This window comes from Harpia harpyja, chromosome 16, assembly GCF_026419915.1.
Source record: "Harpia harpyja isolate bHarHar1 chromosome 16, bHarHar1 primary haplotype, whole genome shotgun sequence".
NCBI lineage: Eukaryota > Metazoa > Chordata > Aves > Accipitriformes > Accipitridae > Harpia > Harpia harpyja.
Window position 1 is genome coordinate 29,830,676 of NC_068955.1, and position 144,179 is coordinate 29,974,854.

Genomic DNA, 144,179 nt, shown 5'->3' on the forward strand with positions numbered 1-144,179 from the left:
AAAAATGGTCCCTCCCAAGCTGCACTTTTTAGATGCTTGTATTTAGTGGTGCTCAGCTGCCTATAGGAGTTGTTGAGCACTTGACTTTATCAGACCCTGTGGTGTTGAGAGAACAGAATGAGCTGTTCTCTTTTTTTCCTCCTGTACCTATTGAAAGATCCCATGTGAATAATTCATTCAGTCCCAAAGGAGTGCTGAACCCTTGTGCTTCACAGTGGTTATCCAGGAAGAGGAGGAAAGGATTGTCCTGTTGTGAATCTTCTTCAGGCTGCTTCAGCCAGTTTATAACATCTTCGCTGCTGTACCAAGACTTCATGATTGGGGCCCTAGATTAGAAATTGTGGGTTTTTTTCCCCAAAATGCAAACATTACTGTTAAATGCAATTATTAGGGGATATTTAATATTCAGTTACAAAGAAACTTGTTGAATTCCCTTAGTCTGAGAAAAAAATAGAGGACAGAATTAGGTATAAATTAGCAGTAATGGAAAAGATTGTTGGGTTTAAGCTTTTTGTATGCTGTTCTCAGCATACAGTAAGGAAAAAAATGCACGTCAGAGGCATTTATTGTTTAGTTAAAAGCTGTCCACAATGTGCTGGTTACAAAGTCCACTTTACTGAATAAGTACGGGCAATGGCTTGTAGGTATGAAAATAAGTATATTAATAACTCCATATTCTAGTTTTTCACATGGCCTTTATTCTGATGGTAACTTTTATGGATCACATTCACTTGGTAAATAAACTTCTTCCAAAGTAATAAGAATATGTTAACTTTACTCTTATATGACTAAATTGCTACTGTGTTCTAATACGGCAGCTTCAAGACTTGTGTATTGTAGACCAACGGCTCTTTCAGAAAGCATTTTATTCTGCTGGAAGAGATGCACAATAGGAGAAAACAATGCATCCACCAAAAGTTACTGCACTCCCTATCAAATAGGGAGTGTGGGGCCAAAGGCAGACCAGAAGGGAGATTTTGTGCGGCTCCTTTGTTCCATGAGGAGTCTTCTTCAACAATGGGAGTGTTTCAGTCAGCCTCTAAACAGCGACAACATTGAGAAATATGATTAGGATGGAAAGTTGGTTGTAATTTTTATTCCTCTCCCCCCCCCCCCCCCAATGCCCATTTTGCTAGCAACAAAAAAACCTAACTGGCATTCAGCCCAAGTATTTTAAATATTGGAATTAGCACATTGGGTTCACATTCCCGTAGTTCCCTGCAGTTTGTACCTTTCACTGGGCTATTGATAATCACTGGTTTTTGTTTGCTTCTTCCACTTTAGCAGCTTGGTGGTTTGAGTGGCTGTTTGTATAGTATTATTAACACCTATGCCACTAGCCTGTCATTGTGGACAACTACTTCATATTAATGTACGTTTATTATCACTCCTTTACAGCCTGCTTGTCAATTTTTAGGCGGGTAAATGTACTATGCTGAATTGCAGAGAAAGGTACTGATACTAGGAAACAACTCCTGAAGACTTAATAGCTTAAAATAGTTTATAGTGGCAGATGTAAGAGATAAAAGGAGAGTGTCATATTTACTGGTATATGAGATTCTAGTGAGGGCCATAAAATCTGACTGAGGGCATCAGAACAGAAAGTAAATTATTTTATCTTTCTTTCCTTTTTTTTTTTTCAAGCTTGATACACCTATCATTGCAATATCTTGAAGTATGCTTGTCTGCCTTCTGCTTTTATTGTCTTCAGATTTTTCCCGTCATAACATTCTTTCCATTAAAACTAGAAACACAAACAAGCTGCTGATTACTCTGAGTAGGAAGTAGAAACCTCCCCCTCCCCCCTACAAATATTGTGAGAACAGTTTAGAATACATTTGGATCCAACTTGTTCTTTCTTAAACACTGAAACATCTCTGGATAAGGTTTATGATAAATTAAGGGATTCAAAACTGTTCCAGGGTAGGGTGTTGAGTTCCAAATTGGAGAACTGGAAGTGTCTGAGGGTTGTTCTTTTTAGAGCTGGGGAAATTTGATGTGCTTAGAAAAACCTCAGGTAGTGAAGTTCAGGACAACTGTATTGCCTTTGACTAAAATTAAGGCCTGCATTAGGGCCTTATAATGATAGATTCAGTTCCTGAATGGGAGTTTCATTTGTGCTTATCCAAAATAGAAAGGGATTCTTAACAAGTACTCTGGTTTTGGCTCATTTCTGTTGGAAAGGGCCCCTTACAAGATTTGTTGTCTTTGTGTCCTCTCTGGTTGTGCTGGAAAACATTTGCAAGTCGTACTTCCTCACATTGGTACTTGGAAAATGCAAAGGCAAGAGTTTTATTCTGCAAATAGTATGTGTCCAGTCCCTCATTCCCCAGGTTGGGTAGATGCTATTTGTTGTGGTTCTTTAAAAATTTTTAGGCAGCCTGGCACCTGTACGTTTGAAAGGAGCAGAACAGATGCCTCTACTTTTTGTGGCTGTTCCATTCAGGTTATTTCCTCATTACACCAATACTGTGCTGGCTCAAACCTACCATTGTGTTAAACAGAACGTGTAATATTCCATTTAAAATATAACACATTTATTGCTTGGCTCAGATCAAAGGTGCGTAGCTTCAAAGGCTCTAATTAAATTGTGATGATGTAAAATGCTAGCTTTATCTATATAGGTTACAGACTGATGGTTGGGTGTTTTGTTTTTTTAAAAACCTATTGAGTTCAATATTGCAAAACTCTTGTAAGATGTTTCCCATCGGTAAAACCAGTAAAAAAGTAAAAATGTAAGTAACAGAAGTTAGGGTTGTGAAGTAAAGGGGGAAAGGCTGTGTGCAGCCAAACTCAGCCACAGTGTAGCTTCTCTGAAGCCAGTGGAGTGGCACCCGATTAAGGCAGGTAGAATTTCTACTTTGTAATAGAAATATTAGCAAAACGGATGAGTTAGTTGCAGCCAAATCCAGGACAAACTCCTTTGCTATAAATGACCCTACTCCATTGAAAGGAAAATGCTGAAGAATGAGGTCATTTGTGGCATTTTGACTCAGTCAAGCATGTGCAGCCAGAGAGAATGGTTTTGGGACAGTAGAGGTGTTTCCAGAAAGTAAGGTACCCAAGACTTCAGCTCTACAGTCTAATAATAATTGATAATAAGCTCAGCATTGGGTGTTTTTTATGGTCAGCAGTTTAGAAACAATGGTGAGGATAAAGTGAGGATGGAAATACTAATTTCTGTAAGTAAAATGTCATTTTTCTACTTGATTTCATACTCTGTTATTTTCTCAGTGTCAGTGAAACTCTCCTGAATATAAAGGGACAAGCACTCTCTCTCCTATTCTTTCTTCCTTATGAGTAGCCAGGACCATATGTTCCACTTGTCTATGATCAATGAATCACCATTTGTTTCAGATTCCCTTGTAAAATTACATATTCATTTAAGTCTTGTGTATAAAAACTTAAAAGTCCAATTTTGCAAGCTTGCATGAGCAACTAGTCAAGTGAACGGTCTTGTTTAATTCAGTGGAAATGCTCATATGAATTTTTTGTGAGATCAGGCACACCAGATGATAAGCTGTGTTTTATTACACTATACCCTATGCTTTGGCCAGTATAAAACAGTGATGTTTTGCAATTTTTATATATAATTTTTATTTTTTGGCAAAAAACTTTACTGATATTCAGAAATCTGGAAAGCAGATACTACATAAATAATTCACTATTTCAGTATAAAGACGGGGGGAAGCAGATTTATTATAATTTTCCTCACAACACATTTAAATTTGGTATGTAGGGTCTTAAAAAGAACATAAGTGAGAGCCAGCTGCCTACAGAGAACTCGCTTTTTTTTTTTGCGCAGTCTTTTCTTTCAGTGCAGCCAAGTCATCTCTTGTAGTAAACTGCTGAGTCAATATATTTAAAAACTCACCAACTGTTTCTTATTTCTATATAGCTAACTGATAAGGACGTGTTTAAGGGTTACACCCTTCCGTATTTACAGTGTTAAGGCAAACATGGTTATAGGAAGCAATTACATTTAAAATTTGCGGTGTGTATTACATGGTACCACAGTATTCTTTTGGCATATTTAATTTAATTTGTGTGTGCGTGCAAATGTAGTGCTAGAAGTTGGAGAGCTGCATTCACAATGATGGATACAACAGGCTGCTGCCAAGCAGCTTCCTCACAGAACCTTCTCTCAGCCTTTCAATTGACCTAATCCTCGATGCTCCTAGAAATAGTCAAGTCCTTCAGTCCCCTTTGCTATTTCAAATTCTGGCTACAGCAAGAAGTTGCTGTTTATTGAAATGAAGAGATAAATCATACCAGAAATGGCACTCCCAGCCATGGGAAATAGTTCATTTTCCCCCTTTAGGTATTAGTGTCCCCTTTATCTCTCTGTGGGAATTTAGGATCTCAGATGAGTGCAGAGGAACGTGGAGGGGTGCTGCGAGTTCCAGGTACAGCGTGAGCTCCGTGCAGTCATGGAGGAGTTCTGCTGAAATAACAAGAACAGGCATCCGTAAAGTTTATAAAAACTACTCTATAAATATATGTGATAGAATGGAAATGATGTTTCTTCCAACAGTTTTTAAAACACTCTTGCAGAATTTAACAGATTTCCAGATAGAACCATCAGCGCAAATGCATTTAGAGTAAGGTGATTTTTCTTTTTAGATCAAAACTATAAACCATAATTCAATGGCATATAAAAAGGTCTTTGAGAGCTCTATTTTGGATTCCTAAAATTTGCACGTCAAAGATGAAATAACAAATAACTTGTGGTTTGGGTGTTTAATTGTAAACAGTCAAGAACCTTCACCCCATCGTGTCTTCTCATTTCCTACTCTCATGGATGATGTTTGGCCAAAGCCAAAAGGCAGTTCTAAATAGCACTGTTTCCACGCTCCCTCTGTCTCCTCCTTTCACCTTTTGGAGAACTTAAGAAAAAGCAGCTGTTGTAAAGGGTGACAAAACTCAAGAACTATCTCTGGGACAGGGCAGGATTAAACAATGAGGAAACATGCGATTTCTGTTTAGGACAAACTGCTAAAGGGAGAACTGGGACCAGGATTATAGTTAGGAAGAAATGTTTTGGGTTTTTTTCCAATGGATAAAATAGAAGATTGGAATTCAGGTTTTCTGCCGTCTTATATCTTTTTATTTTTCTGTCTGGTTTCTTCTATCTTCTTACCTTTAAGAGAAATATTGCAGCAAATAAACTCATTTATAAAATATACTCAGGTCATTGGTACTGCAGTTTCTCTTCCTCTTGTTTTAAAACTAAATGGTGACCAATGCATATGAATTTTATGAGACATGATCTTGCAGTGTATCTTAGGAACAATCTGAGGAAACCCACCAACTGGAAGCTTCTCAATCCAGATGGGCAAAAAAGCCCATAATGTCTGGACTCAGGCTAGGCTTGGCCATGACACATGGGCTGAATTTTTCAGCCTCGTCAAGACTGAGGTCTTCGGTGGGTGTTGGTGCGGAACACGGTTTTAGATGACGGCATATGTCGTATCCAAAGCTGAGGCGTGAGTGATGTTCAGGCACCAGCAGTAAGGTGACAGCTCAGGTAAGGGTTTCCAAGATTCCCAGACTGCTCTCATAAATTCGCTCAAGGTCTGCTTGCAGTACTTACCTCTTTCCTATGGGTGACTCCCTTCTTTCCACTGGATTTCATGGGGAGCTGGTTATTCTGATAACATTTATGCCTTTGAAAATCTCCCCCAACAATATTTATCTGATGTATGATCCATTCCAAGGGCATTATGAAATTTAACTTGACTGTCTTTAGGGCTTTTGGAAACCCTGGATTATAGAAAAGCTAGTAATTATCAATTGTTTTATTGTTAGCTCATTTGCAATTTTTTTCCTGGGTAGAGAGCACTATGTTTTTTTGTTGCCTGTGGTTTCTGTTTGAAGTAACAACCTTAGGCTGATTTTTAGGGATGTTACAGTAAGAGTCCAGATGTTTCTCAGAATGAGAATGAAATTACATTTAGTGGCCCATGTCAAAAATACTCTGATCAACTTATTTTGGTTCATTAAGTGCGCTAATGCTTGAAGGTTGGATTGAATTTAGTACCTAAAATTTGGCAGGATTGCAGACTTTCTGTGAAAGATTTTCTCCCCCCCCCTGCCCCCCGCCATTCCTGTGAATGGAACATGTTTGTTAAGTCTTGGACAAAAATACCCAAGTCATAATTTGGATGTGCTTATCAGAGATTTGTGATACTGCCATTAGTTCATTCCTTGAAGCGTGCAAAATGTATTTGGACTCTTCATGTCTAGACCTGAATGGGATCTTCCTAGATCTAATTGCAATCCTAGACTGCTGTGTCCCATGTTAAACATAGACAAGTGTACAGGGAGATTTTATTTTCTTTGCTCTTTAAGAGTTGTTCCTGCACAATATAAGGAACCAACTGGTTGGACTGTAGATGGGACATAGTGACTGGGAATACAGGTGAAAACCAGAATCTGGATGCTAGTTAAATGGATTTGAGTTGCGGCTAAGGAAAAGGAACAATGTTTAGTGGTAGGGTGTTGAAGGCTAAAACAATTTGGGTAAGAACAATATGATGAGAAACCAATGGGATTGCTGATAAGAAAGGTCTGAGGAAGGATGTGGGCTTGAAGAGAGAAGTGAATTGCAATAAGGAGCCTCTTACCTGGGGACACTTGGATACAAAGGCTAAAGAGGAGCTAGAAGATGACACAAGGGGAAGCAAGAAAGGGTGTTGTGACTGCAAAGAGAATTGGAGTTTTGCCAGGGCGAGACTTCTGCATTCCTAAGTAAAAAGACTGGGACATGGATAAGTAGGAGAGGCAGAATGGGAACTGGGGTACGATACCATTACATGAGCTGATAAGTTTTGCATTGAGGAATGCTCAGCAGTTATTCCCTTGATCAAGGAGCATCAAGATTTCATTTTCATGTCTTCAGTTTGCACTGGGTGTAGTTCTGCAGAAGGATCGAGCCCAGCCTTCCAGAAGCAGCAGCAGCAGCAGGTGTAGGTAGGGACAGCCCTATTGCTGCTGGAACTGTGCTCATCTCTTTGGATACAAAGTTTCCCATTCAGCTGCAAATTGCACCTCACTCGCAGCAACTTGCTTTGGCAAGAGGAGGTGATGATTTGCGTAATGGCTCGAGCTTGAAATGGATGAAGGGGGATCTTTCCATCTGGTTAACAATTGTAGGGGATACTCCCAGTGTCTCTGGCTGCTGCTTGCAATGCAGAATGAAGCTCCAGTGAGCCTGGCTGTTTGTGTGCCACTTCTGGGCTGAATCATCAGCATTAAAAACCACATTCAATGCTTTACTCAGAGTGCGCGTGGTATTTCTATAAGGGAAGTTACAGTCACACTGGGTGGAGGAACCTCCCTGTCTAGCTATGGGGATAGTGAATACAAGGAAATGCTTGCGGTTCTGGACATGATGGCATCTTTTGGTATTTCTCTGCTATTTTTTGCACTGATGCATTTCATTTGGCAGTTGAGAATTTCATAGCAAACACTCTGTAAGATGCAAACACTCTGTTCCAAGGTTTTATGTTTTGGAACGTTAATGGATTTTTTTTTTTTTTTTTTTTCCCCCCTCACTGCTGAATGTTTCTTTTTCTTGTGGAGGTAAAGCTGTATGTGAACTGCATACTGAGGGGGGCTGCTGCCCAACTGAGGCAGGCACACAGATGCTTTTAGTGTTCCTGAGCATCATGAGTGAACTTTGGGAGCTGCTCACAAACCCTCCTGTCCAAGACTGGAGTGTGCTTTACTTTCCCTTCTCTCTAAACGTTGTGTAACATGCATGTGATCCCCAAAGTGTTTCTCAAGATTCAGATGAGGAAAATCATTATTTATTCTGGTCAGCAGCCATGTAGCACTGGAGAACGGACAGTGTTCTGCTTTACATTCTGCTACAACTGCCATCTCCTTTTTTTTCTCCATCCCAGCAGTTTCAGCCGAGGGTGAGAAATACTTGATGCCCACAGTCTCTGTTCATATTCTCTCTTTAATGAGACTTTTGGGATTTGTAAGGAATATTTTGTGGGACTCAGTAAGTGTAAGTTCCCGTGTATTGTGATGAGAAGTGCATATTACTCAAATTCTTGTGGGCTTCATTGTATTGGCCTAAACTTTGACCCTGTACCACTGTGACCTAGCTTCCTGGCAACTTCTGAATCGAGGCCCTTTCATCCCAGCTGTGTGATAGATCCCAAGGAGGAGCGTGGAGTAAATGTGGTTTCTTATTCATGAATTAAGCCTTAAATGAATTGAGCAACACTGGTGTATTGTAAAAGGCAAGGAAAGATTCAAAAGGTCTTTTTAGAGGACCAGTGCTGAAGGTGTTTGGATTGAGACAGAATAACTTGGAGGAGTTAGAGCTGGGCGGATCAGTTTATTATTTTTTCAGATTTTTAAGGCCTCCTTTCACTTATTAATAAATTCTAGTCCGCTATCTTTACCTATCTAATTTTGAAGAAAAATAAAAATGATCTGTGGCATAATTCTCCTTTCTTTATTCTTTGTTGATGAAAGGAGTGCTTACATGCGACTTAAATAATGAAGGCTTCCACTGTGCACTATTTATATTCCCTCTTGTCTATACTTATGCTTCCATGAAAATGAAACTTGACTGAATATACTTTTCATTTCCTCTTCAATATTTCGTTAATGCACAACCACAGTTTATTGAATTTTTCACAGAACAAAATGCAGACCTATAATGAAATTAGTCTCTTCTGAATGTGGAATATTAAGATATAATCCCTTTTGTTTTCTGTGTCACTGAGTCTGAGAAGAGACAGTAAATTTGACTTTTAAAATATTTCTGTGAAGTCTGAGAAGTCCTCAATTTATCTTTCAGAAATAATGAACAGCTGCCACTCTTTTTGCTGACTTCAGGTGAAATTTTGGAGTGTCTGTTGCTTAGGAAAACCAGGTCTCTCTCATGAGAAAAAGACATTTATCTAAGATAGATCTGTAGGCCATGAATAAGCTGGAGAAACCTTCAATAGTGAAGAGACAAGCGGAAATACAAGAGCAAATGAACATCCGTAGTCATTCATGTGCCTGTTGCTGGTTGTAAGTGCCACGCATCACTGTGTGGCTGGAACGCCTTCAAACACGGCTTGTCTCCAGCATTTTGGGTTGGTCTTGGTTATTGCTCTGCTGCTAAGAGCTATTAAAATGCTAGCCAGTATTTGAATTAAACCCAGCCTGTCTGTTCCAGGTAACTAATGTTCTTGTCACAGACTTACTGTCACATTTTCAATTGATTTTAAGCCGTATCTGATATGTGTGCTTGAATAAACAGGACCTCCTTCCTACCTCCCAGTGAACTTCTGTGCATTGGAATGGGTCATTTTTAATTAATCTGTGGTTTTAAATGTGTTGGTTTGAATTTATGTAAATAAGACACATACTTACATGTTCAAGAAGGCTGTGGATGTATTTCAGCTACTGTTTCAGCACTGGCAAATGGATACCTTTTAAAAATATATAACCCCCCCACTTGTAGCCAGTAATTTGGTGTGGTTGATCAATGGGTCTTGTATGTGTGGGTCTGTGGTACTTCCACGGGGAAGTGAATGAAGTGAACGCAGGGGTAAGACTAGATGGTCTCAAGAGGTCCCTTCCAACCTAAACGGTCCTGTGACAGCAGGAGTTGCTGAAGCATATGCATAGCACTACTGGGACACAAGCTGTTTCCGAAGTGGTACAGGAAACTCTGCCTCTTGCCTTTTTCAAAGCTAGGATGGGGAACAGGCATTTGGAGAGCAAACGGCACCCCAACGGCCAACCACCCTCTCCTGTGCATGGCCTGCAGAGAGCGTGGAGCTGCCATGGCTGTGCCTGGTTCCGCATGGGCTGGGGTGGCAGGGCTGGGGTGCTCCCCCACGTGTGTGGGGCCTGGTGCTCCTGAGGGGCCGGCTGCTGTGCCGGTGGGACAGGGCGGTTGTTTCTCTCCAACAGGACTGTCTGCGCAGGCTGAGCAGGGCCCCTGCTCCTGCACTGCTCTACCTGACTTCTTTCCCCTCTGAATGCATCGAAACCTACATAAGCAAATGTGAGGTCAGTGGGCTCATTCAGGGAGCTTTTGGCTTTAGGGTTTAACTGCTGAGGAGCAGTAATCAAAATGTCTTCTCTTTTTTCAACTATTTGCTGTTTTATAACAAATAGTTAAATAATGTGAGAGTTCTTCTCTTGGTTCAGTGTCCAACTGAGTTACTGATGCAATACTCTGGGGAACCCTGAGTTTAAAATACGCTACTGCTGTCATTATAGCCTTATATTCCATGTATTTTCACACTGTTCTCAATCCATGCCTTTCCAGCCATTAATGCTACACAAAGCTTTCCCTTGGGAAAGTGACCAGAAGCAGCCTGTAGTTGACATTAGGGACCTCTGGGGAGAAAAACAGAGAAATGGAAACTGACTGTAGCATGAACAATTTCTTGATGAAACAGATATATTGTGGAAAGTGAATTATTTTTTTTCCCAAGCAGACTTTCCCCTCTATTGCTACTGCTGTAGCAAATCTATTTGTTAGTGGTAGAAAGAAAAAAAAATTGGTTTAATTCACACAGACCTGACTCTCAGAGCTTCACAGGCGTTACTGTGGCATTTGCTTTTGCCAAGTAAAGACAATATACATCTAAAGATTTGACTCGGTGAAAACATATGATGGTAATAAACCAATCAAATTTGTTATTTTGACAACAATAACTCTTCTAAGTGGACTTTGAAGGGACTACTATTTTACCAGGAATTAATCCCACCTGCATCACCTTTACTTTTATTAAGCAAAGTATCTTTGCCTTTGCCTGCGTGTACACTGGTCACTTCACTTGGTGGTAATCATACATACATAGAGGCAAGGAATGTTTCCTGTGCAGTTTATTTCAATAAACTATTGTGTATCAGAATAGATGCCTGCATTCCATTGCAATTTAGTTTTCAGCAGTTTGTCCTAAGAAAAATAGAAGATGAAATAGCGGAAATATCTAACTTCCATGTATCAGGAAATCATATGTAAAAGTGTTGTTATTGCTGGCTTAACCCAATCTGCTGTTAGCCCTGAATCGTTGTTAGTGACCTGATGAGACCGGATTTCATCCCGTCTACCTGCTGGGTGGAAATGCATGTCACAGCAGCAAAAGCATCTGCTTCCTCTAGTTCAAAGCTTTGGCAGTGGTGTGTTTGATTCTTAAATTGGTCTTAGAAGTTGTTTGGCAAGTGTGTGCTTAGTCATCTGTATTTTTATTTTTGGTTCATGTCACTCAGCAGCAGCTCTTGGTTACATTCTTCCATTAAAAATGCACAGGTTTTCTTTTTATAGTTTTGAATATCTCCGAGTTTGAATGGTTAACACCCTGAACATCTGGGTGGCAATAAGAGCTGAAGAAGCTTTTAATTCATAAAGCTGGAATGATTGATAGATGCACCAATAACTCCCTTGCCTTCTCAAAGAAAAGAAAGTTTATGAATGGGTGAGTCGTATTGTTACAGGTGGTGATATCAAAAATAATACCTAATCGAGAACAAATATATAAAGGGACTTTCACCTATGTACAAATATTCCAGGTGCCTGTCAGCAAACTGAATGCTGCAACAGCCAGAAAGATGTGCAAATTGCAGGTTATTTGATTAAGTGATATCTGGTGCATAAAGTACTTTCTCAGTCTCTCCTAGCTTCAAAGCTGTGTGCAAACAAAATACCTCACCATCCTTCTGCTTATGTTGATGATACAGTCTCTACCTTTTTAATATTTGGGGTGTACATTCTAGCTAATAGGTAAGCCTCCCTCTAGTAGTGTGTCTGATTCTAGAAGCAGCTCTTTCCATTACGTCTAATTAAATTAGACTTTCTTGCGTACACATCTTGCAAGAATGTTATTGGTAAAAGGCAGTTTTTCTACATTGCAGGAGAATCTGATAAGGCTTTGAACCAGCACAGATGGGCCAAGTAATGTGGTTCCTACTCAAGAAAGAAAAATGCCACTGAGGCTTTACTTGAACTTAAATAATTTTACGTGAACTTGACTTTGGTCAAAATTTAGTAGGGAGAGAAGGATGCTTGTTGCTTTGCCCAGCCAAAATGTACCAATCCTTTTATAGAGTTTAAGAATGGGGATTAGACCTATTGCCAAATCTGTTCTAGACTTTTACAGCACAGGTTGGCAAATAGAATATTCATTGGTATCTATTATGTCTTTTATATATACCTGTCACCGGCAGTGAAGGCAGAGAGACTACTAGCTATTTAGACTGGCTACTGGGGAGTAAATTTTGTCTTCCTATCCAAGTGAAAGCGCATAACCTGGGCAATGTTGAGTGGAGCAGCCAAATTTCCCAGTTACTTCTGAGGCGAGGAAGGATTCTAGAATTGTGCCCCGTATAAATTCTGTTTTAAAGCTACACACGGTTATAGAAAAGTATATTAACATAAAAGTATATTTGGTAAACAAAAATTGCACAAAGGGGCTGTGGTTTTGGTAGCACATGGAAAACTCTTCAGGGTAAAGACCTTTTGTTTGTGCAGAGCAAACCAGAATGGGAACCTTACTACCATGAAATGTTGACTGCTATAGCAGCACTGGTAAATACAGCAGTAAACTCTTTATTTTGCTTCTTTTATAGCTTTGTAATAAACATTCTTAGTATTCACACTTAAATAGATATGCATGCTGTCCAATAGGAATTAAATACTTCAAAAGACCCTGCAAATGTAATTTATTTTGCCCATCATGTAACTGGTGAAATAAAGACAGAAAGATTAAGTTACAAAATCTATGTCGTTGCGAGCAAGCAATGCCTAGAATGAGTCTTTTTCTTCTGGTTTCTAGGCTTATGGCAGTTCTTTTGCCCCCAATGCCTAGCACACTAAGTAGGATTTATAGGTAACTTTGTTTTATAAAATAATATGTGATCATTTTGAAGACATGAAAACTCACTAAGCCAGTAATAGAAAAGACTTGACTGGTTACCTAGCCCAAACCTACCATGTGTTAGTCACCTAATGTACTCTTCTGTGGGCACAGATAAACTTAAGAATTCAATGGAAGAGCTGCTTCTGAAATTCGGTATTTTGTAGTTGGGAAGCACAGGACACCGATGTGGCTAGCTTGACACCTCTACACTGCAGAGATATTTGCAATAGTTTAGAAGGTCTAATACGTTTTGTGGCAAGACTATTTGCCCTCTCTTTACCTCTATCATCACCTCATTGCCCTGATCCACTCTCAAAAAAAAAAAAAAAAAAAAAAAAAAAGCAATTAAAGTGATGCGGTGAACCTACTGGATGTAGATAACTGACCTCTTTTTCATTCTGCTGTCATATCATGCACATGGTTAATCATGAGAAGTTTCATCTTGTTCTGAGATACAATAAGGGCCATTGAACTCTAAAAATGTAATGTCACAAAAAAAGAATGTGTTTGTACTAATTCCTATTAGCTGTGATGCCGGCGCTATAAAAGCTTCTGTACATGTTGCACTGTTTTATGTTTTAGTTACAAACTCAAGACACTGCTCATTAGAGACATGGAAATATCAAAACAGCATTTTGAAATAATTTTGGTGAAAATATTCATGGAATGTATTATCCATACATAAATGACACTAGTGGCATTATTCGTTCTGGCCTTATTTCTTAGCAAGAAATTATGTCTTGAACTCTGTAACTAGGCAGGACTGAAAGGCAAAAGGAGACAAATGGCTGAACTGCAAAAGAAAAGAGACTTTTTAAAAACAGACTTGCAGCAGCAGGCACTGTGAGAAATGGTAACACAGTTTACAGTGACCCTGAATGTAATACTTATGAATCGCTACTTGCATTTAAATCTTCTGAAGCATTTTATAATGGCAGCTACAACTGCTTGTGCTTGGGTCTTCTTAGCTCTTGTATCAACCTGGCTCCATTCTAACACAAGTGATTGCTGAAGGACCTATGGTGCTGTCAACAGCCATGCCAGTTCTTCAGTAGAATAGTACAAACTGAGGTTTCCTTACAGATTTTGGCTGTTGTTGTGCTATTGGAACCCCTGGTTCTGAATAGGATATAAAATGGAGATCCTGAGCGGTTTTTGATCATACTGCAAGGCTGGGGAAGAAATCCTGCTGCTCTTCTCTGGGACAGCAAGTAAATTAACCTCTAGGGTTTTGATAATTTGGAGCTGTCTGGGAAGATCCAGCAGGTCAGGCCTTTGGTATGCACCTCATGGAAGTAGGTACATGATAGCTGGACCTAGTCACTAAATCATTTTTCTAAGAACTCTTCAGTATGTAGAAAAAAAATAGCAGGGTTGTCTGGGGTGGGGGATGAAGAAAATGTAATCAGTACGATACTCACAAATACAAACTGTTAATTTGTGTCTTGGAATCTGAATTAGTGGAATGCTATGTGACTGCACAGCTATAGATGCTGTATGGATGCTTCCTTCTGATTTTTTTGGTACAGTTATGTCAATATAATACAATTTATAAAATTAGTCAGTATATGAACTTCATTCGCTTATCCACACAAGGCTTTGTTGTTTGTGCATTAGGCTGTGATTTTAGATGATTTTCCGTTACTGGAGTATCTTCCTTTTGTGAATCCTAGGATTTCCTTAAAGTTCTGCCTGTAATGACTCCAGCAACCTGCTTGCTTTCTGACATGTGGCTAGCCCTGCTTCAGTTTGTCACTTTTGATCTGACTAGCTGCTAATTGCAATTGTCAGGGAGCAGCTGACAGCTTAAACTGAGATCAGCTTGGAAGAAATGAATCACCTTTTTCTTGCTATTCAGGTAAGAGTCTCCTTTTCCACGAGTTGAAAAAAAGAGGGAAATAAACCAAATTATAGCTCTTGTAATTCTCTCAGCTTTACCTGAGCTCATTTTTAAGGAGTTACAGGTGCTGAACTAGCCGGTCAGCAGGAAACAAAGTACCAAAACGGGTGTTAAGTTGTCCCAGTGCTACATAACTTACAAGTTAATCAATGTTTAGGAGTTCAAAAGAGAGGAAGGTCAACGTGGATTCTGATAAAGTTTATCTCGCATCAGTAAGTTCAGAGGCTGGAGAGGGAAGATGAATTGGACGCTTTTAATTGTATAGTAATTCCCCCCCAAATCAGTTAAGAGGATGCAGATAATATGGACCTGTGGCTAAGAACATGCAGTGGGTTACTTTGAGAAGAGAAGAGGTATACAGGGCTGTAGTACAGACAGTATATTATTATAGTTCCTTGTTTTCATTTTCAGTACATCTACCTTCTTCATTCTTGTGGATAGGCTCTAAAAGGTAAAACATGCATGGCTGCACACACAATACTGTACAACTGTGAAAGCATATCTTCCCAGTTAAATATTCCAAACTCTTGTTTACTTCTGAAGTTAAGTGGCTTGTTTAATTCAGATGAACTAAGCACCATGCTAGAAACAAAAACTGCTAAAATTCAAGGCCCATTAAAGCCAGAGGAGTTTTCCCAGGCTTTTGCTAAAGGCCTTCCACACTTGCAAGGAGTCCACCTTACTTGATTTATAGTGTTGAGATTCTGTTGCCGATTCACTTTTGGTTCAGAGTGTGGTACTCAGCAGGGCAAAAAGATTATATCCTAGCAGAGAAGCAAAGTCTATTTCAGCATCAGAAGAGAACATGACTGAGAACAATTTTTTTAGATGCAGTAGGAAATGGGTAACTACATGCATTGCAGCATTTTGCAAAGAGATGCTTCTGGAGATGCTGCAAGCAACCCTTCTATTACTTGGAAAAGAGAACTTCAGAAAAATCTGATCTTTTGCAGTTTGGGCATTCAATACTGAAAGTTGTCTTGACAACAAATGTATTTCCCAAATGATTTTTTTTTTTTTTTTTTTTCCTCTAGCAGGAAATATAGTTGATACAAAAGTCAGAATGATGTCGGAAAATGTGGAATGTCTGCTAGTTAACCCAGAGTTCAGAGATTTACTTAGAAAGACAAACATATAATAGAGACCTGCTTGGGCTGGGGTTGGGGGGGATGAGTCTAGGAGACTGATTTTTGGGACATAAACTGTTTCTAATACATTTTTTTTTTTTTGGCCACATGTGGAAGCATATGGGGAAAATGCAGTTCATTAAGAATATTGATATTGGCACATAATGTTGGAGGTACTGGCAAGTCTCTCTTCATAATTATACTGTACATCTCCAGGTTTCTCCTCATATTTTTTTCAGAGCTGTATGTTTTCCAGCTAAATATGACATGATCGGCTAGTTGCTGAAATAAACTGAAGCAGATTTGGAAAGGCAAATGCATTAGTTAGGATTTTAAATGCACTTAGTCATTAGTAAATAACTGTCCCAAACAAAAACATAGACTTTATTTTAATAACTAGAGATGGATTTATTTCATTTAAGGCTGGAATCTCTATTGTTCAGCCTGCTGTTCTGGAGATGTAATGATGAAAAATAGGATTTTTTTTTTTTTTTTTAATGCTTAGTGGAAAATTTGTTGATTTTTCATTATAATGAGAAAATTTGTCTAACTCTAGTTGAACTCATTCTCTGTAGCTCCTTGGAAATTTGTCTAAATATGAAAAACAATTTTCACAACTATTAATTTCAGCTTGCTGTCAGCATCGTAGATAACATTTGCTTTGGGACTTGTTTTAGCTGTTGTAATGTGAAATTACTGGACTGCTTTTGTACAACTACCTTCGGAAGGTGCTGTCTCCAAAGCTGCGTGTCTCGTCCATTTGCGTAGCAGAGGGAGGTTGATCTGTTCAGAAGTGAGTGGATGTAGTTTAATGCTGATCTCCTGCCATACCACATTGTGAAACAGATGGATCTTTGGAACAATTTATCGGGCATACTTTCCTGCAGAATTCCTTAAATAATTATACTCCCTGACCAGAAGCAATCATTGCGTTTTAAGCCAGAAGGAGTTGTTAAGATCCTCCAGATTTCTCACCGGCCTCCCCTTGCAGAGAGCTCTCCCCATGTAGACTATCCCCGCTTCAGCCTGGGAGCGGGTGATGAAGCAGCGTGAGGCAAGTGCCAGGGCCTCTCCGCCTGCTCTCCCTGGGTAGCGGCTGGGCTGGGCTGAGCCAAGCCAGAGGCTGTGCTCCATCTTCTGAGGTCTCCTGCTCTCAGGGATGGTCAGGCAGTGGCCACGCTTCTAACACTGCATGTGCCAGCACCTCTGTCTGCAGCAAAATGAAGTTTCTTGAGCTGCCTCAGACAACTGAATTTGTCTGTTTTGGCCATTGGTAAATAAACCTCAGATGGATCTCTCTAACCAGGAGGATCTAAAAGGGTTTAAAAGAGGATCCCGATTTCAAAATGGTTTCCTGGCTTCTCTCCTGTATAGCTTCAGCCTGCTGTAGTCTCCAGCGAAGGCTGTTCTACCTGTGAAATATTTTATGCTTAGTTTTCAAATTCCTTATACCTTCCTCTCGGCGTTCCTAAAGGCATAAGGTGTATTTTCCCCTCTATTTCCTTCTGCACGCAGGAATCAAGGGGCCAGCCCTGCCAGCAGGGGTCAGGGGACGCCTGAGCTAATTCTGCCTTCAGCACACGAAGGAAGGAATGGTGGTATAACAAACCCGAGACACCTAAGCTGGCAACCGTTTTTGCACGGAGATGGACAGTTTTGTTAAACTGTCACGTAAATGGACACTTACACAGACTAAGCACAAAATATTTAAATTCCTTTCTGCCTGTAATACAGGTGCCTAAAAGAGACAGAACTCCAGGGTTTATAAAGTATAAACCTGCTCTTGGTTTTCTTTAAGAGCCAATACAAAAGAAAGTCTGTATCTAGGTTAATTCCACATGTCGCATGGCTATGGAAGACACATATGGGATGTGAGTACATGTCATGTCCTTGACCTGAAAGGCCTGTCTCTAAATGTCGAGTTTTTTCATGTCTCCCCAGTGAAAAAACAGATTTTCCTCCACCCCTCTAATTTTTAAGAGAGAATTTAAATTCTGCAAACACATCCACCTTTCAAAATCAGTCTTGAAACTCAAACTAGTTCACTGTTCGATGTTGAGAAGTATGCATAGGACATGCAGTAATCGCATTCCACGGCTGCCACGTCATCAGCTTGTGCTCCCTTTTGGAATAGGAGCTGTGCTGTGTACAGGTCCATCTCTTTAACCTGCACTAGAGTCTCAGGTAGAATACAGATTTCCTGTGGGTTACATAGTCCTGTTCAGAAGAACATTAAATCTTTAAACATCATTAAACTTGAATGTATGTGCACACACATACAAGTTTATACAGTGTAACTGTTTATCAATCACCATCTCTCTTTGCTGGGCTGCTTTTTTCTTTTTTCTTTCCTTTTTTCTTTTTCTTTTTTTTTTTTTCCAGTCTTCCCTTAGGAATTGCTTTTGAAGGTATTTTGATTAGTTATGTAATTAGCCACTTGTACAGTTAAAAGCAAACTTTCAGGTCACATACTGTATGTTTACTCTTTGGCTTTAGGAGAGCTTCATTCAGAAGAAATTGCTATTGTTTCTTTGCCTTCCCATGGGAAAGCTTTAGTTTTGGAAACCATTCAACAAATGTAAGGTATGCAAAGAATACTGTAAAGACAGTTCTTGAGTTTGCCAAAGTGTTTTGGTTTTGTTTTTTTTTTTATAGTCAGTAATTACCAATTACTTTCTTCTGTATAAAGGCAGAGATTTTTCTTATGCATGCTGCTGTGGACTGAGCTTTGATTTCTTGATAACCCATGAAATTGATAAACTGTCAGTGTCCTCTCCTCCCTCTCCTTCCTACCCTACTTGTTCCAGACTGCAGCAGCTTTTAAAAAGGATAAAATGGCTTACCTTGGCTGATTCTGAGTGACTACCTCAATCACCCTGGAGAAGAAGCTGACATCCAGAAATACAGTGATATAGTTGTCTGAGTTGTTACATTTCTATGCTGAAGCCTGTCATATCTCTTTTACCTCCAGTGAAATGGATGTATATTTCAACCATAGAGAACTTTTTAAGACTGAGAATTCACTGGAGAGCTGAAGATGCTCATGAAGAGCTTAAAATTGTTTTTCATCAGGAAAATGCTATTTAGATGTCTTGCCCACAGTGATCAGTACTTTCAGTGATTCAGGAATCGTTTTCCTGAATCTGTCATATCATAATATCACAATGGCTTAACACACAGCTGCACTGAGTCCAAAATATGTTGAATATATCCCCACCCTAAAATAGACTCAAGGTCTGGTGCTGAAATCGGTGGCTTCCACAAGAGGATTTGGAAGGGCTGAAGATCTGGTGATGGATCATTTTCACAGTCCCATTTCTTAAAGACCTGCCCTCAGAGAATGAGCAAGGTAACGTGTGACACACCAGCAATGATAATTTTAGGCAACCGGAGGATTATGCTTTATATGGGCAACTTCTGGCCAGCTGCTTAGAGCAGCTCTCCTGTTACTTTAGGTGCATCTGGAATGGGGATATCATTTTAGCAGTTTCACGTGTTCAGTCTTTCGCAAGTGATGTTGCTAGCGGTATGGATGGAATATTGTCTACAAAGACTATAAAATGAATAGTACCTTTTGCAGCTAGGATAGCCATGTTTGCACATATTAGGCATGACTGAGACCCACCATGCTCTGGGTGGGTAGTAGACATCAGGTAGGTGTTCATGATTTTACTGGAGCAGTGGGTATGTGAATAGCTGTGAGAAAAGAGCTGTGGCACTGAACCCGCTAGTCAGCATAAGGCCTATCTGGTTATTCATTTGTGTAGCAGCAAAGTCTTCAACGGTGTCTGAAGGATTAATCTAGTTTGTGAAATATATTATTTCAGTTCAAGTGGATATGTAAACTCTCTGGTTTGCTTTGGTTCTAGGGTGAATTTCTCAATCATTTAATCTCATGTTATTATAGTGATAAGGTACTTCCTAATGAAAATTCTGAACATATTTCCTGAAGATAATTTTTGAACACTTAAACCATGGAGATATGCACTTCTCATCTGAACATGGTAGATATTTTTTTAGGCATCTCTTATACTAGGTTCGCAGGAAGAAGAGCTTGATTTTTAACTGGCAGAAAGCAGAATTCCCTGTGAATTACAATGAATTATTATATAGTTATATGAAATCAATGAATTAGTGCTATCACCTTATTTTTTTGGTAAATTTCAATCTTGTGAAGTCCAGCTATGTTGTCTTCTAAATGGCATAGTGGAAAACCAACAGAAACTTCAAATTGCTGTGTTGGCTGGTAGAACGAAAATTTCTCAGAATTATACTATTGTTATAGTGTAAACCACAGTATGAAAATAAATTTGGTGATTACATCTCTTGTTATAAAACATTAAAATTCCACCAAAGGCTACTATACCTTGTAACTTGCCTGTTGATATCATTGCAATGTGAATAAAAGAACCCCTTAAACGTAACAGGTAATGTTTCCTAACTGCACCATGATGGTTTGGCTGTGAGAGACTGTCATGAGGAAGCACTTGGGCACCAGGGTTACATAAACTCTTTTCTATTTAAAGTCTTGAGGCTCTGCATAACTGTCATACATATGATGACCTTTCCTTCTATTGCTGTGTCCCTGCAACTGAACTTTGACAGACTGCATGGGACACCTCTCCTTGCTTGTTAATCGACCTTTTCTTTTTCTATGCGCTAAAAAAACCAACCTCTCTCTGAGTAGAACTGCCCAAATTCTCAAGAAGAAAATTTGTTCCTGGGTGACCACAATTCATGTCTTCTGTATTTGAGTTGCTGGAGGTGACTGAAATACAGCATTTATCTTGTGCTGCGACTTACGTTCTCTTTGGCTTATATGAAAGCAGTCATTTGTCTGTCACTGAACACATGCTTTTCATGGACTATCTTGCCATAGATCATTCTATTCTGTGTTTAAAACTAATAGCACTTTGAAGTTTGCAGGGAAAATTTTCAGCAGTATTGAAAGCAGTGGTTTTGACTTTGGCTAATCTGACCTGATTTAGCACAGAAGGTAATTTAATAGCTGCCTATCTTCTCCTGGGAATGCGTGACCATTGCTTCTGTCATTGTCTTGAAAGCTTTTTGACTGTGTTGAGTAAAAGACTTAAAAGCACTTTGGCTAACAGGCTTGGAAAGTGGAGGATAGGGTTAGTTGGGGGCAGCTAATCACTTGAGTCAGGTAAGCACTTCCCCATCCAGGCTATGGTGTCTCTATTTAACAAGCTACATGTGGCCCAAGGGAAGGTTCATGGGTGGGGATGAGTTACAGTGCTACCCTCCAGGGAGCTGGGTGACTTTATTATCCAATACCTCTGCTAATGACTGGATTTTGCATTGGTCCTGGTCTGAATTGTATAGTCATACTGAAGAAGCACCTTATGCCTTGTCCTTATCACTAGTACAGTATGAACTGCAAGCCTAGGAGGAAAATAAAGCAGAAGTGTAATGAAGGCGTGGGTGTTTGTATATATAAAGCAGCGACTCCATATCAAATGACCCTGAGGGAAAGCTAACCATTCCCAGGCAGAGGTGTGGTGGGAACTCAGATAAAGGTTTGTACATAGCCTGCAGGAAGAAAAGCTTAGAGTAAAGTCTATTTAAATTCATCGCAGACTTGCAGCCTATAGCGCTGTGGCAGACTCCTGGCTCCATAAGCCGGGACTGAGACCTGCTTCCAGGCAGACCTCAGTGGAACTATCAGGAAAGGGGTGCTCCATGCAACAGAGGCTATAGCATCGTGTGTCATATGTAGTATGTGTCATACTTTTGAAAAGTATGCTGATTATGCTCACTTCCTTAACTATTTGTGTACGCTGGTCTTTCCCCAGCCTGTGCATGTTTCAATGAGACCGGAGGGATCGCATCTCCTTACCTTTAAAGCCCATGCCTCAGGATTTGCTTTTAATGTATTGATCTTCCCTATCAGAGCCTGTGCCCGAAAAGAGGGGAATAGAAAACGGAGCCTTGCAATGAATTTCTGTGAATGTCCGCTTTACACATTGATTGAGGATATTCAGTTATTCTGAGCATATCCTTGCTCTGAGGAAAAAAGAACAGGCTGCCTCCTCTCACCCGCTGTTATAGTTCTACAGAATGCTTTGCTTTAATCATGACTTAAATAAACAATATATCTGTGAAACACTCCAGATTCTGAGAACCACATTGTAATGCAGTAGTTTAGGAGGTGGAGCAATAGCAATTGTTTCTCCTGCTTCCTATTAAACTAATTGTTACCAGTCCTCACGGGATCTTATTATCTGTAGGTGCGGCAGGGACAAAAGTATCTGAAAGGACTTCTTTGGGTATTGCATTTCCTTTTTGTCAAGCAGAGAAACTGCTCAAGCAGATCTGACCAGAGTTCTTTTAATCAGTATCTTATCATCAGGCCCCAAAGTATTGACCAGTATGAAGTACAGCAGGGCTTTATGAATGGAGCCACATAATGAATTTAGTTGTTTGAGTCTGAGAAATTATTTGAAGCTGCTGAACTGGAATTGCAATAATCCAGAACATGCATAGAGTTTCCTGGTCTCATTAACACTGAGGTTCATTGTATTAGGATACAGAAAGCTTGGGTCAACAATTTTTATCTCTAACCTATATAGTAGAAGAGATTCAGCGATCCATTTGCTTAACAAAAAAAATCATTTATAAATGAAATCAAATACCAATGGTTAGTGTTTAGGAAATGTTTTGTGGCAAATCGAAGGTCATGGTTAAATTTGCCAGAATCAAGCAGGGAGGGGGAAATGAGTTTGATCTTCAGCAGTGCAGGTGATGACCAAATAAGGGGTATTTGGGGTTGAGGCACACTTGATCCTTCCTTTTAAGTCTGTTTCATTGTAAATAATAAATTATCAAAGAAACTGTGGATTTTTAAGAAGGAATATATGTCTTTCTACAATGACGTTCTTTAAGGAGTTGCAAATTCTAACTTTTATCCCATACCCTAACTATTTAAAGTTGACCAGTATCAACATGAAAAAGTAGAATTTCTTTCCTTCTCACTGTCTATCATCCTCACTTCCAGAGTGCTATGGAGCAGCAGTTCCTAAACAGCTGTCTCTAGTGTAGTCAGTTGTTCTGAAGGTTAAAAAGTACAACCGACGAAAATTCAGTTGGAGTTGGGGTTTGCTGCAGGACAGACGTAGAACACTTACCGCAGTTGCTGCTAGTAGAGTTGCAACAGCAAAACACAGAAAGTGAATGCATTTGGCTGGGACGCAGGTCCCCTAATTTTAGGATGTGATGCGTTAGAGGAGAGACTTGAAAGTGGATTTCCTCAGACCTGAGCGAGAGTTTTCATCACAGAACTGGTGAATGCACTGAGCAGCTCCGTTGTTTAGTAGCTTTGCCAGTCAAACCCTTAATTTTCTTTTCTTTTTTTACAATGGACTGAAAATAATATCTTTTGTGGAATGTGACATTTGAAGCACAAACATTTTGGTCTTTGTTTTACCAGAAGAAAATAACAAATGTAAAATTTTCTTTGAATGGAACTGATTTTATTTATTTATTGGGTCATCAACCATACCCAAATACCAACATTTCATGAAGCCACATTCATTATATCAGTTTTCTGTAAAAATTTAACTTTTTTTTAATTAAAGACACGTTCCCATAATACCTCCTAGAAAGGCCTTGATGCATTAGTAGAAACTTACAGGAGTTGAAGAAGCTCCAAGCTTTGATTTTACTCTATTCAAATGCTCCAGCTTGTATTTAAAGTGTTGAAATTCAAATGTCTAAATTTCAGAGTTCTGCAACATACAAGTGGGTGTCCGGAGTTGGGGGCAGAGGTGCAGCTAGTGAAGTACACTGAATCAGATAGTGGATGCTTAGGGAAGAGAAAAAGAACATGGTAAGTGTAATAGTGATACTATTTCAGAACTCCTGACCCAGAGAAACAAGAAGTATTTGAATTTTTCTTTTGCAAATGTTTACGCTCTTTTTTTTTTTTTTTTTTTTTTGAACACATGCAAATCCTTGGCTTCAATTCTGTCCTATGGTAAGGAATTTCCCAGCTTAAACACACTGTATGAAGAAATATCTCCTTTTGTTCACCTTAAATTTGTCACCTGCAAGCTTCATTTGTTGTTCCTAGTTCTTGTATTGGTAGCTACAGGGATTAATTGTTTGCTGTTCACCCTTTCCATGCCAGTTGTGATTTTAGAGACCTTAACCACGTGTCCTCATAATTACCTGTTTTCCAGGCTGAGGACTCCTAGACTATTATGTTGTTCTTTGTGTGGAAGCTGTTTCATACCCTTGATTGTGATTGTTACTTTTCTTTTTCCATTCTACATTTTATAAGATGGGGAAACCAAAATTGCAGTATTTGACCTGTGGGCACATCATGGACTGTTTAGCGGGGAATGTTGTTTCTTTCCTAGTATCTGCCATTTGTTTTCTGACTATACTGGTAGACTTTTAGTGCCTGTGTTATGGCTGATGTGCTGGAATGAATTCACTACTATTTGGTGAGTTATTCAATAGGTTCTTCCTACTGTTTACCCTAAATAACCTTGTTCATCTCTGTTTCCTACTCCAGTTTCCTCTGCTAATAACCTCCACACATGCACTTGGCCAGGCTACTTAGAAAAAGCATTAGTGCCATTGTGAACTTCGGTGTTTCCTGTACCGAGATGTTTACCTACAGCTAAAACAAATGCCTAAACCTGTGGGACTAACCTGTCATGTAACAAACATTGCACTGCTTCCTTAGCTTTCCCTTCCTATATTCCTTTCCTAGCTAAACTATGCGTGCAAGTTCCCTAGAGCAGGGATATTGCCTCCTTCTTTTGCCCTGCAGCCACAAAATAATCAAATAAAATGTAAAGTAAAAGGATAATTAAGATGGGCTAATGTAATTCTGATACAAAGTACTAAACAAATAAATGTTTCATAACTAAAAATCATTAAATGAACTCTGTATATGTCCCATGCCCTTTGCTTGCCAGTGTTGTTCAGCATGCTGTGAGTAGAACGGTCAATCATTATCATCTTGCTCTTTTTGCTCAGGTTGATACCAAAAGCTGCTTTCAATGTTAATGTGGATGATTGCCAATGGGAACTGGCTTAAACCCTCAAACTTGCTTTACATAACCCATTGAATATCTATGTCAACTACCAGGTTCTCGACATCAGTTTAGAGATTAAAGGATCTATTGTCCATGCAAATCTCATGGTGAAAAATTATTTCTTAATGATGTATCTGGCAATTGCTCTTGCAAACTATACCAGATGTACTTATTTGTTGCTCTTTAAAAAATGTGTCTTGCAAGCAGCTTCCCCACTCTTCTATATGAACTTACAAATGTGCCTTGCAGAAACAATTCTGCTATATAATTGCATTCTATTAGTAACTCTTAGATTTACATCTCTTTGGGGGCAGGCTTAGCCTAAAATGAAGAACTGCGTGAGATTCAAATCTATGCATTCAGACAGCAAGAACATTTTGAGACCACAAGGAGGGGAGAGAGTGTTACCTTAGCACACAATTGCTCACTTGCTCTCTCCTGATCTCCATCTCTCTCTCCCCCCTCCTATAAAACCAGATTGTTCTCTGAAATGTAGTTATGTGATTTTGCTGCAGGCAGCTGGTTGAGTTACAAGTAAATTACCGCTTTCTTCCATACCTGTCTTTCAGATGAGTTCATGTATTAGAGTAGATTAAGATAAACAATGGAGGCTATTAATGAGAGACAGGAAAGATGGTAAAGGGAAATCACACACAAAAAGTTCGCTGCTTCCCCCCCTGCCCTGCCTCTTATCTCTGTTATATTTTGCTGTGGCACAAAGATATGCAAAGAGCACTAGGTAAGTGGTGAGAATCTTTACTTGATATCGAGTGGACAGTAGTTTGTTTGTTATTAAAAGTACTCACCGCAGTGAATAATATTCTTTCCACGTAAAAGGGTATTCATTTGACCATCTTACTAGTAGCGATCTCTGTGAACTTGTATGCTTTTCAACTTACTTTCAGTCTTTTGGGAGGAGACTTGTTTGGAATAATTTTTAGGGGAAAAAAAAAAAAAGTAAAAAACAGCCAGCCTACTTCAGACACTAGCCTGGAGTGTTCTTTAATGGTCTTTACCTTTTCTCTGGATAAACATCACATGTATCTTGGTGAATTTAACTTTTTTATAATATTAACTTAAGCCCCCAAATTACTTCTTTGTTTCATTCTTCCATCTGTAGCTGAGTTAGTCTGAATTAAGAATTTAGTGTAGGTAACAATTTGAATTGATCTAGGAGTTGTCATTAAAATAGAATCTGAGACCTTGCAGCGCGCTCTTTCAACGTGAGAAAACAATGCATTTCACATACTGTAACATTAAAAAAAATAATTAACTTTAAAATGTCAACTGTTTTATAGCAGCTTCCTACTTAGGACAGAAGATTTTTTCAAACATTAGTAAATTCTCACAAGGGTTCTGTAGGAGCGAAGTTATGTGAATTATTGAAGATGACACAGGAAATCTCTGGCACAAACTGGGAACGCTCCCTGACTCCCAGTTTTATGTAGTAGCTGTAAGATCTTTCATCCAGCAGTTTCCTTATTAACATGGAGAATTTGAGATGATGAAAAAATTACCTAAATGTTAGGTAGATAAGCAAATAATAATAATGTGCTGCAAATTAAGGCTGGTGGCAATTTTTCGGAATTCGGAATGAACAATGGCAGTACGCTTTATTAAGAAAACAAGACTGAAAACCTGTAATGATGTTGCAGGCCATTTTACTGACAGTCTTGAGCAACCTGCTTGCAGGATTGTATTGCAATGGACCAGCTGGTAGCTTTGCTTGATAAGCAGAAGTATTTGTACTGGTATCCCAGCTTCAGAGAACTACCTTTGAAAATGTCTTTGTCAGGATGAAAATTGTATGGCATCAAGCTGCTCAGACTAATTATGATCATGTGGAGCTGAAGGAAGTGACACAGTTTTCATTGACAAACGATATGTGCTCTTAGCTTGAGAGGATTATCACTTTTCACTTACGGGGTTCTTTGAATTTTGAAACATTCTGTGGAGGAAAGTAGATGAATCAAATACCATAGCCTAAACCCAACCAAATCTAACATTCATCGAAAAAAATCCAACTAATCTAAAAGTACTAACTGTCAAAAGCATTGCTCTTTGATTTTTGTAAGTATTGTATTAATGCAATCTCCAGAAACAAAGCTTGATTGCAACTACAAACTGAGACGTCAGCTTTTGTCCTTATTTCCGTCTCACTAGTACACCATTGTGACTAAAACTGATGTGATTTATAATTTCCCTGCTACCTGTCTGACTAGCATTTGTATTACAGGCGTGCAGCAGTAGGGTTCGTGAATATAGACTTGCACATGGACTCTCCTATGCTGAAGCTCATAGTCCTGTTTATTTTAGGGGTTTTTTTTTGAAGTAGCATGAAAACCGAGACAATGTGTCTGCTTACAAATGTCTGTTAGAGAGAGGAGGGGTGTCTAGCAAAATCAGCTGCAACTTCATAAGCCCGACACAGGCCAATGGCAAACTGGCAAATGGCCCTTCTCCCCGGTATCCAGGAGGAAGTACTTTGTCATATGTGGCAGGCTGCACTATATGGTCAGTCCAGTTAGCCTTTGTCCAATGAAGCCCATACATATGGAAACGGCCTCTTGCTTGTCTTTAGGGACCTATTTAAATGAAACCTGGAGGTAATAGTTTCCAGTCATAAAGGAGCCTTACATTCAAATTCATTTTTCTACTCTGTGTTACAGTAGCTGAAGTTTATTCATGCTGTTCTTTGGGCACCCAGAGGAATGAGATATACATAGCCAATATTTTACTGCAGTTATATATGTTATTAAGTTATTCGTGCTTTTTGTTTTGATGAAATTTTCCATGAATATATTGAAAAAAATCCTGAAGCAATTTTTTTTTTTCTACTGTGCAGTCGTCTTTTCCTGGCTTGCTTAAAAAAACCCCGAACAAACAAAAAAAGAAAAAATACTTCAATACTTTGATACTAGCTTTTAAATAATGTGGCTAATTTTGATACCTATTCTCAAGGAAACACTCCAAATACAAAAGATTGAAGAAGCTTCATTTTTATGTGTTTAAAAAAAAAAAAAAGTGGGGGCATGATGTGTCAATGAAGAATAAACAAACACTTTTACATCCAGCAGAGGCAACAGTGATAACTGGCTAGTTGTGAATAAATTTATGTCCATGTAGGGTAATAAATGCAGAGAATTGGTAATATACACTATAGAAATAGCACTGTACAAGTATCCCTAAATTCAGATTGGTTTTTTGAATAACCATTTGCTCTTTGAGTTTCTCAATTCTCAGTCTCAAAATGATGATTCCAGATATTATGTTGTTGTTTGTGGGTAGATTCTGAATACGCTGAACAACATGCCTCTTACCTCGAGAGTTCACAATCTAGAACACCAAAAGTCAGTGACAGCTGAGAGGAGCATAGCAGAAAGGTTTTGCTCCAGTTTTGAATAGTGAAAATTTGTCTTGCAAGGTAGTAAAGCACGACTAGCCCACCAGTTACATGCCTTGCTGGTAAATTACACACAAATTATGTGGCTGGCAGTTTATTTTAAAGGAAATGTAGATGCTTATTTGGTTCTTCAGCATAAATTTGGAGATAGTCATACCGCTAATAAGAATTCAGTATTTTGAAAGGTTTTTTCTGAAGATGAGCCTTTTATGTACATCCCGTTTTCCCTCAGATTAATGAGTTTCTAATAAAGTTGCATGATATGATGTGCTAGGTCTTGACTTCACTATCAGCAGTTCTGATAAGCATCCAGTGTAGGCAATTTTACTTGACATCCTCCTTCCAAAACTCACTGCATCCAGGGCAAAGTGTCATGTAGGCTCTTGTAGCAGCCTTTTGGGTTACGAGTGGCTGTAACAGCAGGTCTTAGCCTGTGCTCTGTTTACTAAGAAGTATGGTCACAGCCACCTTTAGTTACACCAAAGGTTAGAGAGGATGCATGAATGATGATTTGTGTCAGGGTTTAAGAGATTTTAGCGCTCATTTAGCCCCTGAAATGTGGTATCCTGAACTATATATGTATTTGGCACCCAGTAGTTCCTTCTGAAAAATGCAGAAACTTAGAACTAATGTCTGGCCCTAATATACAGTGATGAAAAGGAAAATGATGATGAAATTCAAGAAGATGGCTATTAGAGACTTAGAAATTTTATTAACTGTGTGCTAGTTAACTGAGATTAGGCATATAAACCTATACAAAGATATGTTCTAGAGCATGAATTGAAGCATAGAGATTGTTGGCTGGCTTTTCAGGCTGAATGTCAACCACTTCTTTGCATTTCAGGCCTAGGAAGGTTGGGGAAGAGAGTCATCTAGATGTGCTGTTAAGCATCTCTTGTGGCTGGATACAGTTGCGTTTAACTGGAAGTGTTGCACAGCCATATGCAACACCAGTGGGGTTTTAGTAATAGTAGCAAAGTGTCTTCTTTACTGAAGGAAAACAAGCCTGTCACTGTTAATATCATTCCCATTCACTGATTATTTTGTTATATATACAATGAATTCCATTTAGCTTTCTGGTTATTAGGGATATGATTTGAACCTGTGGTATATTTGTATTCCTTGGATGAAGTTCACACCTTCGGTAGATCTTAAAGAAGGTATAAAGCCTGCTCTGGGTTCTTGATCAGGATTTAAGTGGAACTTAATACATAGATAGAACTTAACATGGATTGGCATAGATATAGTTGTGAATTGCATACACAGTAGTACCTTGTATGAAAGTACTGATCATACTTTACACTCCAAGTACTGAGACATGCTAATGGCAGTGATGACTATGGTATGTTTACCTGAAAGTTATGGGGGTGTATGATACAAATAGCTGCCTGAGGGGTGGAAGGACATGCATCCCATGGGGCTTTCTAGGAAATCCTTAGCACCAAAAATATTCTGAAGTGGTTTTATATCACTATTAAAAAAAAAGCAAACCCTGCAGATTCTATTTAGTCAACCATTTTTTTAGATGACTATACAATAGTATGCAAAGCACAAAAATACAAGCCAATAATTAAAGGAAAAGGTTACACCCTTTTAAGGTTCTTTTTTAACTATGAACTCTTTCCGTAGTAAATGTAAGCATTGTAAAGAATGATAATGCTTGTCCCCTTTCCTTTAAACTCCTTCCTACGGAGAGGAAAGCACGGGTGTCTTACAAGGGCCTCTTCCTTCCCTGCCTCTCTGGGTTACTTGACAAAGGTGAAATTCATCCTTGTTAGAGACGATTTAGAAACACGGCAAGTCTTGCACTATTAGTGTGCATCGAGGTGAAATCCCCTCAGATACCTTAGCTCTTCAGCATGTGGTATAGATCTACGAACGTTGCTGGCCCATATGACATAAGATTGTGCTATATAGAAACAGGAGACCACAGTGGCGAAGTTCTCTGAAACTACTTTTGAGTTTCACTCTTTCCAATGGATTAAGTGAGTAGTTACCATAAGGTTTTTGCAAAACCCTGTGAAATATTTTTGGTAGCTGAGTCTCTGGCACCAGTATAGAATTCATCTCATTTTTTCAAAATGCTGGCTCATGTTACAGTGGAACTGAGTATAAAATATCTATCTGTCCTTATTTTATTTTACACACCCTAAACTATTTAGCTTGCCCATGCATTGTGCTTCAAATCATTGTGTGTTTTGGATTGTCTAAATTTATATTTTGGCTTTTTTAAAGGTATACTGTTTTTATGATTTAGGATGCTTAGTGGCATGCATACTAATTGTAAAAAAATCCATCAGATATTACCCAGTAGACTAGACGGGCTCCTTCAGGGCTGTTATGGTCCATCAGGTAAATACATACTTTGGAACGCGTACTAATGTCAAAAAACATGAGTTATTTGCCCAAGAGATGCTGTTCCGGTATACTAGGCAAATGTGTATATAGGTGGGTTTTTTTTAACAGCTGATTTTTCATTTTTTTCAAACCGAGAAGGCTATATCAATTTTGAAAAAGCTGCCATGACCGTTTATTGGAAAAATATACACATTTTCAAAGCTAACATGTGTGCCAAACTGCTAAACTGTATGCTGTTATTAATACACATTTATATAGCACCATAATGTTGCATATAACAACCTCTGGAACCAGGTTCCTAATAAGCCTATATATTACTGTAGTCTTATGTAATGCTGGCTTTGTTTTGCTGGTAATTGAACACATGGATTGTTGTTGCTCACTCCCAAGCACTTTGGGTAGTCAGACTAGTGCCAGGTCCCCATGTTAATTCCTCAGAGTTGCTGAAGTCCTTATGAGAGATCAGAAACAATATAAATACATAGCATACATAATATAAACAGTGTGTTTTCTGCACATTAACCATTTCACCTCTGCATCTGAGGTAGCTGTATACTCTTAGCTTTGTTTTACAGCTGAGTAATCTGTGGTATTGAGAGAATTTAATAGCTTGTCCAAGTTTAACCAGATGGTCCTGATGTGTGGATGCAATAGGTTGCTTTCTCAAAGTAAAACTTTCTGGGCTTTTTGTACATTTTGTCTCACTCCTATTTTTTTTTTAGATAAACATGCATGCAAGCGGACAACTTTCTGTTCATGCTACTGAGCAGGGTCTCAAAAAACATTGTCTGAAAACATCTGAAACACAACAAGTGTATGGACCAATGCATTTGAATATGCCCTTGGAATTTGAACATTTTCAGTCTATCTTTTAAAGACCAGATCTGTGGTGATGCACCCACTGACATGTATTCAAACGTGGGCGCTGTAATCTTTTCCTCTTTGATTTTACTGCCATCTCAACTGACATCCCCCTACTCTGATTTCTCAACAAAATGCATCTTAATTTGGTGCCTTATTTGCAAAGTTCCAGCATGCAGCTACTTTTTAATGGACAAGCTGCAACACCAGCTATGGCAGTGTAGGGAGGGGAAGAGGATCCATGGTAAGTGTGCTGATGCAGCTTCTTCCACAGGAGTGCCAACAGCATGGCTATATTAAATTATATAGCAATAAAGCCAGAAGGTCATTAAAAATGGTTTGAAAATTCCTCTGTTATATGGTTACCTTTATAACTCAGTCCTATCTATAGATGGTGGAACTATGACTTTCATTCATGTGCCAACCATATACTGCAATAATTATAACACTATACTCATAAAACCCAATTGCTGTGTGCACGAACGGCTCAACTAAAGCTCAGCAGATGGGATTATGATTATAGCCCCAGCCGCAAAAGGAAAAAAACTGTGATATTTGGTGTAAAAACTGAGGCTGATGGTGTTATTATACTACGTGTTCAAAGTGTCATTACAAGCTGGTAATTTATGTTTTGCATGCTAACTGAGCGGCCTTTCTCGTGTGTGTTAGTTTGAACGACAATGCATTTTTTCATATGGGAGGAAGCAACAAAATAATAGAGTGAAATTAACCAATCAAAATCATGGTAAATAAAAGTCTCTCTCTCTCTTTCTTTCTTTTTAAGACTCAAGAGGCAGCTGGCACTCTCAGGCTTTGTTATATTGAGGAAAGAGAACAGCAAACTGCATGCAGTATAGAGTCAGTCTCATTGAAACTAATGGCATGAATGATCTCACACTATTGTAGTAAGACGGAGATTTACTGTGCTTAGTAGAGAACCCATATTATGGAGAAAAGCATCGATCTACTTCCACATTTTATTCACATGAACGACAAACAAGTTATTCACTACTATGCAGTCACATTCAATCCCTTAGTGTCTAAGTCACAATGCCTTCCAAGTCCCTCACACTTTACAGCTGTGCAGAGCACCTAGCCAATAACTACTTGTCTCCACTTTACAACCAACAGAAAAGGTTTATTAGCCCCTCTTACTTGACCAGTTTACAGTTTAGACTTGTGTTTGCTGGACAATTTTAGCCACAACCTTTGATTTCTACCATAACATATCTATTAATACAATGTTCTCTCTCTCCCCCTCTATTTTTCATCTTAGGCATTAGGCAGGTGGAGAGAGAAGCTGTGACTACATTGCCAGTTTCACTTTTTTGGTCAGATTATGAAAATTCTGTGGCCTAGACATTCTGCTTCCAAAATCCCAGTGTCCGTTTTCTATCCAAACAGAGTGCATGGAAAAACAGTAGGAATAGGCTAAAATAAATGAAGATAGGAAAGGCAAGGAGAGATATTCAGTGCAGGATGGACGCTTTGTTCTTGGCTTTTCTGTATTTATTGATTAGTGCTACCTGACAGAGTTAAAAAGAAAGGAAAACTCTCTAATTTTGCTATTGTAATAGAGTTATCATGGTGGTAGCTATTACAAAAGAAGGAAAATGGTAGCAAATTGTTTTACTTCTGTTTATATTTCCTTATCATTGCAGAGAGACTAAATAATGGTGAAGAACGGTCAAAAAGTGCACAGATAACCTACACGCAGAATGCATTTGTGCTTTAATTCCCTGAATCTTTACTTTGTATTACAGCATCTGTGCAAGTCCTTAACCATAAGAAGATGCTCTTGGTACGTGAACTTTGGATGATTCAGAGTCCCTGCCACCATCATTCTCATCACTTTCAGTGGAACCTTCGGGGCAGCAGATCAAGGATCTGACTGGGAAATCTGTGTGCACTATACTACCATTCCTGACTATTCCAATGGTCTTTTGGGAAACATGAAATTGATCTATATGGCACCTTTCAGTACGACAGCTCAGAGTCACCTTTGAGCCTTCCCTAGTCGTGCATACCTATATTTTAGTCGGTATCATCGTAGGTCCGCTTGTATAAGACTCTGCATAGTTGCCTTGTCTTCATAAACTCTGTTGCACATTCCTTACTTGCACGTGTTTTCTGTGATCTCTAAATATGACAAACAAAAAGATTGCAGAAAACCGTTGTTTTCTAAAATTATGTCACACCAAATCTATAGTTACTGGTTATCATATAGTTTATGTTTATTCTTCACTCTTCACTTTCAGGTCAGTCATACTTCTTAGGGAGTACAAGCACAACAGTTATCAAAATGTTAATGTTTCATAACATTAAATGATTTGTCCCAAAGGAACTGGTGGCCAAGTCAGGAATGGAATCTGTCTTCTAAACTCCTGCTTTCATTCTTAAAGGGCATTCCCTTGAGCTTCTGCATCCCCTTGATACAAACTCTGAATATAGTATGGAATAGATGGAAAAAACATCTTAGTATCCCCATTGCTCTAAGGTAACACTCTATATGCTGCATTTCTGAGTTTGTCTTTTTAATGTATATTTTTGGTTGGGTTCTTAGAACCCTTTTCTCAAAATGGCATCAAATAACTGCAAGATCTTGCTTATAAGAACAAGAAACTTTTTGTTTTAAAGCTGGCTCTGTGCTGGGAGCTGAGTGCAGTAATCTCAGCATAAGCAAGACAGGCTGTTGAATTTCTTACTCTTAAAAAACCATGAACTTGGCTGATTTGAATTACTAGCAGCACAATTTTGTGATTTGGAAACCTTTGAGATACATTGGGACTGCAAATGAAGATCGAGGAAAAGAATTTCCAGTCCCAGGAAATAAAGGTTGATTGCACAATGGTCTTAGCAAATCATTTAATAAAGGAAAATAAACCAAAAAGAATTTGTGGGAAGTTAGCTCTAGACAAATGAAGTGCTTCATGCTTGCCCTTCCTGAGGGAAAGGTGGCTTTGTTGTTTTTGCTCTGCAGAAAGGCAGTAGTGTTGGAGCAGAATAGGTTTAAGAATCTAATTTTCAAAAGGATGCTTTCATACTTTTTCTCTATGATTGAGGCATAACTTGCTGCAAAAGGAGCTGATTGGTGCGTGGTATAGCCTCAGTTTACAGACATGGGTTTTATGCTTGGGCCTGTACTTGAATATAATCTATCATTTGTGCCTGGGATTATGCCCACTTCGAAGGTTTAGCTCTAAAATGCATGACTTGTTTTTCCTTTTCCTGAGGCTGGAGATGTTCAAGAAAATACATGCTGATCTTCAAAACAAAGCTAAGCTGTGCACAGGCTTCTGTGAGGCGACATACAGGGCATGGATGGCAAACAAACATTTGCCTTCAATTCCACAACTGGTTTCTAAATTCTGGTTTCCCTTGCTTTTTTACCTTTCCCTTGTCTCTGTTATTCTGTACTGTTATATATTACTAATTCTAATCCAAATGTAATATGGAAGTTGCAATCAGTTAACAGTTTGGTCTCAGTTACACAATTACTCTTCCTCCTGCTGTTCAGACAATTTCTGTGATTCTTTGTTTTCTCATCTCCACACCTTGGAATTGAAGAAAAATAGGATTGGAAGAAATCTCAAAAGATCTTCTAATCCATTCCTCTGCCCCAAGGCAGGATCAATTATACCTCCATCATTCCTGGCAGATGTTTGTCTCCTTTGCTTTTAAAATCTTCCAGTGATGGTTATTCCACCATTTTTCAAAGCATTGCATTAACCCTTTAAGCTATAATGAAAAGTCCTTGGGTGTCTGGTTTTATTTTAAACCAGCACTGCAAAGGGTTGGTTGTAAATGTGCTGTGGAATATGACTTAAATAGGGCATAAATTGCCTGTAACCTTTGGGCATATAACTGAAATTAATCTTTGCAGGGGGCACTACGTAGGACTTGAATTCATGTTTAATGAACTCTGCTATCATGAATCTTTCACAGCTTTTGCTACCCTTTTAAACATGATAGTTCTTGCCATTTGATTACAGAAATTAGTTTAATTATAGATTGATGCCAAACGCATGATGAAACACAAATATACATTCAGAAAATTTAAATACAAATTCTTACCCTCTCAACACAAACAGATTCCTGTTTGATAAATGCTTTTTTATAGGAACTGCCAATTTTATAATTCTAGCCTTATTGAGAAAACTAGCATACCTGTCTGCCAAGGGTGGAATATTCTTAGCTTCTGTGTACTTTGTGTGTTTTCCATGTGTATGGAATTTGTTACTAGAAATGTGCTATTGCTACTACACTTACAATATAGTTATGGTGACGTAAAGAAAACAACAGTTTTAGTATTTTAAGACCTGTGGGATGGACTGTCAATCTTCTGCAGCCAACATATGATACTTCTGGTGTTGGGGGTCTTGAGTGTAAATAGTATATTCTGTTATTTACAGCTTAATGCTACCAAAGATCCCTCTAATGAGGTACTCAAATGTCTCAGATTTGTACGTATTGTTAAAATTTTACAGAGACATTTATTCGCTATCAGTTGCAAAAACTGGAAAATTAATAACAACTTCATCCTGTGAACTTGCATATTTGATCATTGGTTTTCTTTTGTAGGTTGTGACAGTTAATTAGAGGTGTTTCCAAATTTTCCATGCCCGTTTCTCTTACCTTTGCTTTCTTTTACCGGGTGTTTTCTTCTTTCCTAGTATTATATTCCTGATCATTCTTTTATTTTAAGAAACTGTTTATTCTCATTCTGTTCTTGGAAATGAGTGTATGTGCTTGCCCCAGGGCTGTCTTCCCTTCACAATCTTGCTAATACTGGAGTTACCCAAGCCAGGTGAAGAACTGAAAGTGTCCTCTGGAGAAATGGGTGGGATATGCATTGGCTGGGTCAGCCAGTGGCTGTGAAGCTGCTCTTGGCTAACAAGGTGGGTTTACTCTAGTGTCTGCTAATCATCAGCTGAGAGAGGCCAGGAGGTCACCTGAAATCCATATACTCCTTTGCTGCTGTTCTCCCTCTAAGAGCTCTGAGTGTGTTAATGGTTTCTCAGCGGTAGACGAAAGGAGGAAGAGAGATAAGAAGAGCACATGGGTATTATTCAGTATGGCAGTACACGTGTGACTTGTTTTCTCAGGCTATCTATCACTTAGCACTCGTGCTACGATACTGTGCAGGAGGCTTCTCTGGATGGACAGTAACCAAGCAGCACTAGCTTGGAAAGCAGCGGATACCTCAATGCCTCTTGAATTTTTTTGGTTCATGAACTAGAACAGGCTCCTTTGGCTACATAGTGAGAATGGATCCTCAAAGCATGACTCTCCAGTCATTCTTCTCTCTCATGATACAGTCCTGTGTTTAATACGACTTCCAGCTAATCTTCATAAAAATGCATCTGTGTTTGGAGAGGAGTAGGAAGAAGATATTTTGCTAAGATATAAAATGCATTTGATGTGCTAAAAGAGTGAAAAACTCTACAAGCAGAGTGTTGACATATCTTATCTCGGTTGTCAGAAGTGGCTTGTGAAATAGTGAGATGAAATCCATGCTCTACATATGGACAGTACAGGCATTTCTTGAACTTATTCTAACTCCATTAGGCAGCCTTCAGACTCACAAAAGGTACTTGCCGTGACAAATGTAAGTAGGTTCTTCCTTGTCTTTCAACTTTTTTACTTTGTTATTTCTTTCCTTTCAACCTCCCTATTCTCCTGTTCTACTGTACTTTCTGACAGCCTGATTTTGTTGCCTTTCCGTACCTGTAATGGTTATAAGCTAACAGGGAAATGAAGTGGTATCTTATAACATCCATGTTTTGTTGTTATTTCTGACTTTTTTCCCCGTAGAGAGTTAGGGAGTATCTGGACACAGAACACAATACCGTTTCCAAATCCTATCTCTAAGGATGGAAAAAGCAGTCAAAAGGACAGTGAATTGAAGGGAAGTAAAGCGACACAGAAACTAACAGAAAAGTGTTAGGCACGCAAGTGTAAAGCTGAAGTTACACCAGTGCCAGTTAATGAGTTTCTAATATGGTATGCAGATGGTATCCAGGAGGGCCGTGCCTGCAGGGAGTGTAGGTCCTAATATGCTTCAGCAGCTTCATGAAAGAAGATGCAGAAACATTTGTGTGACAAATGGATTGTTAATCCTGGTGCCACTGGTGGAGAAAGAGCTCCTTTACCTCCATCATTTAATTAAAAATGTTCTACTTGGGTAGTTTGTTCTACATAGGAAGTTTGTTCTACATAGGTAGTTTTTGCTGTGGGCTTTAAGATGTAAGATATTGGCCTCAGTGCATGTGATAACATTGCATCAAAAACGAGCCTGTTCTCCAGTGTGCCCAGGCAGATCTTTCATTCAGGACAAAGGAAGTGTGGTTTGTGTTAAAGATATAGTTCAACTTTCATAATAAAGCAAGTTGTGAATGATGAATGAAAGCACTTATTGAGCTGAAAGTACACACACCAGATTGAGCAATGTTGATCTTTGTGCAACAATCAGCTGAGTAAGAGAAAGCAGGGACTGAATTTTTGACTGTCTCAGTTTGACCTTCATTTTGTACTTTTTTTAGCTGCAAATTAACACATCCAATTTTTAGGCAAGTGACTGCTGAAATTTTGCCTGTTACTTACTTGACAGTGAAAAAAGGTAGATATGCAAATTGCACTCACAAAAGGGAAGACCAGTCCTTTGACAAGATAAGCAATGAAGTCCAGTTGTATAAATTCTTATGCAATCAACATATGCAATGATTCAGATTGTTAATTTAGAGGGAAAGATCCCATGCTCCCTGGCTGGCTGAGCCATTTCTCCTCCCTCTTCCACCCCCTCCCCCTTAATTTTTTTTTTTTCTTGCAAAATCAAACACTGTCTTTTAGTAGATTATTTACCATGAAGAAATACCTTGATTGGAATTCAAGCTGAATCAGATTTTAATTTACAAGGAGTGTTTGAAACAGATTTTCAAATGGCATAGCAACACAAAGGTAATTCACAGAGGCGTGTGTTTAAAATAAGGGGCTAGTTTATAGGAAAATCCGGAATGTGGGCTGGAACGTGTTCCAGAATTCCACCCTCTTGTCCTGGCTACACAAACAATGTGACTGAGGCCTGCCAAGAGTTGTCATGTTTAAATAGAGAGAGAGAAGGAAAGTGGCAAGAATTCCCTCTGCACCATAATCCCTGCAGCCTTGCTACTTAGCACTTTTAAGAGAAAGGCGGATACAGGAAGCAAGAATAAGACATAGCACACTCCATCTCTTCTCTCCAATAAACACTGCTTAGAATTCCATCTAATCTGGGAGAATAAACATTTTCAAGGCTTTTCTCTGAACATTTGATCTCAGTGACTAGAGCAGTTTTTTTGTTTTGTTTCGTTTTTTTTTTTTTTATCCCTCTCCACTTTTCCACTGAATGCTGTGGTGTCAGCTTCACACATCTTGCACTCTGAGACATAACTGGCAAACCAAATCCTGGGGTCTTTACTCGGATGAAACCCTATGAACTTTAACAGGATATTGGCTTCAGAAAAACTACTAGGCTTGGCATTGTAACTGCTGCCGAGTTGACAATTACGGAAAGAGTTAAAGAACCTATCACTAAAGCGATGTCTGTTGCATAAGGGAGTCTTAACCTATGTTGAGCTAAATTCCTCACAAGGCAATTTGAATTGATGGGCTTTTATAACCACTTAGTCAGAAATGAATACATAAAGCACTGGCACAAAAATGTCCATCCCACCCGGAGGCTGGCAGGTATCCCTGTGTTTTGAGGTAACCAAACTTTTATGAGCTGTCTGCCTCATTTCTAATTGAAATGAAAGGAATGGTTTTATGGTCCCCTTTAAAAGTTTTTCCTAAGTTGATTGGCTGCTCTTTAGCATTACGAAAACCGTGTTTGGGGGACGTAGCAGGAATTCTTTTTATGGGCTGTGGCAGTGAATGGCTGAAGGTTTAGAAGGTTTGACGTTTTCCTTTTAATGCTCTCCAGAAAGATGCATACCACAACTGCCCCCTGTTTCCCCACCTATATGGTAGGTTCGCCACCCACCACATCCCTCACAAAATTTTCATTGGCTTTTTCCATTAATAATGTCAAGTTCCTCTTCAGACAGGGATGTACTGAGGGGTCAGAATACTTACACAGGCACAAGTTATTAATACAGGGTCTCTCTTGAGAATAAGCATGGAGCTTCAAATTCACGTAGGGAAGAGCAGATCTTTCTCTCTTGTCTGTATGTGCCTCAATTATGTGTCTTCAGTCTTGCCTGGGGCCTTGAAGTTGTTGCTATCTTCTAAATATATGCCTTTCTACTGCTACTTTTTAATGGAAATACAGGAGAACGGGGAAATCTGTCTGTGATAGCTTTTACTCTAGGCTTATTTTCAGAACAGGTATTTTTGCCTTTGCTTTTTCATCTATAATGTGGGAAAACTAGTGGTCAGCTTCTGAGAAGCTGTTGCTAGACTTAAGCAACTAGTGCTGTAAATTATGAGAGACACTGAGTAAAAGGCAATCAGTATGCTAAGCGCTGCATAGCTATTAATCTCCAGGCCAGGTTTTTCAAGGAGCTGTGCACTCGGCAGTTGTTGTCGACTTCCAGTTCAACTCCTAAAGGAAATGCCAAAATAATCAAAACTTCTGCTGGAGGCCTAGTGCTTCAGGAAATCTAGTCATCTGATTTGGAGATGCACGTGGGCAATTGAGTTCTTCTGAATATCTGCCCCCTAACAGCTATATTTAAGGTTGGCACATCTTTCCTAGACAACTGGCATATTAAATATTTTGAAAGGCTCTGCTTTCATTTTATGCTAAAAACCAATGTTTAAAATACAAGCCTTGAAATATATTTCCTTCTCATTTTGCTCTCTGGGAGACCAAAATCTCTTATTTATGAACTAAACAGGCAATTACAGCCTGCAGTTCCCCACCCAGTTCTACCAATATGCCTGCATCCTGACCTGGGGGGTAGGAAGTAGTTTGTTCTTTATGCCAAATCAGTCCTTGGCCTCTCTCTTCAGATATCAAGAAGCTGTTTTTCTCATGAAATATTGCCAGCTAGTAACCAAATTGAAGCAGTTAAATGTTTTACACATGTATCGTATGGTAATGACTTTAGATTGTCAAGTGAAAGTCTCCAGAATCCATTAACAACATTTAGAACTAGTTGATACCCCTCAAAATAACTTTAAAGCCTTTTGTTGGTCAATTGATTGTGTCTTAGTCTTCCCCTTTTAAAACCAAAGCACAGAACAATGTTGTATGGCCACTGTTACAAGAATGTGAAAATTAGTTGCCATGCGTAACTCACTCTCTAGTGTATTTATATACAAACGCTGTTTAAACGGATCAGATTTTTTTTTTCTTCTTGGTTTTGCCGTTGTAAATGGAGCAAGTCAGATGAATATGTAATATGGAACTGTAACCACTAGTAGACTCTTGCTCGTATTAGCTTTGAAGTTGTTTGTTTTTGTTTTGGAAAAATGTACATTCCAAGTGATCAAACCCTCAAATATTTGTTAGGAAGAGCCTTTGTTATGCCTGTCCTCAGTTGTGAAAGCACTTTATGCTTTCACAAAAATGATCTATAAGAATAAACTATGAAAGCTATGACTGATGCTGAGAAAGGAGAACAGGTTAAACTTGTTCTTAAAAACTCCCCCATACTTCCGGGAACTTAGGACCATTGCATAACATATAGGAAGATATATAGTAGTATATATGCTGCTGTATTACCTAGATACAACAGAATGAAAGGATCTCCTATCCCTTTTTTTTTTGGTTTTAATTTATTGCATTCTAAAACACAGGGGTTTTGTGAGAGATTTATATGGACTATATTGACTTGCCATCCTGTTGGCAAGAGTGTTTCTTCCTATATTTAATCTTCCTTAAAACTGCTCAAATTGTTATATTAGGCATGCCTGTTACATTCATTTCGGGTGCAGAGAAAAGGGCAGCTGCTTTAACAGTTGTCTTTTCTGTTACAGTCTTATCAGAGGAGCTATAAAAATATGGATGTCTTTTTCTGTATGCATGATTTTATAATCATGAATAATCTTTGTGCTGCGCTGATCCCTGAGAAAATGAAAATTGCCGCCATAGGGCTCAGCGTTGTCAAAAGCACATGTGTGTACATGCACACACCGGCACGTGGTAGACTGGAGAGAGGTGCTGCAAATGCATCTAATAAGTCTTCCTATATACATAACGTGTCCTTTAGGTGGTGCCATTGTGTTTTTTTTAAGATAAGATTGCACACTCAAGAAAGAGTAAGACACGGTAACAGAAAGGATGTGGTGCACAATACATCCTTATACCCTAAGTGACTCGGAAACATCTGAGTGTACAGAGCCATCCCCACGTACAGGATGTAATGTTGCTAGAGTAAATATAGAGTGGCTGGTGTCAACAATGAAGAAAGCAAAAGCTAAAAGAAGACTGGCAACTTGAAATAGCCAGGAATCTCTTTTTTGAAAAAGCTTTCTGAAACTCAGTTCAGCTCTTAAATGTTAATGTCAGTGAGGAAGAAAAAGTGAAAAAGCGGAGGGAAAGACATATAGTTATTAGCAATGGGTGTGATCTGTGGAGGTTGGATTTGAACTGATGGCAATGCTAAACCTATCCAAAAAGTAAAGTGTTTGGGTATGTCAGTTGGGTTCACGTGGCTCTTGGTTGATGATGAATCATGAGGAATCTCAGAAATATGCACAGAGAAATGTCTAGGGTGGGTCTCAAAGCAAAAGTGAAATATATTTTGTCCATATCTTGTTGCAAAGGGGGCAGGCAGTGTTGCCTCATAGCAGGGGCAGGGGAAGGAGCAGGGCAAGTAGGAGACTGAACGCCTGGTTTCATGGCCCTGGCCAGCCAGTTGCTCACTCTGCTTTTTTTCAATACATATTCTAAACCGTCTGTGCTTCAGTTTGAAGCAGTGTTGTTGGGCTTAATGATTTAATGTATTTTAGATGCTTTGAGAATGTTGGATTAATGGGATCACATACATACAAAGCGTTGCTGTTATTTACATACTGTTTAGATGATGTTTTCTTAAAAATCAAGGCACCCTCTGTCCCATGTTTTCTCACTACATACAGGTCAGAAAAGCACAAAAGTACTGTATGTCTGAAACATTTCCAGCAGCTTCCCTGGACCTGCTTCCAAAGCTCATTGAAATCTTGTTAACAGAACACTCTACCTCCCTCTGATACCTCACACTGCAAAACAGCTTTGAAGGCCTAGACTGAATAATGAAGGAAACAAGGGCATCTGGGGTCCATTATTTACCCCATTTCATAAGGCGCTTCTACAAAGTCTGCTGCCTGCCTTTTCAGATCCATGACAGAAATAAATACAAAGCCTGGAAAGAGCGAGCAAGTCAGAGTTGTCTGCTGCCCTCTCCACTGCCCCCCTCCCCTTTTCTTCCTGTTTCACAGGACACATTTGTTTCATCTCAGCTAAATGTAGTTCTCTTTCTGCCCAAGACACTTGTTCTTTCCCCTTCACAGATTGTTTATTCCAAGGAACTCCTTTTTGCTTGGGAAGATGTCTCAAACACCTTTGGGTGTTTCTAAAGGAGACTGGTGTGAAGCTACTCAGATATTTATTTTTTTATTATTTTTTTTTCCTGTCAAACTGACAAGGACTTGAAGACTTGAATTGTGACTATGGCCGTGTTAGGAAAACACATGTGAAATGTCAGTAAAGTGATTCCCATCTCAGTGTGCTAATTCACAGGAGGGTATTTTAAAGTAATGGGAGTAATCTGAAATAGTAATGCATCCTAAAGGCTGGAGCTGTCGCAGAGGGAACGAGTTGTGGAAATTTTTTTAAGATCTAGAGTGCCTGAACATCTTTAAAAGTGCTGGCCCCAAATGCCTCTACATTACTTGTGAAAATAAACCCCCTGCAAAGCTGGCTTTCCAGTGAAAGCCTTTCAGAATGCTCAGTCAACACCAGAACGCTTTCTCTAGGAACTTACTTGACATGGCTAGTATAGGTAAAGTATCTGGGTGGCTACACAGTCACAGAGGATCTGTAAGTTGCAAACAAGTAACTTCACAAATCTTTTTCTGTGGGTTTTTTTTTTTTTTTCCCCTGACTAGATGATAATTTATACTAATTTGTTAGCTGTCACAGTTTGATGTAGTTGTCTGTATAAATATTTGCACCTGTGGCTTCTATCCACAAACTTTCAAGGGGTTTTTGAGGGGGGGCAATTATTTGCAAGCTAAACCGTGCCTTTAATAAAGTCCTTTGCAAGAACCATCACCAAAGCCCCATAGATTTTTTTTTTTTTTTAATTTATTTACCCATATAGGACATTGCCTTTATATGCTGCTTCCACTTTGAATTAGTTGAACTGACAGTTCCAAATTAAGTTCATTTCTTAAGTTAATGAATGTCTGCAATCCATCTGAATCGGGCTTTCCTTTTGCAACAGTTCAGAAATTGCAATAATGTTATTAATGTGTCAAAAGAAGGCTAAAACAGGATGAAAAAAATAGAAGAGCTTTGGATAAGCAGTTATTTAGTAAGCTTCTAAAACTAGTTCTAATAATAATTTATTTGTCCTAAATGAGCGTTCAGGGTCTAAAAAAGAAGCATAGACAGTGCACATCCTGAATTTTAGGGCTGCTACAGCCTCCGCTGTTTAGTCCCAGCCATTCAGGCCATTTTCAAAATGAGATAAGGTTTGTGTTTCAGTCTCCCTGCCTATTGTTCAAGGAGTAAATGATCTTGTGTTCTTTAGGTTGGGATCAACTTTACTGGACCTTATGTGCCTGAAACGTCACCCAGAATTAATCTCTGAGGTGCAGAGGCTGTTGCTGATTTCTTTTAAGTCCACAAAGCTGCTTCCTGGTTATATTTATAAAACTAATGGGTGACTTTTTTTCCTCTCAGAGAAAATGATAAATCTCAGAGTTCACCAGCATGTGTTTCACGGGCGGTTACCAACCTGTGATCATGTGCATATAATCTAAATAAGAGACAGAAAAATCTCCCAGAAACAGCATGAGTACCATTTATCTTTCTACCATAATAATCTTAGGTTTAGCCAACAAAGTATCTCACAGGATATTTAGCTGACAGCCCACACCACCAGCCTCTGCTGAATCATCGTCACATTACATGTGCCATTCCTTTTTTTTTTTTTTTTTTCTCCCTAGTATTAGAGAGCACGTTGCTTTGCCACTAAAGTAACTGCCAGGCAAAATAATGAGAAATTAAAAATAATGACCAAAAAAAGGCAAACCAAAAATTTATGTTAATTTGACTATAACGTCTCTTAGTTGGCTCTCAAGCCTCTGAGGTGCTACATAAAGATTTACCTGTTTTCAGCAACATGCTACCCACCAGTCACTGTTTCTTTATAATAACAAGCCCCAAAGAGAACTCCCAGAAGGTAATACTTTCTGCCCAACAGTATTGCACATTCTGATGCCTAGATTTCTTACACAGACAAGACAGGAGTGGAAGATTTACCAGATACCTGTTCTTAATCAAAAGCTTTTTGTTGTACCCTTGTTACTATTTTGCACGTATGTGTGAAGGCTATTTGTGTGAGCAATGTGAGGTGGGTTTAAGGCACTCTTGGTCCATTTCTTGCCACAGAAGTTAGAAGAATGCCACAGGCTGCACAGGCAAAAAATGAGCACTTACAGGTTAGCAAGGTTGACTTGCACAGGGTACAGGGACTGTAATATTTCATGTTCTGATTGCAATCTCCTTTCATGTTTGCAGGGAAATTCGCCTTAATTTCACCATACTTCTTATGGAGTAAGAAGGGTTTATGAAAACCAGTGAGTGATTATACGAAAAGCTCTGTGGAAACACCAGGCATCATCCCCTTGATCAAAACCTGGTGGATAGCACAGACAGTTATATCAGGAAGATGGTTGCAGTCTAGCTATAATTACGTACTTCTTGCTGGTCTGACTTTTCTACATACCTCCTCAGGTAGAGCGCTTGTTTGTTAGGCTGAAACTATGTGGTGGTGAGTACTGCATACTATTATGTGCTTTGCAGATGCTACTGTGTTATTGTCTGGTAACTGCAGTTGCTAGACTTTGAAACCAGTGGGTTAACTAACTCTCAAGGGAGCTAAGGGTATGTGGTATCCTGCTGTCTTACTGCCTTGGAGCTGTTAAGCATACATGTGCTGCGTTCTGTATTAGCTTGGATTTCCCTGCAGCTCACAGCCTTGGTTTGTTCTTCCTATTGCGTGGTTCCTCTCACATTAGTTCCCTACACTTTTTGTCCATTTAATCTGTTTCTGAAATAACTTGGTCTTTCTTACTGGATTTCAGTATGATCCTTGCTTCTTTCCTCATATTTACTATTGTCCTTCTTGTCCACTGTCCAGTTGTTTCTTTCTGCTCTATTCATTTTAAATGAACTTTGTAGTTTTTGCAGTTTGAGCCTGCTTTTCAGAAAAGAGAGTAATGGGCTATTGACTAAGGCCCTGAGGGTTGTACAGTTTTTGGTTGTATCAATAATTTGTTCTGATTAATCACAGGGTGTAAAATGAATGAAGAATAGGTACAGCTCTAAAACGTAATGACAGTTATCTATCTTGCTTTGAGGTACTCAGGTAGGAACAGCAATACAATCGATTACTATGGTCAGAGAACAGTGCTAAGAACTCATCTCGTCTAAATCCCTGCTTTGGGAACTAAATTTCACTGTGGTATAATTAAATGTTCAATCTATTAATTTTCTTCCATGTAAAATGGATGTAATACTAACTGCTTAGTTGTCTCATTGAGTGTTGTGGGGACTAATTAGTGCTTGGAAATGAAAAGGTGTTTAAATGCTACAGGGACCAAGAGAGGAAACAGTGAAGTTGGCTGGATTCATATCAAAAGCGATGGCTTCATCACATTTATCTACATGTTTTTCTGTGTTCTTTCAACTTGGGAGACACTTGACCTGTCAGCTTGCTTACAAATCTTGGTACACACCAATACAGGTGGATGGATGGTGGGGGGGAGAACTGGGGGAGAACTTAGTAGAGTGGGTAGAAGAAGAAAGGAAGAGTTTAAATATCTGTCAAATTAGTAATACCCAGGGTGGTCTGAACTGTTGTACATCTTCCTCCTTTCATAGCATACCTGATTTGGCCCTGCCATGGTGATGTGTTGTGGGGTTTTTTTTTTAGAAAAAAAAAAAAAGGAGAGAGAGAAGCTGCAGCAATGACACTAGCTGTTACTGGAGCTATTTTTAAACTTTCTCTTGCCCTTCTCCTTCATGATGTGCCCGCCCCTTCCTTTTTATCTCAGCCTTCTGCATCTTTCCTAATAACCACACGCACATTACCCTGTCCTTACAGTTTCCCTACCCTCTTGCCCATGTCCTATTCCTCAACCTCCTTCTAGGATTTTCCACTTCCAAGCTACACATTTATCTTGTGACTTCAATCATCCTAAATGTCCTTATGCCTCCATCTCCCATTTTCCTTGCAGAGGTATAGAGTGTGATGTATTCATCTTGCACCCCCTAATCTGCTGTTTGCCCAGTGGTTGAGGCTTGCCAAGATAGTGTCTGATTATTGCAGACTTTGAGATATTGGATGCAGGATTAGCTAGACAGCTGAATGATTAATGAACCAGGCTCACAACCACATCTTGTTAAGACCGTGTTCAGCTCTGGGGCCTCCAACATAAGAAGGACATGAACCTGTTGGTGTGCATCTGGAGGAGGGCCATGAAGATGATCAGAGGGCTGGAGCACCTCTCCTATGAAGACAGGCTGAGAGAGTTGGGGTTGTTCAGCCTGGAGAAGAGAAGGCTCCGGGGAGACCTTATAGCAGCCTTCCAGTACCTAAAGGGGACCTACAAGAAAGCCAGAGAGGGACTTCTTTTTCCAAGGGCCTGTAGTGATAGGACAAGGGGTTATGGCTTTAAACTGAGAGAGGGTAGATTTAGATTAGATGTAAGGAAGAAGTTCTTTGCTGTGAGAGTGGTGAGGCCCTGGCACAGGTTGCCCACAGAGGTTGTGGATGCCCCATCCCTGGCAGTGTTCAAGGGCAGGTTGGCTGGGGCTTTGAGCAATCTGGTCTGGTGGAAGGTGTCCCTGCCCATGGCAGGGGGGTTGGAACTAGATGACCTTTACAGTCCCTTCCAACCCAAACCATTCTATGATTCTAAGACTGAGTTTATCAAATCCATAAGGGAGTTGCTTAAATCCACTATTGTGGATCATTTTTCCTTCCTTAAAAAAAAAAAAAATCCCCTCTCTCCTTGTTGCTAAAATATTTATTACCTGGTCATATCCTACCTGGTCTCCTGTATCTTCTTGGTCTGTTTTAATGGCCATTTTAATCATCATGGCTATGTTTCCCTCTTGAATTATTGTGATTTTTTGCTCATCTTTACCACAGAAAAACCTACAATATCTTGGTCTAGTTATGGTCATTTCTAGCTCCCTTTCAAATCTTCTCAGGCCTATTTCTTTGCTTTCCCTTTTGCTGTGGTCTCCTTCTCCTCTTTCCATCCTTCCTCTACTGCCTGCCATGGCTCAGAGGTGCCTTGTCCCTTCTCTGTAAAATTTCTATTTTTCTTAGTATTGCTTTAGAACTAATACTTTCTTTAATTTTTTCCTCCCATTTCATTACTCATCAGTAATCTCCACAGGCTTCTTTCTCCGCATTCCTGTGGTGTGATCTGTCTTTTATTCTGTAATAAACTCTTGCTCATGTAAGTGGTTCTAGTAAATGTCATCTCCACAGCCTGCAAAATCCTGATGCAAAGAACTGATTTTGCAATGTGTATGCACATATAAAGTGACTATGTACACCATTTGCAGGTCCTGGCCTGTATAGTATTGTTAAATACATGGGCCTAAGCATAGACTTACACCTGCCCATCAGCTATGATTCCTGTGAGCATTTAGTAATGGTTTGAATTCATCACATGTGAAAGTGCCCTTTAGTTCTAAGGTCTTTGTCCTGGTTGTCTATGCTTAAGGTAGCATACTCTCACCTGTGTGAAAGGAACCATAAACTCAACTGTGTTACCATCATAAATCTTTTATCTTCCTCAGTATATTTATATAAAGATGGTGTGCACAATAAAGAGAAGATATAGGATAATTATGGACCAGAAATAATGAAAGCACCAACTCACATGGGTCAGAGTCCCTGTAAATCCACGGGGGTAATCATGTAGATGCTCAGCAGCATGAGGAAGATTGTGCAAAGCAACCAAATATCGTAATGTGAAACAATACCTGTATGTGCAAGCTGTGAAGTGTTACAAATAATTGTATTATAGCTAACAGCAGTTACCTGCAGCAAGTAGGAAGGAATCTTGTGTCCTTGATGAGTTTAAGCAGGTATGTGTAGTAAGCAGGTGTTTTCCTATAGGCACATCTCACATGCAAGCATGTGTTACTAGATGTACCACAGATCTGACATTCTTCTTAGTGAACTTGGGAGAAGAATGAGGTGGAAAAGGGAGGGGGGGTAGAAACCAATCAAAGAAAGCAATACTTTTTATCAATCATATTTGATGCTATTCTTTCTCTCTCTTTCATCACTTTGATCTCTCAAATAAAACTGATACTTTGGCCACTTTCCAAACTCTTAGCTTTGCCGTCTGAGAGGGCTCTGGGTTAGCTGCTGAGGGTATGTGTTTGCAATTATGCATTTGAAAGTATTTTCCCCTCTGCTGAGATAACATTCTTTTTGTGTTACCACACACTTCTGCTGTCTCGTTTTTCTTCTCCCATGGCACTGTAGGCTGAAAGGCCTCACTGCGTTCCCCCTCCTCCCCCGATCTTTGCAACTGATATCTGAATAAAATACTTTACTCTGCTGGTATTTAACCTGCTGAGCCTTTCACTTTCTAGCTGTGAAACAGACAAAAAGGGTATCGTGCAGAAACATCCTGGCAGTTTCATTTCTTAATATGCCTCCAAGGTAAGGCGAGATTGAACAGGGGTGGGAAAATTTATACTGATGTTAAAGACCTTCAGTGTTTTATTTATAGATTAACATTCACTGCAAACAGCTTTACATTTAATTTTCCAACCAATCTTTTTCCATACAAGAGAACAAATTTGAAAGCTCTTCTTTATTGTTAATCTGGCTGTAGTTCAGTGGATGAAGTTTGTAGGAATAATGATCTGTCCTTTATAGGATAGATTTATTTTTTTTAGCTGATAAATTTTGGCTTCACAGTAATGAATATATGGAATTATGTCAATTATTAGCATAAGAAGATAGGCTCTTTTGTATTCCCTGACAAATAGCCAAGTTTCTTGAGTTGAATAGCAAAATTCTGTGTGACCCTGTGAGCCCTTTACACTGCAGCCTGTTCTACCACACTTGATTTGTCTGACCTTGGACTGGCTCATCATGGTCCAAGAAGGAAATACTATTTCTTCAAAAAACATATTGCATTCAGTATCAACAAGAAACATTCTATAAGGGTAATTTAAAACTTATATGTGGAGTACAGCACTCAATGGGCTTAAAGTGGTTAGGGTCAGTAAGAATTTGAACACTACTGTCTTAAGTCTGTTGTAGCATATTTCATTGCAAGTCTCTGTGAAAATTAAACATGTGGAGTCCAATCCTACGGTAATGCTTCCCTCTCACTGACTTCGAAAGTTGGTTATATGCACTCTCTCCCTTTCATACATGTGTGTGTGCTTGCAGCCACATGCACCCACATACGGGATTTTAAAAGAGTAGCTACTGCAGTGAGAGACGTGTCCTGTTTGTTTCTGTCTCGCAGAAAGGAATCCTGTAGGACAACGCTCGGAGAGCGGAATTGTTCCAGGTGCTTAGCACTGAAACACCTGAGCATTTCCTGGTTAGGCTAAAGCTGAAACCTTTTGACAATCTCTCTAAGTTTTTAATAGGAAGCGAGGAAGGTTTTTGCAGGCCTGCAGATATGTGGGACAGGATATATACTTCTCTATTCTTTCATTTTGTGAAGAACTGGAGGGGGGGCCTTAAAGTACTGGGTGAAATAAAACTATTAATCCAAATGAAGTTCCCAGCTAAATATCCCTGATGTTAATGGCAATGTATATCCTAAGTGAGGGCAGGATTCTATAAAACTAAGACCTAATGTCAAAATCTTATGCTAGTGATTCCCAAGTCTGTTTTTTGATCATGACCAACTCTTAATGTTTTTCAGAGATCCACATACACCCTTACATCAAACTCTACACTGAAACGTTACAAAGGAAACATGAATCTTGTTGGTTTAATGCAGGTCTGCAGACCGGCTTGGCCTAAGGATTGTTAACGTAATAGTCTTCATGACTTGGACCCAAACCCAGTAATTTGGGGTGGAAAAATCCAAAAATAAAATTCTAAATAAATGGCAAAGTTAACTCTGAAATATATGTAGGACATGGAAATGGCAGTTAAGTGTAAACTTTTACTTGGTCATCTTTCTTCTATTGTTTTCACCCAAGTTGTGACATGCTTCATTACTACATCATCTTACAATTCTTATCTAGCTGAGTAAGGTGAAAGTCTCTCTAGTCAAAAAGGTGGTTCAGAGAACTAAGCACGAGGGCAGGCTGACTGGGGCCTTAGCGCCCAATCTTTGTGAGGTGCAGAATGTGTTCAGCAGGCACTAACACTCACAGGAATGTATCCTGTTTCTACCGAAGTCCAGAGTTGGCCTTAACTGACTTAAGGAAAGCACGAGTGGCTGAAAGGGAATCAACAGCGCTGAGCACTTAGCAGCATCTGATCTTAAGAGATAAGCTTTTTGTGGATGCGTATCTCTTGTTTTCTATGTCACTCAGTCTTGGGTGAAAATGCAATACTGGAATGAGTAAATAGCTCTACAAGTACCAGGCATTTTGAGTTCATATTTCACAGGGCTGGTTAGTCACATCTGCTAAAAGGCCTAGATTTGTTTTGCTGTAAATTGATGTAGTCAAAGAAGTTAAACTGACTTACACGAATGAAGGATCTGTCCTCTTGCATGAACCTGTAGCCTATTTCCACTTGATCTCGGCACTGCTGCAGTCGCATTTACGGTATGCCACATGATAAAGGACATGATGCTGGGTATCACTGAGCCTCCCCTCCCCCTGTTTCTGACTAATGTCTTTTCAGTGTGGGAGCAGAATCCTGATACGCGTGACACAAGCAGAGTACGTGGGAATTAGTTCCATTAAAGCCATGCCATATGGCTCGCAGGGTGCTCTGTGATACCACTATGCTGCTTGACAGTCTTTCCCTATGGATGGGATCAGCGCATATTCCCTGATTTGCACTCTTTTTTAGCGTATCAAACAGGGACAGACTTTTAATTAAAAATGACATCATCACACTGCTGCTAGCTCGTTGCAGGCAGTCCACATATTAATGCTGCTTGTTTCAGTTTTCAATGATCCTATTATGAATTGTAACCTCATTACACAAACCTTGCTATACAGTGGAATTTCAAATGGGGTTTTGTGGTTTTTAGAACTTAAACAGCTAGAATAAGCACAAAGGCAGTTGCGGTCAGGCAGCTTCCTCTCTTACCGCAGCAGTTGTGGAGATGCCATTCCAGTGACCACTGTTTCTACAATGAGTCAGTTTCATTTTTAACAATCTGACTCAGTTCTCTTCAAAGGGGGCAGCATGTTATTTCTGCATGATTTTTGTGTGCATGACTCTGTACAAAGGGGTCAGTGCCAACTTAACCCTTCGGGATCCACCCTTCTGGAGCAGCCTGGATTCTCCTGGTTGCAGGGAGGTGTGCTCCTTAGGCACTGCAGAATTTGGACTGCTGGCCGTACATCTGTTTTGCCAAACATGCCCTGTGTTTTCAGCCATCAGAAAACATGGTGTTAAGCACAGCTACTTCCACCAGTGAGCCAATGCTCTAGGTGAGCACCGCTGCACCCTGCAGCCTTTGCCAAAAGCCCTTGCAAGGAAATTGAGGTTAAACCGTTGCCTTTTTGAAATGAAAGCACTAAATAAAAGTGCATAGATCCTTCAAAGACTTAAAAAAAAAAAAAAAAAGTTTAAATAGACTAGCCAGTAGCAAGAAGGAGTCCATTTGTTTCTGTGCATGGTGCGTTATGAATCTGCAAACCCCTGCGAATAACTGCCAGTCACCTTCTAGAATCAATGATAATGATTAAGTAAGTAGGAGTTTATGGAAGTTCAAGCTTTACCCAGCATTCATCTGCAAGCTCTTAAAGCTCATTCATGTAAATTTTACGAAGAAGGAATGCAGCAGTTTTCAACCTTAATGAAATATAAGAATGTCTTTTTCGTTCTGTATGACTCACAGTTTCGTTTTGAAGTTTTTGAGCTTCTCTTAAGGTTATGGAGTGGTCAAGCGAAGCGGAACAGGGTTTTTGAAATCAGGAAGCCTGGGCGCTGTTTCATTCAGAAAAAAAAAGGAGAGAGCGAGAGAGGGAGGGAGGAAAAAAAAGCTCTATTCCTGTGTTTGATTGAAAAATAAAACTGCTGCTCTCAGTGAACCTTTGAAGTCCCCCAGCCCAGTAATTGTTTCACGACATTTGCAGCTTGAGGCAGCAAGAATGTTTGTGGTTGTTTTAAAGGCATCTGAGTGTGGATTCCATATGGTTTATTTTTATTTTGTTTTTTTCTGATTTTTTTCTTCCCCACTTGGAGCCTCAAGTTCTTGCACATTGCCCGATACCCGGTCCCAGCCTACTCTATTTCTGCATGAACTGTCTGTGAAAGAACTGAGTGAATGCATTGTAGCCCAAAGATTCAAGCGTGCTTAATTCAGACAAAATCTGTGAATGCCTGTTGAGGCAATAGTTGATTTTAGCCGTGCTTTATCGATACTATATTTGGAGTGTGGCTTACTAAACAGTGTACAGTTTGCTTTCCTGAACAAAAGACCTCTTCATATGGCCTATACTTAGAGCATGATACTCCAAATGCTTACTATAGAGCATAGTGCTTGCTGTCATGCTTTCAATAGGTAGTTTGCAGTAGGCCTGATAGTAAGCCATTGGAGTCAAATAAAGGGCCTGATTCACCACTGTGTTCCTCTGGTCTTAGAGCAGTGAAACTGTTTTGTTCAGTGGAACAAGCTGAATCAGATCCAAAAATTCTGAAAATATGTACTATAGAAACCAAAGAAATCTAAAGTCAATTTAAGACGTATAAACTTGGAAGTGTCAAGCATACTCGCAACTCCCCCTCACCTCCTCCCCCCATTCCCCCCCCCCCCCCGCAAAAGACTGCCCATTATATACAATATAATACGTAACACTATATGCATTGATTACGTGTATTGGTAGGTTCCAGTCCTAAGTTTATAAATGACTGTTTGCAAGGCATCTTTTTTACTTTGCATGACAAAATGCAGGAGTAAGTTTTAATCAGCCGAGTGCAGAGTTTGTAGCTTGGGTGGCAGTTGTCTCTGATAACAGTGGAACTCACTCATTTACAATCAGGTGAAGTTATACTGAAGACCAGCATTAACCTTTTAGTCTAGCGTGGAACCAGCTGTAGCGACAGAGGAGTTGAACCTAGTCTGTTCTGAAGAGGGAGTCAAATGAGAGAGCACTACAGGCTTCATCCAGAGTGGTCCTTCGCTTCCTTGAAGCGACGAAATGACTTCCAGCTCATAGAGTCTGATCCGCTTATCTGTGCAGTTACAGTGTTCTCACTGGGGTGATACTAGTCCACGGGGCCTGAGAGCAGTTAGTACGTAGGCTTTAACGCGAGAGATCTGCAAATGAAGGCTATGTCTATGTTAGCATGTAGTGCAACATGATAGAAACAGATCTACAGAGCAAACAGACTGGTGCTGAGGACCAAGCTGTCTGCATTGCAGGCGTCCGACTTTGGACTGGCTACCACTGGGACCAGTTTTGTGGGCTGAATGTCCACTATTGGTTGGAAAGCATTAGTGCCCTTCCAGTTTCGTTTTGGCTGAAAGGAAGTGAGTCCCTGCTCTTAGTCTGACGTGTGATGGGAATTGAAATATGGTAACTGGCGATATTTGAAGGAGGACGTTCCTTCAAAAGCATACCTCCAACTTGAACTTGAACGCTAATGTACGTACACTTGAAAAAGCTGATGCAAGTAATTTTTACTAATAACATTTTTACTGTGTATTGGGTAAATAAAGAATATGTATTTTCTAAGGGGGGGAAGGTGTCATAGAGCTTATGTCTACTAAGAAATAGCACAGCGACGGTCAATATTTGTGTTCTCCTGTGGTGTTACATTGTTGGAATGGCCCCTGGCATGGTTTGGGCCAACCTGTGCTCAAGACAATTCCTGAGCAAACCAGAGAGATAAGAAGAACCATGGGTAATTCCTAGTAGACAACTGGAAGTGGCCAGTCTATTTGGAGAGTAAAAAGGTTTAATAGTGTGGGAGTGGCCAAACTGTGCTAGCTGATGTAAAGCACAGGGAAGGAATACTGGTACTGTTTAGTGTGCAACTGTAGATGTAGCCTGAGTGACCATAAACATAGTAAGAATGATTGCCTACCATAATGAATATCAGATGAATAAAGTAGTCAGATATGTCTTAACCAAAGAGACATGAACATGAAAGTTCCTCAAACAAAAATGTTGTAAAAGCAAATTAATGTTTAATATGATTAACGTCCTTTATTCATGGCTATCTGTTAGGGGGAACTCTGCTGTTGTTTTATGCTTTCATAATACATATGCTGTGTATTACCTTCATTCTAGTCATGCTGTCCTATTTAGTGAGGCCTGGAAAAATTAATTACGAAATTGTGGAGGAGCCTCTTAGAGGGAATCAGATGATCCTCAGAATCAATAGCAATGGCTGGTGTCAAATAACAAGCCTCCACTGCAGTTAAGGGTGCTTGGATGACTTTGGTCAATGAACTAATTTCTAAGTGCAACCATGTCACTTGCAGGCCTAAACTGAAAAGAAGGGAAAGTTTTAAGGGACAGCTACTCCCCTCCCCCCCCCCCCCTTTAGTTCTGCATTTGCCAAAATTAAAGTCTACCATAGTTTAATTGTGACAGTGTTTCCAATGCCAAGCATGAGTCTTTCCATCAACAGACCTCAGAATACTCAATAAGTATCAGTTAGTTAAGTTTCATCTCACCTCTGAATGGACAAATTGGCTACTGAGTGTTAACTTACCTGTACAACTGGACAGAGAAAACATCAAAAGAGATTTACCCAAGATTACATAGGAAAGTTCTGACAGAGTCTAGAAATACCGCTGGCTTGAAAGACGCACTAGAACCCATAAAAGCAAGCGTAAGCAGTGTGGTTATGTTATGAGAAGAAATACACAGCTGACTAAAACCATGATCCCGGAACCAATGCCCATTTTGTCATTGCACTTCACTGGGACAAATTTGCTGAGTAAGTGCTAAACAGCTCTAAGACCTTGTATGCCGTTTGAGCAGGGGATATTTTTATCCAATGTCCTACACGTCTGAAGCACATCATCCCTTCACAGAGAACTCATTATTTGATCAGTTAATCAGGGAGTTATCAATGGAAAACAAAACTAAAAATCCATTGCCACTTCAGCTGGAGATTCTGTGTTTTGGTAATTCATAACGTGTGAGTGCTTGGCAAGCATGAGGGCAGCTGTGCATTTCTATTGACTACTGGAAAGGGGGATATAATGCCATAATGTGGTATGGATTAAGATAGAGCCAGGCAGACACAACTTCTGTATAACATACACGTGGTCCATGCGCACTGTAGTCATACTGATGGTGCGCTAGTGCCTTCCATAAACAAAGGCGGCTCTCTGAAGCCCAGTTGTGCTTCTGTATTTTATTTTAGGAAAATAAATTGTACTTGTTTTGCTCAGATAATGAATTTGTAAGATTGAAAGCTCTCTGGGTCAGATGTGAATACATATCTGAGAAAAAATTAATGGTAGAGATCCTGATCTAATTTATAACTTTCTTACTCTTAACTCACAGAATTAGAGGGTGATTAGTTTCTGTAACCCTAGAACAGAATCTGTAGCTCTGATGCATCTTTAAAGGTACATGGTAGAGGTGGAATGGCATTCCAAATGGGAATTAAAGAAAAACCATTAACATAAAAGTTCAGGGGTTTTGGGGCAGTCTGTCGTAAATGATGACAACATTCGATGTTTTTGGAATGGTGGAGAAATATTATGAATATCAGTTCAGAAAGCTTTTAAGAGACTAATATACTAGGAAGTGACAATTATGTAAGCACTCATGCACTAATAATTGCATTGAAATTCTAATGTAATACATAATTTGGGTGTGTTTATATCAGGGATTATGTTTGCAGATTTGAAAACAAACAGGCATGTTATTAAGATTTAAGAAACTTAGGTTTATAAGAAAGAAAAAATAAAAAAGAGAGAAAAGGAACAAAATATCAGTCTTAATAAGTGCCCAGGAAGGCCACCAGCATCAAAGAACAACTTAGGTTTTGACTAATGGGAGTCAAAAGCACTTGTCTGCCAGTTTTTGTGTGCCAAACCCATGATTCACTGAAGCTCTCCCAACTTTGCCTTCTGAAACTAAGACCAAATCTAGGCTAAACTGGAATTTCTGTGAGCTCAGGGCAAACGTTACACTGATGAAGGGTATATAAAGAGGTAAAGGAGGCAAGTCTAAGCTGAAGTCACTGGAGCACATGGAACACAACAGCCTTCATGAGAAGTAGAAATATATGGAGGAGTTAGCCTGAGCTAAGCTTCAAGCCACACTGCTAAACAGTGATTGAGGTAGCTCATCCAGACCTTGTCCTTTCAGCAGTTGTCATTGCAAGGTTGTGGTTATAGATAGGCACACAGGGTAAGAAATAGATTAGCATAACAGCAAATAGGATCCTAAGCATAATTAATGGGACTAAATCATCATCAGAAGGCAAGCACTGGAGTTGTAACTCATATTACAAAAATATTTGTCCCAATCGAAATAGAATATTTGTAATATTATTACTTGCTGAATGTGGAATGTGCTAGGAAAGAATGGGTCCTGTTTTAAGGGTTTTCATTCTACTAATGCAAATCATACACTTGCTACAAATTATAAATTGCACTAGCATTTGTGAGATGGGTACCCACAAGGGCTGAAGGGAAAAGTCTGGTCCAGCCACCGGGCAATCAAATGGCCACTGTCGACCAATTGCGGCACTACTGAAGAGGTACTAGTTCAGTGGGCTGATGTAGTCCGGAAGAGTAGGTTACTTTGCTGGAGACTTCTGCTAATTATAGGGCAACAGTCTCATAATTGTATGTCTGACCTTATGTCCAAAGGAAAAACACACATTTGTCCTATTCAGAAGAGTTTTGGCAGTGGAATGATCTTTAAGATACGAGCTCATCCTGAAGTCCCCTCCCTCCTTTTCTTTGAGAGGTAATGTTACTTTTATGTTTTGCATGGCTTGGAGTGAGCCAGTTGATAGAGAGCAATGCTTTAGAAAATAGCCCTTTAAGTCACATCCATTTTAATTGGTGTGGTTTAATTATTCTGCTGTGCTCTAGGATAATCTAACTACCCTGGAGAGTAGATCTGAAAAACCTGTGGGGGCTCCATTGTGGTTGGGCAAGCTAGGAAATGTCTTATAAAAGGCACACTGTATCTGACAAGACTAGACTACATTTGTTTGGTATTTTAAATTCCACTAATTTTTGCATGTCTTTGAATTAATTATTCTTCTTTCAACATCAAAGGGAAATAGAGGACAATTTTACTTTTAACAGTTTTGTGCTATAATAATTATCCTATCGCTCCAATGACAAGATTGCATGCTTCTTAGGGTTTTGAGATTACAAAAGGAAATGCAGCTAATTGTAGTTTGATAGAAATTACAGCTTTGGTTCTTTATTTTCTCAGTGGTGTTTGCTCAAGGTGGGTCAAATCCTGCAAGGTGCTAAGTTTCTAATGCCCATTGATTGCATCTGAAATTGATGGGGAGTTGAAGGCATGTTTTGTCATGTGAGCATAAATGTGTATCTACAGAAACGGGTTTCAACAAAGGCCTTGGATTAGAGAACCCCTGACTCTGATGAATTTTGGTTCTACATCCAAATGTTGTAGCTGACTTCTTTCTCTAAAACTGGCCAGGCAGGATGTAAGCATTTTCTTTAGCGTGGGAAAGTTCATCTCAGTTCCAGTTCACCTTTTCACAGTGCAAACCCAGTTCTACTGAACGGCAATTTTTCACCCTTCAGAAACCATGATGATTCATTTATGTGAAACGTTTTGATGAGCATTTAGGTTTAAGATGATTCTTTTGAATCTCGTGCAGCTCTCCATCCCTCAGTCTCTCTGCAGTCAGAATAGATATGTTATCCTTTTTCTCCAAATGCATTCATAAAATTTCCTTCATTCAGTTAGCATTTTAGCATCAGTTTCTCTTTTTTTTATTATGAGAGGGCTCCAAAATTGAACCTTTAGAAACTTGAGGAAAAACACCAACAACCATGGGTTTTTTTTTTTCTCATCTGCATGTTGACAGAATGAGCGAGAAGTCACATCATTTCATCTTCTTTAAGTTTTCTGTGGCACTTGTTATATTCATTCTCTAATCCTCTATTCCAAGTTAAAGCAAAATTGATTAAGAAAAATAAATCCCGTTTCTAATCTAGCTATGTATCTGCAAATCTTTGGAAGTTAGGAGTGAAGAACAGGTTGTGTATAAAATGTAGATAAGTTACTTCTTATCTAATCTGATTTTTAATTAATTATATGAAATAATATAGCAACTGCAATATTCAAGAATATCCATTTTATCCCTTGAAGCCTTCTGATGCAAGAAATCTCATCACCATGATTACCCACTGGAGTTTTTATGTGCTAGGGGTGGTCACCTGAGTTTCCCTGCCCATTACTAAGCCTTCTGCCATCTCGGGGTGGGCCATAACCTGACATCCTTGCCAGAGATGGGTTTTACTTTACTACACCAACTGCTTCATCGGTTTCTGCATTTGAAAGCTTACCAGGCTATCTGCGGACTCGTTTGTTTTGATGTGAAAGGTTTGAGAGGGTGGGAGGCAGGGTAGAAGGCAGCAGGTACTGGCTACCCTTTTCCTGACCTTGGTCAATCTGTGTATAGCAGGAGAGCCTGGGGCTTCCTGCCCCTGACAGCTGCACCCTGGACAGTAGCAAAAAGAATGATAGAGCTAGAGAAGTCCAGGGAAGGAAGTTTATGCAACATGGAAGAGTCATATCCTGAGGAAATTGAGTGGAATATGTGTGTATAACTATATACATAAATATAAACTTTTATTTTTAAGGAATTGAGAGCATTAAGTAGAAACAAGAATAGGTCTGAAGAGGGGAAAGATGCAAGCAACAATGGCAGTAAGCCCGGGGTCACTTTTTCTGAAGACAAGGAGGTGTATATTAAAGGAACAGGGAATTGCGAATGAGCATGTTTTCTATGAAGTATTTTTTTTTCTCTTTATCTTAAACCAATTTGCAGCCATAAGGTTAAGCATACCACTGGTCTCTATCAACACTAAGTTTAATCAGTTCTGTTTCTTTTCTTCCATACCCCCTTTTGGTGTGTCTGTAATCTCTAATTAACCCCCGAACCTGCCATTGAGCTCCATGTAGAGCCCTCTGAACTTCAGCTGGGGCTGAGGTGCCTCCACATGGAAACACAGTAGAAGGAAGAAGGCAGATTTCTCGTCGTACAGGTCATGACACCCCGTGTGTTTGTACAGCAGTTGGCATATGAGTATTGAGGCTCTGAACGGCACATTTGGGCACTATGTAACAATAACAATAGTAAGGATAAACAAGGGCGTGCTATGAACTGATCCTAAAAGAAAGATTTTTGCTCTGTGAAAGCTGACAGGCTGTGTGACCAAGGGACAAAGCTTAGCCTTGCACAGAAGCAGTGCGGGGGAGCTGTCGCTGGAGCATTTGCCAGCTGAGAGCTCTCTCCCATGCGTTCTTGTGTGTGCTAACTGCTGTTAGAGGAATGTGGTTGCTGCAGCTTTATCAAATAGGTCATGTGAATTTCAGCAGTAACCTATGATCTTCCTTCCTTTCATGGAGTGTAGCTTGTCCTTCCCTCTATCAGCATTAGCTGCCTGAACTCTTACACATCCTCCTTCCAAAGTAGGGCACGAAGTCATTTTCTGTGCTTCTTCCTAAACACACAATACATACCTGCATCTTGCCTTCTGCAGCTGAGAACTGTAGCGAACGATATAACCGTTTGTTGGCACATTGTATTATAGCATGCGTGTTGAGTTGATGTAGGAGGTCACTAGGCCAAATGTGGACGTAGGGCAATCACAGAAGACATCAGACAGAAAATTACTGCACATTTTGTGGCATAAAAAGTTAAGTCATATGCATATATGGAAAAGAGTGGGATGGAGACTGTCAAATGGAGAATATGGGTCTAGACTATGAAATGAAGGAAGACGTTGCCAGAAAATCTGTTTTGGCCATAATTATCGCAACTGTAACTTGCTGTTTCTTTCATTGCCTGAGAACTTTTGAGTGTCTTGCTTATGTCCAGGAGCTTTTGGAGACTTCTGTGTGAAGAGTCCCCAAGAAACTTAAGCTTGTGCTAGTCAGCATTAGGCGGGTTTGTACATTTACACTCTGGCTTTTACTTTTAACAGTCCTGACAGATAAAGAACAAAGCTAAAATTACTGTAAGCGGGAGTCGTATATCTAGCTAGCAGTAGGAGTTTTATTCCTAATTTGAAGGAAACTTTTTATTGTTACTTTTACTAGTTTAGAGAGATTTTTCATAATGCTTGACCTGGGGTGGTATCACACGTGCTGTTGTTTCAGGATTATATCACTGTCACTGATTAGATTTTTATTATTCTTTCTGAATAACTGGGAGTAACAGGTTGTTTTCAGAATTTTGTTCTGGTGAAGCCAGAGAAAATTCCCCAGTAAAAATAGAGGGGGAATAATCTTTTGATGATAAGTTTAAGCCTGGTCTCAGCTGAACTGATATAAATCATGAGTAAATGTATCGAAGCCATTAGAGTTTATTCAATGTAAAGCCATAAGGTAGGGTCATCGTCTCTGAGTGGCTGTGTATGTGCCAAAAGACAATATGATCCACAAGTCTCTTGCATTTTTTCAAAAACATTTGACACTGTGAAAGTTCTCAGAGAAAACTGCTGAATGAAAATAATTTGAGGAAGGAAATCTGCAGTTATAAATTACAGAGCAATTTACTCCTCATGGTTCCTTTTCAATTATAAACACTTTTGACTATCTGGGGTATTAATTTCCAAGGATGCATTTTTTTCTGTCTAATAGATGGTTCTGAAATCTTAAAAGTGGAATATTGCAAGTGGGTAGGCGTGGGAAGACAGTAAAATGGTTTTTAAGTGTGGAAGAACTGAAAAGCTTTTCAATAATTTTATATCATTTTAGCAACATTCTGTCTCTCAGGATGTCTAGGAATTAAAGAAAGGAAATATTTACATTATAATTATATTTATGTTTATTTAATTAAGTTATTAAGCAGATCTGGCATACAGAAGCAGCTCCCTTTAGTCCCAATTGTTTCTCCTAATGTTGCAATTACAGCATGATTGAAAGAATTCAGCGAAGAAAGGCCTGCAATCTCTGTCAAGATGCAGCAGGAGGGCTGGGGGGATTTGTTCCATGGGAAAGAGAGGCAGTGAAACGGATTGCTCAGCTGCCCCCTCAGAAAAAACACAGCAAATCAGTTTTACAAAATGAGACAGAAGTCTGCAAAGGGTGGGGGGGAAGAAAGCTTCTATCCAAAAACTCTCTCCCTGGTTATTAAAGAGTTTGCATAGGTCTGCATACAAGGAGCTTTTTTCCAATCCTTCCACAAAGCATTCTAGAATAGTAATTTTTATGTCAGGGATATTTATATTAAGAAGCCCACAAAGCCACAGTCTACTTTCCATACACGTAACTTGCATGGATCCATATATAAAGTTTCCATTAAAAAAAGCACTGAGTGTTGTATTTACTATTTGGGCTTTAATTTCTATTTATTTATTTATTTGTTTGTTTATTTTTCTGTTAGTTTTTTCTGAAGATCCTTTTCCATTTAGGAAATCATAGTAAAGAAGAGTGTGAGGATAAAAAGCAAAAGGAATATACAATTATTGGTGCCAAAGTATCTACACCAATGCTTTGATGCAGTATTTCACGTCTTTTTTTTTTTAAAACAAATGTTCTTTGCTTAAATGGAGAGCTATTTTTTTCATTTATATATTTATAGATTTTTTCAGTGCTTTTATGAATTCTGCGCTGTAGAATCAGATGTATGGGTTGCCAATTCTTCTTAGTGGATTAAGATCTCTGAAACCTAATGATACATACCTACCTATCTGTCTGTCTGTCCATCTATCATATTAAATCAAATCACTTCGTTATTTTCATGCTGATAGCAGAGCTTCCCATGGATAATTCAAAGTTATTAAAGGTTACTGGTTTAATGTTCTTCCCAACTTATCCTAAGTCACTGAAGAATTTCTGTTCATTTTTGTGAAAGTATTCAACTGATGCTATTTACCAAGTAGAAAAGATGCTTTTGAAAAGGTCTTTTTTTTAAAAAAAAAAAAAAAGATTAAAAATCTCAAGAAAGTCTGTATGCAAAGGGTAAGACTTAGAAACCCTTTTAAAAATTCTCAGTGGTTGATGTGCAGATGAGGGAGGAGAGAGATTGGCACTGAGATATCTCCAGAAAAATAGATGAAAGATTCAGAAATAAGAAAACTGCAAAACTGAATGGATGGGCATATAAACTTTTCCAAGAGGCAGCTATGTTACTTTAGAGAAGAAATAAAAAGTTCTTTGTAACTTTTAAAGGTTCACTGAAGATGTACAATCTTGTAAAATATTTGTCAGTATTTCTTATGTCTTTTGAATCAAATGAGGTTCAATAACCTCATAAATAAATAAACAAATATCTCCAACGTAAGGAGGGAGTTCCGCAGAAATTAGCTTCTGGAGTTGTTTTCGGTGGCTCTATGGTGGGTTCATTTAAAGAGCTGGAGAGCTTCATTCACTGCCATGTTTATCCTATTTGCCGAAGGGAAGAGGGCAGCAGTGGGAAAAAGCAGAGTGGCACTGACTGTCTGGGGAAATAGGACCTCTGTGCTTCACCTCTCTGTTTTGCCTCAAACCAGCCGAGTCCTGCCTCCTTCCCCCAGCGCAGTGAGCTGTGCTGTGCCATTGGTTTTAAAACAGGAATCCAGTAGGAAGCCACCGATGGAATCTGTTGAGTATCATCAATGACATGGGGGTTTTTGTACTGATTATGCTTACTCACATACTGGACCAAGGGCAGGTGAAGTAGGGATCCACAAAAGATTGTTAAAGTGTTTTCCTGATACTCAGCCAGGTGGCTAACAGTCACAGCCTGCAGAAAGACTTGGTGGCACATAGCAGAGCCACATCATGGAGTAATAGTGGAGGACGGAGGATTAGGCCCACCTCTGCTGAAAGTGAATGCCTGTTTCAGTTCTCTGAAATCCACTTTCCAGGTAGAGCATGCGGTGCTATTGGTATCAGGTGCAAATGCGTATCCAATTACATTCTGATGTTATATACAGCCTCAAGGTGGGGGTGATGCCTCAATAACCCCGGCTCAGGAGACCCCTCAGGAAGGCAGAGTGAGCCTTTGGCTCTTCTATTCTTCGCTGTCTCCTGGCATGGGCAGGCTGGGCTGGGGCAGGCTATTTTCTGCCAACCCCACACAGTGGGAGATGATCTACATTCCCCCTTTGACTCAGCCAGGTTGAAGGTGGTGGAGCCAACCACCATGCCCATTCCCTCCCAGTTTAGTGTGTAGCATCCATTTATTAAAACATCTCGGGATCTGTAATCATATGCAGATTAAAACTCATGCAAGATTTAAAACCAGGAGTGAAAATCATCATAAAACCATGTGTTAACTTCGTGAAGTGCCAAACACTGCTCAGATTTGAAGAGGCCTTTAGCTTCTCTTTCAGTGAAGCTGAGACTGTGGCTCTTCTCAGATCAAAAGAGGGGCCAGCATAGCTTTTTGGCCCAAGTACTGTACCTTCCTCAGGCTCCAGCTCCTATGGTCCGTAAGGGACGCAATGGTATAGAGAGGGAATCGGAAACTCAGAGACAAGTGCAATTGCATTCTTCTGGATCTGGGCTTTGCTCACTTTTCCTGTTGTGGGACTTTTCAATCGCTTTAGGGTGAGCATAAGGGACTGGATCTAAGGGTTTCCCATTTAGGCAGCTTCGCCGCCACCCAAGCTGACAGCTGCCCGCTTGGCTAAGAGTGTGGCATCTAGTAGTAGGAGAAACTTCTTGTTCCAGCTGGCACTTTCTTATCTAACAGTCAGAGCTTTGTAAGTGTGGACAGCTGCAGTTTCAGAAATTGGCTCTATCTGTATCAATTGGATTTGTGAAGTCAGTGAAAGGGCATGAGGCAGATTCATGGGATTTCCTGTTAGTATTAGTAAATGGAATCTACTGCAGAATTTTAAAAGAATAGGAGACTCAGTCGATGACGCTTAAATGAGGTCTGTGGTTAGGGAAGGCTACCAAACAGAAAAATCACTGGTCAGTGAATATGCTGGGCGTGATGGGCATGATTTCCAGAAATCTTAAATCATCTTGAAACAAAGGCAAGAAATAGCTACAGTGTCTGTTTGTGCACCCCGGACGGTGAAGCGATCGTTAGGAAGCAGGTGGTGCATTGAGTTGGATGGTCAGCCTGTGATGCAGCAACATTTCAGGTTTTAAAAAGTATGCGCAAAGAATGGCAGGAATGTGGAGCCTTGTAGGGCTTCAGCAGCGGCTCTGTCGGGACCTGTAAGTTCTCCTCCCACCTCCGCCATTGGTTTGCTGCGTAGCCGTGAGCAAGTCGCATACCTTTTCCTTGTCTCAGTTTCCCAGCCTACAATGGGTTTGATCATGCTGAAAGCGGGAGGAACTCTGCAAAGGCATGGTGCAATTATGTAACAGTGCAGAAACAGAAGTGTCCCCTGAACTTCCCCTCCCTTTTCTGCTCCTGTGGGATGGGGGAGGGAAGAAAGCACTCAAATATTTCTGTTTACTCCTTAAGTATTTCTATGGGTGCTGTATAGGATTTCCCCAGGCTGTACCAGATGGGCTATGAGGGAAATCATTGGCAATGCATTTAACTTAGCTGGGGGTTTCCTAAGTTTCAAACTTAGTATAATGTGAGCAGTTTGCAACACTTTCTATTCACATTTGCTTAGCTGGACCTAAACTACTGTTAACCCAGTACTGCAACACCAGACGTTATTCATACCAGCACAGATATTTTCCTGGTAATGAATGGGGAAAATGACCAACTTTTGCATTTGTTATTTGAATATCTGCCTGTGAGTAAGAAAGTCCTTTCACCTCCCATGAGATATGTGAAAATTTGCACACAAAAGAGAGATTGCCTGTCCCAAGAAAGTCCTGCGAATTCTACTGGGATGTTTAAGGTGTCCGTTTTTCCTACCTCCCATTACGCCGAAACCATGGCAGAGGTTCATCCACCCTATCCAGGACAGCAGACCAGATGTATATCTGCACCTGCCCCCTTTAGCAACAGTTTGGGCAACTGTGCAAAGCTACGAACAGCAGTGGCTGAAGTGCCAGCGGAGGTTCAGTTCTCCTGGCTCTGCCAGGAGAACATGGCAGAGGTGGAGAGCCAACAGCAGAGGGGAGTAGTGTCTCCAAACTCTGCGAGCTAGGCTTATTTTTATAGCTGACATCTGTCAGAGCCCTTGCTTCATAAATTAGTGGTGAGGACAATCATTTGAGGGAGGGAAGACACCAGGTCTGGTCCCACAGCTGCTTCTAAGTTTTATTGCCTGGTTCTGATGTAGTGGTAGGATCCCTTTTTTCGTAAGACTTGAAGCCCCTGAATGTTAGTAATGTCAAAAGTCTCTTGTATCTGCAAGCCTGCTGCCAAGAGTAATCATAGAGGGATTTGAAATTTGACTGATGTAATTCTACTTCTTTCTATCTATTGTTTGATTAATTTTACAATACTGGCACTTCTTCTGAAACCACATTATATAGCGTGTGATTTTGCCTGACTTGTTATTTCCTAACAAAATGACACAATTGCTTCTATAGGAAGTCACAACCCATGGTGGTTGCCCAGCAGAATGCTGGCAGGCAGCTGGTGTGGCCCCTGTGGACTGTATCACCTGAACAATGTTGCTGATTTTTTTCTAAACGCAACGGTGTGATTTCTTATGCATTGATATTATAAAAGTCATCATCTCCCATCAATGCCACAGAGCTGTAAGACGAGTTTGCCTTTTGGTCTTCACACAGCAACAGAAATGGTACTTTTTATCACAAGATTAAACAGTACTGAGAATTTTAAAGAATATTAATCAGCAAAGAGGAAGTTACTATCAGCATATGTTTTGTTTTTTAAGAACTGGATAGTTTCATTGGACCATATGTTCCTCTGGTACCAGGCTGTGTGCAAGTTTAGGATCTGCAAAATGCAAGCTTAGAAGATTGCTGCACAATATTCCCAGGGCCAGTGAGAGATCATATAGCAAGGGTAGCTGTAAAACCTGGGGGGTGTAGAACTGAGCTTTCTGCTCATGGTTAAGGTGATTTTTATGGAGGATATGAGCCTTTCCTTACAAAAATACAATGAAGGTGTCAGCACATACCTTTAAGCTGGACTGAAACCTTTCAATCAACAACTGAAGCACAAGATCTTATCAATATCAGCTGGACTTTCTCCATATGGGAGGCCTCCGACAGATTTATATTTAGCACCAGTGACATACATGTGATTACCATTTGCATTGCATTTCTTGTGATAATCTAATCATATATAGTATTTTTCTGACCAACACCATCTGTACCATTGTCTGTACGCTACCATTTTTCTCTTCAAGCTTTCTTTGGCGTGATACCAAGTAGGAGGTTTCCCACTGTTTGGGCTTTCTAGGTTGCATTTGGAAGAAGTGAATATACTTTTCTTACAGCACAGTAGCATCGAGGCTGCAGTACAGTGGGAAGGCTCACTAAAAAGAGCAGCCACTTGCTGTCAGACAGAGAGATCTTTATTTTAGACTCATTAAGGCCAGAAGGCAGAAAGAGCAAAAGTCTATGTGTGTCGGGGGGGAAGAGGTAATGCACAGTCTTTTTGTCTCTACCTCTGTGCCTCAAAAAAATGACAGCTGCTTGTGTGGATATTAGACACTCAGAAATTCAAACATGCAGCATCCGGAAAAGAAAATAAGTGTTTTATAGCTACATCCGTGATGGGCAGGTGGATAGGAAGGATTGCTTTATATGCCACATGTGCTACATATGGCCCAGCACTGCAAAACCTATATTCTGCACATACTTAAGTTTTGGGCAGGTTCTTTATGTGCTTATCTTTCTTTCTTTGAAGATGTGTTGATCTATATTTAAAAGTATCCTAACCATATAGCTTCCAATCAACAGGGGCCTCAGAACTCTTGGTTCCAGTCAGACTCAAGAGTTAAAGGCATGATTAAATTTTAGATCAATTGAGTTGCTCATAAACTTAAAGTTCAGAGCGTATGTAATTGTTCTGTTGGCTCCAGGGCAGGATGCCGAGCACCCATTACAATCAAGTTCCTAAAAACTTAAGATACCATTGCTTTCCGTGGGAAAGCACTAGCTTTCTAGATGTTACAAGACTAGCCCAAACTATTACTCCTATCCCAGGAGACAGCTCCAAGGATTGCGTGGGATCCATACTTCCATACAACTGTATACTAAGCCTTGTTACTGTGATCTCAGCTTGTATAATTTTTGTGCTCAAAGTTTTCCCTTTAATGGATAAGTTTTCTTTCTATCCTGTTTGAAATCTTTAAAAAAAGGAAGAAAACTGGCCTGTATTCATTTGGAGATAAATACATAAATCAACTTCAGCGGTCAAGTTTACAACCCTGTCTTTTGAGAAAAATGTGGCTGAAATTTTGTTTGTAAAAAAATTCAGAGCATTATGTTTTTCATATTTGGGGGAGATCTGGAGTGAACATCTTGCATAGATGAACATCAAATCTAGCTGCTGCTTAGATGGAGTTTGTGCTGTCTATTCCTACAGGTTGTATAATATTGACACTGATGCTGTGAGCCTGAGCTGACCTGGCAGCCAGCCAAGTGACAGTTAAGCATCTGATGTTCTTTTATGTAGTAATTTTTTATTTTTTATTTTTTTTAAATATGATTAGGGAAGCTCCTTTTTGCTACTTATTTCCTCTGACTTAGTGCAGCCCTTGGCTGTCTCCTGAGCTAAAAGCTGCAGCTAAACAGAGTTTTTTCATGCTGAATAGCATGTCTCAACGTTTTCCTCTCAACCATCATGTAGGTCTAGTTGCATTGTTGATTCCCATTACATGTCTGCTGGGATGTAAATTATTTCAATTCCCCCACACCCCGCCCTTCTGTTCTTGTACTTCCAAGGGGTTTAATCCGTGAAGGGGACTACTTCAAAGCTCTCACAAGAAACTCATTTCTTGATGGATAGAAGGGCCAATAAAACGAAATTAGAGTTTTATCTCATTGTCTCTATAGGAATGAAGTATAATAATTATTTCAGGCAAATACATGTTGGAGACAATAATTAAGATCACTATCATGTCTTTAAGGACAAGCAGATTCTAAAATAAGCATTAGTAATGGGATTAAACATTATTGCAGTGCCCCGGATCTCAGCATTGCCAAAGTGCCTAGCACGTCTGAGTGTATGAAGCTTGCTTACTGGAGGAAAAAGGAATCAAAAAATAATTCTTCATTTTACAGAACTTTTTTGGCTTGTGGCCCATTAAATAGCTGAGGCCCCAATCTCCAAAAAAGTCTTGGGTGCCTGAAGGAAGTGGAAATGAAGTGGAATTTAGTATCTGTGTCATCAGCACAGTCCAGAAAGTCTGCTGCCTAATGGGTTAGGTGTCAGCATTTTTACCAGCGAAGTTCCCAGAGAATACTGCTCCTGACCAAAATTGTCAGTTTCTTAGCAGGGCAGAGTGGTTTGCTATTTAAGCTCATTTGGGATCTGCACATTAGGTGTCCCTCTCTAAGTCTCTGAAGGACTGCCATAACAAGAGACATAGTTAAATGTAAGCATCATGTAAAATATGACACCTGTAAAAAAATTTATTCCAACCATCTGGACTAAGTTTGTGACAAGCTGATGGTGCAGCAGCTTCCCAAGTAAACTTTGAAGATGGACAGTTTCTCTTCTCCAAAGATTTTTTCTTTTCTTCTTTTGTTCTCTCAATCTGCCTGCATCAGTTGTCTGTGCAAGCTCTTGTCTATACCGTTCCCTCATACAATTTCCTCCTGTCTCAGTGCCATCACTGCTCTAAGTCAGAGAGGAATTTTGGCCTTTTTCTGCATATGTTCATTTTTGTGTGGAAAAATGTTCAGTTTGGGCCTCATTAATTTTAGACTAATTAGCTGCTCAAAACTGAGAACCTTCCTGTGGAAAGACAACAGACTGTTGTGCTCTGTTAGTGCATAACACTTAGTACCCAAATTTGAACCATCTGGTTCAAAGTTCTGGTAGTATTAGCTTTGATTTGTGGTAATATATCTTCACCATACCCAACACCTAGGGGTTTGACATGAAATGAGGGAGGATTCTGCAGTCTTGTTTTTCAGCTCTTACTGTAATTTTCTTTCTTCATAATGGAAGTCAGTCACAGCTATGGTAGTAGGTATCACCTGTTGTCTTAAAATCTGGCTTTTAACTTTAGCTTAGTGTTGGGCGTTTTTTATTTTTGTTTTAAATAAGAAATTTCCTTGATTATCAACAAACAAACTGTCAACAACCTTCCTGGCATGCTGTAAAATATAAAACTCCAGAGGCTGAACATGTTTCTAAATAGTCTGGGACAAAGTAAGTGGGACAAAGTAAGTGGAAGCGGCAAATGCAACTCGGTTGCCCATACCAACCCACTCATCCCTACTGTGAGTTTCTTATTCAGCCAGACCTTCCCACAGGACAGAAATAAATAAATACGGCTAACCAGCCTGACCTGCTATCTAAATGTATTTAGTGAATTTTTTCCAAATAGTGTAAAACAAATATAAGTGGTAGCAGTAAGCAAAGCTTTAATTTCAACACTCACATCAGTCAAGAGAGCCCGCGACCATGTCTAATATCTGGCTTGTTTAGAAGACAGGTAGGGCCTAGGGGAAGAGGAAGAGCACAGACTGGACTGACTTGTTACAAGACATAACATTCATTCAGTGGCTGTTCTGTGTAGCTCTTTGGGATTAAACATCAAAAAGGAGGGAAATTAATTTGGCAGGTAGGAGAAGTCAGTGCATGGTAGCAGCTGGAACAGCCCTGCAACGTCACAAAGCTGGACCTCACCGGCTTTAGTTCGTTGAATCTCCCACTCCATTCTTAGACTCTGTTCTCTCTCCAAGGTGGTATTTGTTTTGGTTTCTCCTTTTAATGCTCCTTTCATAGAGCCTTAGGACAACCAGGGGTTAGAGTCTCAATAGCTGAATTATTTGCCAAACAGTGCTCCTTGGGAATTTGGCCCAAGAGCAATAACAACAGAAATACTTAGCGCTTGCAGTATGTAGCTCTGTGCTTCTTCAAAGCATGGTGCAAAAGGTGAGCATGCCAAATGTTGTGTTGTTTCATCAGGATAACTATCTTCTTTCTGGAGGAGATTCTTCCATTTCTGTACCTAGGGGATAGGGACAAAGTAGAATGAAATAGAGTAAAGTTCTAGGAATATGGGATCAGTTATGTACACTGTGGGAAGTGTCAAAGGACAGGGTATTGTTTTGATTCATTAATAGGTGAGAGAATGATATTTTGGCTTTAAACTCCATTCACAGTGAAAGCCATAGTGACTGATGCTCTTACAGCAAGATCAATCCTTATCTTGCTGGGTCTGTTCACCTGTCCTACTGGTATGTCCTGGTTTCGGCTGCGATAAAGTTAATTTTCTTTCTAGTAGCTGGTATAGTGTTATGTTTTGGATTTAGTATGAGAATAATGTTGATGACACACTGATGGTTTTAGTTGTTACTAAATAGTGTTTATGCTAAGTCAAATATTTTTCAGCTTCTCATGCCCAGCCAGCAAGAAGGCTGGAGGGGCACAAGAAGTTGGGAGGGGACACAGCCGGGACAGCTGACCCAAACTGGCCAAAGGGACATTCCATGCCTTGTGACGTCATGCCCAGTATATAAACTGGGGGGACTTGGCGGGGTGGGGTGGATCGCTGCTTGGAAACTGGGCATTGATCAGCGAGTGGTGAGCAATTGCATTGTGCAACACTTGTTTTGTATATTCCAATTCTTTTATTATTATTATTATTATTGTTGTTGTTGTTGTTGCCATTTTATTATTATTATCATTATTCTTTTGTTCCTTTCTGTCCTATTAAACTGTCTTTATCTCAACCCTCGAGTTTTACTTTTTTTTTTTCCCCGATTCTCTTCCCCACCCCACTGGGTAGGGGGGAAGTGAGCGAGTGCCTGTGTGGTGCTTAGTTGCTGGCTGGGGTTAAACCACGACATGGTATCAGTTTCCCTCCAGTGTGTATAGAAATCATGGCTAATACCCACAAGACTAGGCTCAGTGACTGATGGTACAAGACTTCAACCATTAACAGCAGATCTCAGTGGGACTATACCGTCAAGCTGTGAATGGTGCAGTAGCTGCCTTGGTTTAACAAGCTGCCTGGCATGTGTAGAACAAAGATTGTCAGGGCCAAAAAGCAGGTTTCGTATGGTATGTGTTGCACTTGCTGACAACCAAGTATTGTTTGCTTCCAGTCTCTCTACTTAGCTTGGATACAAAACTTGAGTGAAACTATATAAGAGAGTTCCAGGTCAAAGTTTTTCTGGGACAATTTGTGATGATGTCAAATTGCATCCCTCTAAGATAAGTAGACAATACAAAAACTGTATAAAGAAGTCCCCTTTTACATCCTATAAAAAGGCCAGGCAGCTTAAAATTATTTTGGGATAATCTGAAAAGCTATTCTTCAAGAGAAGCCCAGAAATGCCCTTTTGTTCTTTAGATGGTGATTATTCATAAAAGTATGATAACTTCTCCTTTGGCACCTGGTTTTAAGATAGCCTGAAGGATGTATCAGCAAAAGGACTGGTATATTCAACTCTTTGAGTGGATAAACTGCAAGCATAGACCAAGATGTGACACTTGAGAGTCACAGTTTGGAAGCTGGCCTGCTTCAGAGCCAGCACCGTGCAGGATTTTATCTGATGTAATTTACAGATTGCTAATCCTGACTTCTGCTCAGTTTGAATGAATGAATGGGGGAGGACTGGCAGAGCTCAGGGGCCTTTATGTGCTTATGAATAGTGGCAGGAAAAGATCCCTTCCCATAGGAACAGGAGAAACATTCTGTTTCTCTTTGCCATCAGTGCAAGATTAGGGTTTGGGATTATACCTACCTATGGCTGAGTTGCTAGCACTGAAAAACTGTGTTCATCTGCTGTGTGCCAGCCTATATGAAATGAGATAGATGGTTTCAGTCCGGTTCCTGACAAACATGTTTTCACTGGCTGAAACCCACAACCACTGATTTTTCCTTGTTACCTGTCATGTTAAGAGGGCCAGTGACTGAATCAGAAGAGGAGGATGAATCTTCTCTTCCCTTGAATAGCAAATGCTGCTTCTTGGCTTGGTGAAAATCTGTTCCATTTTAGAAATTACTACACACACCATTCCCTCTGCTGTTCAGTGTTTGTTCACATTTACAAGCCTCTGAAAAGGAGGAGAAGTTCCTGCCAGAAAATATGATCAAGCAAGCAGTAGTTGGAAGTTTCAGAAAGGGGTATGACAAAAAAACCCTATCAACTCATTTTAATGTACACAGTGGGTGATTTTTGAAAACATATCTCAAAGTGCATAAAATAATTATAGGATAGGTAATTAAACTAGATCATCTGGTTTGAGCTCATGTAACAAATACCGTAACAAATACCATAACAAATACCATAAAATAAGGATAACTGAATCACATTTTCTGAACAAACCTCTTATCTTGAGCTGAAGTTGTCAACATACAGGGACTTCTGTGTTTCCTTCGGAAGCTTGTTTCATTAGTTGATTGCCATTGTTAAAAAAGGAAAAGCATATAACATATTTCTGCTTTTGCTTTATCTAGGTTTAATTTTCAGTCATTCTAAAGGGCCTCTTTAGTATCCAATTTCTTTTCCCTGTAAACATAATTATACTCCATAATCAAAGCATTTATATTTTTTTTCTGTGACAGTACTATGCAGATTGAAGTCCTTAACCCCCCTTCTCACCAATGGACTTTTTCTAAAGCTTACTGGAGTTTTGGGGACTTCCCACTGATATCAGTGGGTTTTGGACAAGGTCTAGAAAATGGCACAAATGGGGCTATATGTGAATGAAGTCTGTAGAGTCAGGTCCCTGATAAAAGCAGCTGGCATCCTAATCTTTGGTTTGGTATCAGATCTAAGAGAGCTGTTTCATCAATATATGCTGAAGAGAACAGAAAAGATTTGGTCGTGCCTTTGAACTTACTAAGGATTTTGAGAGGGCGAAGTGGGAGAAAAATAGGGACAGCTGGAATTTGTTTCGTTGGTTTTTTAATACAATTTAAGGTTTTTGTTTATTTTTTTAATAGTGTGAATGTAATGCTCATGAAAATGCTCACTATACACTGAAATCTTCTATGAATCAACAAAACATGTACCAGCAGCACAAACTTCACCTTGCCTAAACAATGTACGTCTCAATTCCGACTTGAAAAGACCACCTGTAGGGGAAAAATGTTAGTTCGGTATCCAGGGGCCATTCATTCCTTTGCCACTTTGCTGAGACTGCCAATTAGTGCCAACTTGTGGTGGCAGATTTTGTGATGTCGACACATGTTCTCTGGAAAGTGGGCTGAGATATTCGACTCATTTCACATGGGGCACAAAGAATTATTTGCTCTGTGCTATACAAATGAGAATTGTCCAAAGCTTTCCTCTGTGTTAGCCTCTGTACGCTTACTGAGTGTAAATACAGGGGAAATTGGTGTTATTGCAAGGACAAATTAGCACCAGAACTGAGCTGTATTTTTTTAAATGTGCTGCTAATTGTGCCCAATTTGTGCTGGAGTACTCACTCAAATCCAAAAGCACAAAACCAACTGAACACATTTCAGGGTGCCAAAGAGAGCTTGCACTTTTCTCTTAGCAAATTATCCCTCTAGTTTCACACTGCAGCAAGTGCCAATTGGTCCCACTAAGACCTTTATCTAGAGTAATCAAATTAGCACTGTATGTTAGCAAATTAGGTTTCATTTACAATGGTTTATATTTGCTGCAGGTTTGAGCATTAAAAGAAAGCATTTTCTAAGTTTTACTTTAAAATTTCTTATATGAGTGACATTGATTCTGTCTGTGACATTTAAAAAGAGTGAGCTGCTGAAATGGAAGAAATGAGGCAAAATTGTTGTTTGTATTTCACTTCCAGAGAAATGTGGATTAGGAATTGCAGAAGTTTCTAAACTTTAAGGTAGAAGTGAGCAAGCTGGAAGAGGTTTATTCATGTTTTCCCAGTAGCTTCATTCTTCCCTTTGGTTCACAGTGGGCCAAATACGTGCCACTGGTTATATGCAGGAATTCACTGGGGCTACGTGGCTGCTAGGGAGGGCAGGATTTGGCTCAGTACGGCCATCAGGCACATCATGAAATTTGCTTCTGCCAAAAGGTATGCCACTGACAGAGTGGGAAATACAAAATGCTCCAAGCGTAGGAGTGAGCAGGATTGCCAAAAGGAGAGAGAAAAAAAATTGTAGGTTAAATTTCTCTCTGGCAAATATCCACAAAAGTCATCAGAGTTTTATTGGGGCTGAATTTCACCCACTGAGATTAAGTAATTAATGTTTGTACTATCTGAAGATTAATAATGTAAATGTTAAGTGTTATTGAGACTCCTGCTTCCAAGATTGTCTTTTGTTTGAAGTTTGCAAAATTAGCCCAAAGCTGGATTATTCTTTATTTTATGAGGCTGGTTGTGAGAAGGCAGAGAAGTGTAAAACACAGAAGTGCGTCTGACAGTAGGCACTATCACCTTCCTCCTTTTAGTTGGTGGTCTTACAGAAGCACAAGAGCTGATCGTAGGAGATACTTCAGCAAATCCTGTTGTAAAAGAAGGCAGAGGAGTTCCCTAACCAGTTACAAATGAGACTATCTCCAGAGGCACTGGCTGTGCTGGGGGCACAAGAAATAGGTGGTTGCCTTACTCAGTGACTTCAGGACTCAGTAGCCTGAGTCATCACATTTCATTGCTGTTGGGTGCAAGAATTTATTTGGGTACAAAATTCTGTAGGATCTGTAAAGTGCACAAGTAGCGACTGAAGAGCCTGGGTTTTCTTCTTAATTTTGAGGTCTTGGCCCAGATCACTCGTTTCCTGATTCAATGCCTTAAGTGTGTGCATATGTAATTTCTAGCCAGTGCTATAAAAGAATAAATCACTTGTAATGGGTTTCTGCAAATAACTTTATAACAATCGTGCTGTTGATCTGCTCTTCGAAGATTGGTATCGCTGAAGTATGCTTTTTTATTGCATCAGATGCCAATACATGATTCAAGAAACAAGCTAGAGAGGTGGTAAGGAGGGCAGGACCACAAAGGCCTCACAGAACACCAAGTAAGCAGCAATCATAGCCTTGCTTATCAGCAATACAATGGCATAAGATAGCTATTGAGCACAGTAATCCAGAATAGCATCTGATTTGGGAAGTCCCTGCATAGTTAATTTCCAGAAATTGAGAGGAAACTGGGGGTGGGGTGGGGGGAATCACTTTCTACATGCCCTGGTTTTTATACTCTTTGGCTAAGCATCCTCCAGTGACAACTGCTGGGGACGGGATATGGGGCTACTTATAGCGCTGGTCTGACCCAGCGTGGTCATTATGTTCTTAGAAGATACTATCGCTATCCTCCTCTGATTACATCCACAGGAACTAAACCATATATATAAAAACATATTGTACAATTAAATAAGACCACAAGCTTTGAGGAACAGAATAAACACTTTAAGTTTGTTGAGCTGGATTTGGAATGAAAAAACAGTTTTTCAGAACAGTCTCTGAAGTTAAGCCCCCTCCCTGAAGTTTACTGCATGAGCCAAGAGAGCGAGCCTGTTCTTTCTAACAATGCCCTTTCAGCTACTTTGATGCTAAAAATAAAAAATGTTTGATAGCTATCCAAGCAAAGAAGGTGAAAACAGTAATTTCCAGCTTTTTTTAAAGCTCTTTGGCTATATGCATTTGACAAAAAAACGGTCACCAGCAGGTGAAGTCAGATTGTTTTTTCCTGCTTTGTATGCCTATAAACTCCCTTTCACTTCTCTGAAGCCTGGACACACAGAAATAGTGAGTCTATTGAAAAATTAACTGAAAATGTCTGCTCATTAATAAACTTGCAGAGCAACATTATGTATTCGGGAAAGATAATGCCTATTGCTGATAGTTACTGAAGTTTATGGTTTGGCTAAATTTATTTCGTAGCTGCCAGAAGAGTGCCTAGCCTGAGGACAGTAACAAGAATTTTTTTCTTAGTGTTGCCAGTCACACATTACTCTTTTAAGGCTGGGGAAAAATCTCATGAAAGCATTTAGTCACTGATTTATAAAAGTATTTCTCTTTGGGATCTGATTTTGCTGTACCAGTGACAGGGTTGAAATGGGACTGACATGAGAGTTGCTGGTGCTTTTCAGTTCTGTGAGATGATGTGGGAAGTGTAAGCAATTAAAGCAAATCAATTTTTTTTTTTGGTGTTGGAACTGTTTCTTTTTTCAACCTTTGGAAAAAGAAATTATTTCAAATGGAAATGCATTTATAATTTTGTTGAAAAACAGAATTCTGAAAATGAAAGTATTGGATGCCCTGCATTCAACCACTGTATTGCTGTAAAAGAGTTAAAAGTTCTGCTGTGTCTCATCTCATTATTCCCTTATGGGTGAGACTCCTCAGGAGGTGTCATTTCTAAAGACACACAGTGAACCTTGGATCCCTGCACCATCTCCCCTGGTCAAGCATGGAGACGGTAGTGTGTGAAGGAGGATGAAGTCCTGTCCCAGAGCCCTGTCCAAAGGAGACTGCTGGCATAATGCACAGCAGGAATATCTCTACAGTGTCTGAAATGTCAACTTTTCTTTCTGAGGAAAAATACGTTATCATTTTCCGTAGTGGGGAAAAAAAAAAATCTTCCTGTTTTCCAGGTGGCTCTATTTTCATAATTTCAACTTTTACCAGGTTCTTTTATATACTTAGTTTTGTTAATATCATCAGTGATATTGATGTTCTGAAAAATAAACCACACTAGTATAACAGACAGGCGGTGTACGTGCTTCTCTTGCTGACAGGCAAGTCTCCAGTCACTCTAGACTAAGGCTTTTCCTGCCAGATGAGTGCTGGCTGCTGCACTAAATTTTTGATGGGTCAGTGATGATAAATAACTTGTGCTGACTAGGATGGAGGCTATCGCATTTATTTTTCCTTGTTATTGAGTAAGATTTTAAACCAAAGTCTCTGGGAGTAAACTGCTGTATTTACTCTGCTACGAAGATTCCTTTTTCCAAGTCCGGTGTCAGTATCAGGAAGTGTAGCTAACGTATTGATTTGTAAACAAGTTTCTCATCTCAAAAAGATTATATAGGGTCTCATCTTTTCTATAAAAAATATACTGTGCCGTGGAATGAACGCTAATATGGAAAAATATGACTGCATTCCAGAAATATCTAATTGCTGCTGATAAATGGTATTTGCCTCTTGTATGTATTATTACGACAGATTCCTCCTTAAAGTTGAGCAAAGGTGAATTCTTTGTATAGGCCAAATACAAAGCCTTGAATGTTTTGCTTCACACATTTGTTACTGGATGTTAAAGCCTCAAAGAGGATGCTCAAGCGTTAAAGATAAGCAACGTGTAAATAAAAAGGGGTATTTTGCTCACGTATGAGGAAGGATGGGATGATTTAGTAAGCATTTTTAAGAGGTTTAGGTTTTAACATAAAAAAAGAAGTAGTTTTCAAAAATACGGATGAGAAGTGGTCTTTCAGCCACCTCACCAAGGTGCTTTGAGTTGATCTTGGGAAAAGGCTGCCTCTCTCCATTCACTGTAAAGGAAATACGGGAAGACCGGCATTGACATGAGGTAGCATTAGGTGTGTTGTGTGCTCCTCCTTGCTGGCAACAACAGCTGCTTTTTCAGACTGAAAAGTTCCTTTTTCGGACTGTTTGCTTCAGTTACAGTCTAACTGGCTCTTGAAAATGAAATTTAGATGCCCAAGTTGTTCATATGTCTAAGTTATTATTTGTTCTCTTTACTTTGACCTAGCCTGTTTTTTTTTTCTGAGGACTCTTTGAAAGGTTGGAGGACTAGCGGGATTAAACCAAGTCACTGCATTAGGGAAATGAAATCTCATTAAGAAGGTGGTTGTGATTCTCTAGTCCCTCCCTGTGAGTCTTGCCTCTGAGCCAGTGAGTTGACTGAAGCAATGAGGAGGCCAAGTGGGCACTACTCCCCAGCACCGTGGTGATGTGGAAGGACATCCACAACTGTGACTCTGTGGGTCCAGACACACCATTAACTTGCTGCTGAGAAGCTGACGTAAATAAATTCACACCCTCGGGATAATTTATTCATATGGCCATATTCTGAATCATAATTTGATTCCTGCTCTGATCCTCTGCTAACAATGTTGGACTGGCTTGCCTGGTGCCAGTTACTGGATCACTTGGCTCTAGCGCACATGCGTTACTGGAGCACTCAGCAGGAAACACATAGAAGAAGGAGTTAATTCAGATGCCTGTCTGATTGCTTCTGATTAAGAAAGTTACTCGCCTCTTGTTCGGGGATGGACAGATTGCAGAAGTGCTGAGAGAGGGAACGGTTAGTGAGAGAATGGTGTAATTTCCCAAATTCAGATCAGGAGTTTGAACCTCTCAGTGGTATTGTGGTTTACTCTGTCCTAGATATGTGAAAGTAGCTCACGTAACTCAAGGCGTTCAGGTGGGAAGTGTGGGTTCAAACCCTCACACAAGAGGAGGGACCTGAATCTGTGTCTCCCACCCACTGAACGAATAACAGCTCATCTGAGGATCTTCTTGAATATGTCTCATCTCCAAAATCTTTTATCATACACAGGCACTTAAGGGAAGAATAAAAAAAGTGTTATTTTTGTTTTCAAACAGTTTTAAGTTTATATGTGGGCAGGGTGGGAAGATCTTTTTTCATTTCAATAGCAGGAACAGGAAGAAAATGTGATTTGGATCAAGCTGATTTTGGACTGACTCTCCTTCTCCCTCTCTTCTACCTCTCCCCTTTCCTTTCTCCTTTCTCCTCTCCTCTCCTTCAGATTTCGCTGCCCAAACAAAACAAATCTTATACGGAAAAGTTTTTCCCAGTCTTATATGGGAAAACTAGTATGGTTCCCTTCATTGCAATAGGCATTAGAAGAGCCTCCTGCCAGAGCATTACCTTTGTGAGGTTAGTTTTAACAAATGTACACACACAAAAAAGAGCTGTTCTGAACCTGGTTTCAAGGCATGCATTAAACTGTCCCTCGTAATGGGGAAATTATATGGATGAAGAAATGCTCCAGAGCTTGTGTGGCTAATTCAGATTTGCCTGGGAGGATTGTTCCTCATCAGCAGTCTGAGTGCACGCTCTCAGCTTGTGATAACGAACAAGCCTCACAATGGAAAGCTTAAAAAAATTGCACCACTATCTGATGATAAATGCAAAACCCCGTAGTTTTGGGAGTGAGCAGGATAGTGAGACTTTTGAGAATGTTCAGGAAAAGAATATCATACAGTTTACATCAAGTGTTGAAACAAAAAGCAAGAATTTGTTTCCATGATCAGCTCCAAGCACTGTCACAGGTCATGACAAGACTGATCAGTTGAACAGTTGATCTATATGTCTATCATGACAGCATCCCCAGTTCATGTTAAATAACAGATTTTGACAATCTGTGCATGTTTTTCGATTGCTTTCTGAAATCCTGATAGCAAATCTGTTTTAAGTCTTCCCTCCCGCCCCCCTGACCTAGTTTACTCCGCTTATTCAGGAAATGATCTCTAAAGCTTGAACACTATTTACATTATCAAGATTTACTTATCTTTTCTTTTTTCCATTGAAACACTAAGCAGCTCTTACATCAATGTAGGTGTGTTTGAGAATTATGAGAGCCTTCAATTCTCATACCAAACTACACCCACACAAGTCAATTCCAGTTCCAATGACTAAAGGTCATGTGAATGGTAAAAAGTAACAGGTAAGAACCTAATTTTGCTATTAAGAGTAACTGAATTTGCAGTTATGGTTTATTAGTGAAGGAATTAATGCCACGAGCAGTAAATCCTTTCCCTACCTTACATTTGTTGGTGTTTGTTCCCACTATTCCTGTTATTATTTTTAAAGACAATTCTAATGGAAAAATAAAAGCATGATGTGTGAGAACAAATATTTGGTGGAAGAGTATGCCCATTTGCCTTTAAACACACCAGTGATAATGAGAGACGGTGGGCTTGCTCCTTGCCAAGGGATAGGTAACATTCACTATCCAACTTGCTTCCATAGGCTTTGCTAATAGCAGATGTTCAAGTGGTGGGAGTTGTCAGGTTCCCTGAGGCTGATGGCCTTTGTGCATTATATGTTTCCCAGGATGACATATTCATATTTCTTAGGTTTAACTGAATTCTCACATTAATTTAGTGGTTCTAGTTCTTAGCACTGCTCTTCGTCTTCTTTCAACCGGAGATTCCCCAGGATAGTGGTCTCTTTTATTTGTTCTTCTCCCATACCATAGCTGTTTTTAACAGTGTTTAATTTTTGCTGCCCACCTGAGTGATTTGTTAATCTACAGACTCTGAAGACCAAAGTAATGAAGACTCTACAGAGACTACATGCTGTAAGGGTGGTCTCACAAAGAAGTTGCCACCCTTCAAGATTTTCACCAAAGATACAACCTCTGAAGTGATATGTGATTTCTCTGATTTCAGTCATGTGTGGGCCATTAGCCTTCAGCATTCCCCTCAACATTACCTTTTGCCAGTGTACAAAAGGTTGCACTAGGTGGGAAGTCTAGTTATAGTTGCTGGGGGCAACATGAAAATATCTTCCAGGAATTCAGGAGCAAAGCCAGTGGTTATGGGAGATCACTTTATTTTTCGTTTAGGAAAATACCGCGTTAAGGGACTTGGCTAGTCTTGCAAATTACTTTTAGTAGAGTGAGTCTAAAGAACAGGAAGAAAATTCCATGTGTGGACATCCTTCTTCTGTGATAAAACCCTCTCTTGTCCACGGGATCACCTCTTGACAAGACAGGACCTTAGATTCAGATAATGAAAAACTTACAAACGCTTAAGAAATTATCTTCAGGATATTAACAGCCTTGTTTTCTTTGGTCTCTCTTTCTTCTGCTTTTAGCTGTATACTGAAGGGAAGAGTCAGTGGCATTCAGAATGGTGTGATTGGTAACTGTTTCTGTTTCCAGCAAAGTGGTGTCTGACACTCCTAGTGAGTGGTGTTCAGAGTTCCTTTAAATTACAGCTACCAGACTTCAATTTTCTTTCTAGAATAAGGTAGGACTTGCTGTGAAGAGGACTGTATGTAATTATCTGGACAAAATGAAGTTATTCTGTAGCTCATCCTTATTACTTGTGACTGCTACAAAGCTCAAAGGTCAGGCTTTTTTTTTCTGTTGCAAGACTTGCAGTAGATTAAGCTGTGTATTTAGGGTAATTGTGAGCAGGCTAGTGTCATTCTACCAGATAGACTGAGCTTGTTTGACACGGCATGTGGTTTTCTCAGTTGCTTGCCTGCACTGTCTGTCCATCCTTTTCAATTTGTGCTCTTGAGGCTTGGGGTGTATTTAATGCCGTTACAAATATTGGTGGGATTTTTGTTTAAATCCATTTTTGATTCTATTAAATACAAAAGGTTATCATAACATTCTGTCCGTAACAGGGAGGCTAACCATTCAAACTGGCAACGTCAGGAAGAAACACAAAGGACATCAGGGTAAACACAGGGATGGCAGAGAGAAACTTGGAAAGAAGGGCAGGAAATTGGAAAGAACTCTTCTCCTACCCAAAATTTGGCTGGAGCACATTTTATAGTGCATGTTGCAGACAATGATGGTTTTAACAAAAGAACAAACCAAAAAGTAAGCAACTGAAAGTGCAAGGTTACATAAAGCTATGTACCTCACAGTGAGATATGAAGTTAGAGTTATGTCTAAATTCGTACCATGGTTTATTTGTTGCCATCTAAGGGATATCTCTTGGCATTTAATAAATTTTGGTATCTTCCAGTAGAAGAAAGCGTTCAGATTCTGTCTGCAACCATTGCGACGTGTATTTTCTGTCTGTAACTGTGTCTTATTATACCTAACCAACATCTTGTTTGGAACAGTTAGATGCAAAGCTCAGTTCTAGTTTCCAGCACAGTTCTCAGCCTCCTACCATGTTTATCTACGCTTCCTTGGTGGTCTTGTCTGTGCTGGTGGCATGGAAACTGATAGCTCCCCAATGGCTGCCAAATCCACTGCCCTGATCTCAATTGGTGTGGTGCTACCAGTAATTACATATCTGTCCTAAGGCCCCAGTACTCCAGTGACATGAGGGTTAAGTTGTTTTGAAAGAAAATAAAATTTACTGAAGTTTTAGTTGGTACAGACATACAAAGCTGCCTTTGATTAGCTAATCAGTAGCATTAATAAATAATAATATGTTTATTGTTATTATTAACACAAGGCCTGATAAAATTTTCCCAGATAGCAGGGAAAACCAATTCTTTCCACTGCAAAAATTAGTGCATTAAGCTCTATAGCTTTCCTTATACAGGACATCAGGATGGAGCATCACAGTACTCCCTGCTGATCTATAAGTGTCTTTCAGACCAGTTAGGTCGCTCCTGCTTTCAGAATACAGGTGAGTCCGGATGTGTGTAGCAGAAGGAGCAGCAGTAATGCCATAGTTGACAGTTTTTTCCCAATGCCCTGGCAAAAAATTCAGTGCCAGAAAATCTGACACCAATTGCAGTTGAGGATCTAATTGATTGCTGTGCTAGGAATTTTCTTTCAATGCTTATTAAGTTTCAGTTTCAAGATGTTAACTCCTCTGGCAAAATTACCTGATGCTTTCCACTCATACTCCAGAAAGTCCAGAAATGAGAAAGTAGCCTTTCTTGAGACTCTTCAGATATCTCAAGGAATGCAGTAATTCAGAAACTCTGTTTGCTTAATAATTTATAAGACTTCTTTCTTTTTCTGATAGCCTTTAAACAGTAGGAAGAACCTTGGCAAAATAATTAACATAGAAGGCGTGGTTTCCTTTTCAGATGAAAGCAGTGTTCACTTTGAGATACTTGGTGGTGATTTTGTTTCATGTCTTAGGTGGACCTTTGGCTGCCAGAAGCTGCTACCTCTGCACAGCTAGAGAAAAATTGCTGTGCAGAGCTGGGATCCACTATGGGGGTGGGAAGAGAGGGCAGTTCAAACATGGACCAAAGGAAAGTGAAAATCTAAAATAAAGTCACTGATGCAGGCAGGCTTCCATGTTGTGTAAGACAGAAGATTTAAATGCTATTTGCTGGCATCGTTTTTCAGAGCCATTTCTGCGCGAAGCTTCAGTTAAATGCAAAATAAATCACAGATATGTTAGAATTTTACTGTGTGGGTCTGACTGTTGTTTTCAATGAGCAGTGGTAAACCTCCCACTGTGGTTTAAGTATGGTTTAAAGTCCTGTTTTTGCTGTTCGCAGTGATTAAAAAAATAGCATGTTTGATATGCTTTTGAATTATGTGAATGCTTCTGTTTTAAATAATGAAGGAGAAAATTGTTAACAATAGGTTAATTTTTTGTCTGTTGCTCAGATGGGATGTTTTAGTCCCTAAAATTGAATGTTAGTGTAAATCACTGTCTCCACAGCATTGATAAGTTTGCTTTCGGATGGATTTATGTTAAAGTTTGGTTTTCTTTTTCTTTAATCTTATATTGGTTTATAATGGAGCCCACACCAGAGTCTTCTAGTGAACGAGGCAAGTATAGCTGTCTTCTAGTGAACGAGGCAAGTATAGCTGTCTTCTAGCTCATGCCTCAGCAGCTGCAATGTACTGGCTCACAGCAGAGTAGCTTTGTGTCTTAGGTTTTTGGATTTAATTCAATTGGTCCCACTTTGCATATTTATTCATAGTAAAGCACCATTAGTTCAAGACCAATAAATAGAATGGTGTGAAGAAAACTGTATAAAGAAATGCAGTCCACTTGGCTCTCCTTAGACTTAACTTGGTGAAGATTTGTCTGATTCTTTGGTTCAGGAACTCTGTGAAGCCTCTGAATAACATATATTATGCTTTGCTCATCCTCTCAGTTAACATAATGAATTGAGAAATATTCCAGTGACGTCAGTAGAGTGACTCTTGAATTATACTCCTGTAGCTTAATATCTAGCCCACAAACTCGGTAGGAACCCAGTTACCTTTTAAAAAGATAAGTAGAAGAAACTAATGTTTATAAATGCTAGTAAAGAGCAAATCGAATGTCTTCATCAATGCCACAAAATTTAGGCTGGCAGTTTTATTCCTGCTATATTTTTATTTGCAAATGAAAACTGAACTTATAGATATGACAGTATAAATATGTTTCATTTTGCAAAAATCTCCATTCAAAAGCACTGGTGTTCATCTGAACACTCATCTTAAGAAGTTTGAGCCCAATTATCCAGTGCAGGTGACCAATACTGAGAATTTCATTACAGCTGGTCTCAATGTGCTCCCACAGTGTTCTGAAGTGATGCTGTTTTATGCTGCTAGGAGCCTTTTGTCATCTTCATAGATGAATCACTGCAAGAGCTGACTCTTCAAAGTTCCTTATTGAAACAATCTTATCTGTCTAATTTTCTACCTAGCCCTTTGAGCTCTTTGGATGGTGAGCACACTGCAACAGGAATCTTACAGAGAAAGGAAAAGATTATCTCTTAGGTTTTTTGTTTGTTAGTGTTTCTGGCACCTTGCAGGTACTGAACTACCAGAAGCTGATGAAATCTTTGGGTTAAGAAGGTCATGACTGAAATGTCCCAGCAAGGGCCAACACCATGATAATATAAGCTAATTATCTCTAGTCCTGGAGGGACATTAAGATATAGATTCATTTTTACCAATATTTGCATCTAGATGTCCAACAAATAGTTAGACCTTGGTGCATTGATACTCTTCCTGAATGGCAGAAAACAATAGCAAAAGAAGTCATCCCAGGATCCAGGTTTATTCCAGGGGGACTTCCATAAGGGGTACAAAGTATCTAAGAATCTAGCTCATATTGCTTTGCCTGCTGAAGCTCAAAAGCCTGGTGGTTTTATCATATGCTGTGATGGCAGAGGCCCAGTCATGGAACAACATTAAAACCGTTGCAGGTCAGAAGATGACAGAAATGTTGTGAGAGTCACTGACCAATTAAGCAGTCTGTCACCAGTAACTGATTTTGATGAAGTGGGACAGTAAATATGTGTGGGAGAAGGAAAAAGTAAGTCAAAACTGAACCTATACCTCAGACTGAGGTACAGCTATAAAGAAATACTGTGCTGTACTGGTGTTTTAATTTATGTGTGTAGATAGAAAGAAGCTGCTTCTATTTCCATTTGGAAAATGAACATTGGACTCTTAATGCACTTTCTGAGTTGAAGTTAAATAAGTGGAGAGGGCCAAGCTAGTAATAGTATAAACAAATAGACCTCTATTACGTCAATCAAGTTGTGGCTATTTATTTTAGAGCTGATTTTGGCTAGTGTATTGTGCTCAATATATTGCATTATGGAACAGTTTGACTGTGCTTCAGATTACTCCTCTGGAGTATGTGGTGAAACTATTCATGCAAAATATAAACCCAAGTGTGTTTCAGTTGTATCACAGGAAGGTTCCGCACTGCAGTACTCCACAGAATGCTAAATGGGTTTGCGTGCAGCACAGCCAAAGCTTGCTGTCACATACTAAGCTCTTACAATGAAAGTGCGGTTTATACTATTGAAAAACACTTTTAAATGGTATGGCTTACATCAGGTCCGTCAGTGAAATAAGCTACTTCAGCAAAAATAGTTCTGTGTGAGTATAACCGCATTTAGGGCTTTTGTCTGTATGGAAAAACTAAATTAAAAAATGACACCATTACATAATTAGTACTATACCAGCAAAGACTTCTACATTTAACCTGGTCTCAACCAATTCTGCAGTGAGGTTATAACCATAGGGGAATGAACCTGTGGGTACCTTCCTGCAGTTTGCTGGGTTGAGAGATGAGTGAAGCAGAGGATTTCCCACCCAGCCTCATTCAAACCATGTGGGATATCAGTATCCATATGGGATGCTTCATGATTAATCATTGTGGAGATTTGTCTCCGTGGAAGATGTTTCATTTAGTCCAGGATTGAAAAACAAAGGATATGTTGCTGCCACACTAATCAAAAACACAGACAATCTGCTGTTCATATGTGCCAATTGTTGCTGCAGTGTAACGTAAATGCACTTAAAGATGAGAAAAATAATTATAGACAACCATTCTGCAGAAAGCTTATAGGAATATGGGCTCTTTAGGGGGACACTTTCAAGTGCATAAAAAGCCTTTCACAAACTCAACTTGGTTACTGAGTTCTTCTTTGTGCTTCCTGTTGGTAACTTCATCAGACCATAACACCTGAATTGAAAAATTGCCACGCAAAAAGCAAAATTGTAGTCGAGGGGTGAGGAAGGTCAGTGGAAATTTCAAACTTTAGGTGTTTTAGTCTGTTGTGGTGGTAAGACTAGGCACAAACACAAAACCTCACTTGAATCCCAGAGAACCACGTTTATTTATAAGGGAGAACATGATAGCTACAACCGTGCACATATTGCCACTCCGGTTAGTTTCTGGAAGTTTCTAAGTAACAGAAAATGTGAGCACTGCCACTGCAAAATATCTGCAGAGAAATGGCCGCTTCTGTAGGTTGAATAATGTGTCAGCTGTGGTAGATTATACCTTTGAATAGATCAGCGGTGGCAAGGATCTGACTGACTTTGTTCACCAAAGTTTCAAAATATATTTTGTAATATTATTGGTTAATATTCAGGCTGTTGCTCAGCTGAGGTTCAGATCATTACAGTATGAATAGATACTTCTATAGACACTATTACAGTGAGAATTGGATCCTTCCCTTTCTCTTGCAGTTTCAATAGGCTCTTCTCACTTCTTGTCCCAAACAGCGTGGGCTGTTGCTCTGGAGTGTTGAAGAGTTGTCACTATGTTATTCTGCAAACCCATACTTCACCCAGAGCTTGAATACCATGTGCAGTGATGGTCCATCTACTGCAAAAGTAAGAAACAAACCCCCAAACCGTAAAAGGCCCAGAAAATGGCAGCAAAGACCAAAGGTCTGAGCAAGGAGTGACTGATCTGCCTGGGATTCTTCAGCTTAGAAAATAAAGGAGCAAGGTGGGATCTAATAGAAGTCTACAAATCACGAGTGGCATAGGTGCATGGATACTGGTTGCCATCTCTTACAGTACAAGAACTAGGGGCTGTCAAATGAAGTTAGCAGGAATCATGTTCAAAACAAAGAAAAGTAGACTTCCTGCCAACAGATGCTTTGGATGCAAAAAAGGTCTGCATGGCTTTAAGGGGAGACAGGGCAAATACCTGGACGGGACAGCTCTATTGAAGGCTACTAAATGGCCACACCAAGCTCAGGAAATATTTGAGCTTAAAATAATTACAGACTGGGAAAGTACTCAAAGAAAGTATCGCGTATGTTTGCCCCGTTCTTAACTTACACATGAGGTCTGCTTATGGCCATTGTTGAAGACAGGATGCTGAACCAGATGGCCATTCTGTAGCTCGTATATACCTATCTGCTATAGTTAAGGTTTTGCCAAGATATTTTAACCCTTGGTGTCTGAGATCTTGATGTTTTTTTCTTACTTAGTCAGTCTTCCATGTCCCAGATTTAGTGCTGATATTTCCAGACTTCTTCCAGATCATCTTGCTAGTGGTATCTGGAGAATTAATACAGTGGATTTTGGTGTGATTGGAACAGGACTTTTGAAACAAAAATTCAGAGGGCATCTGGTCCTTTTTCCACCCCTCAAAGTATTATTGTGAAAATGACTGCATCTTCCTTTGTTTCCATCTGTTATTTCTGTGGTAGTAAGTTTCCAAATATGCTGAAAAGAACTGTGGACTTTCTGTATTGGCTATTATTCATATATTGCTTTGCTACTCATCCCTAAACATCTCCCTTAAACTATCTTTCTCTGGACGTATAAGCCTCAGTTTCCAAGCTAAATTTCATTTAGTTATCTTTATCACAAATACTAACCACTAGTTTTGCTTGTTAGTTCTTCTGGGGCTTTTTAGCCTTTCACAAAAGCAAGAGAACACCACCATTTGTGAATCTTACCGGCAAACTTTTGATCCTTGATATGTGTGGTACAAGAACAGTGCAAGTCTCACATCTCTGTCTTTGGTAGAATGCAAGGCAAGTACATAAAATACTTTCTTATTATAATGCTTAGTAGTAAGTGTTGCTATTAAGTCATCAGCTAATTTCTGATTCTGTGAAAGAAGCATGTTTTGGGCAGAAATCTTCCAGGCCTAGGTTTGTTACAAAGTAAATTGTTTGCTGAATAAAAAGCTTTTAAGCAGATAGACAGCTGAAAGGTCTGAAATTCAACAGTTGTGGTTTGCATGGAAATTGTCTTTATTGTGGTGTTGTCTATAGGTTTTTTGTTTTGGCCTTCAGTTTCAGTTGTCTCCTTTGCACTGCTGCAGCCATCTTGTTTAGTCTTTGACATTAGAAAACAATCAGAAAACCAGTGTTGCCAAGTACAAATGCATCTCATTTTTAAAGTTCAGCTGTTTTTTCCTTATATGATGAACTTTATAGAGAGGCTGCTGCATGATACCTTTCAAATATGGCCAGCTCTGCCAAATTTAATAAAAGGAGCATTTTGGCCAGACATTATTGTTGCTGCCATTATGAGTTCCACCATTGCCAGACCTTCTGGGCTAAACCAGCACAATTTTCTGCCTTCATATTTAAGGGGCTAACTGGCATAAAAGAGAAACCTTGCATTTGTCTAGGTGCACAGCAGAAAGAAGCAGGTGCATATACAATGCAGAGACTCAGTAGGAGAGAGGTAGTGTCTCTAGGATTTCCAATATTGTCTAAAAAGCCCTCCAAGTAGAGCTGAGAAATAGCTGCAAACTAGATTGTGTCAAAGAATACAAGAGATTTAGCAGATTGAGAGACGAAGAAGCAGAAGCCAACTCCATGTGAAAGACTAAGCACAGCTGAGAAGCTAAAGGAAGGTGGAGGTGAGTACAGAGGTGTACAGACCCAATCAAGAAGGTATCAGTGTAAGGTTGAAGGCTGAACATTTGGCGGGGTGGAAATTAGTAACATTTTTAGGTATTCTAATTCCCTGTCAAGCCATGATGCTGGGGCTTTGTTGAACATGCTTAGTTGAAATAACACCTGTCCTAAGCCATCCTATAAAACAGGCTTCTGGAAGGGCTTCTGAAGTTGATTTACTTTGTTACCCCAACTAGTTTGCTTTTCATGCATGTTCTGGTTTCACTCAGGCCTGGAAATGAGAGTTGTCAGGAAGGCTAGTTTCGTGGTGCACAAGGAAATGCAAGAGCTTGCCAAGGGAAACCTTTGTCTGGTGAGATTTTGTTAAAAATGTATTCATATGAATTCCAGTGATGAGGCAAATAAGTCAAATTCCTCATTCATTTTGTGATGTACCAGTGAAGCTTTACATGACATGACAACCTGGGAATGATACAGAGTAAGATTGCAATCAAAATCAATTGTCACAAGCTGGTTGTAAGACAAGCAGCAGTTCCAACTTGTGTGTCCCTGCTCTCAAACAACAAACTGTAGCTTTTAGTTGGCAAGGTAGACCAAAAGATGGCAGGGTATGTTTTTAACCATGTGTGTGTTTTTTGGGGAGCTTCATTCTCTTTTCCTACCTTGTCTCTGGAGCTGCTTCCAGGCAGTCAATATTTTTAAGCTGTCAAGATGTGCTTTTTCTTTATTGCCAAACTTGTGAAATGGCTTCCAAGAGAAAAGAGATGGTGGGTTATTTTGGTTTTCAAAGCTTCCGCTACTATTTTTTCCCCCCTCTCTACACATCCTTTGCACTCAACAAACAAAATGATTGGATTCAAAAGAAAATGTGCTCAGAAGTCAGAGTCATTTTTGCAGTATTTATAAGTGAAAGTGCAATCCAGCTGTTGGCAAATCATAACCTCATTGTTTTGGCAACGCCGTTTCATTTACTTTTTTTTCTCTTATACTGACTTGTTTGCTCAGGTATTGGAATTCAGAGTTTTTCCTTCTTTTTAGAAATTCACACCCTTTCTGGCAAGGTTTGAACTGTTTTTATTGCTTACAATTATACCTACAGGTAAAATAAATACTTTCCCACGGATGCGCTGGAATCCGGTATGGTTATAAGCTGATGTAGCTGTAAGAGCTGAGTTGTACAACTAGTATTTCTGCTGTTCTGTCTTTTCCTTCTGACAGTTCTTAAAGACGCAGGGCTTGAATCTGTTCTTGCTTTTAGTAATCAAAGCAATTCTTTTTAAAGGTTGCAGGGTCTCATCCATGCAAAGCTGGTGTGGATGAGAAAAGAACCAAATGACTTGTAAAGACCTCTAAGGGAAACCTAATGTGACTTTGCAACCCAAATATTGCTATGGCCTTTAGCGCATAACTGAGCAGAGCTCTATACTGTGCACACAAAAATGACATTGGAAGAACCTTTTGATGTCGCAAAGAAAGGCATGGAAAAGTTAGGAAATGCTCTAATTAAGGTTGCCTGTGTAATTCATTATGATTCATTTTTTAATTATCTGATCACATATTATTTTTTCCGCAGAGCTCACTACCTCTGTGCACAGGATGTTCAGAGCACTCTTAATGAGCAGCTATTCAGTAGTTTGTTTTATCTTCATTGTTCCATGTGTGGCCCAAGGCCTTATTTACTGCATGCTATTAAATCCTGTTTTGAGGGCTAAATCCATAAAAAGACTTTGGCCTGGTGACCTTGTGTGCTGAAGTATCTAACTTTTCAGCCCCCTGCTGTCTAGTGTTGAGAGGTAGAGTTTATGACCCAGGTGTGCTGTTGCAGCTGTATTGCCATCAGAGCAGGGCTAGTTCTCTGGCCTGGTACTGTGGTGTGTTGTGCAGACGTGCCAGTCCCAGCCACCCCTAGCTTGGGTAACTTTAGTAAGTTCATGCCATTCTGAGGCATCAACCTACTATTATACAAAATTCAAATAAGCATCTCCTTTCATTACACAGTTAAACAGGAGTCTAGGATTTGTGACTCATGCATCCTGTTTTCAGCAATGCCACTTACGTGCTGAAAAGCCTTGGAAAAGTATTTCACCAGTTGTGACCCAATTTTCCTCTCTGTAGAATGGGAATGGGCCAAACCATATCACCAAGGTGTTCTCTGGCTCCAGGGTTTAAAAGTCCTTTGGAGTCTTGGATGTAAAATGTTAAGGAAAGACAATGTATTGCTTCTTCATCCAAAACTGAAGGTCAAAGTTCTGGAAATATCCCCTTGCCTCACTGCCTGAACTAGATTTACATTAGAACTCTTGGCAATTCATTTTTTCCGTAAGTAAATGGGCTACTTCTAGTGCTCTTTAAACTGTGGTCATCCAGAGTCATCCCAGAAGACCCACCAACACATTTGAGAGAAGACACAAGAGAATCAAGGAGACATAGTGAAGCATGCAGTTTTCTTCTCAGTTCAAACTGTCTTGATTATGTCTGTAGCCTAACAAAGTGAGCCATGGACGATTCTTTAACCTGGAAATCAAAGAACATGGTGTGACTCATCCATATGGCTAAACTCACCCTTCTTCCCTCCCAAAAGGCCAAGACACCTTGGCCATGCTGCCTGGTGGAAACTACTGGTGACCTTTGCTCTCTCAGATCACGCTTCAGAAAATCTGGGAGAATAGTAGTTGGCAAGAGCCAAAACCATGTTTGTGAGTAGGCTAACAACTGTGTAGAAAACCATAGACTAGGCTTGCACCTGTGCTCTGGTCCTATTTATTTTATCAATATAGACATAGCCTGGGAGGTGTGTAGGGTGTTTGGCTTTCTACAAATGCATTTGTCACAGTGAATGTGGGGAAATCTTTATGGTCTGACATGTTTCATTGTTTTGCCTCTGGGTAGTTTAGGAGGGTCTGGATTGTATACGTCAAAATTCCTTGTGGTTAGAGCTGACTAGAAATCCTGTGATGTAATGACAGTAAACCCAGTAGTCTTTGGTAGAGTTGTCTAATGCTTTATTCAGGAGAAATTTTGCAACATAAGAATGTAATTTCTGATAGGTGAATAAAGAAAGGTTTTCCTCTTTCCAGAATATCACTGGGTTTTGTATTTCAGAGAGGGAGGAAGGGTCAAGAAGTAGCTACTTGAACCTGAATCTCTTACAGTTTAGGATGACATCTAACCATGGAATCACTTGCTATATGATTATTTTTCTGTTGTTGTTTGGAGTTAGAGGTGGCAGGGATGGTCATTTTCTTTTTCGGGGGTGGGGGAGGGCAGGAATGTCAAGAGATTACTGGAGTTTTTCCTTAATGGGGTTTTGATGATGTTTTCAAGGGCAGAGAAACAATTTGCTGCTTATTTCTACCCTGAGGCCTTGCCAGTGTGACCTCATGTTCATTTTCAGCCAAAAGCTGCATTGATTTTCTGCATTGATTTTTCTTTAATTTATATTTAATCCAAATTCAAAAGTGTGTAAATGATACTTGAATTGTTCCTCCTGTGTTAACATATTGGAAGTTTTCATTGAATTGACTGAGAATAAAGCTTCCAAGCATATGCATTCATAGGGCAAGTCAAGTAGACCACAGTTAATATGTGTAATAAGAACAGACCTGTGAGAAGCAGGCTTGCTTGTCCAAAATGAGCATACACTTCTGGAAACAAAACTTTCTTCCACCACTAAGGGCCTGATTGCTGTTTAATTTAATCCTTGGTGGGCCAACACATGCGAAACAAGCTACGTATTGGGGAACAATCTATACAGCTCTCCAAGGTTCAAACCTTGGATTAATGCAGGTTACCAATCTTGCGTATTGTATAATTGATCTCTACAGCAGGATGGATATTTAAAAAAGATTTAGCAAAGAAAAAAAACTATCCAAAAATCTATCCTAAATACATTTTCCAGAAAACGGGACTCAGACCTGAATTAAGTTGTACTTATTTCTCTCTGAAGTCCTTAGTGCTTTGCCTCTGACTCCTTCCTTCAGACTGGTCAGGAACTGGATTTCAGTGTCGCTAGTACTGACCCATCCCTGTTTTGCACAATGCTTCGTGAATCTGATTTGGGGACCTACGACCAGTGCTTAGATAATTTCCTGATCTTTATTCAAACTGTCCTGAACCTCTTTGGTTTCTATAAATGCGATGATTCAGCCTGACTAGATCCTTGCTGAAGGCTATGACACAACTTGGGTTAACTTCAGAATCAGCCCTGCTGGCAGAACAGACTTTCTTGCGAGATTTATAGTACTTCCTGCTTCTAGCTGGGCTGCAAATAGAACAAGAACAGCCTTTCTCATAGTATCTTGGCACTGCTCCTTCTAGAGGGAACCCAGAACAAACAGGATACAATGAAAAATACCAAACTTTCATGAACTTCTTAAAAAAAAAAAAAAAGGTGCCTTTGCTTGTGGTTGGATTTGGTGGACTTCTCTTGGGTTGTTGCATACTTTATTCATGCCAGTTCACTCACCATTAACTTTTATGAAAGTATATATAGTGAATACATAAAGTTATAACTATATGAACTAGATATAATTCAAGTTGCCTTGAAAAGGTGATGTTTTGGCACATCAAACTCTTAATGTTAGCAACTCTTTTGCTTTTCTTAGTGTTTCATTTGCACTGTCACTTGTTGTACTTGAATCCATCATTGAGTACCTCTTTACCAGTGAGCTAAAACATTTAAAACACACAGTCCCTGTACATCTGCCTGAGACGGATTAATGGCAATGAACATTAAAGCAACCTGCTGAAGACTGCAATAGGGGGAGATAAAGGAGCAGAAAATCAAGGACTCCTGAAATCTTCTGTCAGGTTTAAAAAACAGGATGCAAAATTCACTGAAAGGAATAGAGGTGGAGGTTTTTTTTTAAATTCATTAGCCTTCACATAAAACTCTGAATACCATGCATGTCTTTCCTCCTGTGAAACATAACTTCATACTTTTGAAATATGGGCAAACAAAGAATTTAAAACTTGAGTTGAAAACTGGGACGATGTGCATCATAAATAGTTGCAAAACAATAAGACATTAAAAATAGGTTTACCTTAGCTAGTCTGAATTTGTTTAAAAATTGTGTATGCCACCCTCATATGCATATTAGCAAAACCCAGTAGCTAAACAGGTTAATCAAAATCACCTATGTCCCAAAGTACTCAAGTTTAAAACCTGCTAACACTAAAAATACACTCTTCAGTTCTCCACCTGACACAGAAGCCTGTGTAAACAAGCAGACTTTGTCTAATAATAAATGCAGATGTTCAAAAATAGTGTTTACATTTACAGTCATGAGCCCTGCATTTCTATTCACAAGCCATGCGGTTTCTTTCCTGACACTTTGCTAAAAAAAAATCTTTCTAAAGCTTCTGTGACTCAGGTTGATCTCCAGTTCATTTCAGTATAACCTCAGTGATATCCCTTCTCATTCTGCTAAGATCCTTATAGCTGTAGGTCCATAATTAATGAACTCTAAGGCTCCTTCCTTTGCTTCTGATAGACAGCTACACGTATGTATGTATGTTTTTCCTTACCACCAAGATGAATGGTAGTAAATGACTGGGTCTTTTTTGTCCAATTGACAAGAGTTCTTTTCTCCTCACCTTTGCGTGTGTTTTTTTAACACCAGTGAATAAGGAAGTCAGAGGATGATCAGGTAGGTGAAGCTGAAGACAGCAGTGTAAAGTCAGAATGAGGGATCAGGCATTCAATTGCCTCATTCCCGGAGCTGTTTAGCAGGGACAGTGCATATGAGCAAGGTCTGAAAGATCAGGTCCCCTGAATGAAAATACTCATCCATTTCCTATATAACAAAGTACATATTAGTTACTTTTTTGTAAGAAACCCATCCTGCACATTCTTCAAATGTAAGTTTGCTAGTCACTTTTATTTTATTTTAGAAATTTGCATACACTGGGAGGCCCCAGTGCTCTCCCTTATTCCATCCCTTTTTTACCCTCTTCTAAAATAAGTAGAAATATTTACATGTGAAATAAACCCCATTAAATAATTTAATAGGGGCAAATAAATCCTAAATCTCAAATGAGAGGAAATATTCAATAAAAATTGAATACAAGAATAAGGACTTGTTGTTTTTATTGTATTGTTCCTTCAAAATACCCATTTGCAAACAAATATTTGTCAAAAGGACCACTCCAGGCCAAGCACTATTAACTCCATAATGACAGCCTTTGGGTGGCTGAGGACACTCCGCGCCAGCCGGGTGTTTCACAGTGCACCCAAGGCATGCAATCGTGACAACCATGTGTACCCTGCTGTGCCTCATGGCTCACTTGACATACAGTTTCCTGTATGAATCAACTGCTTCCTGTAGCTCTCCTTTCAGTTTAAATCCTGGTCCTCAAGTACCTCTTACCCATCCTGGTTACTCAAAAGGTAATATCAAAAGGAATTAATTTGCTATAAATTATAGGCTCAACATTTGCTTTATGTTATATTCGTAAGCGGGCAACAAATGGACACACTACGGAGAAACTGATATAAATGGATTGCTTTGTGATGGTTATTAAAAAATTAAATGCATTTGTTTTATTAGTTTTTAATTTTATGCAATATAATTGTGGTAAAAAGGTAACAATTAAGGGACACCCGAGTAACGCGGTCATAAACCCCACATGTTTTTGTCTTAAAGTAACAGGAGTAGAATTAAAGACTGTTACAGCTATTTGGATGTAACAATAATATTCATCTCTCCTTTGTAACTGCTAATGGATTTCTTCTCCAGTATGCCTCAGAGGAAATTATTTTCCTTGCTTTAGTGAGATGGGAAGAGCCTCAGAAAGGCTGGGAATCTGTTTGTGTTTTCTCTTACTCAGATATAAACTAGCTAGATCAGCCTCCAAGCCAATGGAGTTTAAGGCAGGTTTAAATTCTTATTTGTGAGATATGAGGTTTCGCAGACAGTTATACAGCTGCTCTGAAGGGTCTTCATCATCTCTTGGTACAAAGCAGGGTGAAGAGCCTTTACAGCAGCTGTATGGCAGCCGGAGAAACCCTTAGTAAGACTCTTGGTATAAAGCAGGGGTTCCCAAACTGTGATATGCATACCATTGGTGGTACGCAAACCACTTCCAGATGGTAGATGAAGGCAGCTTCTCCATTCCTATGTGAAGTTGCTTATAAAGCTATGGGGTAAGTATTTCCACACAGTTACTGGAAGTCATTCTGTGCCTTTGTGCAGACACCCTGTGGCACAAATCAGTTCCTGCCTGTAGCAGTTAACTCCAGTAACTGGCAGTGTGGAGGCACTGACCCGAGCTGTGAGTAGGTGTCTTGGCACAAGCTGTGACCACCTGGTAGCTGGTGAGGATGGGCCAGTTAGGTGAGGGAATGCCGCAGGCAGGGCGGGCTGGAGGTGAAGGTTCCTTATGTGTGGGCATGACGTGGTCAGGAAACTGGGAGCTGCGGTGTCCTTACTTCTGCTGATACCCGTGCCTACTGGTGCCAGTGGCATTCATTCAAACTGAGTTAGTAAATCCTCAGCACACTAAGTTAATAAGCCCTTAGCACAGAGGATTAAGCTAACTAGAAAATAATGCGCTAGAGCACTCGTGCATTAGATCCGTAGGACGCTGAGTATAGGATCTGACCTGAGCATGGTCTCGAGTGCAGGTAAAGTGCATGTCTGAAACAGCTATAAAACCGCTTTGGCCTCATAATGTTTTTGCTTAACACACCAGAATAAAGTAACTGAGACAGACGGTAAGAGAGACCTGAGGCTTTAATCTAGATGTCTGGCTGTGCACTTCTGCGTCAGTAAGGACAGTGTGGTTCACTGGTGTTAAGCGATGCCTGAGCTAGGATGGAGAGGAGCTAGACAGACATAGTGTGACCATGTCAGCATAGGGCAGAGACTGAGCTGATTAACCTGGCTGAGAGGCCTTTGCCAGTGAGACCTTCCCTTCGTGGTCTGCAGGGTCAGGATGGTTTTTTTCAGTTGTCATTGGTGCAACCAGTAGCTGGTTATCACCACACACCAGCTCACCTCAGCCCGGGCTCTTCCTGGGATTTCCTGCTGATCCCTGTGCTTCCTCTGTTAATCCACGTGGTTCTTCTTTTCTTCATGTGAGGAAAGTCGTCTTTTATTTGTCAGCTCATTTTAAAATACATTTCAATGGCAGAACAATGCACTTCATTTGAGAAGAGACTACTTAAGATAGCTTTCTAGGTACACCTTTGTAGATTTTTTAAGTAACGTTGCACAGACTACTTACTTTTCCCCCATTGCTTTCACTGTCCATGATACTGTATCGGATTTCTGATCTTGTACTAATTTAATGATAATTGATTATGGCAGTGGTGCTAGTCTTTCAGCAGTGAAATAAGCAACACGGTTTTAATCTTTGGGAAATGCGGATGTTCAGATATTTCAAAGATAATATTTTTCAGCACTGATCTGAAAAGAAAGTGTAGTGAACTATGCATTTGTCTCTGTAGTAATGTGGTAGCCTTAGTTGGCATGTGATGCCTAAGGTATGCATGACAAAATACAGAACGTAACTAGGTGAATTCTATTTTGCTCTTGTGTTTCTTTACCAAAAATATCTCTGGACCTTTGGTGATCAGCAGGATTTTTGGTTTACATCTCATTGGTACCTTACACCTGAATCACATAGATCTCCCATACCACTGGCTTTTGACTATGCCTTTGGAAAGCTTACTGCTACTAACTATAATAAATAGATTTTCTTTCTTAGAAAACTTCCAACACAGATTTTAGATTGAGCCAGTTTGCATATTTTCACACTGGTTGATTCTTCCACTGCAAAATAATCAGCATCTCATTTTTTTACAAAAGCCCACCACTTTTTTTGTCTACTGTTCCTTTAGTCTCCCATCAAAGCTTTAGGAGCTTTAGGCCTAAATTGAGAACCTTTTCTATTGTACTGCTTCCTAGTCCAGATCCCTTCTCATACCCTCTTTTCTGCTGTAGTATCGGAGTGCTTCCCAGTAGTGAGTTAAGCAACATGACTAACATCTGTCACGTGTGGTTTGTTCTCTCATTCTCCCTCCAGGGAGTCTTTCCATTGACTTCAATGGGCTTTAGATCAGGCTCTAAATTAGTCTGAAGACTTTGGGATGAGTGTGTTTTTGTTTTTGTTATGTTTTTTTTTTTTCCTTCATTTTTGTAAATGTCTACTAACTTTGCCAAAAACCAGCAAGTGGTAAAGACAACTAGAAAAGAAAGAAAGAAAAAAAAAAAGAGGAGGAAATTGTTGCTAGGATTGGGACTATTAGATGGGGAGGGGTTTTTTATAACTTCTTACAGCTGCAGCAGTTGTTGCTGATGCTCTAGTACTGCCCTTTCCCTACTTTTCTGTCTGTCTCAGATGGCAGGGAAAGCAGACTTGTACTTCCGTCTGCTGGAACCTCTTCCCACAGGAATAACAGTAATCATATATTTTTCATAATGGAGGAGAGTTTGTGGTTATTAATTTCTATTTGTTCATCTGTGTCTTTCCATTAACACACTGGTTGGGCTCATCTTCCTTAAATTACTTCTTTACATATCTAATTTCTTTCTTTTACACCCATTTTGGCTTCCTTTATGGACATAACCTCTGCACATGTTTTTTCAACAACATTCAGTGGAGCAGAAGGAACGGCTTATAGGTGATCCTTTGAAATGTTCATTCGGGTGGATGCAGGGACAACGCTAATGTTTGTCTCTCACCTGTATACATCGCAGCAACTTGACCATTTTTAAACTGAAGAGTCACCTAAACTTTTCTGGGGGGAAAGAATTGATCTGCAACCAAATAAAAAAAAAAAGCTTTGGATATCCCTCTATAACTTCTCCTATTAGCCGTATAGTGGGATTGTGTATTTATGCGTCTATGTATTTCTCTCTCTCTCTAGCTATATATGTATACAGATATCAGTAATTCTGTAGGCTGGCTTTCAATGTCTTCTAGAGCACCTGTGCTCCTATATCACAGCTAGGGGAATGCTTATTAGAAGGAATGTAGGTATCTTGAACTCTTCCAGAGTCATTACATGGCAGCCTGAATTATCTTGAGATGTGACCCAAAAAATCCCCAGAAATCAGTGGTGTCCTTTCTAGTGATTTCAATACCATTTGGAGAGAGTTCTTCTTTCATACTAAGTGCTCTTCCTAACCTCTTTGTATTTGGCAATGGAGTTAGAGCTGTTTTGCTGCCTTCCGCAGGCCTTGGGATTACTGAAGAACTAATCTCTTCTGAGTATTGACTTTTCACACTGTGCAGGGTGTTGTGAGCTCTAAGCTGCTTCTCACTGAGAACTGTTGCAGGGTTTGGAGTACCAGTTACTGATCAACTTGAGCTGGCTGTCAGTTTAAAAACAACTGACATTTTTGTTGAAGAATGAAAGCAATTCTTGCCACAGTTTCTCACTTGTTCACAGCTTTTGCAAAGTAGCCCTAACAACAGCTGTAAACTCCTAGGCTGTCAGGGAATCCTTAAAACATGGAAAAACATACATATTTTTTCCATGCTGTAGTGAACATTGTGAGAATCATGGAATCAGGTCTTCGTTGTTCATCTTTGCAACACAGCCCATTAAATTTTACAGTTTATAATTTCACGTGATGGCATGTTTCATCCCAGAAAGCTTCTACCCACAGATAACAACTTGCATACACAGAGGCTACAGAATTCCAGGTTCTGTCCCAACCTACACAATGATAGGTGTCTGAAGCATAGCTTAATAAAACTAGCAATTGCACAACATGTGGCTTTTGGCCCTGTTGAAAGAGTGGTAAATTTTCCCAGTCAGTAGTGGTTATGAATGTAAATGTACAAGGATGAACTATTTGCGCTTCAAAGAACAGTAAATTTGTCCAAAAGAGATCTTCATTTCACCATTGTAAAGAGCTCTAAGTCAGCAGGTACACATGAGAGAAGGAAAATATGCAGCTGAAAGTCTGGCTAGCTGTAGGAGTAAGCTTGAAGTATTTCAAACTCAGACAGGAACAAGCATAGCAGAAGCTGTAGATACCTCTCTGTCCATAGAGAAACACTCAGTACTCTGACCCACTCTTCAGGCAATCACGTCTTAGTTGTGGGTTATGAATGATGCTTGCAAAGATAAAAGCCTGATCCTGCACTTGGGTGAATGTGAATCGGCAGCAACTCTGCCCAAGCCAAGAGGACTAGTCTGCTGAAGGGAGACGGAGGCCCCTAGATAGGTCACTCGACAGCTGGATTAGTAACGGCTGAAAGCCCTCCAAGTTGCGGTCAGTCTGGCTAGGTTTGAACACCTCCACCTGACTCATCTCGTTTATCTGTGTTTACTGCGGTTGCTAGTGTGGTAGCTGATTACCTGCATCATCTGCTGATCTGTGTGAATCTGCAACACGTTTCTGTTTTGAAATGCTACTTGTATTAGTGACGTCAAGTTTGTAGGGAGGAACGTTAGCTCCAGTGCAACATCTAGACAGCTTTTGGTACCTGGGCTGACTCTACAGAGAATTTCACTGTTGCATGCTGGTAATGTTATTAACAGAGTTCCTGTTGGGGCATTTTGGCCTGTGGAAGCAATCTTCCTACCCTCTATCTCCCAAAGTTACTTTTTGTATTTATCTGGAATAATTCTCTCTTGCTTACCTTGACACATTCACCGAGTAAATAATACTGATAAATAAAATATGCATCAACATAACTTATAAGCAAGGCCTAATTTCTGGAACTAGTCTGGGTCAAAGGCTTGAGTTTTTAGAGAAGTGCCTCTGTAAACAGTTGATATGCCAAATTTGTTCCAGTTTTAACTCTCAAGGAGACTTACCTGGAGTCTTTTTGGAGAGGTAGCCTAGTCCAGTGGTCAGAGCCCAGGATGCAAACCCAGGAGTCCCAGGCTTCTCTCTAGTGCTGCTGAGTTGCTCTGCAACTTCAGAGTATCATTTCATGTCTTTGCCTCTCGGCATTGCTATTTTTGAAGTGGGGAGTGGTAGTCCTTACATTTAAGACTGACCATTCAGAGTTGGCGTCAGTATTCAGCAGTTAATGTTTGTTGAGTGTTTGGCAGATATGAAATCCCATATTCTCAGATGCATAGATTATAAAGCCAAGAGGGACTATTGTTCATCAAGGCTGACCTATTTATTGGAGGTGGGCCCAAATCTAGACATTGGATCAAACATACCCAAACTCTGGGGAAGCTCAGTTCTGAATTCAGATCTGGATGTGAGCCTCATGGCTCAGTCCCATCTCTGTAAACACCAGACAGGAATACAAACAAACAATTTTGAATATAGGGAAAGCTTGGATCCAGAACTGAGCCTTGTTCCAAACTGTCCCAACCACTATAAATAGGTTTCCCATATCTCCAGTTATAAAACTCCAGAAGTTAAATTATTTTAGTGAAGCTTACATGTCTGCACAGAATATTGTTCTCAGCAAGGTTACAGTAGTAAGTTGACGAGAATTTGATCCTCAGGATGCTGGAAAAAATCTGGAAAAGCTCCATTACCTTTTGTGCTACAGATTAGGATCTGGTTCACTGTGTCTCTCTCCTGCTGTCTTTTTGTATCTCCTGATTTTAGTAAACAAGAAGGGAAGGAGAGAAAAGGAAGGAACTCATCATAGACTTTGAATGATGCAAACAGTTTAATTAGGAAATAATGCTAGATACTGTTTCCCTTCCTTTGCTGTTTTTCAAGCAGGATGCATCCTTAGGAAACAATAATAGAACCGAGGATTACAAAGCCTTTGTACGCATTGCAGCCAAGTGGCCACACAGGAAAGTGATATACGGACAGGCGCTTGTGTAACGTGAGCGGAAGTTATTCAACATTCCTTGAGGAAGCATAGGACTAACTCTTAGTATCAAGACAAATATTCCTGTCAAGCTGAAAGGGAAGATAATGCTGGACACCATTTTACATTGTCTCTCTTTGTGAAGTTTGCTGATCTTGTTCGCTTGAGCCTGGCTTCAAAATAATAGCATGAACTAAAAATAACTACACATTTGGGCCTTAAAATGTCTCTGTGACACAAGGTCAAACAATAATGGGCATTTCCTACTCTTTAACCTTTCTGGCAGACAGAAGGAAAAGTGTTCAAAAGGGGCACTGCTGTAGAGGTCAACCTGAAACATTTGACCCTGAACTGTTTTGGTTCTTAAATTCTATATCCAGGAGAAGGTATGTGGAAGCCTGCGAGACCCTAGTTTTCAACTTCTGTATCTTGAATTTCTCTCTCTACTATTTATAACTGTCATGATGTTTCACTGCATAATAGCAGTGTTTGCAAACACTTATACAATTACACCCTCGCTAGCTGGGCTCTGTGAGCTAGATCCTAAAAACCAGAGCCCATGGTGCAGAAAGCCCTCATCAATCTGAATAGATTTGGTCTATAAATTGCTGATAACTAGTGATCACAGCTGGGAGTCAGAATGCCTGTGGTCTAGTCCACGTCCCTGCCAGTGTGCTGCGTGAAGGTTAGAAAGGTGCACCACACTTCTAAACCTCAGTTTACCTCAGTTACTACTAAGCTACTGAAATTATGGGAAATTTCTTTTAAAATGTACACCTAAAAGTCCTCATAGTTTTACACTGGGTTTCTGTAGAAATGAAAAGCCTTGAGGAATCATTCTGTTGTTCTCCTTTGGGGGTACATACCAGATATACTTTTCATACACTGGTCTCTCATCAGAAATTAATTGCAAAAGCATGCTCTGATTATGCTCTCATCAGTACATTCAACGTTCAACACCTCTTGCATTTTCAAGTGTGATTCCTGTTCTTCCTCAGTAAAATACTTCTGTTTTCCTGGTTTGATTGTAGAAAAAGTGAATTTAAGGATGGTATTAAACAATACACCTAAAATATTGCTTTCTTCCTCTCTGTACAGAGCTCTTTTGAAAGGAAAACTATTATCTGCTCATGTTCTGACTACCGCACCCTCTCTTTTTAGTCTTTGAGTACTGAATTTCTTAGTTCCCTCAACAGTATGCATAATTCTTACTCTAATGTCATATGCTTAACTCACCAGCCTGCCTACAGCTACAGTCTTTGAGCCCTTCAGAGGCTCTACCTTCAACCTAGTCTTTTACTTTTGAGACCCTGCCTGACTTACAGGTACTCTTCCCTCTTGGCTTATCATAAAAGTGATTCTTCCCACTCATTATCTTTTGTATTTTCATACTGCTTCATCTGGAATGCAAATATCCACCAGGAGTCCAATCTTCCTTTGTATTTCCTAGTATCACACAAAGGGCAGTCAGAATTGATTTTGAGTGGAGAATATGGTTTTTGACTAACTGATATTTTTCACAGAAAATGCTATGAAATCTACACAGCTTCATCTTTTACTCGAAACCTTAGAAACCAAAGAATGAATTTTTCTAGGCCAAAATGAGAAACAAACAAACAAACCAACAAACAAATCCTTGAGGCTTGGGGGGTTTGTTTCTTGTCCAAACCAACATTTCTTCTCTTTGCTTTCATGGACATGTTTTTTCTGTCCGTATTTCTACGTAGACTTTTACCTCTTTGGGACATCTTTTGTTAATATTTCAACATGTAGGCAGTTCACGTCAAGAGAAAGTCCTTGACCACCGCTGCATTTCTGTTGATCGTTCTGCTTACCTTCTCAGTCACTGCACGTGGGGTTCCTTAAGTGTAAAAGGATCCATAGAAACCCAAACTCTTCTGTTCCCTGTGATCAGCATTGAAAAATGCTTTTGCAATAGTCTGGTGGGATTTAAGCGATTTATTAAATGCAAACCCTGATACCAAGTGGTGTATGTGGAACAGATTCCCTCAGTCTTGGGAGCACGAAGGGAGAACGCAGCTCTGAAGCTGTCAGCAGTACAAGGCGAGAGAGACCAAGCCGTTCCTCGGCTCACCTCCCAAAGAGAGAATTGCCACCTCAGGGCTAGTGTTGTGGGGAGGAAACAGTGAAACAAGCAGTCCCATCAAACAACAATGTGAAGAAGGGGCTCTTGCAGGTGCAAGCCCTTCTGTTTCTGACTCTGTATGGGGCACAAAGACTCAAAAGTTAGCTCTGTACAGGGCTCCCAGAGATTAAATAAATTCAAAATGACATGCCCTGCATCCTTAGGGGTCATACCATTATGCATACCATTTTGTGCAGAACATTTGTTTATGATGAGATCTTTTATTGATGGCATCATTAGTATCTAAAGAGAGAGGGAAGATTGATTTGCTTTGACAGAGCATCAAATATTTTTGTTAGGGTGTAAACACAAATTGTCATCCATGCAGAGAACTGTAGAAAAATTAAAGATTATATTATGTAAAAAATATTATTTTTAAAATAAATTTTTTAAAAAAGGAAAAAAAATTACTTGGAACCAGATCTACTCAAATTTGAGGTAAGTTTGTAGTTTGAAGCACAAATAACGAATGAAATCACTACCTTGGTTTCTTACTCATCTGGCAAAAAATAGTTCTGATACAATTCTAAAATCAAAATCTGAGTTTATTTCAAACTGTTGCCATCTCATTATGACAAATATAGGCTCACTGGGGCAGCTACTCATGGGACTTCAGGTACTTCTAAATTTATCTTTGTATGGATGACAGGATGAGTTTTTTAGTATTTATGTTATGATGGTAGGTTTTTTATCCTACTATCAGTAGTTTGAATAATTTGGTTCTCATCCCAAGCTGTACATCAGAGAGTCAGTTTTCCCACTTCAGAATCTTTTTCTATCGTTTCCAAGCAGTATGGTTGTTAGATGAGGTGGAGGGAGGAGGAAGTACATCTTTAATGCTGAGATGATAGTATCAGGCAAAAATGATGTACATTTCCTCTCCAAACCCAGAGCTTGTCAGCAAGGATATTTGTTGTCAAAACTGTAGGAAAAGTGAGTCCACAATTTTGTTAAATATGAATCTGAAATCTGAATCGCTACATTTGAAACTGGGTTTCATCCAAAGACATAAAGCTTCAACCAGGCCTATTAATTTTATTTCACAGATTTGCATTAGGCAATATGACTCAAAAAGTTGGACATAACTCAGGAGATCTTGGGCCTAACACTGTCTCCGCCCTGACTTACTTTTTCTGCCTTGCAGTACCAGGCTGGAGTCTCAAAGCTCCGTTGCTCTGCACAAGTCTATAAATGCACCACAAATTTCATGAGTCAAATTTACCTTGCTGGAGCAGAGCAACTCTTCAGATTACTGTGATTAGTTTTCCTCCTACATTTTACAGGAATCAGCTGGGCTACTTCTGGTATTTCTGTGTCACTCTGTAGTGTGCAGGATAGTTTTCCTCTCAGTCAAACTCTATAGAAGTACCGGAGACATTCAGATATGCCAGCCCCTGTTACTTTCTGTTAGGACTAGTTGCATTAACTGGCTTGAAGGGGTATCCTTCAGCATCAGCTCCTGTTTCTCCCATCTGTGAAATGAGGAGAGCTTCCACTCTTTTGTAGGTCTGGATTTTGAGGATTTATATGTGATAAATTCCATGTAAATAATTAACTTAATGTGAATGAACGATTTAACCTAGTGTGGAATATTATATTTTTCTCTTTTAAAAAATAAAAGCACTACTTATTTAGACATGTTGAGGCAGTTGTTTGGGTTGTGAAAGAAAGCACTGTCTTCAAAGCTGGATTAATGGCCCTTGGGGCTACACAGGGAAGATGGTGGAGAGGTGACAGCGGGTATATGCCAAGACTGAGAAAAATATACATTAAAACTGTGCTGAAAATGCCTGAATTGGTGTTTTCATTTATTCTGCCAAGATTCTTTCCTGATTTAATGAGCATGTCTGACTCGTACTGACTTGAATTGTCCATGAGCAGAAGCCATCACATTATTTTCACCACATCTAAGTCACATACCTTTCGTACAGAGAGAGTAAGTGTGGCCTGTTGTTTTGGGATGGTGCTCTTTGGGAAAGTGAGCACATTTAGCAGGTTTTGCTCATGATGAAGTTTTCTGGTGGTTACCTTTTCTTTGGGAGCGAGGGCAGGTCTTCTATTCATGGGGAGATCTTCCAACCAAGTCCACCTGTTGACTTCACCCTAGTACTACCTGTTCTCTCTGTAAGCCAGATCCTATGAATTGCTGATTTGCTCTACAATGGCCTTGACACCTCTTGGGCCAATGAGAGGTGAGGATACGTAGTACCAGTCAAAAGATCCTCAGCACATTGCAGTATCAATGCCTCTGGGTATTGGATCATAGATTTAATTTGTTTGTGAGTTGCCGGTTAAATCTCGTCATGGCAATTTTTCCTCAAATTTTGTATTAAATAGCATGTATCTTATCTTCTTATCTCCCTGTGGAACAGTAACGTGGAAGGGTGTTCAGGATCAGTCTCGTACTTCATGAAAATGACCTGGCAATGATCATTTGCCAGATCATTCTCACATATTTCAAAACAAAATGAAACAAAAACTCCCACCAGTGAAACACTTAGACTGAGTTTATCCCTGGGGAGATGATGAGAAACAAACAACACGTGACAGTTGTTAATCATATTGTGTAATATATTACTGGAAGGCTCTCAGACACTGCAGCGAAGGGCATAATATTCAGAACAGAATAGAGAGACTTTGATCTGAAGTTCATTTTGGGTTATGCTGTGGAAAAAAAAAAAAATAAACAACAAACCCCAAACAAACCTCATTCTGTTACAAAGATAAAAATGACTAAAACCTTCACAGTGAACTTTATGAACAGGTATCTCAGTAGATGCTAGGAACATGCAAAACCTAAGCAGCAGGGGTTATAAGCACGTCAGTAGTATGATTATGTGCAAGAGTTAAAAGCAAACTAATAATTTGCAAATGTCACAATATTTTATTAGATATTAATTATTATTTATTGTATGTAATAAACTAGATTTATTATTAATTCATTAACTTTTCTTCACCATTTGCAATTAGGACAAAATTTCATGTGCAGTCAATCTACCAGTGCCCAATGTAAGCCTTCAGTAACAGAATCTGAGAGCGACAGAGGACATCGGTGGGAAGGCACCACTGGTTGTCTAATCCCACCTCCTGCCCAGAGCAGGTCCTGTTACAGCAAGATGCTCAGGGGCTTGTTGGTTTTTTAATCTCTGCAAGGGTGGAGAGCTGCCAGCCTCTCTGGGCTCCTGCTCCAGTGTCTGACCACACTTCTGGTAAAAAGTTGTTTTCTTTTATCTTGCCTGAATTTCCCATGTTGCAGCTTGTGCTCACTGCCTCCCATCCAAACCATGGGCACCTCTGAGCAGAGCCTGGCTCTGTCTTCCCTACACCCTCCCATTAGGTTCAGTACCGGCCACTGATCTTTTACTGAATTTAATTTGGAGCCAAATCACCTGCTGATTGGTTCTTTTGTTTAAAAGACACTGACTTTTCCAGTTTCTGCTCATACAACACAACTTTCTGCATTCTCTTACTTACACCTCTACTAAGAAGCACTTTTGGTGAGGGAATTATGACACCTATAGCAAAACTGGGCCCGAGAAATGAATGATATATGCCAACTTCCAAAGCTGTCTGCATGATACTCTGGAGCACACTGATTAGGATTCTACTTCTAAATCACTTTTGTTTTAATTGTTCCAATATAAGTGCAATTATCATGTGAGTGATACACTCCAATTAAGTGATGGATGCTTCACAAAACAATGTTATTCTAACAAACTACTGATTGGGCTAGCATTTTCCAAAAACCAGTATTGTTTTAGATGTTATGTATCCTTAAGATACCAGGCAGTTTCTTTCTTTGGGAATTTTATATCGATTGATTGTGAATATTACTCGCCCCCCCCCCCCCCGCCCCGTGATTGTGGCTACCAAAGCACTCTTGAACTTGAGATTCATTTGAAATCAGAGTTTTGGGAGATTAAGTCCAGCAACACCTTTTGAAAATATGCTGTACACTGAAGGAGGTAGGTTACAATCCTGCCCTTGGTGAGGGGTACTCACAAGATTACGTACAAACCAGGACTTTCATCTTTCATTTCTCTAATTCTTGGATGCTCAAAGGTGGAAAAATATGCAGAGATACGAGCCTGTGGCAGATGACCATCAGTTATAAACCAGGAAGCCCTCGCCTTGTTCTTTGCCTGTGCTGCGGTGGGAAATAGATGGCAGTGTGAAGCGAAATGAAGAAACGTAATTTCTCACTGCTTTCATTTGATCTGCTTCCTTTCTCACATCTCTGTGTGTGGGTCGAGGGGGAGGGGAAGGAGGGTGAGGAGGGGAGGACGAGGGTGGGAGTTTCCTTCATGCTTCAGCAGTGGTGCTGAATGTGAAGGAAACAATAGTTGGTCTGATTCCAGGCATTCACTTGGGCAAGAGCTGTTTTGAGGAGTGAGCGCAGGCCTGCGATTCTCACAGGTACCATTGCCGGTGGCTGGGTTACCTGTGGGGTATACAGGAACAGATGGAAAAGTAGTATGCAGTTATGGCTCTGTCCTAAATTTCATCCTCTGAGTTTTTTAAGAAATAAGAGTTTTTACCTGTGGACCAAGCGCTCGTTTTCAAAATAAGGCTTAACGCTCAGCTGTCGAGATGATAGTTTCTCTTCTTAAATGACAGACTTCATTTGATCTGGGAGTGTTGAAAGTGAATGTTGCTGTCATGCGTTAAGGGCAATACGGAAAAAAAAGACTGAGCATTGTCACAGGAAGAGATACGTTCCACTGAAAAGGAAATAAATGTGATCAACTTGCTGGTAGTTGCACCACAAACCGACTGAGCACCACGTTGCTTTTTCTTTTGCTGGCTATGATTAAGAGGCCTGAATTAAAGATAACTGCTTTGGAAAAATGCTAGGGCAAGAATCCACTGAGCACTTTAGGCAAAAGCAACTAGTGGTTCTTCACCAAATATAATTACTGCCTACCTCTGCCTGACAGCAGGCAGATTTTTTGATCAGCTGTTCTCTTCTATTTTCCCATGCTTTTTTTTCTCAGAAAGATGAGCTTGATTCCTAGGCATGGGGCAAAATCATACAAAACCATGTTATGTTTTGTAACACCTCAAAATAGTTTGGAGCTATTGCAATTTACATTATGCCTTATCTACTAAGGGAAAACTTTAATGGTGAAAGGGATTTTATAAGTGCTGTGACTAGACTACATGATTTCCTATGGCTATGCCTAGACTACACGATTTCCTATGGCTTAGATGTGAATGCAACAGTCGAGATATTGTCAAATCTTATTTGGACTACCCAGGCAGTCTCTCACCTGCAGAATGGGCTCAGCTAGCTAATAATGAGCTGCTGCTTGAGATTCCAGGAGTATCTTCCTTCTGATAACAGCAATATAAAGTTAGTCTTTTCCTCATGTATTTTGCTACCTTTGGCTCCAGCTGGCATTGTGATTTACTGAAAAGGAGAGCAAAATTGTACCTGAACTTTATTTGAACTCTTACAGGTTTCATTTGGGCTAAGTATAAAGGTAAGTCAGACAAATGTTATTTAAGGCTTGATTGTTTGTTCTAAATGCAGATCAGAAATAAGGGATGGAAAAGAGCTGCACCGTGTTAGCAGGTGGCTGGTGAGGAGAGACACTGCCGCTTAGAGGTCCAGCATTTGTAGAGACTGCTTTTCACTGCTTACATCCCTTCATGGCCTCCTCATGTCTCGGTTCCATTCTGCTGACCAGCTTGGCCCTTCTGAGGAAGCAGTATTCCAGAGGTTTGGTGGAACAGTTCCTCTGTCATCTGAGCTGTAAAGACTACGATATTGTGCTAGTCTAATGCAGGAAGCCCAAAGGTGTCAGAGTAGAAAAGAAAACGATTTCTGTTCTTCCCTCCCAGCTTCTTCTACCAATAGTGTGACTCTGAATGAGGATGAGTAATCCTTCCCTTTATTTTTAGTGGGTTTTTTTAAAAGAGGACCTTTCTCTTTCTTTCCCCCTCTTCTCCCTACTTTTTATTATTAATAGAGTATGTGTGAGGCGCAAAAGGAGGCAGGAGAAGGGATGTGGGCAGGAGTGTGTGTGATGCAAAAAAAGCTTGCTCTGAGATAGTGATCTCTTTGGGAGGGGCTTGTGAAGAAAAGAAAAAAAACACAGGCAAAATGATGCCTTTGTTTTTCTTGGGGATTTTTGTATTATTTGAGATGAATGTTTTGGCTCTGTTTGGGCAGGATAGTTTGTGTCTGTGTACACACAGAGAGAGAGATCAGGAGAGCACATTACGTAGCAGCGCAGGGACCATGCCCAGCCACGTTGCCCGCTTGCACGAGGCAGCAGATTCTTCAGCTCCTACATCACTCCCGGCTTAGTCAGACATACCCTGCAGACAGCAGACTACATAATGTGTTGCTGTTGTTTGGATTTCGAGGCTCTGGGGCCTAGCTGTCAGCTGGCTTGTACTATAACGGGACAAACAGCAAATGCAGCTAACTCAAAGAGGATGCAGGAAATAAAGGATATATATGTATTTTTAAGGATATGGATGATGGGGGAGGAATTGCTGATATGACTGTGAACTCTTGTGATATATTTAGAATCTTGGAGTAAAACTCCAGTTCCACTGAAGTCAATAAAAATATTGCCATTGAATTCACTGGAAACATTTTTTCTGTCCTCTGTCAGAGGAAAGTAGTAGTTGAAAATATGCAGCGACAACACTTTCACATCTGTGTCTCCAGGGAAGAAATGACACTGTACTTCCATAATGCCTACGCACAGACATACATCTTTCTAAAGATGCTGTCATGAACCCTGAAAACCCTGTCTTTTTTCTTCATTTCTCAGCTTCCAGGTCAAGTCTTGGGTCAGGTCATAGGTGTAACCACTGGGGAGGAGGAAGGAAACATGTCCTACTCACTCCAATCCAAGCAAGTTTTTCTGTTGGGGTTTTTTTTGTTTTTTTTTGTTTTTTTGTTTTTTTGTTTTTCTGTAGAGGCAGTGTGTTTTGGGGTTGGGTTTTGTTTTGGTTTTGGTATGAGTTATGTTCTCCCTTCTATTTTAAAAACAAAACAAAGCGCATGTAAGTCACATACGCAGCCACCTTCAGGTTTACATGTGCAAGACTCCCCAAACCTCTCTCCAGCAAAGGCAAGGCAATAGTATTACAAGTGAACAGAAAGCATTTTTGTTCTTTCTAAAGCACCTGAGGTTTTTGGATCTGTCCGAAGCAGGCACTAGGGACTGGTGTGTTTCATACCAATATCAAATTGTTTTTAGCATCAGTCACTTGGATGTGGCGCTGCACTCTAGCTTTGTCTCCTGTGGTGTCTTCTTGGGAAATATTAACTGAGCTGACTTTGTCATTTTTCCATGGCTGCTCTCTCTGCAGGATGTGCCCTGTGCCAGATGGTTGACTTGAATGAATTCTCTTTACATAGTTAAGAATCACTTTCTTTTATTATTCATGACTTGTTTCTTCCATCTCTCATGTTTCTCAATTTTCTCTCTGCTTCATAGACGGATAGTCATGCCAGATTGAGATGAGGCTGCTATTTCATCTTATATTAGGAAGCCATGTTGGGGCAAAAAGCGTGTCAGAAGGAGATAGGGCATTTTCTCAGATTCCAGCTATTTTAACTTCCAATGTCCGTCTTGCAAGATGTAGAGAGCTGTTGTTTATAAGGTACCCATGCTGTCATTTTTAGGCTGTGTCTTAAATTTTTTGTCTGCAATAAGTGAATAAATAAATAGGAAATTTAAAATAAACTACAGGGGAAGTTAAAGTATCTGTAATTTTTCAGTTAAACTATTGAGTTGTATAGAAGTACTCTCATTATATATGAAAATCAAAATGACTCAGTGTACTTCAAGATACAGCACCTACATGCCTTAGAAAGACCAATAACTGCACGTAAACCTGGTCTGATAAAAAGATTATGCACTCAGTTGCACATGCAGTGCGACTAGGTATTAAAAATCAGGCTCTGAATTATTTGTTAAAAACAGATCTAAGTCCATTGATGCCAAGTGTGCTGATTTTCTTTGGATAGGGATCTATTGCTTTAAGTTTATATTCAATATAAACATCATATGCAATAATAAATCTTAGAAGCACATGCTTAGATTGTTTATTTGATTTATTATTTCATTTAGTGTAATGCTATTCCATTTCATTCCATTCTTGTGTTTCTAGTTCCTCTGTAACAACCTTGTAAAAGTGACAGGGAGGCTCAGATCTTTGCCCAGCAAACAATATATATTATTTGCTACATGAAAGTGGTGCACAACTCTCTTAAATGTTCCCTAGCAGACTCCTATTGCATTCCACAATGTGCCTGCACTTGAACCACCTCCATTCATATCAGAGTCTTTTTATCCCAGCACACATTGAGCAAGCTGCTCTGAAGCTTAATTCTCCTGACCCTTCAGTGCAGTCGGATATTGTCACCTAATCCCCTTTTTTTCCTTCTGTCCCATGTGTGGTTTTGACTTCTTTCTCTTCTCAATTCCTTTTTCCTCTTCCCTTTTTCTTTCTTTCTTATTCTATAAGCCTCTCTCCAGGCTCCACATTCCAGAATTCATCCTTGCATTAGGGCTGCAATACAATGCTCTCCCAGTGTTAAAGGATTAGACATTAAGGAGACTGTGGCAACTCCAGCCTTACTATATGCACAGGGGGAACATAAGGGGATGGAGGACTGCTTGCTAAAGAGTAAGGAGACTGGGAAACAAGGGGGGAAAATGGCATCTTAGCAAAACCAGAGTGGACGACAAAGAGATTTGTGTGAGCAATAGTAGTTGTTTCTGCTCAGTTTAATACTCTAAGTTGTCTCTGGAAGACAGTAAACCAGTTGGAAAGCAAAGCAGCATTACACATTACACAGTGATTGGTACATTAAATGCAATTTTTATTTTAACATCTATCTCTGAGAAATGGCCAGTTTGAAGCACTCACGTGGTGACATGCCATTCCAATACATGTGATGAGAGTGTTATCTGAAGCGCCAACATTAATCAATATTGCATAGATGTTTTTCATAGATAATTGTACCTCTGACTCCCAGATTTCCAAAGTTCATACTACTCCCAGAGAAGGAGTCTGGTGTCTCAGCTTCCAAATATTTCCTGCAGGTTGGTTTTCATTTGTTTTCATGTTCCTGAAGGGAGTGGTCTTTGTTAAATGTCTCCTCCACTTTCATTATTGGATTGGAAACAAGTACATTACTTTTCAGTACACATAGGTTCCTAATAGTGTAGTAAAACATATTTTGAAGAAATTAAGGTTAATTTCTTTCTTTGCCACCACTTCACCCCTGCAAAAGTAATTCTGTAAAAGTAAATTTAAGGATATAATCATGCTCCATTTAAATTAATTAAAAATCTCCAGAAGCTATTTAAGAATGAAATCCTTGAAACAGGGGTTTTTTGAAGCATGCTAAACAGATCCTGTAGTGGAGCAGTAATTGTCTGTTAGAATTTGTACCATGACTCACAAAACCCTATAGAAGGGTTCTTGTTTTCCATCAAGGTTGTTTTGCTTATTTGTTGATAGGGTGGGAAAACTAAATTGAAGAAGTAAGTTTTGCATTTTGCATTGGAGGCGGTGAAGTTTGTGGTCATCCTAATCTATTACGGAAGTGAGTTCTACAGTCGTGGGCCAGCTGCCGAAAAAGTTTTGTCACCCAGACTCATGAGTCTCGCCCTTGTGGCTGACAGTTTCATTGTTCCTGAGGAACGTAAGTGTCATGGAAGGTCATGGTTGCATTATTATTATTCAGCTACATTTGAATAAATGTACTTGGCTCTATAAAGAATGCTACAGGCCTACTTACCCTGCTGTACCCCACAGGCATGTGGTGAGGCTTAAAGATTGTAAAGTGCTTTGAGTTCCTTGGAAAAAAGGCACTATATGAATGCAACAGATTCCCATTTGTTCATATAGCATCTGGTCCCACATCAGTGATGTTATGATATACAGGATCAGACCCAGAGTGCTGTACATGTGTTTGATTATTCGCAAACATAAACGGAGATATGGCTCCAACCCCAAGGTCTTTACAGTGTAAAGAACTGACCTGGCAGCCTACCAAATACACCTTCTGTAAGGCACTGAGTGGTTTTTTTGCTCATCAGCTTGCAAGTTTTGAGTTAGAAATACACCAAGCAATTAGGGATGAGGACTGAGATTTGGACCAGACAGGAAAAAAGAATGCAGACTGCATATTGAGAAGATGAGCAAAATCAGTGCTGTAGGAAGAAAGATTCAAATCTTGAAATTAAGGTTGTTCTGACTCCAGAAGTGATGTTTTACACTTGGGCGCATCTGCATATTTGCATGCTGTGTGTTTTCTCATGGAAATACATAATGAGATTTTGATGAGAATAGAATGAACAAAAACCAGAGTAGTAGCAGCAAAACAGAGAGCGTAATTTTAATAACGAACAATTACTAGATGAAGTGAATAATATTGTTGGCTAGATTCTCACCCTGTATCAACTGGCCCGTATCAAGGAAGATTGGTGGTTTCTGGTATTTTATTCTAGCTGTAGATTTTTAAATATATTTTTTTTACAAAAAGAAAGCAAAACTCAGGCACAAGACAGACATTCATGCCATTTACATATGGAGATTCTTGTGTCAGCAGGGTGCAGTTTGCTGCCTACATGCATTAAGACCAGGCCATGACATTCTCCAATGCATAGACTCTGCAGTGGCTTTCAGGCTTTCATCTCCAAAGTTCCCCAGGACCAACGTAAATGGAAAGTGGGTAAAATGTGGAATTAATACTAAAATAGCACACTCCACCATGCAATGAAATTCAAGGCTTCTGTTTTCCACATAAAGCCTCTGTTCTTCATGGTTAATAAAAGAAAGTAAAGTGTTAGGTCTGTTGATAGTGTTCACAAAAGCTGTAAGAGCATAGACACTATGTAATAATTAGCCCAAAAGAAAATGCTCAGAACGACACTATAATTTTCCCCACCTGTTCCCCAAACTGTCAAAAGGAAACACGTCTCTTATTTCACTCTGAATAAGATGTAGTATGTTTGTGGTTTGGGAGATGATGGCTTGATTATCTGTCAGTTGAAACAGCTGGCTGCTGTGGTGCGAACTGAAGCCGAGACTAAGAGATCCACGTACCTGCCTTTTTTTTAAGTGTTTGGTCTTACAGAGAGAAATCTTTTCTTGCTGCAGTTGAATATCCACCAGCTGATTAGGCCAGGACATTCGTTTGCATGTATTTTAATATAACTTTGAAATGGCAAATATGAAAGAAAGGATGCAGCTCATGAAAACTTCAGAGATAAGGAACAGAGGAATGAACAGGTTGAAGGTTTTTAAGAAAAGCCTATGTGGTTATTCAGATGTTCCTCACACATGTTGTTCCAAACTATTACTGAAGAATGTAATAAACCTGCTGTGTGAAGGCTTTTTTCTTGGTGCAAAAATCCATTGCCCAGTCTCGTCTCCCATTTCTTCTCCCTGCTGGGAACCATAACCCTGTGTGAACCATGTAAGATTCTTCCATATCCTCCTATCTGCCTTTCCTACCTAACTCTCTCATCTCTTCATACTCCTTTACGTACTTTCTGTCCTGAATCCGCTCCTGTAAAAACATTTGCCAACTTCACAGACTGGTAACGTTGGGTTAAACCGTTGGTGCAGATTGTCTCAGGAAGAAGTAACCTGCTGATGGTGGTGGGAAGCATGCCCAGGCCAACCTAGTGCCTGGGAGAGGCTGTCAGGGGTGGAGAAACTGGAATCTCCTTAGGCCTCCCCTTGTCTGAGGCTGCAATGAAGCCCTGCTTGGGATCAGTTGTGCCACAAAAAGAGCTACCTGGTTGCATTTTGACACTCTTGGTTCTTATACTTTCTGGAAAACCAAAATTGTATGGTCTTGTGAAAACAAAAGTGGAAGGTGAATGACTGGGTAATAAAGGCTAGATTCTGATTCAGTTTAAATCTTTTACATACAGCTTTCACACTTTCCCAGTTCTTCCAGGCTGTTAAAATTTTAGGGAAAAAAAAAAAAGTTAGAAAAAGAGTAAAGTTTCTGTAGTATTTGCTTTGTGAAAATCCTAACCATTCTTGAAAGATCTATTCCTAGATTAAAAAAATCCAACAAGCCCTTAGTCACCATTCCAGTTCACGACTTACTCTTTTTATGCTATCTCCCCAAAACAGAAGGAAAAAAAAAAACAAACCCCAAACACCAGGCTGAGAACTACTCCCAGATGATAAGAAACTGACTCAAAAAAGTTGAGAACAAACTGGATCAGGCCTCTAACAGATGGGAGCCTTTACTGCTTTACTCTTAAGAGACACTGGTAAATCATTTGGCATTATTAAAAATACCAACCACAAAAAGGATCTGTAAAAATATGTATTTCCAACTTTTCATCATCTGGGATTCTGTAGTTGTTAGTGGTCCATGAATCACTGCTAGTATTTAAATGTAATATATTCATTTGGATAGGTGCATAACAGAGTAATCTTCAAGAATGAAATAATTGCCACCCATAAGAAAAAAATGGTGGTTTCTTATGCTGACATATGTAATTGAAACATCTCTTTTACTTGAAGCAGATCTTTTAAGCTGTAATCATAGATACAAAGTACAGTAGATACATCAGGTCTGTCTCACCACTATATTAGTCTGGCTTTATTCAAGTGCAACTCAGTTGAAAAAGCTGGAGTTACACCAGCATAAAATTGAACATTTTGCCCACCAATACAGCTCTGTATTGCCTTGTGTCTTGCTTAGTCATTTGTACCACACAAGAAAGATGCACAGAATTATGTATCTAATTTCGATTGTGGGATTTCAGTAGATGTTTGTGGTACATTAAAAGACTACACAGTGTTGTAGGCAACAGAGAGGCTGTCCCACCATCTTTGTCAAATGCTTTAGCTGATGAAGTGTAATTTGTTGTGTAGGAATGGTAAGCATTTACTAATGGTGATGGACTAGGATTTCTTAGTGCAGTCAAGGTACTTTCCAACATGTGACCCTTCTTGGTCAGTGTCTGGATTTGGGGATTGAGACAGGTTTTAGGACAGCTGTAGAAATAAACATTACGAAGACATTAGAAAACACAACATTATCATATCTTGCTTTGTGATTTTTGGAAGTAGAAGTTAATAGGCAGGAGACATAATTTTGTATAATAATTCCGGTCCAAATTCTGATGAGTAATATTTTACATGCTTTCAGCATGCAGAGGAGGAATAGGTTCCCACAAAACTTTGCATCTCCCAGTTTCTTTACATGTGCATGCCATCTGTACCTTCCACCAACAGTGCTCCCAAGTAAATGGGCAGAATGGCATTTCAGTGGCTTTCTTCCTGCAAATGTTCAAAGTTACTAAGTAAATTATCAAACCTCGGGAAAAAAAAAAAAAGCAGCTGAAAAACAAATGAGATGTCTAGAAAGTCAGAAGTTGATTCAATATTTCCTATTTATGCACACAAAAATGACAGCTTAATACATTTTTTCCCAAAAGAGGCAAGAGTTTAGTGTGTAGTATCCCCCTAACCACTCAGCACTCTCCAAGCATAAACTCAGTAAAGCTTATATAAACTAACTGCAGAACCTCACAGCTGCTGCAAAAATTTTGTGGGCCAAACTCATTTGGTTTAAGTGAAACAAAAAACATGAAGGTCAAAATAGGGGCTCAGTTTGACCCTTCCTTTTTCCGGATAATGTATGGGGCCTTTCTATTTGCCTGATGTACTTTAAGTCTACACAGTGAAAATGCGGTCCACATCCCTACAAAGTTAAGTAGTATATAAACAGAGAAACATGCCATTTTATCACTGAAGTGAAAATGTATGGGTGAATAACTGTTTTGAGTTACTTCTAAGCTGCGAGATTCCTGGCTGTTTCTTTTAGTCTGAGCTGGAGTTGTCAGCAGGTTGTCTTATTGTTCCTTTTACTATTTAACTTGAGAGACTTCATCTAAAATGCAGTGCTGGTGTGTGTGCATAAGCTAGACAAATAAATATCAATCATCTCCCAGATGGTGATAATATGCCCCATGGGAATGGAGCATAGACTTGCTTTGACACTTCTGCCTGTGTGTATGCACATACATGCATTGCATTTCTGAGCTCTCCAACAATCCAGCATCCTTTGCTCATCTCAAGTTGTGCATTCAATTACACTTGTGCTCGTGTTACTTCTTGTGTATTTCTTGTGGACAACGTGCCACTGAATATAGTCCATTGTTTGGTCCTTTTATATCTGGATGTCTTCCTCCTCGGAGCCAAGTCTTTCAGATTTTGGCACTTGCTGGTTTATTTTATTCTGCTGCAGCTTTTATGAATCTGGTTTCGAGTGTGTAATCCAGAACCCTGAATTAGGCATCTCTGCTCCTCATAAAATGAATGAGGGAAGTGAACTGCCTCAGACTGGGCCTCATGGTGGTGAGTGCCCTGAGCAGAGAGACTCCTTTGCTGGTCAGTAGGAAATGACTTCAATTCTACAGCTCCTTCTCCTGGGCTTAAGTGCCTAACTGTGAGCTGCAGCGAGGTATTTCCCTAAAACCTTTCCTGGAATAAGGTACTTATGTCATTTTCTTGGAAACTATCGTGGAGATCATTCCTTTCTTTTAAAGTATAGCCAAGAAAGTACTGCCAAACCCTTTTATGCAGTATTCACAACCCCAGAATATGAATAGCCCATTCCCTGTTCTCTTGGCTGGGTTTCAGGCCCATATGGCCCAAGTGCCCTGAGGATCCCCTAACCACTAAACCATGCTTGGAGCAGGGGGCACTTTTTATCCCTCCTGTTGAAGCCATTCTGCTTTGTAGAAAAAGCCTTACGAATTTGCTGGGCTAGAGAGGCTGAGGGAAGGTGTACTAATGACTAATTGGAGTCCTCGGTTGGCAACTGTGGAGAGGCCCTGGGTTCTAGTTCATGCATTCCTGCAGTGGTGACTGTTCCCACAGTTTATAATGAACAGTTGTTGGATGAGAAGTCACTGTACGTAAGCAGATGATAGGCCTTTTTTCTCTTAGACAATGTCCTAATCCTGGACAGGAGAGTCTGTCTCCATTTTTTGGCCTCATGAAACAGTCTCGATAGGAAAGCTGAGTTCATCCCATTCTTCCTGACACACAAAGCTCAGTAGGTAGCCCCCATGGTAAGAAAGGTCATGAAAGAGCTCATCTTTTATCTGCTTTTGTGAAATTCTCTCCTTGTGCTTGGTAAGTTTGAGCCCTGAGATCTGTTTCTATAAAAAGAGGTAAACTGGGATGGGGGGGACAGAGAACATGTTTTCCTTTTGCTTTCTGTATCACTGGTTTGCAAGGGCAAATAGGAATGGTGCCTATGCTTATCATATGGTGGTTTAGTTGTCACTGGTGTGGCAAATTTGGGAACTGCTTGTATTATTGTACCACATAACTCTTCCAGTTATTCTCCTCTAACTTTCTGATGAAACTCCAAGCATTTCCACAAAAGGATTATTTATAATTACTGTTCATAAATATGAACCAAAGATCAAACACAAAAGGTTGTGAGACAAGTAAGCATAGATAAGCCACTTTTTTCAATTTATTTTCTGAGAATATAACGCTGGGAGCAATATATGCCTCAGTTGTCAGGGCAGGGTATCAGTTGATTATTGTTGGTATGTGATATTTGAATACATAGGCAGGAACATACCTAGAAAATTCACTGATGCATCCATTGCATGGATGTATCTATTTCTTAAAGATTAGTGTCTAAGATACCCTTTTGCCATAAGGAGGAAGGTAATAATTCTTTTTCTCTGTTTTCAATAAAATTCAGACTTTCAGATTATACAAAAAGAAAGGTATGTTTCCCAGTTGTTATGAGTGTTTATGAAATGTATTTCCCATTATCTAGATCAGTCAACCATCCTGCATTTACGTGGGGAAATGAAAGGGGAAGATTAGCTCAGTGAACGTAAAGATACCCAGTCAAAAACCCTTGAGTTTTATATCTATGTTAGTAGGTCTACTACTAGCTACCAGATTTCCTTTTCTATTGTATTTTCTCTATTAGAGGAAACAAAATAGTATGTTAGCTAATGATTATTTTAAGAGAAAACCGAAGCTAGTTGATTATTAAACAAGCAGCACTGCCTTTAATTTCCATTGATGGGTTCATCCTTCAATGCATATAATTGACATAGCTCAACAGTGGAGCTGTCCTAATTTCCATCAGCTGAGGAGGCCCTGGTTTATTGTACATTATCAAGTAATGTATGACTTGTCTCTATTGATTTAAAGTTGTAATTATAATGCAAGAGCAATTTTTTTTTAGTTTGCCATGCAACTTGAGTACAAAATATGAACTGAGCTCTGCTACAGAGCACATGGCACTTGCAAAGAAAATAAAAGGGGTGACAGGGAACTGCACTCAGAAAGAGACTGCGAGTAATAAAACTGGTGTGGTAAAGTAAAGCACAAGTAGAAAATAAATTTGCTTTGAAGCTTCTACTCATACGTTTTCTCCTGGAATAAGGAAAATTATATCTAGCTACATAGAAAAGAATAGAAAAACATTAAAAAGTTGTTGGGGTTTTTTAAATTATTATTTTGGGGAGCACTGACAGTTTTTAGTTACTTTGGCTTTGCATTTCTTTTGCTCTAGTAGGTGAAAGGTAGAAAAAATCCCTTAGGATAGATTGCATTTACTCTGCTATTTTAGACCAACTGAGTTATTCTGATTCTAGTGGAAACTGGCAAAGTGAGCATGGGAGGAAACTTCTGAAAGCATAATAAGCTGGTAGATGAAGCTGGTAACTGAGTTTCATGTAAAACGACTGATGTTTTTGCTGGCACAATGTACTTTTATCCATCATGCAAGGGCTACTGAGCAAGGTAGCGTGCAAAGACCTACCTAGATGTTATACAAATGGCTCTGATGCATAAGGTGGGCTGGCTCCTGAGAGGGACATGAGTAGGTGTTCAGGTCCCAAACACTTATTCTCTTTCCCTTTCCAGGGTTCTCAGCCTGCTTTGGGAGGCAGCAGTTGAATGACAGCAGGTAGCAGCCTACTGTATGCTGTGGATACTCATGCCAGGTGTAACTGGTAAGAGTTCAGAGACCTTCTGTGGGCACCTGAGTTGTTCCCTCGGCAAGTTAATGATGCTGTGTTGGCAGTGTTTCCCATCATCTACCAAGGAGTACAGCCATTCTGCTTTTTCTCCTTAAGCTTCTCCTGTTTGCCTCTCCAAGAGTACATTAATCCTTTCTGCTTCAGCATTTCAGTCTTGCCTGTGGAGTTACCTGCACCTTGAAGTTCTAACTCCTCAGCAGCACTGCTTTCTACATTATAGGCTACCAGTTTTTACCTTTGTCTATTATTTTTTCTTATAGATGTAACATTTTATTTGGTCAAATGGGCCACACTTACCCCTGCTCCAGATTTTTCAGTCCAAATGTTCTGCTCTTACCTTCACTTATTCCGCTAGCCTTTGTTGGAGATACAGGGTGGCTGGGTTTGTTTGTTTTGTTTTGTTTTTAACAAATGTTAAAAATTATTTCAAAACATTGATAAAAACACTGAAAAGGTTTGGCCATAGGGGAATCCCCTAAAATGCCATCAGCTCAATTGTGATTCCCCATTGATGGATTAAAAAAAGAAGTATTCAGCCCATTCTTAATGCTTTTAACATATGCTTTGTTGTCACTGTGTGACACTGCTTTTAACCACGGTGTTGTACTGTATATTACATCTACAGAATTACTAGTAATCTCCATTGAGAATGAAATCAGGTTTGTCTGACATGACCTATTTCCTGTTAAATACATTGAATGACACGAATTCTTTTTCCTTTCTTTATTTCCTTCTTAGTTGACTCCTGCATCAACTGTTTCATTATTTTACCCAGGACTGAGGTCAACCTTACTGACCTGGTGCTGCTTGTGTCATCCTGCTTGCCCTTTTTGAATATAGCACTCTTGTATTTCATGGGAATCTTCTTGGTCTTCCAAGATATGTTAAAAACATGCCAGAGATTTTCTTCCGACAGGTCTTTAGAACTGTTTGGGGCCAAATCTATGGGCTGCCACATTTAAAGTACTTATCAGTAATTGATGCTCTTTATCATCCTTTACAGTTACTAACAGACTGGGAAGTACTTTATCATCCTCAAGTGAAAAAAGTACTTTATCCTTTTTTATTCCAATATGGGATAGGAATATTTACTGAATGTTTATCCCATCTGCATCACTAACAGTGTTATCTTCTTCAAAAAACTTTAACCATTGGAAGCTTTCTCAGATTCTTAAATACTTCAGAAATTATCTTCATATAAGTTACATATCTCTCGGGTATAGAAATTACTCTGATGCTTTTAGTTTCCCTTTTCTCTGCTCTTCATTGCTTTTTAATATACGTTGATTGCTTTCTAGTCTCTGTTATCTCTATTTCATTCCCTCTGAATGCAACGTTATACATGTGCAAAAAGAAACCGTATGTATATATTTGAGTAAGGTCTCCTTGGTCCATTTTAATGTTGCCTTGAAACACCCAAGGTCTTTACATTTGGCTGAAGGAGTGCAAAAATTTGAAAGCTTTTGATCCACAGCAGTTACTATGGATCATTGAAGAGTGAAGAATAAGTCTACCACACTGAATGTGAGTGGAAGGCATGAAGGATATGAGAAGGGAAGGTAACACGGTAGCTTGCCTGTAAGAGAATCGCGGTTGCTCCAGCTTGGTGGTTTTGGAGTAAGTTGCTTAGATTTTGCTTGGAGAGTGACACAGCTACTGTTTCATTTATCTGCTTCATTAAGTTTAGACTATATTTGTCTCTGTTTGCTTTTCTACTTGTGCTTGGAGTGTGTCTATCTGTGCTCTGTTTCACAGAGCCTGAAGTTTATTTGCCTGAGTTTGCTTTCTACTGCCTTTGGACTATGTTTGCATTGAGCTCTTTTTCATTCAGTCTGGACTTTATGGGCCCGAGTTTGTTCCACAGCATTTGGACTATGTTTGTTTTGCTTTCCAGAGCCTGAGAATGTGGCTGTATATGGCTTGCCACTGCCCAGCAGAGTGTCTCTGTCTATATTGTGGTTTGCCTGAGTGTACTCTGTGCTAGCTTGGCCTTTGCTCGCCTGTCTGTTAGCATCTGCCTTGCCCTGTGCCCTGCTTCGGGATTCAGCTAGTTTACAGTAAGGGGGAATGTGTGATAAACTAAGAGTGGTTTAAACTCTGGGTGGACTGTCAAGATCAAGGTAACCTATTTGCTGTTTCCCAAATACCAGCACGGAAATCCTATCAAAATGCGTTGTACCCTTGCAGACACGTAGAAAAGCATTTCAACACATTGTTATTTTTTCCAACAGAAATCAATGATTAAAGGCTGTGATGAAGAATGTTCTCTGTAAGCCCACTAATATAAATTAAGTTGACTGACATGAAGTATTACATCAGCACAAAATTTGTCCTAGCTCTGGTACAGACAAATCAAATTTATGTGAGGTCAGAGGAGGAGGGCCTACCAAATTCTTGGCCAAACACCGGCATCCTCAGCTTGCCCTATCTTTAATTAAAATAGAAAAGGCAAAATATTAACCATGTCTTGTAATTCTTACTTCTTAAGAATGATGTTAACTGGAAGTGCAGATGCTTTCTTACCTCTCCAAGATTATCAGCCTCCTTTTTAATTCTCTTATTTCCACTTTGTCTTTTTTCTTTTAACCTAAATCTGGTTTTCTGCATCTCAACTAGTGGGTTGCCTCAGTGATCACCTCTCTGTGTCTTCTGGAGATAAGTGTTTTGATACAAACACAAATGTCCTTTGAGGGTGCTGTCTAGAACAAGTTGCTTCAGGTAACTAAAGGCAATTTCTTACCTACTCAAACAGTTGCTGTTTGCTTTTCACCCAACACGAGCTGATCCATTGCAGCATACAGTGCTCTGCTACATTCATCTTAAGCATTTTGTTGTTTTGTAAGTTATAACCTTATATGATTTTGCTAATGTATACATTCATGTAAGGCAATTATTTCTAGTGTGTTATCTGCTTTCTACAAAAACTAAGCACAACACCATTCTAAAAAGTAAAGGCTGGGTACTAAGTTGACTGCATATACCTGTGGGACAAGTACCAGCATCACCCTCCAACTTCCCACCTTCCTCACTTGGGTTTTCCATGACAGGACAATGAAAATCTCAAACACAGCCAATTCTATTTTGAAAAACATGGCATATTGGAAAGGAATTGCCTCCTGTGTTGTGAAGAACATCAATCTCTGCCTGTATATTTAATCTCTTGCAGTGGGCACTACTGTTGAACTTCTGCTAAACACTTAAGCTATTCTTCCTACCCCGTTATAAATGGAATATGTACACAAATTTGAAGCAATTGCATAAACGTATACAAGCAAAACCCATTTTCCTTCTCACTTGCAGCTATTTATCCAGCAACAACAGAACTAGAATAACACCAAAGAATAACTTAAAATAAGGGGAGGGTTGGATAAGGTGAATTATGGATGTAGTCAGAGGGAGTGATCCAGCAGTAGCACAGATGGAAAACAGCCAGGCTTCAGAGTTAACCAGCTTTGTGGCAATATTTTTGGAATCACTGAGACTAAAGAAAGACAATCCTCTAGATACAGAGAATGTGCCATCTCTGTGGACACTGAGAAACAATTGGTCCTATCTAGTGGCCAGGGATGACTAGTCAAAGCCCATCTCAACACAACTATGTTTTGGTCTATAATCACAGAAAGGGATGTGTGATCAGTTTTATTTTAAGAAGATAACCACATTGGGAAAGCAAACTATTGTGTTATGACCTTAACATTTTGCTTTTGTTGATTTTGAGTAGTTGATGTTTTTACTCTTCAGGGATAAAAGAAAAAATGGCCATAAATGAAAGGGGTTGCGAGTAATATATGGGTTATATAAAATTTGAAAGATTTTAATATATTAAAATGCTAAAAATACAAGTAGCAGTTGATAGATCTGAAACATTCACTGGACTGATCTCTAGCAAGGTTTGGTGATCAGCTTTAGATGGCTTAAGTCTGGAAAAAGATGGAAAGTAAGGAGGACTGTATTGCATCCAGAGAAAAAAACACCTGTGATTTTAGATTTTGAATGTGTAACGTTGGGGTAACAGTTTTTCCTGTTATGGGAAACTGATCATTTCAGGGTAGGTCTTAAGTAGATTTATTATAAAACACAATAAAAGTCCTATAAAAGTAGGTGAATGAGAGTTCCCACTTTAAAGAAAGGGGATGTGAATTCCTCCTGACTTCAAATTTCAGCTCAGCTAATAAAAAACTGCAATTACTGTGATATCACAGCTACTTTATGCAGATAGAAAACCAGTAGTTTCATCAGCCTTTAAAATTACACAAGGGGAAGTGGGAAAAAATGAACAGCAGCAAATGAGACAAGCAGTAAGAAGATTTTTTTCGAAAGCTTTCTTCTGTTATGGAATCCCCTGTGTACTTTTCCACTGCCATCACGAGCAGTTATCTGAAACCAAACTGGGAAGAGGTTGGAGCAGAGCTGGATGGATCTGGCACACAAGTGTTTGTGTCTCTTCTTGCCAGTGTAGTGACTGGCACTTATCCAGGGAAAGGATGGGCAGGGAATCCCCTGATGCATGTTAGGAGAAAAAGAGAAAGGACTAACCTCATCTTCGGGCTTAGGACCTACTTCTTCTCCTGTCCAAGACTCAGGAAGCAGGACGTTATTTAAGAATATTTTCTTGTGAACAGTCCAATTGATTTTGTTGCTCAAGTTACATACCTAAATTTAGGCATGTGCTTAGTTATCTTCAGACTTCAGTAAAACGAATCAGCCCTGGACAAGAGAACAGTTAGGAATGTCTAGTTTGGGAAACACTGCTACTAGTGCTTAGCAATAATTAGCAATGCTGTACCTCCAGTCTGGTTTTAACCACTATCAAACTGTGCTGCCACTGTGTTCAGAACCTTTCTACATGGCCATTTATCAAATCCTTTTCAAATACGTCCCCAAATCTAGTTTTGTGTACACTTTTTTGACTATTTTTTACTGAGGTGATAACATTTCTTCCACTAATTTGGATTCTCAGTCTTCACAGCACTGATTTTATTCAGTCAAGAGTAAGATTTTAAGCACCTATTGACTAGGTAAGCCCAGTCCTACCTTCATTGCTGAGGTAACACTTCCACTGACATCAGTTCAGCCCATTTAATCCAGTAAAGGACCACTGGAATAGATTCAGTGGGCAGACAACTCTTAGCTTATTTTCTGTAATATTTTGTCTTGGCATGAAGCTTAGCTCAGTTTTTTTCCAGGCCTGTAGCCAGCTGTAAAAAAAAAAAAAAAAAAAAAAAAAAAAATGATAGCAATGAGACTCTCCAAGAAATGACCAAACAACCTAAGAAATGTGGCGAGTACTATGGTTACACTCGGAGAAACATGCTATGGTGTTTGAATCCAAAGGGGAGTAGAAAATAGCTAGAGGTTGGCATTTCATGTATCCGTCTTCTAAATAAAGCTACTGTGCAGCTGTGGTTATAAAATAAAGATGCAGGCAATTTAGATGGGTTCTTAATGACATGTTAGGTGAAATATAGTCCATTGCTAGCATCACCAGGGCCAACACTATAGCTAGATATTTCTATAGCATCTTTTCTGTGGTTGAACTGGCGGCATATACAGGTCTACGTCTGTTGTGCAACCTGTGTGGAGCTACTGCAGAAGGCTGCTTATTCAGTGGACACCACCAACGTAAACTCAATTGCTTACACCAACCACCAGAGAGAATAGCCCCTTATCTGGTAATTGGCAAAATACCAACAAACTATTAAAAATAAGGAACTGAGAGTGGGATTGAAAGAGGAAAAGGGATGTTTGTGAGAATATGCAATACTTATGCTTTGCATTTTAGTAGTTTCTGAAAGTCTCTTTGTGCAAAGTGCTTTACAAACACATATTAAGACATATTGCCTCACTGAGTGCTTAAAAGGCAAAGACAGACAAGAATATTATTATATCCATTCTGCACAGAGGAACCAGGTGGATTAGCAGAGAGATTAAGTGAACTACCCAAGAGCATGAAGAGGGTCTGAAAAACATGGGCAGAGTTTCCAGTCCAATGCCTCAGCCAATGTATTTCTTCCTTAGTAGCTATGCTTTCTCATCAGACTTGGGAGTCTTTCCCTAGCCTCAAAAGCCCAGTAAAGATTTCACTGCGGATGTTTGCTATTTGACTGAAAAATCATCTTATTTCTGGTTTTCAAATAGAGAGCAAGTGATGTCTAATGGTTTATGTATTAGGAGGATATTCTCATTTTCCACAAGCTGTCTGGCTCTGGTTGCTGTTATGAGATGTTTAGAGAATGCTCTCTGGAATAAAAAAAAGAGAAAAAATCAGAGGGGGCCAAAGCTGATGATAAGTTAGACCCAGTGCGATGTATTGCTTTTCCTCAATGTTTTCAATGGCAAGGAAACAGCAAGTTATATGAGACTCTGCCTTACGGACCCTTGGCCAAAAGTCTGAGCGCTACAATTTGTTCTGTGGGAAGTTGAAGCTGGGAGACGCGTACAAGAGCAGCCCCTGTAGACCATCCAGGGGATCCATGTGTGACTTCCGCTCCCTCCCAACAGTCTTGGTATTTGTAGTTACATTATTATTAGTTAGGAACTGTGGCTTCAGTATGCAAAATCTCTTGGCCTAAGCAGAAAACAGTGGCTAAACATCAAACAAATGAGCAGCTGGGTTAAGAGTATACATACAGCACATACTTTAAATGTCAGTAACATACCATATTGCTGTAGTTGGGTACCCATTCGGTACCCATGGTAGTTTAATCTTACTTTTTCTTGGCAAGATCAAGTAGGTATCTTGGCTGAATAGATAGAATGGAATAGCCTATACACTTTTTGGATTTCACAGGAGAAAAACCTTGAACTGCTTATTTCTATTCCTTTTGTTTAATAATTTATTTTTATTACCACCTTGCTTTGTACTCTTAGACTTGAATAGCTATTGGTTGGGTTAGGTGAACTAATGGTCTAATAGGTCAGAGGATCAGAGACCTTCTGAAGGGCTAAGACCACCCACCCCTCTCCTTTCAGTTCTCACAAATTTTAAAAAGATATATTTCTTCAGGCTTTCGAAGGCTGTTTTCACAACTTCTAAAGCCAGGAAGGTCCTCCTTTGATTGACACAGATTATATAAAAAATCCATTGAAAAATCCTGAAAAACCTGAAACATTCAAATATTCTTTCTGTTGTTAAATCTGATGTGTGCTGAATATATTACTCTGAGTGTGTTAATATAAATAGATAAGAAAAATGGTGAAAATGCTCCTTGCAACACATACACTGGTAAGGATCTTCAGAGTGCTATGCAAGATAAACTCAAATTACTAGACAGTAAAATTCCTGCTGTTTGGAGTGGAATGGATACAGTCTAACATTGTAGTCTAGATTCATCTCAAATAATATTAGGTACCCACCTGTGGTACCTAATACGAGTTTAGTCCTTGGAGAAAGAAAGACATATCTAGAGAGTTAATCTGTCCTGTCATATGGTGGTGCATATGTAGCTCTGTATTGACTTCACAGAAAACCTCTTTAAGCGTCCGTCATAAGATATGAACAATGTGATTTTTAAAATTCCAGCCTTAGAAATTTAGACAATTTACTGTTCATCCATGGAGGCAGGGCTGAATCTCATAGGTTTTGACTCTTCTTTTACTTCACAGGATGCTTCACATTCAAAGGCAAAATTAAATGTCTCAAATACAAGTCCATGCTTTACGAATGTTCTAGCCGCTGCAAGAATGCATCATTTTGATGGAGGGAAAATTATTTGCTCAGCTGTGAAGGAGAGAGGAAGAGAAGCAGTAGCCTAGAGATAAGATGTGGGGAAACCTATGACAGAGTTTTCATATTCTTGATTTAGAGAGTGAGACATGCCCACATATCATAAAAAAACCTCTACTTGCTTCCCTCCCTCTGACTGAATTAAATATCAGGTCCCAAATATTCAACATTGAGAGGCTACAGGAATCACAACCACACAAGACATACAGTTTCTTCAGCAGAGCAGTAGTCTAGCTGCATTTAACCTTACCTGTGTCCACCTGTTTAATTTATAAAACCAAAAATGTTTTGATGTTCTTGAGTCTCTGCCTAACTGCTTTAATGTTTGCAATTGTTACTCGTCAATAAACTAGGAGATACAGAACAAGTACAGATTTTCTGCTAGAACTAGTCATTTACAGGAGCGATTTTAGATACAAGAGAAATGCATGCAAGTGTTAAGATCACACATGAGGGTAAGCTTTACTCCATCATATATTTAGAAATTTTTAATGGAAATGGACAGACAAACATAGCATTGAATTGTTACTTTAAAATCTTCCCTGAGGTATCTGTAGATCATAGCAGCTTTTTTCTGCAGCATTCATAGTTCCTTTCCTGACTCCCACTGGAGGACAGCAGACTACTCCATTGTCTTCAGTGGAGCATCAAATTCACCGCTTGCTCACCCAGTTATGTACCCTAACCAGCAACTACATGAGAGGGAAATCTGAGGGTACCTCCCACTGCTCTCCCCTCTCCGGCCACTTTTGGCTACTCTTCCTACACCTTGTGTAGAGCTGAGTACAGCAGTAACAAGGGTCTTACTTTCCTTTCAGCAGAGGTACCAAGTTAGGTCTGAGTGTGGAAAGGAAAAAGGTTGTTACCGAACTCAGAAATTATTGGAAATTCAGACTTCAGGAATAGACAACTGAAAAAGCAAGAAGGGGAGGTTTCTTGAACTTGCACACTGAATAATAAACATCACCACTTGAAATAAAGCACTTGATTGTAGTATCATATCGTATTTTATACCTTTTTTAGTCAGACATTATTACTCATAAACTAAATAATATGATCACTTTTTAAGAGCTGAGATCATACCTAGAAATAAGTCCAAACATGACTAGACATTGTAATTCATTTTTTTTCAAGGTTTTTGCTAGCCAAGAGCCAACATCTGTACTGAAGTGGAAAGGATTTTAGAGAAGATGGGTTGTTCCTAAAGAAACCGGTATGTCATTTTCAGAAGGCTGCTGAAATTATGTATGAGGGTAATGACAGTCTCCTTTCAAAAGAGTCCATCAGTCCATGCTAGGGCTTTCCAGTGTAAAATATTAGTAGGAGGATATGATATTTTTAGCCGTATTTTATAAAAAAAACCCCAGAGCTATCTGGTGGCTTCAAAGTGAGGTACATTCTTCACAGTTAACTTTTTGGACCCGGAGGTCTTTCGCTGCACAGGATCCACACTGCAGACCCCTCAGGCTTACTAACACTAAGCACAGTTGAGGTTTGGGTCATTTGTATGCCACTGAAATGCTTTTGTGGTGCACTATAGTGGTTTCCCTTAAAAAACACGTAGACCTTCTGTTTGCCTCTGACCAGTACTGCCGGGTTTGGAACCGAACTGGACTTGTGCATGCATATCCAGGGGACTGGAGCTGATCCAGCAGCAGGTCTACAGCAATTGTAACTCAGGCTTGGTTTTTCCAATATGTTTTTATAATAACGCTTAATTATGTGCATGAGAAATAACTAATTATCAAAGTGCATAGCTTTCCTCCCCCAAGAAAATGTACCATAATTATTTCGCTTATTGCATTTTGTAACCAATGCAACTATTGTTAACAGAAAAGGTACTAAACATAGAAAATATTATTTCCTTCTCCTGAGTGTTTAGTATAACAATATAAGCATTGACCGTTGTGTACTTTGGTATTATTTTCCTTTCCTGCTTATAGTCCCTTCTCATGTTTCTCCATCATTTTAGGCCCCTAATAGGGATAGGATGAACCCATTGATGTCGGCACATGGAGGCCTGCTAGTAGCATGCCTTTGGTTTTAGTCTCCTAGCAGCAGCCATTCATGTTATGTGGGCTTTCTTTTTTGGGCATTGCCCACCCCTGAAACTGACTTCAGGCATTTTTCACTGCCTGTTCTGCATGAATAGCCACAGGCCTCTTGCCAATTGTCCCCCCTTCTTGAAAGCCAGCCTCAGCCAAAGGCCTTTTCAAGTGTGATCCCAGAGTGCCACACAGGCTTTCAGGGTATTGTTGTCGAGATGAGGGCCCTGCACTGGAAAGTGGGGTCAGAAGAGAAAGCACAATAAGGGGTGATGGAGGCTTCATGCAGTCCTCAGATGCTGGCCTGTTTATTAATTTACAAAACTAATGTCACTGTCTTTAGAGAAGAGATTGAGTGAAAAAGATGCCCTTTGAAGAGAAGAACTGCTTTTGATGCATTACCAAAACATTGCTCCCCTTATTAAATTGATTTTATGGAAGCAAGTACAGCTAATAAAAGTTCAGAAACACCAATAAAATATTGAAGGTCTGGATTCAGTGTTTTCTTTTTTTCCTCATCAGCTCAGACACAATTCATGTTAATGGGTTTTTCAAGTTGTCCTTGGGCAAAAAAATCCTTAAATATAAAGGGTGCAAATATCTGGTCTTCCTTATGCATGTCACACAGACTATTAGTCAAGACAGCACAATAGTGCAAGCCCTTTAACAGAGCTCTTCCTCATACGTAATGTAATGAAATATTCAAGCAGAATTTTTTTATCTTTTGATGTTTGGGGGGGAATGAAAAGGGTAGGGGTCCATGAATCTTGAATATAATATACAAAAGTGGCTTGACTTGTGAAAAGATTCAAAGCTGGGCTTGAATGTTGCTCCTGCAGTCACTGTTGGTGCAGATTAGTGGATCTAGGCAAGCAGTTCTCTGATTTTCTAGTTCTTGTGACTTTAGATGGAGTCCTGTTGTCTAGTAGTATACAAGGTCTGCGTTGCAGGTTTTAATCTAAGAGCAACCTTGGGAATAAATGCGGGTCCTTGACTTCTTCTTCTTCTTTCACATACCTTCTCAAAAAAGAGGCTTACTGTATCCCTTCACAGCCACATGCATGGTGGTTTAATTTTGCTGACCACTTGCCACTTCAAACTGTGAACTCCTTTCCATTGCTCCCCTACCTCCTAACAAAATGGCAGAGATGCTGCTCTCTCCATCTCAGATCAGCTCACAAAGCAGTGTGTCATACCAAGTTGGATCATGTTCTCTTATTGCCCTAAGAAACCAAACCAGGACAAGTGTCTTTATTCTCAGATGGCTTATCGTTTCCACAAGTGGTTGTTGTAATGAACTGCCAGAGGTACGTGATGACTATCATTGTGGATACTATTTAGGACCGAATTTAGGGAATTCTGATGCCATAAGTATGAAACTCTACAGCTGGAACTAAAGACAACTGTCATTAGACTTGTATCCTTTGTAAGCTGGATGCAGAAGGAAGGCATTCCAGTCTGACCAGTGGGTTACAGATGCAAGATTAGGAGTCAGTTTCAAACATGTGGCCATAAATGTGTGATTGAATTTTAAGTGCTTTCAATTAATGTAGATCAAAAGAGACTTTTGTAGTTGGACAGACTTTCAAAAGTACCAGACTTCAAGCATAAATCTGTCCAGTCTTCCTTTGTTTTTCATAACTTGTCTCGCCATGTTTGTTAATTATGGAAGGCATTTAGGACTTGCTCTGTCTCATCCAGTTTCTTCTCTTCTTTAGTGCTCCAGCAGTGAAGTCAGCAGTTTTACAATCCACTGCCTTGAACCTTGAAAGTCATTTATGGCCAGCAAGTGGGTGTAAATTGCTAATGGTAACATTTTAAGTCTACTCTGTACGCAAAGCAATGGAGATTAATCCATGGAACAAAAATAGTTATAACCTACTCACCTTCCTAGTAGCAGAAAATAATTCAAAGGATTGTTATCCCTTCTTTAAGTGATAATGCAGGAGAAATAAGTTTATGATGAGGAAAGCTCTTACCTGAAAGCAAATACCAGAACATCAGCCAGTATGATAAACAATGGTAACTTAATTATATGTTTGTTTCAGTTTTCAACTGTGCTGCAGACAGTAGAGTTCAGAGATTCATACAGGTTCAGTGTTAGTACCCATGCATCTATCAAATACATGTTCTCAGACTAATATATTTGGTTATTAATACATACATTTGAATCATGAAAGTGTTTTTTTTCCTGAGCAGAACACTGTATTACCAATTTTGGTATGTATATTAATAGCTGATTCTCTACAAATTATTTTTGTTTGAGAAAGACTTGGTATATTTTCAAACACAGAATTCAGTGAAGAATAAGGAGACTGGTTAGCAAATTATTCTGTGATTTTTTTGTTTATAATCTCACATAATTTTGTACTTGCAAATATCTGGTGTGAAGATACTGCACACCTTACTAAGAAGGTGTGAAGGGCTTTTGCATACATTGTCCTCTAATTAAAACTGGCTAATTTGAAAATGGCTCCTTGAATTATGTTTAAGAAGTCAGATTATCCAGCCTCTTACGGTGCTTTCATGGTTAGCAGTCTCAAAGTCAAGGTAGATAAACACGCCAAATATCTTCTTATAACATTAAGTCATGTTTTTCTCCTTTTATTAATAAAGAATGTAAAAGTAAAATGTTGCTAAGCTGACACCGCTTCAATCAAGGCAGAAAGCTACTAACTGCATCTGAAGATTTTATATGAAACATAGCATCTTTGCAAAAAAGCATACCTTGAGTGCACTAATAGGTATTGAATGGCTCTGCAACCTGTGGTGAAAAATCCAACGCTCAACCAATTTGAGACTTGCCTGTACAAGACCTGTTTATTTTGGCTTTGGGTGGAGGAGAGGATTTGTCCTCCATATATAAACAACCACAGATAATAGAATGTCAATAGATGTACTTCAATATTTACCTTTTAAAAATTAATCAAATTAACCACAGTAAAAATACTGAGATAGAAATATGGCAAGTACTAGTAAGCTTCCCATGAACTGTTTTCCTTTTACTTTCTTATGAACAGCATTAAGTGGTTAGAGTACCCAGGAAAGCTACTCTGGCAAACTTGGCACTCTCATGGCAGGAATAAGCATAGTCATGACCAGGTCAAGAAAATCCCCAGTGTGGGGAGAGTTTTTTTGATGGCCTAGAGGCACTAATGGATAAAAAACGGTGTCTGGTAAAGATAGGGGTATAAGTCATTCTCAAAAGAAGTTCAGCATTTTGGTTCAGCTAACAAGCTAAGTAGATTATCTGAAGTTCTCTGAATCTCATGAGGTACAACTCAAGCAGCAATCTTATGAGAACAAGGCTTCGCATGACTTTTCAAACTTCTGCTTCTGGTCCGTTTAAAAATTAAAACAGAAGTGTAAGAATGAAATTCTTCCTTTAAAAAGGAAGTTAATGCAACATGCTTTATAGTTAACTGAGTTTTGAATTGGTTAACTTTGGGCTTTGGTGTGATTTTGGACCATGTTATACTTATTTTAAACCATTATCTGTTTTTTAAAGAGTTCGGGTTTTTTTGAGCTACCTGGGCAATATCTATATCAAATTCCCAAGCATGGAAGTACAGTGTGGGGTTAGCATTAAATAGGGTTAGCAATGCAAACTTCCACATTCTTTTATTTTTTTCTCTGTTTGGAGGTCTCTTGCTTCCTTCACAGCTATCTATCATCTGAATGAAAAAGGAAAGGAGAGAAGGGGAAAGACAAAATAAATTTTTAGAAAAAAATAAATGGATCTGGCTTCCTTAATCAGATACTGTTTTCTTTTCACTCCACAATATAGTTAAACTGCCTGAGAAAATTAGGTTAAATGAAGAGTAGCATCATTGTGATAACTGTGGACAGAGACTCCGAACAAAATGGTCAAGCTATGAGGAAAAGACACTGGTGGTATTTTGCAATGGAAAGAATATAGTGTTGCTGGGTTAAGTTTTGGAAACCACATGAAATCGTTCTGTAACATTCTCCAAGGATACTGCTTTGTTAAAGTAAAGCTATGCTATTTTATCTTTAATGTAATGAATGTGAAATCCCCTGTGAATGGGGAATGTCCAGATCATATCACAATACACAGCCTTGTTGCAGATACAAAGTAGTTGCTTCTCCACTTGTAGATAATCTGGCACAGGATTGCAATGTCTTAAACTGCTTATAGCATTTGTCTGTCTTTTCTGTCTTTTTTCAGCGTTTTTGGAAAGGCTCATCATTTTAGCGCATGAATTTTGGAAAGGCTCAGCTTCCCAATAAAGCTAAAGGGGTAGATGGATTTTCAGAGGGAAATCTGGCTCTGTATCTTGCAGTGGGAGGTCATGGATGTAGACTGGTCTGTAAAATCTGGCTCTCATTTAGTTGCCCAAATGACAGCTGTGCTGTTTTAAAATCTTTACCTCAACTGTAATGGCTGGGAGCCTGAAAAAAATCTTAATTCTGCTTTTGAGTCCCTTTAATGTGCATCCCTGCTTCTACTTATGGGAGTCATCTACCAAGCCCTGCCTGCGTCCTTCTGTCTGCCTTGTTCACACTGAAGGAGTTCCTGAGCGTGGATCTGCAGATTTCTCCTGTCATTGCTTGAAATTACAACAGCAGGCTTCTTCATCTCAAAGAGACTTTGTTCTCTGGTTTTTCTTTTGCAGAGTCGTCTGAAATGACCAGAAGATCCATGGGGATGGAAGTGTTCTGAAGGAGGAAGGTATGGTTTCAATTAATATTCAGCTTTAGCGGAGTCAAAATGTTTCACAAAAATACACTAATTTTGACAGGATTTGGACTTTAAAGTTCAGGTTTGGTTCTGACGAGGGAGAAACAGAGTCACCTGACATGAAAACCTGTGGGATTTTTTAAGAGAATACAATTTAATTTTGAAAATATTTGAAAATTTTTTGTTTTATTTTGTTGCAAAACAAAAACAGTGTCAGGGATTCAGAACTGGTGTAGAAGCAAATTTGTCATTCACTGGCTATTTCTTTGAAAATTATAAACACAGAAACCAAAGAATCCATCTGATTACCTTGGTATTATTGCTGTCTTCCTAGTTCTTCCACTCTGGAAGTGTGACTGATCTGTAAAGCTTTAAATGGTAATAAAGTGTCAGGAATAGGATTTCTGTGTGGTCCCTGTGCCAGCATCAGAGAAAAGATCCAATACAGCTAATCTGTTCAAATTTAATGAATGTCCTGCTGACTTAAGGGAGCTGGCTGCCTGACTACCCTCTGAGACTTTAAAAATCTCCTCCTATTTTTGTAGAATTTTGTCAGGAAACCAGACTGAGCAAGCCCATATAGAAAATGCCATTGCCGTTCCTACAGGTTTCCACAAGACATTTGACCCCTCCCCTCCCTTTCTTTTTTCTTTTTATACCTCTCTGGAATGCAGATATTTTGGTTAATTTTCTCCAGCTGTCACAGAGTCTCACAGGAAAATGACCTCGCAGAGTGACCACTTCCCCTACTCCTTGACTTAAGTAGATTTTTTTCTTTTGGAGCTTTCACCACATCATCCACATCACTGTCTGGTGTCTTTCATGAGTCAGGAAAAAAGCAGAAAAAAATTTCCACCCTTTAGGAAAAAAAAACAAAAAAAACAGGAACCAACTCAGATCAGTTTGGATTGGTTTTATCAATTTATATTGCTATTTCAGATCAGTTAGTATAGCAGAGAGTTAACATTACCCATTCCCACTAAAGAGTAGGAGATATTAGCATTTAGATATCTTCCTTATGAGAATGTTTTTCAGCATGCAATTATTTGATTCATTTAGTAATGACAGCAGTCTCAGCAAATTTGAGAATCAGACTTCTTTATTCTTTTGTTCTTTTAAATATACTATCCAGAGGGGAAAATTTTATTGTAGAAACTATGTTTCAAGTTTAGTTTTCTGAAATAGCACTATGAAAAAATCAACAAAACACCATATGATAAATATCTGTGGCTTATGAAATATGGAAATGAGATGCATATACCTCAAACGCTAATGGTTTATTAAGTACCACGATAAAAATAAAGACATACGTAAGAAGAAAATTGCAATACACTTTTTGTTGGCTTCACTCCTGAGATAAATGATGTTTTATGCTCTGGTTTATTCCTGCAAGGAGTTTGAAATCAATGGGCTATTCAAGGGTGTAATGTTAAGCATGCGCATCAGTCTTTGCAGAATCAGGGCCTCCCAATTCTTCAAGAAGGTACTTAAGGCAGCCCCTGCATTTTCATTCTCAAAGTCAAGTTCCGCAGTTCTCAAAACCAGGGCCGAAGTTTTAGTTTGCTATGCATCTCTTACCTTAGCCTTTTTGTAGTACCTTTTGTTAAGCATGACTTTCCTCTTCCTGTGAGTGCCTCCTCAGTTATCATGAATAGGTGGTTAGTAAGGCTTGTAGAATCCCAAGGATTTCCAACCATCATTTTTCCCCACTGGTGTTCTTTACTGCCTTACACTTTGATACCTTTTTATACTTTAAGTTTCCCCCGTCTTCTGTGCTGAGTTTGAAGTAACTGAATGAGAAGAAGAGAATGCTGGGGACTGCAAGGAGACTGCAATCTTTACAACATCAGCAAATGAAATTTCTGTGATCTCTGTAAAGGCCGTGTTCACATCTGTTGCATCTGAGAGAAAGTACTGCACTCCCCTGCTGTTTGAAAGTGATATAGAGCAATTCCACACTGTAATAGCTCTTCATATTCTCTCATGTTTTCAATGAATATCCCCAAATCTTCACATTTTCTGTAGCAGTTTGGGAAGTTTCCTCCAGGAAATTTTAATGAACTTGTTCTTTTTGAGTGTCTTTGTGTTATATGAGTGCTATATTAAGACTGTTCAAGGTGAACAGGTTGTAGCTGTGGTTCATTTCTCTAATCTTCCAAAGCTAGTATCGCCAAAGTTTTTTTGTGAAATAGGCTTCTGAATTGTTTAATTTTAGAATTTGGGTATTGATTACTTGGTACAATCCCCAGCAATTTAAGCATTTTAGAAAGAAAGTCAAGAAATACTTTCATGGTTAGTGGTGTCAGGTAGGTTATCTGGTATAAAAATATGCCTAATAAAGTCAAGTTCTAAAAGCAGATTACTCTTGTGCAGTGACAAGATTTTGCGCTTTTCTGTCCCGCATATAGCATATACACCTGGCAGAGTAATGAGGTCACGTATTTGAAAGAGCAGGCCTGAGGTGCAAAGGGCTAAGCGTGCGTTATGGAGGTCATTATGGCATAAGCCTGGTACGTAGCCTCATGGAGATGGGGTGAATGGGGCTGGGGCCAGAAAATAATGAGATTTGATCATGTCTCAAAGGCTGTCATGAAGGGACTGGATTAGGGTTCACAGGTGAGCAAAATCGTGGTGTAACTGCTGAATACTTGGTGGTCCTAGGGTTTGCATACAAACTATAAATCATTACTCTCTCTCTATATTTGTGACTATATATTGCAGCGATGCCTCAGCCTGAAATGAAATCATCCTAGTGTGAGATGGGGCTGTATATTCCTCCTCCTCATAGACACTGACCACAGTAATGGATGGGGAAAGTAGCTTTGTTTGATAATGCACTCAGCTGGATCACAGACAGCTAGTTATACAAGCTTACCAGCTGATGTGTGACTTCAGCACTGCTGCTCAGGTTCAGTGTGTGGTCAGATGTGCTGCCTCAGCTGCTGCTGATTCAGGTTACTGTTCCTGTCTATCCCAACCACTTCTCTTCATTCATTCCCTTAACCCCCCAGCTGGAAGGAGATTCTGCCAAAAGATGTGGCAAATCTGAGGAACTGGAAGGAAAGAGGGATGGTGACACAATCGCTGCAAGAATGTGAAGGGTCACAAACTCTTAACTGGAATTAGCCATGGTCTGAACAGTGTGTCCAACTGTGCTCTTAGAGGTGCTCAGTCATATGCTGATCTCACTTGCTAAAGATCCCATCTTAGCTGGAGTTGTAAAGGCATGTGCTTTTGGAGCAGCACTGCAAGTTGTGATCCTGCCACCGCTTGAAAATTGAAGTGGCCGTATTGACTATATTATACGTTGGGAATAAGTGAGTAGGAAAATACTTCAAAATTGTGTGCAGTGCTCTTTCACTTGCATGTATACTGAATAGACTTGACTTTATGAACAGTTCCATTTATTTCAGTGGAAATTCTTTTAGAATAAGCTTTGGCTGAGATTAATAAAAATGATGGCATCTTTTCCTAAATGATTCCTTTTTGCATGAGCTGAATTTTTACAGCTAAAACCTTTGGAACTTAAGAAATCTGATAAACACGTTTCCTGAGTCCTTTTAGTCTTAATCACAGAAGGAGAATGGTCCTAATGGTATAATGGTCTTATATCCATGCCCTGTTCCAAGTGCTTGCTTTACACAGGATGGAAAACATTGCTATTAACAATAATGTTAATAATATGGATGATAGATGTAATTATTTTCTTGGAATTAGTATCTGTGAGATGTTATGACTCAATTACTTTGCTTCACCTCTCAAAGAGAGGCACACAATTTCCAACTTGCAGATTTTTTAAAGATCAGTCAATATAAAAGCAAGTGGTCTTAGTAAAGTGTTTAACCTACAAGGTGAATATTGTACCTCTTGTGTTTATGAAATGAAAATGGGTTCTTTGTAGCTGCTATATACATATAATTACATAAACATCTCCCTATTAACTTAGGTGGATTCTTCGCATTTCAAACTCTGGAAATTCTAGGAGGAAAAGAGGGGATGAACCAGAGAATGAATACCATATTCGAACTGATAAGTGTTTCCTCACATGTATCTGTTTCAGGAAAAGACTTCAGCATATGTTTAACTTTAAGCATGTGCTCAGGTCTCACTGGATTTAAACATGCACTGATCGAGGATGCTTTCATAAATAGAAGCAATATGTTGTTCCAGTGAAGTCAACTTGATTTGCCAACTGCTCCCCTCCTTTACCTATAGGTGATTTCAACAGGCATCCATAAAGAAAGAGGAAGCTGAGGTCTTTAGAGCAGTTCCTGCCTCCAAAATGGATTTTGTTCTTTGTGGTACAAAGTGCGGTCTTTCCAGTGCCAAAGCTTTTTCCTATCAAAATAAACACAATGTAGCATAATGGGGCTGCAGTCTTCTTTTGTAGTCTATGGGAAAATAATAAATCTCTTACTATAGGATTTTTTGTACTATCCCTTTTTTTCCTGTCTTTACCGTCTGACCACTGCCTCTAAAGACCAAGTAGTTCTGGCTGCACAAATACAAGAGAAGTTGCTTTATTAGGAAGGGGGAGAATAAAAGGTGTTGAGAGTGACTAGGTCATATTCTTGTCAGTCTCCTGTATTTAGACTCCTTTCAGCTTAGTTTTTGGTGACAAACTGCACAGCTGTAATGCCTTACATTTACCAGCCTGCATATATGAAAGATGTGTAATGTTAACTAAGCCCTTTCCCGTCCCTCATGGAAGACCACCCTGCCTGCAAAATCTCCAGAGGAAAACATGGCATGTCCTGATCAGAAACTGCCTTTGTTGGCAGAAATACAGTATGTTGCATTAACCAAAACAGCATTTTTTAAAACATTTTTGATGGTGGCTGCTTTTTATTTAAATATTCATTTTGCTTGTGTAAACGGATCTCATTTGGTCTTTACATCCCGACATCACAGGACTATCTGAAAGCCTTGTTTACATTTAGCAGTGGAAATTGTTTCAAGCCTTGCACAAAACCTTCAAAACCTGATACGCTCAGGGCAGAAAAAGGACTGGATTCTCCTCAGCAGTCCCCTAGACAGCAATTTTCTCTGGGACGACCTTTCTGGTGATGAAAGTTACCTAATCTTTCCTCCCCACTGGCAGTGCAGTTTTTCTACCAGGTAGGAGCTGTTATTAAGCAAAAGTCACTTTCAAAACTTGCTCCGCTTCTCTAATATTGGCTTCCTTGTGCTTTCACTTGTTGCTGTATATTCCCCAGCTCCTTGACTGTGAGTTTATCAATACACATTACTTGTTTTCTGAATGTTAAGTAATGCAACCCGCAAAAGCTGCAATTACCATAGAAATAGTAATAATCATTGTGCTGAACACAGCCATTTACTTACTAGTTGTGAACACAACTATGGCAACGTCATTTCAGCTCTGATTGTACAAGTAAAGGGAAAGCCTGGGATAATTGACTCCAGGGGAGTCACTTTAAATTCAGAAGGGTACAACTGCATTTAGAACCTAGCCATGGGAAACTCATACTGGCACCACCAATCCAGTCTGAGGACATAACAAACATACCTAAACACTGTCCTTCTTGTTCCTCCTCAAATCAGGGGTATGAAGCTTCTTGCTTCAACTGTTACTCTATATACATGTCAGCACAGCATAAAATACACTGTCTAGGCTGTCTACCTGAGCTCACAAGGTGCAAGATTTGTAGAACTAAACTCTTCTCTCTTTAACACTATTTTAGCAGTGTAATTTCACTCAAACAAATAAGACAATTCCTGATTTACCTCAGAATAACGTCAGGGACACTTGGCTAATCTCAGGGTGTTGGGTTGAATCCTACACTAGAAAACTATAGCTTAAGTCAATGTTTTCTGACGAGTGATTCACCAGTCAGAAAGGTCTGACTGTAAGGCTAGTGGTGACAATGAGCCACTTCTTTGCTGTGTCCCTGTTTTCCCAAGTGTGAGATGGTTGTAATTATGTTAATTTACCTGTCTTGGGTACTGTGACAAGTAAATTGCAGGAGGGCTTGTAAAAGGGTATCAAATGTGTGGTTCTAGATGTGAAATCTCTAGGTTTAGACAGGTATTTTTTGCAGGTTCCAGGAGAAGTGTCTATCTTTTCCTGTTCACCAGTCAGTCCTTCATTCCAGACTGCATGAAGTAGTGACCATCCTACATCAAAATCTTGATCTTATTTAATACATCTGTCTAGTATTTTTCCCACTCAGACCGTGGTGAGAGGCAGCACTTTCACTTCTCTAATCCCAAAACTTTTCTGCAAGAAAGGTAAATATTACTCTGCATTTTGCAGATGGAAAAACTGAGCAAAGAGGTTAAATGGCATAGTCTAATAACAGACAGAGATAACAAGCACGGGAACAATACGTATGGGCAGAAAATTCAGGCCTCTGGAAGTGTTCAGGATCACCGTGCAAATTCAACTAAAGGCTAAATGCTGCATTCATGTGCATCTAGAAGTGTCTGATTTCCTGTGCATCTCCTTATAATGTGATATATGTACTCACACAGCCAGGTGCAGACGTCATTATGGTTATAATGTTATGAAGCTTTATTAGAGCATATTTTCCACTCTGGTACCAATCCACTCAAATGTCCATAGAATAATACCCCAACTTTTCTTTCTTATTGTATGTCATCTCCCAGTCTTCCTGTGAGATTTAGGACCAGTTTCTGGACATATAGAGGAGGCAGCTGGCATCCTCACCTTACTCTTCCATCAACTTATGTCTTCAGTGGGAATGGAAGGACCAAATTCTGCCAAGTTTCTTAATAATTTTCTGGACTATGTGGGTTTGAAGCTTTTTTTTTTAGTGGTGGTGGTGGTGATTTTCAGAAAGGCTTATGGGTCATCTTCATGACCTTCTGTGTGCAAAGTATAAGGGTTTTTTTCCATTTTTAAAATGATCGTATGTATTTATTTAATCTACTTCCTGGGGTAACTTTGTGTACCGATGAAGCTAAAGAGAGAGATAGTCAATGCTAGGATGACTTTCATTCATTTGCTGTATTTGGAAAATAAGAGGAATAAAACTTTATTAGCATAACACAGTCTGTTAGGTCCCATACTTTCACCCCCCAAAGGTCTTCCTGTTTCCTTGTGTTTTGATAAAATGGCTGATACACTGCTAAATTGCTGGGAAAGTTAGGAATAACATTAATTTAACGAGAAAGATTAAAAATATGTTGTAGAGCTGGACGGCTGCTTTTGCTTCTTCTTTAACTGTTTGGCATTCCTGATGCTGGGTCTTGGTTTCTGTAGCCATGCAGCATATGAATCAGAGAGAACCCACCCTGTGCTTTGGCATAACTCTTAAAGCACTGACAGTTCCTCTTTCTTCAGCAGTAATTAAACAAGTAAAAACTGGTTACTTTGGTTAGCAGATATAAATGTGGAAAATATTCACAAATACATATCACTGGGCGTGTGTGTCTAAGGAATCTGGATGAGCTGTGGTTGGACTCTCCTTTCCCACATACTTACAACAAAGGTGCTTTATCCAATAAAGCAATCTGGCCAAGGTCTTTTATTTCAGCTAATTCATGTTCTCTCTTTCTTTGTAAGGCTTGAAGGTTTGCTGATAGTGCAGTCCAGTGCAACCCTTAACAACAGGAGGCACTGTTGGGAATAGGACTCAGCAAGAAGAAAAATCAGTTAAAAGCAGGATGAGACAGTCTCATAGAACTAAGACCCAGCCTGCCTTTAATTTTTTGCACTGATTTGACTCTTCCAGTTAGCTCTGCAATTACAGAGTGGGCTAGCACAACTCTTAGTTTGGAAGGAATTGTAACACTGAAAAGGCACCTCTTATTAAAATAAGTTATCCTGTAAATAACCTGTACACTGGTGTAAATATGTCCATCGTGGCACTGGAGGGGTTGTATGCTCTGACTGCAGAGGCAGACATATTTAACAGTAGAACTAAAATAAATGCAGACAAACCCTAACTGACTGTTTAAATAACCACATCTTTTGGGAGGAAGTATGAGCTAATGATA